At 37.4% G+C, this 144,179-nt stretch overlaps 1 protein-coding gene and 1 long non-coding RNA gene across 4 annotated transcripts; one reads left to right on the top strand and one right to left on the bottom strand.

The window, feature by feature from the left end:
* The first annotated feature begins 38,164 nt into the window (after window positions 1-38,164).
* LOC129447561 (ephrin type-A receptor 5) lies at window positions 38,165-127,435 on the top strand. Of its 2 annotated transcripts, none has more exons than XM_055209321.2 (17): window positions 38,165-38,458; window positions 41,330-41,394; window positions 58,563-59,226; window positions 87,245-87,400; window positions 87,919-88,254; window positions 102,420-102,544; window positions 103,274-103,433; window positions 106,571-106,670; window positions 114,041-114,108; window positions 114,651-114,776; window positions 115,366-115,551; window positions 115,995-116,056; window positions 116,202-116,411; window positions 118,756-118,905; window positions 122,426-122,619; window positions 125,878-126,033; window positions 126,353-127,435. In XM_055209321.2, the coding sequence occupies exons 1-17, from the start codon at window positions 38,365-38,367 to the stop codon at window positions 126,456-126,458; spliced, it is 2,958 nt and encodes a 985-aa protein (XP_055065296.1). In that variant the 5' UTR covers window positions 38,165-38,364; the 3' UTR covers window positions 126,459-127,435. The 2 variants fall into 2 exon arrangements, with proteins under 2 accessions (XP_055065296.1, XP_055065295.1); XM_055209320.2 differs by having other exon boundaries at window positions 38,166-38,458; window positions 106,568-106,670.
* A 7,425-nt stretch (window positions 127,436-134,860) lies between these two features.
* Window positions 134,861-140,142, bottom strand: LOC129447945 (uncharacterized). 2 transcript variants are annotated; one of them, XR_012372475.1, is made up of 5 exons: window positions 138,237-140,142; window positions 137,587-137,646; window positions 137,400-137,490; window positions 137,224-137,303; window positions 134,861-137,035 (listed from the first exon to the last, which is right to left on the bottom strand). It is a non-coding gene; the product is annotated as an uncharacterized lncRNA (long non-coding RNA). The 2 variants fall into 2 exon arrangements; XR_012372474.1 differs by having other exon boundaries at window positions 137,587-140,138.
* Window positions 140,143-144,179: the final 4,037 nt, after the last annotated feature.

Below are 144,179 nucleotides of genomic sequence, written 5' to 3'. Positions count from 1 at the left end.
AGTTTCAACAATTTCAGTGACTTCATACAAAGTAATGTTTTCTTCAAAGAATGATTTAATAATTGAATTATCACATGATTTATTAATTTTTTTAGAACATCAATATCTTTAAGGTAAATGAAAATTAGCAGTTTGCTTGAGTAGTCTGAAGTAATTTACGGAATTACAGTAATGAGAAAAAAGGTAGAAACTAAAAGTACATGAAAGGTAATTTTTTATATATATGAAATATATATATATGTAAGGTTTTGTTCTGTGTTTACTTGTGTTCTGTGTATTTTTGTATTTTGGACTTATTTTGATATCCTGCTCTGTTCAGACTTTTATTTTGATATTCATCATGCCATGTTTCAGTTCACACTTCCTGTCTGTTTTGTATATAAGTCACTTCCTGTATAGCTGTTCCTGGCTGATTATTACAATCGCCCTAACCTGTCTGTATATCTGCCTGTTATCTGTTTAATCTGTTTATCTGTATCCGTTCCTGTTTTTGACCTGTGCCTGTTTATTTGGATTTTGGATTGTACTCTGCCTGCCCCTGAACAATTGCCTGATTCTGGATTACGATTTGTGGATTACCCTTTGGATTTGTTTGCTGGCCCTTATTGGGATTTTACATAATAAACACCTTTTGCACATGGATTCCCCTTCTCATCGCTTTCATTAAAGCACACCCTGTTACAGAATAATCAGCCTTTACCCGGAATCCAGCGAAGGTTTGTAATCTCCCACCAGCACCATGAAACCTGTTTTTGCACTGCTTGCACTCCGTCAGAACCACCGGCCCATTGAGGATTTTGTAAGTGACTTTTTGGATTTAAGTAATCGAGTACATTATGATGAGGACACTTTAAAACCAATTTTCTACAACGCATTGGATGAATGGTTGCGTTTATGTATGCCACGTGATATGTCTGCCTGGTCCCTGGAGAGTTATATTGACTTTGCATTGCTGTTGTGTGGTTCTCCGTTCACTGTGGGTGTGGTGGATAATGAACCAGGGAATATTCACCACACACCTAGCCATGTTCTGCCCGTTCTGCCCAAACCTGTTAAAATCATGCCTGATCACAAAATGGCCGCCACCATGCTTGCTCCCAAAATGGCCGCCATCCTGCCTGTCCCTAAAATGGCCGCCACCCTGCCTGTTCCCAAAATGGCCGCCATCCTGCCTGTCTCTGCACCTGCACCTGTCTTCAAGAAAACCACCACCATCCTGCCTGTTCCGAAAACTGCCACCATCTTGCCTGTTTCTGCACCTGTTCTCGAGAGAGCTACCGTCATTCCTGCACCTGTATTTCAGAGGGCCATCGTCACCACCACACCTGCACTTAGGAGAGCTATTATTCACCCTGCACCTGCCGTGAAGATGGCCGCCATACCTGAATCTACCGCTGAGGTATGTCTCCTGGACTATAGACTATGTGAATTTGCCATAGCCCTGTGGTGCGTTTTGTCTGCCGTTTGCTCTGGTATTTCCCATGTTCCTCAAGGCCCTGAACCCAAACCCCTGGACTCATCTGATCTGCCCGACTCATCTGATCTGCCCGACTCATCTGATCTGCCCGACTCATCTGATCTGCCCGACTCATCTGATCTGCCCGACTCATCTGATCTGCCCGACTCATCTGATCTGCCCGACTCATCTGATCTGCCCGACTCATCTGATCTGCCCGACTCATCTGATCTGCCCGACTCATCTGATCTGCCCGACTCATCTGATCTGCCCGACTCATCTGATTCGTCTGTCCTGCCTGACTCGCCTGACCCGCCTGATTCACCTGTCCTGTCTGAATCATCTAATTCATCTGACTCGCCTGATTCATCTGACTCACTCGCTTCATCTGATTCGTCTGTCCTGCCTGATTCACCTGTCCCATCTGATTCGTCTGACTCACCTGTCTTATCTGACTCACCTGGCTCATCTGATTCACCTGGCTCACCTGATTCATCTGATTTGTCTGGTCCACCACCTGGGACTTCGCCACCCTGGGCTTTGGAAGCTTTTCCAAGTTTTTTTTTTGGGGGGGGGTAGTACCCGGACACAGGAAGGAGGCAGAGGAGGCAGAGGACGCCGAGGCGGAGACCGAAGTGGACTCTGATCCTTCCTCTCCTTGTGTTCCAGGGCTATTCCTACCCAATGATCTAGCTTCATGCCTGCCCCTTGATCCTGCTCCATGTCTGCCCCTTGATCCTGGTCCAAGCCTGCCCCATGACCCAGGTCCAAGCCTGCCCCATGATCCAGGCCTATTCCTGCCCCATGACCCAGGTCCAAGCCTGCCCCATGACCCAGGTCCAAGCCTGCCCCATGACCCAGGTCCAAGCCTGCCCCATGACCCAGGTCCCAGCCTGCCCCATGACCCAGGTCCCAGCCTGCCCCATGACCCAGGTCCCAGCCTGCCCCATGACCCAGGTCCCAGCCTGCCCCATGACCCAGGTCCCAGCCTGCCCCATGACCCAGGTCCCAGCCTGCCCCATGACCCAGGTCCCAGCCTGCCCCATGACCCGGGCCCACATCTGCCTCATGATCCGGGACCATCCTGGCCCGCCCGCCCACCCTCTATTTGGACTTTATTATTTGAATGTTGGGCTCCGGGAGTCGCCCTTTAGAGGGGGGGTTCTGTAAGGTTTTGTTCTGTGTTTACTTGTGTTCTGTGTATTTTTGTATTTTGGACTTATTTTGATATCCTGCTCTGTTCAGACTTTTATTTTGATATTCATCATGCCATGTTTCAGTTCACACTTCCTGTCTGTTTTGTATATAAGTCACTTCCTGTATAGCTGTTCCTGGCTGATTATTACATCGCCCTAACCTGTCTGTATATCTGCCTGTTATCTGTTTAATCTGTTTATCTGTATCCGTTCCTGTTTTTGACCTGTGCCTGTTTATTTGGATTTTGGATTGTACTCTGCCTGCCCCTGAACAATTGCCTGATTCTGGATTACGATTTGTGGATTACCCTTTGGATTTGTTTGCTGGCCCTTATTGGGATTTTACATAATAAACACCTTTTGCACATGGATTCCCCTTCTCATCGCTTTTATTAAAGCACACCCTGTTACAATATATATATGAAATTGGAATTTATATTTATATGAAATTGCAGTAAGCAGTGTTTGAAAGGCACAAGGCTGAAATAATTTCTGTTTTGAATGTGTGGTTCACAGTTTTGACAGCAGTGTGTTAGCATTTGAACAAAGTGCTGTAAATCCACAGTGTTGTGCAGGTTGTGGTTAAAGTCATGGGATAAGTGTGTAGAGTTTTAAAAACTCTGTTCAAGCAATGAAAAACGAACTAGAGTTTGGTCCACATGAACTGCTGCTGTGCAGACTGTAGTTAGAGTTTTGCACATGTGACTCCAGTTGTGCCCAATGTCGTTTAGCAATCGAAAAAAACTGTAACCATCAGAAGCCCCTGACAGATCAGAAGCCCCTGACAGAACCTTGAGAGGGCAAACAACTGATATGTTGTGTTTGGGTTTTATAAATTGATTTTCATTTAGTTAAAATGTTTACAACGAAATCTTTAAATACTTAAAAAATGGGTAACAGCATTGAAATAAGTGAATCTGGACTAAAACAAGCCGTTACTTTAAAATATCTAGTCCATTAGTAATTATAAATAAAAATGCACATATTTTAATTTCTTTGATACCACGATTTTAGCGAATGTTACTTTTTGTGGTAAAAAATCAAGCAGGGTTATGTTTAAATTTTTTGACACTGTACATTTGACATTTTGGTATTTAAAATGATTACAAATTAACAAATATCAATCACTCTCAGAAATAAAGGTAAAAAAGTTGTCACTGGGACAGTACCCTTTTAAAAAGGTACACCTTTGTACCCAAAGAGTGCATTTTAGTACTTTCAAGGTACATATTGGCAGCTCAAAGATACATGTTTGTACCTAAATGATACATATTATGACCTTTTTTAAAGGGTTCTGCCCCAGTGACAGCTTTGTACCTTTATTTTTGACAGTGATATAAAAGAAAATGACAATCATAATTCACTTAATTTGTTTCAAAGCAGCTTTAAATGATAAAAGGAAAACACATGTTAACATTATAGAATAGAATGCAAGGTTTTACTGCAAATTATATTGCCCTTATAAAAAGACCAGTTTTACCACGACTATAGGAATTTTAGTCAATTAATATGATAAATGACGAGTATCAAATTAAACCAGACATGACTTTCCATTTTACATGGAAATGCCCCTTAAAATGAACAGAAAATAGAACCATACATAGAGAATTTGCAATAACACCATGAACATGAATTCAACATTCATAAAAAATAAATGTACCTAAACATTACATATTGAAAAAGTACATTAAAAAAGTGAATAGTTGAAATATAAGGTTTGAAAGTCTATATTTATGCTATCTTACAGTTTTTTTCGATGGCTAAATGACAGTGGGCACAACTGGAGTCACATGTGCAAAACTCTAACTACAGTCTGCACAGCAGCAGTTCATGTGGACCAAACTCTAGTTTGTTTTTATTGCTTGAGCACAGTTTTCAATACTCTACACACTTATCCCATGACTTTAACCACAACCTGCACAACACATGACTTTAACCACAACCTGCACAACACTGTGGATTTACAGCACTTTGTTCAAATGCTAACACACTGCTGTCAAAACTGTGAACCCTACATTCAAAACAGAATTGATTTCAGCCTTGTGCCTTTCAAACACTGCTGACTGCAATTTCATATAAATATAAATTCCAATTTCATATATATATTTCATATATATAAAATATTACCTTTCATATAAATATGATATATATATATATATATATATGTAGAGCTCAGAAAAACTAATTTTGGAAATGGAACAAGGAAGACGGGTTTGTGGAAGGAGAAGGGTGGCAGGGAGTGGCCTGATGCTAGAGAGAGGCAGGATTAGCCTCTCAATTAAATTTTTTTACAATCACTTTGCTACTATTTTCAGAACATTGATGTAATTTTTTACAACTTTAGATACAAAACTCAAAACAGTTATCACTTGTAACACAGGCTGTCAAGTGTTCAAAACATTGCATTGTGCATTCACATCTTTAAAGACATCTTGCACTTGCACAATCATTGTTTCAAAACACAAATTTACTGTGAAATACGATTGAAACATAACTATAGATCAGGCCCGGATTGGCCATAGGGAGAACGGGGAGGATTCCCGGTGAACCGGTCTGGTTTTTTTTGGGTCATGCGGGCTGGTGTTGTCATGCCACCGGGTTGAAGGTTGCTGTCCCTATAAGCTGCCAGAACTCACAGCAGCCCCATTCGCATATTTGCGGTTGAGATATATCCTCGCTGCTTTATTTCCAAGTTGATTGTGTCCCGAATCCGACCACTTATTGGAATAATTCATGCACGAGGGTTCATAACATCTAAAACGCTTGAAAAACGCAGGACGTGCCGCTTTCTAATGCTTTTCAAAGCGCTCGCCTGTGAACGCGAGTTTTGTTTCAGACGCGTCTATATTTGAGTGCGCTTGCCGCGCATCTATATTTAAAATAAACTTGAGCACATCTTCATTCGAACGGCCTCTAAGGAAAAGGATATACAAATCGTATTTTTTATCCAAGTCACAGAACAATGAATCGTCTATATAGTCATTATTCATTGTTTATTGCAAGAGAAACAAAAATCCATTTGATGCAAAACTCATTAGTTTATTTGAAAAATGCTAATTTTCAAAAGTAAGTTCCATATGATGTTTTCTTTTGTTGACACAATGTAGGTCTACCTTAGCCTACATTATTTGGCAAAAGACATGATCTAATAACTACAAAAAAATTATAAAACAGATTTTTTTCCATTTGTTTTCAATGCATACTTGATAATTCTTGTTTAGGCTATTGTATATGATATCAGGGGTTTTCAAACTTTATCAACCCAACAGGTAATCTCAAGACCCACATTTTTTAGAAATAGGAAACACTCAAACACATTTGTTCCCTTTCAGTAGTTTTTAAATAATCGAATTCAGAAGTTTACTTAAATAATATTAAAATGTCTTATGGCAGGGCTGCACAAATATGGCAAAAATCATAATTATTTAGGCTACACTATTTGGACTAAATTGGAAATGATATATTTGAAAAATACAATGAATTTGCAAGGCTGCAGAGAACAGTGCACTACTGCAGACTTATATACTACGGTTGATTTAATTATATTATTTTAATAGTCAGTCGTAAACTACCATGGGCCGGTCTAAGGCTTAAAACTCCAGGGCTGAAAATGAGTCCCACTCCGGCCCTGCTATAGATCACCCACACACAAGCAACTGATAGTTTCACTATGTCATTGTTTGTACAATCATTAAATATTGTAGAACAAAATTGGTTATACAGATTTCATTATGGTACATGTAGAGCAAATACATATCTGTAAAAGTACTGCAGTAGTAGAGAGAATACTACAGACACATTGGAATCATTGAACAAAGTTTGTAATGTATTGATGAAAACACTACAGTACAATCACAACATAGGTCACATCATTTCACAATCTGCACTCAATCATCAGTAACAAGTTGGCAGAATTGGACAAGCAATTACAAGGTGTCACGACACGGAGAACGGGAGTAAGGACGCAAGTGCAGAGTTCAAATAAAAGGATAACATTTAATATAAATAACATAGAAAACAAACACGTGAATCAAACAACGGGCAGGTAATGAATAATCAGGAACAGACAGGATGGAGACACATGGCGACAATGATCCGGCAAGTGAGTATAGCACAAACAGGGGTATAAATCCACAAAGACTAATGACACACAGGTGGAATGAATGATGTGATAATTAACAAGTGTCCAGGTGATGACAATATAGAACAGACACAAAACATGACACGGACTAGCCGTGACATAACCCCTCCCTCTACGAGTGGCTACCAGACACTCAAATAAACACAAAACAAAAACAAAGTCTGGTAGCAAGAGTCCAAGGGAGGGGTGGAGGGCTTGGGGACCCTGGCGAAGCCGGCAGCCGCCGGGATGAAACCAACAGGAACGGTAGGCCGGACTGTGCCAGGAGAACCGGAGCGATCACTCCGAGAACCGAGGCAGACGAATTACCCCCCTCCTGGGAATCGCCGACGATCAGCTGCCCCCGGAAGTCATCTCCCATCCCCTCGCGGAAACGGAGACCCTCTCTCGGTAGCCACCCCGGGGAAACGATCGGGCGTGGTCCGTTCCGGATCTCCCTGCGAGCAGGATGGTGGTCCTCCGAGGGACCGTAGACGACGACTCAACCGTTGGGGGACCGCCTGGGCCGATCCTCCTCCCGCAGGAGCGAGCGATCGCTCACGGTGGTCCCCAAGAGACATCGGGGCTGATGGGAAATGAACCCCGATGTCACTACTCCCCCTCGACGAAACTCCTGGGGGAGCCGCCCTCCGTGAACCCGCTGCGTCCAGTCTGGCCGGATCATTCTGTCACGACACGGAGAACGGGAGTAAGGACGCAAGTGCAGAGTTCAAATAAAAGGATAACATTTAATATAAATAACATAGAAAACAAACACGTGAATCAAACAACGGGCAGGTAATGAATAATCAGGAACAGACAGGATGGAGAAACATGGCGACAATGATCCGGCAAGTGAGTATAGCACAAACAGGGGTATAAATCCACAAAGACTAATGACACACAGGTGGAATGAATGATGTGATAATTAACAAGTGTCCAGGTGATGACAATATAGAACAGACACAAAACATGACACGGACTAGCCGTGACACAAGGGCCTGCATCTATACAGTACAGTGATAATTGGTTCATGCTCCATGCTTATTGGTTACAATGAATCTCGTTATCTTGAAACTTTCATGATATTCAGTATACATGGAAGATTGTTTGTCTGTTTCCATACAACTATTAAGAGTAATGCAACAGTTACTTATCATTTTGAGCAGTTGTATCGATTGATAGTTAGATCATTGTAAGAAAATAAATAGACACTTATTTGAAATGTGATGTGTGAATTGCCTTTTGAAATAGTAGTACTTTGATGTTAAGTTGTGTCATATTGAAAAGGTGATTTTTGTTGAATGAACAAATGATCCAAGTTTTATGTGTATTGTATCCAAGCAATTGAGAGAAGAGTTAGAGTTTTGAAAAATGTGCATTTTGATCATTGGTTGTGAGTTTTGTGTCTAGAGTTGTGAAAAATGATATCAAGGTTCTGAAAATAGTAGCAAAGTGATTGTAAAAAACTGTAAGAGTAATGCAACCATTACTTATCATTCTGAGCAGTTGTATCAATTGATAGTTAGATCATTGTAAGGAAATGAATAGACACTCATTTGAAATGTGATGTGTGAATTGCCTTTTGAAATAGTAGTACTTTGATGTTAAGTTGTGTCATATTGAACAGGTGATTTTGGTTGAATGAACAAATGATCCAAGTTTTATGTGTATTGTATCCAAGCAATTGAGAAAAGAGTTAGAGTTTTGAAAAATGGTTGTGAGTTTTGTGTCTAGAGTTGTGAAAAATGACATCAAGGTTCTGAAAATAGTAGCAAAGTGATTGTAAAAAACTGTATTTGTTTGAATTACAGTATGTACTTTTAGTCTGTGAGTAATGTCCAGGGTGAAAAAAATGAGTCCCAAAATTATAATGTCCAGGCGGTGCAGAAAACTGCCGTGGTTCAGTCCCTGTAGGCGGCTGACGAGGTGCAGGTTGCGCAGGTGGCTGACGAGGTGCAGGTTGCGCAGGTGGCTGACGATGTGCAGGTTGCACTGGTGGCTGACGTGGCTCAAGCTGCGCAGGCGGCTGACGTGGCTCTAGCTGCGCAGGCGGCTGACGTGGCTCTAGCTGCGCAGGCGGCTCTAGCTGCGCAGGCGGCTCTAGCTGCGCAGGCTGCTGACGCGGCTCTAGCTGCGCCGGCGGCTGACGTGGCTCTTGCTGCGCAGGCGGCTGACGTGGCGTCGGATGACGCTCTGGCGACTGAAGTTGCGTGGGTGCCAGTAGCTGATCCGACGCACCCCTCGTCCTCTTCTTCCTCCGTCTGGATGCGGGGAGTGCAGGACGGAGACCGGGCGCAGGAGTGGTTTCCGGAGCCAGAGGGACGAGAGCCGGCTTCTCCAGCTTGATCGCCCCTGTGAGAAGGCCCCTCGGGTTGGATGAGGTTGGACGGGATCCGGCAGTCCCGGCTGGTTTCCGCCTGGCATTTGCCTCCGGCCCGAATACGAGCGGGTCATAAAACTTGTAACCCGACTCATATGCTGGACGGGAACCCCTGCCCCTTATCGCCAACCGGCTGTACATGTCCGCTGGGTTCAGTAGGGCTCGTTCGTTCTGTCACGGTAGGTTTAAACAGAGAGAACCCAAACGCAGACGAATGTAAAATAAACTGAAGGTTTATTTAAACCAAACAACACAAAAACCCACGAGGGGGTAAAACAAGTAATAACTGACAAAGTATATAACCAAACGAAGAAACAACACTGAACACTGAAACACAAGACTCTGAGCATAAGATTCAGGCACCCCGGATGACGGGAACTAAACACACTGAATCTGGACAACGAACGAGCCCAAGACAGAGAACGAGCGGGCATTATAAAGACAGCAACTCAAATGGGGAACAGGTGCAAATCATTACATAATCAGGACGAGAGCACATAAGAGAGTAAAAGTGACAAGACACTGGGAACATGTGGCCAAAGCATACAATGATACTCCACATGTCCCCACAGAAAACACAGTTCTGCCATGATCTTGCCCTATGAAATCAGACCTGAATCTAACACAAAGGTCTGGCAAGACCATGACAGCGACAAGACACTGGGAACACTTGGAAGCCACATACACAATATGACTCTACGTGTCCCCACACAGAACCTAGTACTGTCATGGTCTTGCCATATGAACTCAGACCTGAATCTAGCCCAAAGGTCTGGCAAGACCATGACATGCTCACTGTCGTTTAGCAATCGAAAAAAACTGTAAAGCAAGTTTACTTAAATGTACAAAATTATGTCATAATGACATGTTTAAAGGTGTTCTAAATGAAATTTGCGCGTTTTAGACCATACAAATTTTTTTGTTACATAAAGCAAACATCTACTCACTATCTGCTTGCCGTCTGTCCGCTGATCACGCTGTAAAAAATCGCGATTTCTGTAGACAGCCCAGGCTCCACAAACTGCAATAAAACAAAGTGGCCAAACCTACTACCAGAAACCTTAACAAAGTGTTCCAGCCAATAAATGACAAGAAGGATTTGGGGGTGGGGGTTGGGCACGTTCATGAAAGCACGGAAGGGAGGCGAAGGAGTTAGCTACGCTCAGTTTGTTTGAAAACAGTTCAAACATCAACAAAGTGTGACGTCACACAGATTCGCTTAGAGCACCTTTAACAGTTCTCACAAAATCTGGCTAAAGTTTGTGAAGAACATGTCAGGGTGACATTTCACCCCAAACTTAATAGCTGTCATCATGTTCTGTCTGTATAATTCAGTGTGTTGTCTGTGTATAATTAGAGTGATTTTGTCTGACAGCCGTTCTTCAGCTCTACTAAGGAAAGCAGATCACCTTGTTTTCACTAGATGGAGTTGTTATAATAGTAAATGTATATCTGATCTGATATATTAATGTAAGTAATTTCAATTTGCTGTCCTCATCATAAACTCACATCAGGTGAACAAACATTATCATCATACAGAATATTGCCACACTATTGCATTATGCAAATGAGCATGGTTTTAACCTGATAGTATAGAACCTGATAGTATAGAACAACTAGATTGAGTAATTTTACTGTGATCTTCCTTTTTATCCTTTATTCCACTTTCTTTGACTTTCCATTACTATTCATCTGTTATGCAGAATGCATATATGCACATGTCTGAAAAAAGTAAAATGCCTCCATCATTACACATCGTCCAATGACTTTGGCACCACATGGTTATTTAATGATTTGAGAAAGTGTGATGACTGTTGTAAGTCACTGTATGGCAACAGGACATACAACAAGTCTTACAGTCTGAATAAAAACATCTCTTTTTGATGATGATGATGATAATGCTGCAGTTATAGTATTATGGTGAGTGAATGGAGATTAATGAAAGGACCCACCCTTTTTTTTAAATAATATTCTGTGTTGCGTTTCCTGATAAAGTTGTCTCTTATCACATTATGAAGACTCTATGGGGTGGTTATCTGGACAGAGATTAGCTTAAACCAGGACTGGGCCTTAGTTTAATTAGGAAATATAACTAGTTTTAACAAACATGCCTTACTAAAAACATTACTTTGAGGCAAAACAAAGGGCACTCGTGTATTTTAAGATATGTCAGTGCAAGATGTTTTCAGTTTAGACAGCTCTTAAATTTATTTTAGTCTAGGACTAGTCTAATCCCTGTCTGGGAAACCGCCCCTAAAAGGTATAACTTAATTAAAGGTATACCTTTTCTAGGCAGTTTTCCCGAACTATACGTTGGCAAGTTCCTTTAGGTATGCTATACGTACGACCTTACCAGGTGCTGTCCATGGCAGTGGTGCTGAACTGGTTAATATTGATCGCTTGACAATCAAATGTCCACTCTATGCAGGTACTACTTTACTGAGTTTTGTGTGATAGCGGTGTTCTTAAATGAAAAACTTCAGAACTATTTTTAATTAAACTGTATTTATTAGGACTTGTGGGATCTAGGTAAAAATAATTAAAATCCAACCCTGGATATTTTATATAATTTCAAAATGAGTGTGCAAACCTGCAACCTTATACACAAACGTTTTATGCATTTAGCCAAAGCAGATATACAATGCAGTTACAATGTTCATTGTACCAGTGCTGTACAGTATGTGTGTTCCTGGGATTTGAATTTATTGCTACCTCAAAATTCTATCAAATACATCAAATACATAGCATGAAAAATAGATCATGTTTGCCATGGCAAACACCAGCCACAAGTGTGAACATAACTTTAAGTTCTGTGGGAATGAGACTATATGTGGACTTTTTTGTCCTACACACCTTGACCAAAAATATAAAATCCTTATGTGCAGTAAGCAGTTTGTCTATAGGCCTGCTCATGCCCAGATTGGCACACTCATGTGCTGGCCTCTATGTGTATGCGTGTTGGGATGGGCTGCCGCGTTCACAGTCCCAGCATCCTCTGGGGCAAAGAACTTCAAGCCCTGTCTCGATTAGCTTATTTTGATGTTTTTATCCTTCCGTGATTGGGAGCCATTCTCGACAGCCAAAACAGACAGGTTTGCAAAGGCGTCGAGTTTTTTTTAGCCCCTCTCAGAGGACTCGGCTTCAATAAAACATCACGCAACCTCCTCTTCTGACTGGCTGAAAAGCAGCGTGCATCGTCTCCAGCGTACCCTGCCTCCCCCTGTAACATTACGCTCATGTGAACGACTCCGCCGCTCAGCCGAGCTCTAAGTGAAGGTTTGCACGCAAACATGGCTCTGACTGAAGTTACCTCAGGCGAAAGTGCCTCCATCGTCGACAAAATTAAACATTACGCCATGTCTCTGGCGATTAACGCCGAATCTGATTCGACCGTGCTGCATGGTTTTTTAATGAGGTGCGATCGTCCTTTTATACCCCGGTTCCCAGAGCAAGGCAGGCCTGTCATTCTCACTGAAGGAGCAATGGGCAGGAGATGTGAAAGGAATGGATTGTTGGTACAGCGCTAGATTTCTGTTGGTGAAGCAAAGCAATGAAAACAGACTTAGCTTGCAGACATGACATGCGCACTGAGACTTCCCTCTAGTGCCTGGTTATCTTTTATTAACCCAGTGTGTGCACAGAAGAAGCATTTACTGTACTTCAACTAGACAATAAAAACACTGTGATTCCTGCATGTCGCTGTAAATGCTGAATAATATTTATACTGTGCAGTCACTATCTTTAAACTAACTAGCTTCTTTATTGGGCAACCGGGGCTCGTTGTCACATTTTTCACTTCATTTTTTCTCAGGATAGATTTATTTTTGAAAGGTGTTTGAAGGGTAATAGTATGTACATTTTTGGCATTATGCTTGACACAAACATACAAAACCATTGGTAGTAAAAACATGCATTAATGAAATTGAACTGGAATTGCAATACAGCCCCTGTGAAAACTAACTCAGTCTTCCCAACTTGTTTTTGATAGGATTAATTAATGGATCATGTTGATTATTGATCTTTATTTTATTGATCATTGTTTGATCAAATACTTATCATTCATTTTAATTTTAAGTCGAACAATGCTTGAATTCACCACTAGCTGGGACACACGCATCAAGCCAAATGAATAATAAAAAGATAATTGTTAGTCTTCTTTTAGATGAAATGAGCTTTCAGACCTGATTTTTAAGAAGGGAAATGCTGACTGTGTGAGTTTGTGATCATACATCAGTTTTGTATGCTTGGTTTGATCTAAATCAGCAGTTATGGTTAACCTTGAGGCGCTTTAATTCACCAAAGACAAATATCTATTGATTCAATGCTTCCTACTAAAGGAAAATACACAGCCAAATGCAGCTGTACTGATAACATCAGTTGTTATATAAAAGACATTTGTAACACTGTGCTGCTAAGAAAATGACTTCAAGTCTAAGCTACAAATCTATAAACATATGTATATGCAAATTTAAATGATCTTATATATAAACTATATTAGATGTATTATAAATAGGTCTTTGCCAGTTAAGACATAGGCGTGTTTAGTAATTCATTCTAAATTTGATTTACTTCATAAAATACAAAGAATGATATTCTGTAGATTATTTTGATACAGTTGACAGCACAATGATGGTGTATAACTACATGAAAGAAAGAAAGGGACACGAGAAACAAACCCAAATTTAAGAGCACAACATATAATTTTCAAAGCTAGAGATCACAAAACAAAAAAAGCTTAATTACTCTGTAAGGGAGTATTTGAAATCTTTATTTATTTTTTTGTTTGTGTATTTGTTTTTTCATTAAACTGTGATGACTAATATAAGTAATGTGGCATAATTATTGTGCAATTACATTGTATTCACTATATGTATGACAAATTATGGATATTTGCGATTCCATTCTCTAATATTTAAAATTGAATTAATTAATTAATATTTGAGCATGGAATCTCAAATATCCATAATTTGTAATATATTTCTAAAATATATAATTATATATAATTTGTAAATATCTATATTTTTATAATATATAATTATAAAAATATAGTGAAGCCATAGAAAAAACATTTTTGGTTTCTCAAAGAATCATTTTGTCAAAGGATCTTTGCACTACATTATATAATTTAATGTCTTTTGTTTCATTCCAATTTTACTTTTTTGATTTTTATGTCATACATTTTGTTTCGGGCATATGAAGGGATGCACCGTACACAACTGTGGCCACATGCTGAAAAACCTTAAGAATCACTGATCTAAAGCACCCATTTTTACCTTACAAAAACCTTTTGTGAAACAGAAAGATGTTAAAGGTTCTTTGTAGAACCAAATAAAACAAAAGGGTTCGTAAAGCTGGAATCGTAAAGCACCTATACCTTTAAAAGTGTGTAAGTTATTTTATAAATTGTCCCAGTTGTTTTTGGAATAGTAACCCTTTAATTTTATTTTCAAATTAAAAATGTATCTAAAATAAATGTGTATACTTTATGCTTTTGGACTACACATTTCTATAAAAACAAAATCACTTTTTTGTTTAGTGTTTCTGAATTGCACTCCCAGTAAATTTTTAGTACAACACTATGAAATATTCACTGCGAGGTTATCACAGCAGAGGTTATGAAATTTTAAAGCTTGCTGTCTGTTCAAGGTATGAAAGCTCAACCGAAAAGGGCCATGTTTATGGAGCACTTCTTCAAAAACATCAAAAGAATGATGCAACATTTACCCTGTGATCTTAAAACAATATCCTATTCCAGAAGCATTTCAATTTTCCAAAGAAACAGGTTATACTGACACCCCCCCCCCCCCAATATAGTTCTCACTTCAGTGTAATTGTTTTACACAATAAATATAGTTAAGATACATTTAGTATGTCCACAAACACTCTATACAATATTATAGGTGGATGCAAAAGTCTGAAATGATGCATGTTGTATGCAGAGGACATGTTATAGCCAGGCAAAGCCTACAGGTTCCTGGGGGCAAAAAAAAATGTGTCTCAGACACTCAATGTCATCAACAAAAATACAGTGTATGTGCTGGATTATATTATAAATTTTACTCCTGGTATTTGTTAGTATATTGGTTGGTAGTTGGTAGTGCATCATAATTTTCTATATTAGACATATTCTAAATATGAGGTCTATGTCAGGTGAGGCATATCAGATTGTTTAGTAGTTTGTTTAAAAAAAAAAAAGAATGACATTCTGCAGATGTTCTGGATGCTTATAATTGTAAAGAATGAAAGAGGTGTGAAAAGCACACCCACATTTAACACATTATGTAATTTTCATGGCGAAAGATTACAAAATAACAACAAAGGCATAGCTTAATGACACTGTGACGGAGCGCAGATAGAAAACAGACTGCCGAATCATGTTCATGAATAAAAAATAAAATAAAAGATTTATTTATAACTAGGGACATTGCCATAACCCCAATAGACATTAAGGGAGACATGTCCCTCCGAATAATCATAAATGCCCAAATTGCCCCCCCCCATGTTTTTAATATTCATACATATAGGGCTCTATCTTACACCCAGCGCAATGCGCGACGCAAGTGTCATTTGCTATTTTCCACCCTGTGCAATTATAATTTTCACGTTTAGCGCCGCGTTGTTTAAATAGCAAATGCATTTGCGCCCCCTTTTGCGCCCATGGGCGTTCCGGTCTGAAAACAAGGTGTGTTCAGGCGCATTGTTGGCGTGTTGCTATTTTGAGGCAACTAAAATAGACTACGCCATTGACCAACAAAAACCTGGTCTAAAGTCTAAAGTCAATGGCGCAATATATATTTTTTGTTATTTAAAGAGCGCATTAGTAATATGTGCCTAAACGGGACAACAACGCGGGTTTGCTTAACACATACATGAATGCGCAGCGAAAAACGCTTTTAATTATGAAAAATTAAAGGATTGAATGTTAAAGATTATTATTGAGTCTCTTGGACATAAATGAAGACTAATTATGAGACGCTAGAAGGCACAAAGAGCTGCTTCACCTGCAGTCTGGTAAGTAAATAAATGCTTTGCTTTAAACAAATGCATCTGTTTTTAAATGTTTTTTTTAAATGCTACCTCACAGACTTATTGTATATGATGACTCTGTACTTGTGGATATGGTGAGATGAGAAACATTTTTAAGTAATGCTTAAAAAAATCTTGTAACGCTGTCCAAGTGCTGAAAGGAGAGCCGTTTGTAAATTCTTTATCTCCTGTTTGTTACAAATGAAGTATTTTTAGAGTACAAACCTTTTCTTACATACTTGTAAATTTTTTTGATGATATTGGATAGCCATACATTTAAAGCAACTATAAGCCTGCTTTTTTACTTCCATGACTAAAAGAAAACGGGTTTTAAAGGTTTTAATAAAAAAATAACAATTTCAATACAAGTGAAAACAACACAATTATTAAACATTAATCTTAAACTGGGGATCTTCTTCCTCCGCTTAGTTTTTCAGTTTACAAAGTCCGTCATCTAAATAGGGATTAGACAAAGCGCCAGCGCAACAGGCTTTTAAAGGGGATGAGAGCTGAGACTCTCATTGGTTTATTGCACGTTACGCCCGAAATACTCCCATTTCTCATTAAAAAAATTGTACCAACCCTTTTCGACAATGCGCTCGGCAAACAAACCATTTTTCCCGTTGTTAAATTAGCAAAAGTGGATTCGGACACGGCCATTTAGACGTTGCGCTGTGCGCTTTAGACAATGCGCTTAGATCGTTAAAATAGGGCCCATAGACTTAAATGTTAAGAGGTGTGGTTACGGCCTTGATGCATCGGTATAACATTTCTTTCATTCGATTACTTTGAATGACTGAACCAATATATACCAACAGTATTTTACTTTAACCTGGTAAATTAAGTTAAAAAAGCCAACTTGTTTTTAAAAGTTATGTCATCTAATCACAAGTCAAAACTTAAAATAGTGGGCTGAATTGACTTGGGGGAAAAAATGTTTTAACTTCATGCTGCATTTTTTACAGTGAGTACAGGGCATACAAACTGTATATCTTTTGTTCCTTGTGACCAATTCAAAATAATCACACAGTTTGACTTTGATGAGTTTTTCCAGCCCTTTTGATTGTCAGAATATAATCTTTTTTAATGATCGTCTGTTTATTAACAATCGGCCAATGTCTGATGGTGGGGGGAAGTTTTTATCTGACGATATTGATTTTATGCTGATATATCGGTGCATCCCTAATTATATCATAAGCCAACAGTGTGGCTTGATAAAAGCAACAACAGAATACCGTGCTGGATGCCACAAATGCTATCGATCAGTATATGACATCAAAGTATTGCGAGATCAACCCTGCAGTACTGCTTCGAATGGCTCTTGTGGTACTTTAATGTTTTACACCATGAAGTTAAACAAACCCACAGTATTGATTTCTACAGCAGTAACGGCACATTCACACGGGGCGTCAGCGTTAACGCATCCCATTCACTTTTAATGGGTGACGTCATGCGTTGCCGAACTGAATTGTGCATCCGTCGGCGCTGCGTCAGTGCCGTTGCTCGCGGCAGAAGTTGAACATTTCTCAACTTTTCAGGCGGCAACGCGTGCGTCAGCCAATCAGATCGCCTTATGCAAATTACCTAGACAGAGCCAGCCAATTACGTTTATGGAAGAACCGAGCATGTGTAGCGGCCACTGTGATTGGCTGTTGGCCACGCTTCAGACAAGCCTTCCGTTAAGTGTTAACGCTGACGCCCCGTGTGAATGCGCCGTAAAAGTGGAAACCAAGGATAACACAGACATGACATTATTGAAAGATTATGAAGGAGGGGTGTTACACTGGTAATAATGGCAAGGTTTTTTTATTAAAACATTGTTGAAAACCTTTGAGATCAAGTACACAACTGAAATGTGTTAGTGGGTTTTGGACATTATGCAAAAACGATAAAAAGTTTTTTCTGCTATAAATTTTCAAACTTGGAGCAACACAATTTTGAATTGCACAATACTGAATGCTCAGGTAAATAGTAGGTAGTAAACAAACTGATCTGCGCGCCGATAACGTTATGCATAATGGCTCCTCTGCCCCGTGTAATGTAACTCCGCCTCTGCTCCTGCTACGAGCAGCATGGCCAGATCTGCCTCGCATGCGCCCCGAGTGGAGAGAATTTGCACAGCTTGGACTATTGCCTTTACTGTCGCCATGATTGTGTGCATGGGACGGAGCACTGGAAGTCGTCCGCTCACCCGACAGACTCCCAGGGCCCGCTCGGGAAGACGCAGCTCGCTCTACATTGCTTGCACGGTAAAAAGACTGGACGCGCATATTACCTCCAGACTCATTCCCCACACCTGTAACACGCCCGCTAACCCGATGAATTCTCCGACCCCGTGTAACATTCCCACCACTGACTTTGGGCAAAGGATTCATCATGTGCTTGGTGTATAACTTAGCTACACTTTCACTTTGTCCAGCCGCACGATTGCAAAGCAGGGGCGCGTCTGAATCGTGGTCACTAAATGAATCACCAGCATCTTCTGAAGGCAGATATTCCCCTTCATAATCATTGTCAGCGAATATAAGACCCAATACTTCATTGCAGGTAAGCTTTTTTCATGCCATTATATGATCATGTATTGAAAAAACTCGCTGAGGTTATCGCTGTGATAAAATGACTCACTTGCACACTAGCTTTGCTGTTGCGCACTTCAATGCGCTCTTGCTCTAAGAGTTTGTATAGAAGCATTATATTTTTCTGAGTCGGGTATAAAGTATGACATGTCTGCCATCTAGTGGAGGGGGGGGATGAACGAAATTTGACACCCTATGTGACAAAATCGGCAGTTACATTCAGTGACGCATCTTGTCGACAAAAGTCGACCGTGGCGCCTAGAGGGTTAAAAGCAATTCACAGAGAACGCAGAGAGCTGTGTTGAGGGATAAACGTGGGCTTAGCTTTCTCTCCACCGACATTAAACATGTGGGATCCACCTGTAGGGGTCGCTCATATGGACGCCAAGCCTTAACATAAGTTTACAAGACTTCAACTAATGAAAGGCTGGCAGCAGATGCTCCGCTACATCTGACTGCCAAGGGCGTCTGAGAAAGTACCAAATTCTACTTAAAAAAAAAATATGGCACTAAATTAGCGCCATAATGACGCTGCAAACTGACACACGAACAGATGGGCAGCTGGATCAAGAGAATGGCAGTGTAGACTCCTCAGAAGCCCTGCAGATCCACTGGTGACAGAGGTAAGTCCTCTGGAGATGAAAGGGGAAGCTGCTCTTTTTGTGGATATGTGGGTGCCAGCTGAGAAGCTGGTGTAAGAGAAACAAATGCTGCAATCTCCAGGTCGCACAATGGGAACATGACTACTCCACGAACCCCTTAACGCCAACTATCTCTTCAGCACGCAGTGTTCTTCCCAGTAGTAAAGAGAGAGCTTCTCAATAGCAGCTTGCTGCCGGCTTTCGAAGCAAAAAAAAGCTGATTATGCATAGGACCTACCTCTCATTTTATACTCGCGGGCCGGTGCCAGCAGATGTAAATATTGCATGCCAACATTCATTGGCTCTTTGTAAGTTTCTCAAAGCAGATTGGTCTCAAATCCATTTATAGGCAGATACCCACAAATCCATATATATTAGGATGATGTACTGTTATTATATTACTGGGTTAGGATCTTCCTTCCCCCACCTTTGAGTCTTGTGCATAATCTTTTGTTATTAGCAGTGGGCATTACGTCCATCACGTCCTGCTCGCAGTCAGCATTTCCTGCCCTTAGCTATTGGCATGCTTGTGTTTTCGTGGTGTTTCCTGTCAATCAAGAGCCATAGGCAGATGGTCAGACCTGTAGATGGAGGAGAGAAGCCCTACAGCTATCCAGACCCAGTTCTCAACAGACCGCCTCATAGAAGGCAGAGGAGATGCACAATGCTGTTGATGCCATAATCTCAACAGTCTGCATACGTTCCCACATCTGACATGTTCTGAAAGGAGCCTGAAGCCTTTCATTGGATGCTATGATGTAATGGAGCTACGCCAGGCCAGCATGCACTTCCGGCAGGAATTTTGATTAGAAGTCTTTATAACATAATTTCTTCATTTGGTTAAACTCGTAACTCATTGATATTCATCGTCTAGCAAATTGTTTCTGATAAGTCTTTAAGGCATTTATTAAAATGTTTCACAATGAGAAATACTGAGGGGGAAAATATGTCAATTTACTTGCTCCATTTAACTTTTTGTTTTCTGTCACAAAATGGGACTATTTTAAGTGCTATTTACAAAAGTCTATAAAAATAATTATTAGCATGCCTTTTGTAATTTCTATTATAATTCAGTCGTTCTGATTCTGGATGTTGATTGGTCAGAAAGCATTTCAGCCATGTTAAAATGAACAATATACTCTGCAACCAAATTTGCATACAATCCACCCTAAATAGTGTATACAAAATAGTATTTATACTAAATACTAAATAGTAATGTTTAATGAAAATATGTGCTCTTAATATTTTTTATATGATGCATTTTGAAGTTCATCAAGTGAAAGAAGACAGTAATGCCATTAAAAGTAGAAGAGATGTTAAAGTCTTTAACAGTAAATTCTTTATCATTTAATGAATTTGGATTACAGTCATTCTGACAGGTAGAGTGGCTGCAGCTCTCAGTGGAGACACTGTTAAAAAATTGTCATAACTTTGCTGTACTTAGGGTTCTGAAAAGACATTTTAAGACAAGTCTTTAATACATTTTGAAATGTATTGCATAAGGAATGTGTAATTTGCATTTTGCTGCCAAAAATTGGTGTTACATACCAACAACGAAATGACATTCATTGAGAAACGTTTACAAAGCCAGAAATTAATCTATTATGCATGTATAGAATATTTTTTCCATGTCCTTGAAGACAACAAAGAAACATTATCTACATTTAAATCGATGACTGAGTAACTTTTGTACGACTTCTGACAGCTTACACTACAATTGCATGCCAGTTGAGTTAATGGTATAAAAATGTTTCTCTAGACTAGCTCAGCACTTCTTAGCTCTATATTATCTCTGTAGATCACGTAGAATTACATTGCTTAGATCTATAATTATCTCCTAGCGTCAAGACCTGAAAATACATGTGCCCACAAGCAAATTTCATTGTTAAAAAATGAATAATATCATTACTGGATATCTTTATGAACGCTCTTTGTCCTAATGAAGATGCTGCTGGGATGAGAGCTCCCTGGTAAATCTATAAAAACATTGGATCTCTTTAAAAGTGGTTGTGCTTTAGAACCCATATTTTACACTGGACATAAAATCCAAACCAGCACTGTACACTTTTAGAACGAAAAGTACGAAAAGTACAAAAGTTGTCACTGGGACGGTTCCTTTAAAAAAGGTCCTAATATGTACTATTTTGGTAAACATACAGTATGAACCTTTGAGTTACCAGCATGTACATTTGAGGTACCAATATGCACCTACAAAAATGTATTTTTTTATGAAAGGTACAACCCCAGTGACAACTTTTGTACCTTTTTGTACCTCTTTTGCTGAGAGTGTACAAAGTAAACAAAAATGTCAAAAACTTTTGTATTTGCACTTTTATGAAGATTTAAAAAATTGACAGAGTAATTATAATTTGGTATGTTCTTCTATTTTTGTACTTTACTTTCTTTGTTGTTAAAAGCTTGACAAATATAGTCACTGTGTTTTTCTCTGCATGGTAATAAACAGCATACTGCTTTGAAACTAAACAATGAAAGTATTTTTAAGTGAACTCTTTCATTAACGTTATGCACACAATCATGTCAAACAATACTAAGACAGGGAACATTTAGACATCTTCTTTGAAGACTTATCATCATTTACAAGGCAAAAACCCACCAGTGACAAGTTAAACAATCATTCGAATGTGCAAAAAACATGCATTTCATAGATACATCCATATTTGTCTTAGGTGCACATAATGTTTATTTACTAAAACAAAATGCCACCAAAAATGGGATGCTGGTAAAACATCTTAAGAATGTGCACCCTACAGTCCATGCTTACAACACAGACATTTCACATATCACCATATCTTACCTCATTCCCCAGCACAGTGGGATTTACTTTGAAGTATTGGTAAGCAAATCAGTTGGTGGTGTTGGCTGTTAAAGTGCCCAGTGCTTAAAAGTAGCAACTAAATGAAGAATTTGAATTTAATATTTTCATAGTTGCCTAAGTTGCATGGGCGTAGAAGATTTTTTAAAAGTGAAGGACAGCTGTCAGATGATGTGACCCTCAAAGGCCAAACAAATAATTTGTGTTATCTACAAAGTTAGCACATTCCTAATGATATAATACATTCTGGTTTGGGTTTGAGAGCACCCACACTCCGAAAATGGTGTTAAATACCACTAAAGGTTGTTCGCAGGCTCATAATCATAGGGGAACCACTTTAAGTGCTATATAGCACCTAGGTAGAACCATAAATGGTGCTATTGCAATTTTAGTAATATTCTATGATAGCTTACAGGAAGCAAGAAAGCCTACATGAACCTGTCTTTTTGTGATGTAATACTTAAATTTGAAAAAAAAAACAATCTTTGCAAGACTTGGGACTTTGAGACCACTGTGGACATCAATAATTTGTTTTATAAAATAAAGATATTTTACACACAATATTTAAGTTACACACACCACACAGCATCCTGCCTTTCCTACAGACCAGTTGAAGTTAAGAATGTGGCGTTAATGAATTAAAATACTAATATATAATAAAGTGTGATAAGATATGATGAGTATTCGGAGCAAAAAAAGGCCAAAGAAGAACCGTGAAGGAAAGAAATCACAAGAGCAACATAGCACTCACCTGTGATTGGTTGAATATTAGTTCATTTAAATCTAAGTAACAACCAGAAAACATACTGTAAGTGGAAATTTTGGCATTGGATCAAAAGAGTGTATCTCAATTGTTTCCCTCAGCAACAAAATATTTCAACTGATTCAGAGGAGATTTTAACATTGTCGCTGACTGAGCTCAGATTTGCCAAGTCTGCTATTAAAAGTCAATATTATTGAATATTTAATCTGTACTTAAAGGAGCATTTCATCCGTAGAAACATTAATCTTTATTGAAAGTGCGTCATATTAGTAGTCAAAATGTAACATTAAACATTGTCATTACAATAATTCAAAACCAGATTATTATACACCCAACATCCAAAACTTGTGCTACACTATGGTCTGCCACAGTAACATTTGAAAGATAAAGTTTCAGTTTAAGACCCCAACTGCGCGTTCACACCGCCACCGTCAAAGTGGCAGGAAGTCATTTCTTTGTCAATGAGAGCCGGCGGCGAGCTCCGGCGTTCAGCAACACGTCATGTATGGTGTGAACGTCGAGGAGAATTGAAATCAGCTGAACTTTATGGTAATGAGTTATGACGCAGTTCATTAGCAACCAATCAGAAGGTGGAAACCTCTGCATGCATTCGAGTGTCAGAGCATCCACTAAACTTTTTCTATAGGGTCGTTGACATGGCACCCAGAGCTTTTTTTGATGATCTCGCCGATGGGGGTGTGAATGCATAGTTAGCTGCAGAGTCTAGCATGCAGGTGGGTACCAGCGGGTACCCGCAGGTAAACTGCTAATATTTCATGTAAAGGGTGAAATTATATTAACGTGTAATTTGCAGTGCGGATGCGAGTTGGGAATCAATAGGCACGGGTGGACTGCGGGTCTTCGATTCCATACACGCTGATAACCGTTAAAGGTTTCTAATACAGTGCAATTTGTAGATTCAGTTGAGGTCGCATCTTTGGTGGTTTGTCAGAATAAGCTAAAAAAATGGATGCTTAAAACCTTGCTATGTACGAATAATATTCCTTGATATGTCATTGATATAATGTAATGCACTGCTCTAATACATTCCAGGTAAGGTTAGAATTGCATGATTTTGCAGCATCTAAATGATTCTATAAAGCTGTTGTATTCTTTCCAACAATCCTCAAAGGAATTTCCATTTTTTGAGATGTCTCTATAACTGTCCTCTGGCATTCATCCATTTGAAAGCATCAATGTGGTATCCCGAGTTTCAACCAGATTAGATTTTTCAACAAGAGTTGATTAATAAAGCAGAGTGCTTAACTTTGTGTGGGTAAACACACTTTGTAACCTACACTTACATTTCTCTGTCGGATCAATAATTCATCGGCGGCAATGATTCTTTCATGAGACTTGCTGCACATTATTCATGTTGAGCTGCTGAAAGTAGGACACATATAGAGTGAGCGAGCCGGCGCTGCTAGCATGAGGATGAGAGCATCTCAGGAACCTCACAGGCTTCAATCGAGGGCGAAGGGGGCTGGGAAACGCTCAGAGATGTCTAAATTAGAGAGTTAGCAAGTTTGTGGCTTACACAAAATCCGAGCGTGTTGATTGGTGCTCCTCGGTGGCCTACATTTGCTGTAAACGACCTGAGCTCCAGACCAAGTGTGGAATGAAGACATCTCAGGTGTTGAATAAATGTTCAGACAGCATTTTTCTTTACTGTTGTTAGCTCAAGGGCAATGTGTGCTCTGGAAGGTAAGGGCACACAGGGTGCACTTCAAGAAGTGAATATCAGATGGGTCCATGTGTGTGGGAGAACTGTAGGATGTAATGTTTACAGGGCTAAGCAGTGTCAGAAACCATCTGGTTTTATAGTTTCGGGGAAAAAACAAAGGCGGCGATGTGTGGAGAATTTTTAAATGTGACAACCACAAAACAATGCAAGAAGAAATTTCACACTGTCTTATTTTGGTTCCTCCTACATAAAGCAGAAGGCCGCCTTTAAAAAAAATTTGTTAACATTCCAAACATGTTTTTTGTACTGGCATTATGGATGCTATAAAATATGCAGACTAAACTAGAATGACCATTTTAATTAGTATACTTTCAGTCTACGTATATAAATTTTGTGTTTGTGTTGCTATAGCCCAAAGAGCATGCACTGTAAGCCCAGAGAAGTTTATTTAACTCCATAGCCCTTACAATTGTAGTTTTGCTAAGTTATGCAAACAAGCCTTTTTAAATTCCAATTCATTCTTATCAGATCCACAAATTCTTGTTTATTCTGTTGAATTTTTCCTGTTTAAAGGGCACATATTATGGCATTTTTACAAGTTGTAATATAAGTGTCAGGTGTGCCAAGAATGTGTCTGTGAAATTTCAGCTCAAAATACCCAACAGCTCATTTATTATAGCATGTCCAAAATCACCCTACTTGGGTGGGAGCAAAGACGCACTGTTTTAATGTCTGTACCTTTAAATGTAAATGAGCTACAGCTCTTCATTTCCTTACAAACAGACAGTGAGCGTTTTCAGTTAAAATAGATCTGATAAATTCAATCTGAGACAATAGTATCTAGTGGACAGAGAACAACTCGCTGAGGGTGGAAACTAATGCAGGACTAAGTGGGCAGGGTTTTATTAATGTGACCTCACATTGATATAAGAAAAAATACAAGTCTAATGAGACTGCTTTCATTTAATGTAGATTAAAAACAATAAGGTGGTGTTTTTTATGCTAAGTGAACCCTTTGCCTGTAATGATGAGGCAACCTTGCAAAGCAAAGGCAACAACAAGTAAAGGATCCAATTTTAGTAACATGACAGTAAACAAACTTCTTAAAGCTCACGTAACACACGTTGTTTCTGCATTTCTGATGTTAATCTGGAGTACCTATAGAGTAGAATGACATCCTTTATATCTCTGAAGAGTCTTTAGTTTAATCAGATTTATAAAAGAAAGATTAGCTTTACCGAATCTTTCCGGTAACGTACGAAAACATGAAGAAGGAGGAGTTACTACCGCAGGAGGAGCGAGTACGAGTCATGCAACACTATACAACACTGTTTTAACTTATGATTCACTACATGTTCGTGTCATTTATATAATATACACGCGCCTATTTCCAACATAAGACAGAAGTCTTACTTACCACGTGTAACTTGTCATGACCCGGTTCTGAAAATCCACAGCATCAAACACACACGCAAAACTCCGCTGCTAATCCGGATAATAAACTATATCCATTATTTCCATGAGGCTGGATGTTTTCTCCTTACATCCAAAAACACACTTCTTCTTGTGCCATTGTTGACTTTTGAAATTAAACAAAGCTGAGTGGCGTGATAAGCTGTTAGCAAGCTCTAGCGTCTCCCGCTGACTGACGGCTGGGCGGGGTTTTCCGGGGGAAGTTTTCCGGCGGAAGCCCATATAAAGAAGTGATATGTATCGAAAACCCCTGAAACGTCAGTTAGAACTGTAATCGAAAAAAACTAGCCAAAACTTGTACGAACCCTGGCGAAGTGCATTCGGCACAGAAATACTCTAGAAAACGCCCAACTGCGGTTTTGACACTTTGCCTACGTTTAGCATGAGGAAACAACTCTATAACTGTGTTAATAAGTCAAAATGCTTGAAATACCATTAAAACCCCCCTTTAAAGATAAAAGATGAGTTCTTAAATTTACCATAAAAAAATATTTTTCTCTGATTTATTTCTGAAAGACAATGTTTGAACTTACTTACTAAAGTTCTTTAAGGACAATTATTTTTGCATGTTTTTCGTATTAATATCTGACAACACGTTGTCCGCCTAGACTGAAAGTTATCAAATAAGGCACATCATTTAGCGAGCGGTTTATTGCTGACAGGATACTACATTCAGTAAGACAAAAGCAGTAATAATCATCATCATGATTGTGTCTGTAAGAGAAGCAACAGTGCACTCTCAAAAAAAAAAAAAAACTCTGGTGCAAAGATGTAGAAGAACTGGGTTTAAATGAAATATGCCAAATATGTTAACACGCCTAGCGTAAAACGGTAAAGCTAATCTCAACAAAAGATAAACATTAAGAATTATGTTATTTCATTCAATTTAGGAGTTAACCTTTAACAAAGTAATCCTGAAAACATTTATAAGAGCAGTAATAAAGTTCTTGTGTAGTATCTTGTGAAGTTCTTGTTCATATAATATTGCTTATTAAAATGATTACAAAAACATTGGTGCATGAAAATTAAAATAAATCATCTACTTTTAGTCAACAGCACTGTAAAAAAATTCAGTAGAAATTACAATGTTATTGCAGCTGGGTTGCCGGTAATTTACCGTGGATTTGGATTCGTGTTGTTTACTGGCAAGAGTTTGTTCAAAGTTAAATACATTTAAAATATTGTCAGGTCTTTGTCTTTACAGAGTGAAACTATACAATAACAGCATCGTGCAAAGCATTCTGGGAACCAAAAATCATAATCAACCTATTTCTGTTTTTTGCTTCAGATTTTGTTTCCCAGAATGTTTTGCTTGATGCTGTTATTTTAGTTTTACTCTGTTAAGACAAAGACTTGTAAATGTTTAATGTTCATTTAACTTTCAACAAAATGTTGCCAGTAAAAAAATACATTTAAATCTACGGTAAGTTACTGGCTACCCAGCTGCAATTTCTACGGATTTTTTTTACAGCGAGTCCCACTCCATTCCCCAAAACAGACAGAGATTGTGTACCCAGAGTATTACTTCAGTTTACCTGAAAAAGTAAAAATACCAGTAATACTTAGCTAGATTTTTATTGAAATAAATGATGTCTTAAAACAACAGTTGTGTACACTTAGATGTTCTTAACTTAATCTTAAGAAGTACTAAAGATAAATGTGATATATTAGCTAGTAGCTACACAATTAGTTTGCAAAAAAAGTACATTTATTAAGTGTATACTTAAAAAAGTGTATTTTATTTAAGTGCACTTTCTTCACCTGGGATAGCATTTGTTAACTCTTAACAACCCACCCTGGACACCCTGGCTATGGCATGAAAATTATGCAAATCATGTACTAAACACTTGAGTAACAGATTGAATATTTTTAGGATTTATGTTAATTGTACTTATTTATAAAGTTGGGCTGTAAAATAACGCTGAGTTGTTTAAACCCACCATTGAGTCAAATATAAAATTTTCTGGGATAATTTAGCCCAATGGCTGGGTACATCATTTTTTGACCCAACGCTGGGTTGAAAACAACCCAGTAATTTTTAGAGTGTACTTAATTAAATACAGTGAACCAACAGTTGATTGGAACACAAAAGAAATTCAATGTGCAGAAATTTTCGTGGCCGTCAATTTTGAAGCTGGCCGACGCAAATAAATGAATGTATGGGAAACACGACATCCCATTGATTTCCTTTGTTGCTCCAATGTTGTGTGTTTGTTTGTCTAGCGTTTATGATGATGTCACAGCAGTAAAGGCGGCACAACTATAACGTTAAGTATATCATTCCACCCACTTTGAAGGGATACTAAACTGTAGTGAAAAAAACAATGAAAGTGAGGCGAGTCCCATCGTGCCGAGCTGAGCTGTACCTCGCAATGGAAAAGCATCAAAAGTAAGCAGTCCTTGGCCAGAACAAGATCCAAATTAAACCAGGCTTTATCCTAATGCTATAAAGTCTTTCTGTGAGAAAACTCTAGATTCAACTCTTTAAATGTCTGAATGAATCGTGTAGAAATAATCATATGATTTTGACAGTGACATATGTGTTGGGAACGTTCACTTTCTACATGAACTTCAGTTCACAGTTCATATTTCAAAAATTTAAACTAGGTCACAGTTCCAAAAATGAACGAATTTATAGTTCTTTTTTCCCATATTATTTAAAAAAAAAAGGATGCAATTATAGCCCACATAGAACCACAGACAGCAATTATTTTATCAGCTATAACACTGAAGCTAAATGCATCAGATTTATTCTTCATATCCAACTTTAAATCTTTATCCAACCAGGGTTTACATTAGCATTGACTGTCTTTTAATTTTTATTTTTGCTTGCATATACCTTGAAAAGCTAGCCGGGTGCTTCAAGGGGTCGCACATCGGGCGAGAAGTGCTGGGAGGTGTCGCGTGTAGGACAACTCGAAGGTATCGAACACCGCACGTGCACGTTAAATAGCGTGAGCTTAGTCAGAGTCTATTTCAAGATCCAGAATATGCGTTAGCAGACTATGTTAATCGTTAACAATTTAGGACAAATATGATGTTATTTCATGTTAAACTATGTGAGTGGCACAGCAGGGATTTCAGCAGCGTCCAGAGTCACCCAACAGTCACATTAGCTACAAGAGTGAACGACACCGAGCGACACGCACTCGCTTGATGGGCGTTCCTTGGCTAGTTTCCAAAAGCGGTATCAAAAGTCACTTTATAGGTATTGTTAAGTTACAAGAACTGTGTTTTTGGATTTAAAAGTATTTATTTCTCGATAAAAGTAACAAAATATATGAGATAAAATGCCAAACTTATCAGATATATACATAAATACGCATTTTCCACCATCTTGAATTATTTTCTCAGACTCGACCACAGACCTACGTCACGCTGCTCCTTCACTCCGATTGGCAGTCGCTTTGTCGCATCGCTCAGCATTTGCATAAAATAGCCTGCTTGTCTATTTTGGCCCCGCCTTGCTCGCGCAGCGGCGAGCTCGTCACTTGTCGCAGGCAAACGGCCACTTCCATTGAAAATGAATGGTAGCCTGTCGCTCTGTCTCTGTCACTTGTAGCTAATGTGACTGGGGGGTCAGTGTTGTTTTGATGACGCATGCAGCCTTGAAACGCGAGTGTTGCCAGATTGGGTGTTTTTTCCGCTACACATTAAGGCCTGTTTACAGTGTGTTTTAGCTGGGTTTTCGCCTGGAAGACTCTAGAAAGACTATAGAAACATAGAAATCTGGCACACTATTGAACAACGTTAAACTGAGAGAGCGTGTCATTCACAAGCACCAGAATGAACAAGTTCACAGTAACGTTCATCAGGCAGTAGTACAGTATGTTCAGTTCACGTTCGCTCAAAATATGAACGAGTTCATGAACTTTCGTTCAATGAGCTCGTTCAGGAACAACACTGGTGACATATAAGTCAGATGTGTCAGTATTTCAGTTCACATGGTGTGTTGATGAGATCAGAATATATTTTACTGTAACTGTATTGTTTGCAATCTCAGTTTATTAATACAACATGAACTCAAAAAAAAAAAAAAAACATTAAGACAGTTAATATTTCAGCTTTAGTAATGGATGGTAATGTTGTAGTGGTCCATTTTTGCGAAAAAAGGTCAGAAGGACATACTGACCTTTCATACACTAATGGTGCGTTTGCTATCTCTCTCTCTATTTCTCTCTCTCTTTCTGACTCTCTCACTCTCTCTTTCTCTCTCTCTCTCTCTCTCTCTCTCTCTCTCTCTCTCTCTCTGACTGACAATCTGTGGAGTGCTGATGTTCCCAAGAGCCCACAGTCCACATGAAGTGCCCTTAGAAACAACATTTCCGCCAATGAGAGTAAAGACAAACATTACTCAGGTTCACATGTGAAAAACATTGCTGGGAATAAATACGACTTTTTTGATTTTCACTCTCATGTGTCGCACTATATACAGTTTGCCTGTCTATTATCAGGACCATTGGACTTTGTTCTTGAAGAGTCATGTTGTGCTCTTGTCAACTCTTATAGTGAGGGTACTATTATTGTTATCTATGTACCGTCATTGATGTATAAACAAAGTGCAACCTTTGGAAAATATTACACTACATACGCCACATGTAATAAAATGTCCTGTGGTTGGTTTATGGGTTTATGTTATTTAATGTTTACTAGAATTATTGAACATTGTGTATTACTTGTAAAAATATTGTGATGTCATTTTGTTTACTGTACAGTTTATTTTACAACTTTTATACAGTAAAATTTTCTTTTATCAATAATTTAAAGTGGTCCATTTTGTAAAAAAACAAAATCTGAACATATATTTTGTGTTATAATAAAACTGTGTCATTTAACAGGTATAGCATTTTTTTAAGTTACACTTTACATGCTGTATTCAGGTATTGGCATGTTAGTTAATAATAAGGTTTAATGTTAACCGTCCGATGCAAAGTGTCTTTATTGTCAAGAATATGATAGATTGAATGTTACATCATGTTAGCAGTGAACCACAGAAAATGATGCCATAAAACCTGGTGGAAGTATCAGTTTATCATGATCAGGTTACTTTTATAGCAGTTACAGGATGATAACAATCGTCTCCATATTGCCGTGCACTCAGACAGTCTGATGGCCTGAAGTTTATTATATGATGAAATAATTGTGAAGAATAATTGCTTTCTTAAACAAATTAGTCTATATGAAACGGATCTGGTCACATACCAAAGTGGATAGCTCACTTTTACTCTAACAGGCCTTCTACCTCATTACCAAATTATATATTTATAATTTATAATACAATATTTTAAGATATAATAGACTTTCTCCACTCTGAGAAGCCCATAAACCAGAGTTTACTTCGTACCTTTTGATTTATGCTCTTTGTAATCTTTGTTTTCTGCTTAAGAAGTTCAGAGGTTTTTTTCCTATTAGCCCCATTTATCACTATCTCTGCTTCAGAGGTCAACAAGCCCTTCAAAAAGATTAAAAAAAACATACTCCTACCCCATAATAACAGTGATGTAATGGATGATTTGAAGACAGAAAATCTCTATCAAAGGTTTCTTTGCTCTTCTGCAAATATGGAGCCTGAAGGTTCATTATTGCAAGAAACAGATGATGCAATATGTAGAGTAAAGGAGCATGACACCTGTAATGACAGACAGATCCACTGAACTGAACTCATTCTGGAGGGGCTGTCTCAAAATATGTGACTTTAAGTGTAAACTTGTAAACATAATGACTATTACATATTCAAAGTATGCAGACCGCCATATTGAAAAATTGTGTTTTCCTCTGTACAAACTATTTACAAAACTACAGTAATGACACCAAAGTAAATCTAACTTTAAACTTATATATATATATATATATATATATTGTTTAATTTCGTGCACCAAATAACTCATTCCACAGGCTGTAAAGTCTGTCTAATTTTTTCGAGCCCTCTAGCTGAACTTCAGATCTCTGTAACAGGATTCTGTTCACATGCGCTGGGATAATCACTTCACTGTGAAACCCAGCAGTCGCAAGAGGGGAGGAACCGCCTTTGATCTCCTGTGTGTGCATCGGGGTCAATTGGCATCACAATTCCACAGTTCTGCACAAATGGCAAACGGCAAGGCTGGTGAGCACACAGCAATTCAGCCTTTCGCTTTTAATAAAGCTGTCAACGATGACACAGCCAGCCGGGTTTTGTGTGCGCACGCGCCACCTTTCCCTCTTTTACTGCCATCGGGACGAGGGGGATTATGGAGATGAGGCTGAGCATTGTTATAGGCAGCATATCATTGTCTTTTTGGAGAGAAACAAACAATGATTTTTTTTAGCTCAGCAGTTAACTTGATGTGAGAGGCTTCTGCGAGTGGGAAGCCATTTTTGTCCTACTCCCTTTCTTTCTGCCCCTTCAAGTTTTAATTGCCCCAGCTCTGTCCTTTTATATTTTAATTGCCATCCATTTATTAAGTGTTCAGCCATAAAATACCAATTACACCAATTATATTGTTGGTGTGTTATGTACGCACAGTGTTTTGGTCATTTGAATTGATCTATGGTTAGGTATGAGTTGGCATTTTTAACATGTGTATGGTGCAAAATACATTGTTTAATGCACTCTGTTGGGTCAAAAAGGATGAACCCAATATATTGAGTTGTAATTTTTACTTATACTGGGTTGTTTTAACTCAAAATGCTGGGATGTTTTAACCCATTGTTGGGTGAAATATGAACATTTTTCTGCGCTAATTTAACCCAGCGACTGGGTTTGTCCCTTTCTGACCCAAGGCTTGGTTGAAAATAATTTTAAACATTTTTTAGAGTGCATATTTAAAGTTTGTCCTGCTGAGCCTCGATGCAGAACAGTGATGAATGAAGTCATCACCTATGTTTAAGTTACATTCACAAATCCCTGAGGTCTAATCAGTGTTGTGGTTGTGTAATTAGAAGTGTCATATGCATGTGCGACCTCGACAACCACACACAACCTCGCATTGTCAACAGTATTCAGTGCAAGAAAAGAACAAAAAAACTTTCTGTGCAAATAAAAAAAAAAATCAAGATGACACCTTCTTTGTGTCAAAGGATTAGAGTATAATTCTCAGTGTTACCGGAAACAGTTTTGTGTGTATCGACAGGATTTTCTTTAGGAGACATACTTACAAATGCACAGTAACAGACGGGTTTGCCATTTTAACAATCCCCTCTCTATCCCCCTCCCCTTGGACTAAGAAGATTTGTAGTTCAGACAGCTGGGCCTAGCAGTTCATGGCCCAAACCAACCCTTCTCAGCATTAAACAGCCACCTCAGATGCGTTACTTAGTAATTATCAGCTGATAGATTGAAATAATATGCAAATGCCTGCTCAAATCCACAATGAATTAACTATAGCTACATTTTTAAAATCCTATTCAAATGAAAGGTGTGTTGCAAAATTGCTGCACACTGTAAACATTTACTTAATATTTTACAGTGTATGCTTGTCGACACATACACATAAAAAAAATACTTAATATTTTACTATGTCTTCATAATGAGATTTTCATATATAATTATCAAAATATGATTATTATAATAATATTACTTTTTTTTGAGGTCACACACTTTTCTCTGTGCTGTTTACCTTCATTATTCATTTCTGCACAGTATGTGTAACAGACCTGCTTACACTATAACCTTTATAAGAAAACGTTACCACCAAATGTATTATTCAGGTTTATGTCCCTTGTAATTTAAATGGACATTGTCTAACAAAAAGACAATTATAAAAGTATAATAAAAGTTACATTTGTTTGTATAGCATTTGTTTTTGCATTGTCGCAAAGCAGCTTTTACAAAAAATACATTTTAGCAGAAACAGTAGCCGATACAAAGAAAAGTAGTCATGCCAAAGCTTTCTGCAAGGGTACGAGCAAAATGTCAGACGAAATTTAAACGCTGATGTCTTCTTTTCACAGAGCTTGACATAATAACAGTACTTAGACTGCAAGTGTGCACTGCTTTCTCTGTTTGTTGCGTCATGCGGCACACTGCAGTCAAGATGAGGTGTTACACCAAGGACTCTGATATTTCATAATTTTTGACATTTTTGAGAAATCCAACAGCATTAAAAGTCTGATCTCATATAGTTTAACTGGTTTGCTAGCATCAGTGTTGTATGACGTTATAAAAATATTTCAGCTGAACCTCACCCCGGGTGGTTAAGCCTTTCACCCACAATCCAGACAGCAAGTGGGATTTCACAAATTGCTTTTGATTGAAGAGAATGCGGGGGCTGACCTGTAACAAAGAATCGAGTAAAGCAATAAAATAGTTATAACGCTATAATGAATAAATTCAGAATCAGAATTTGAGGTAGAAATTTATATTAGTGAATTGCAGCTGGCAGAAGTGTCAAATAGAGATGCAGTACAGCAGACGTCTGGTCTGTTTCTCCTCCGGCTAGCAGCTCGTATGCAGCTCACACACTCACCATATGCTTGAGTTGCACAGTATTACCTCAGGAGTCACAACAACATGCTCAAGAACCTTCTTAAAACATACTCCCACTGATAACTCTCAATACCTTTCTATGTGTTTATGGAGATATATGTGATGGCAAACCATATTTTGAGTTACGGTCTGGCCCGAAATTACCTTCCGGTCCGTGTTTGTTTAATGGTCTGGTTAGTGGTTTAACTGACCTCTGGAACAAATAGCTTGTCGAAATTAAAAATGTTTCCATAAAATAAGGCAAGACTGCGACCACGGATCCCCCTGTGCAAATATTGGCAGCCGATCTGTAGTTAACATTGCATACATTAATTTTACACAGTAATGTTAGCTCAGTGTAATAATGGTTGATATGTTTTCGCTACAATTTCAATTGAGATATTTTATGTTTTTTTTTAACTTGTTATCAGAATTAATGTGCTCTAGACAAGAGACTCTGTTGTTATTGATTCTCTGAAGTCTATCCGAATTTAAGTTTGGCCCCAAAAACTTTTTTCCGAACATTTAAGTTTGTTGTTAAGACGTACTTCCGTCATTAAAATGTTCACATGCTATGTAATGATCTCAGTGTCATTGAAAGACTAGTCATCTCTGACTTGAAAAGGATTTGCAAGCTTCCAAATGGCTTTTGTTATCATTGTTAATGAAAAGACAATGAGGTGATCAATCACTCTCATTCTTTACCATGACACTGTCAAACTCCCTGAAAAGAGGAAAAAAATCTGGCAGTGGCCAGTGACTCAGTTTGCTTCATGTTTGTATAAAAGGCACAAAACGCAGCGAAATGCAAAATGAGAAACTTTGGTGATATTTAACATGCTAACAAAAAAACAAGAGTACATATGGTGATGGTCAAAACATAATAAACAAGTAATGTTGTATATGTTGGAATTTCGTGTCAATTCTGTCAGTTTTTTTATTAAGGTTATGGTATTTTATGCTATTATTACTACAGTATGTATACTATTTTGTATGGTCTTTCTGTTTGTGAACAGAAAAGTAAAGGTATTGATGTGTTTCATATTTATTTGTTTATTTTTTGCACACAATATTAGTCTAATAATTTTATATTCAAGAAAAATCATTTTTATCTATCTATCTATTATTTTAATTGTTATCTTCCTTAACTATATCTTAATCCATGGTTACATTTGCCAAGACACTCAAAGAAAGAAATTTAACAACACAAACATTTCACATTAAATTAAACGATTGATGCTTGGAAAATTGTATAACTTATAATAACCCTTTTTATAAGCGATAGCTATGACATATATGTATTGTAACCAGACAAAAGCAACTCTACATTGAAATATGGTGGCATGTAAAATTGCATTGGTTCACGCATGTCTCATGACTAGTCGTTATTTGAGTTGGGACAAAACACACAAGAACCAATACACACAGTTTCACATGCCGCCATATTTGACATTCTGGGGGTGAACTTTTCCTTACACATTAATTATATAAACGGTTTTATTGGACGCACGTGTAGTGACGCGATTACACGTCTGGTCGGAACTTTACCTCTGGTTTCTGTTTGTTTAATGGTCTGCCTAGTTGCTAAGCTGAACTCTTGAACAAATACCTCATCAAAAATAACAAATGTTTTGGTTTCCTAGGTAATCTACGTGTTGCTTATTTTGCTTGTTATATAAATAAACTACTTTAAAAAGACTTTGTTGTTATTTATTCTTAGTGGAGTTTACCGGAAGATACATGTGTTCCTCGAAAGCCGCTTGTTTATGTTGTTACTGTTGAAACCATCTATACTTGCAATAGTATTCATAATAGTTCATATTATGAGTTAATATTATGACTAGTGAGCACTAGTGCTCATAGCCTATATGGACAAATGTGGACCATGTAGTCATGGTAAGTGTACAGTATGAGTATGCATGGTCTACAGTACATTTGCTTGTGGAAACTTTTCTGACTCAAGTGTACTGAGTGTGTTTACATTAACTACAACAACCATGGTTTAAGCTATTTTTTTTAGCAAATTATTGTGTGGCAACCTTTATTTTTTGTTTTAACTGTAGTATGGGTCATTTCTACCTGTAAATTCTTTAATGCACCAGTTTGTCCTTGTTCCCAGATTGTTCCTCTTCCCATACTTTCCCAAGTCCACTTTTTCCAGACACGATAATCATTACAGACAGCTCAACGGTATCTGCCTAATTAAGCTGAGTATGGTGGCAAAGCATAGGCCCGGCTTGTTTCAGGATCAGACATGGTTGGTAGCCAAAGACAAGTTCAATGGTCATTGGTGGCAAACGTTTTATATTCTCCACCTTTTGACTGTTAGTTTATTTGCTAAGGAAAATATTGACTAATTCTGCTCGTATACTTAGGTTTCTCCAACACTGTTACTGTATAAATGAAGCCTGAGATGTTATTATAAAAAGTAATATCTAGGAACCACAGTATCACAGAGACTTAGGGATGGGGTGTGTTGGTGTGTAAAAGCAACCACCCACAACACCCAAACACTCTTTAAAAAACATTTTTAAAAAATTTTTTGCAACCAACAAGCAACATCCTAGCAATAAACCAAAACATTGCATCAAACACAGTAGTGCAGTTAAAACTACTCAGTACCCCTTGAGCACAGAAGTATGTATATATTATGAGTCCAAGTATAACTAATATCTCTGATATCTTTCAAGTTACCTGGACTCTTTCAAGGCTTTTAAGGCCTTAATTCTTTATTGTCTTTTTGGGGTTAAGAGGGTATTTGGGGCTTATTTTCATTGTGCTCTGTTCTTTATTTAAACATTTAACACCAGGCTTTGACAACAGTTTTCTGATGTCACATGCGACAGAGACCAGTGGTAATAGATGAGTTAGTAGAGCTCGACTCCTCCATGTTTCTGTTGACATCTGAAGACAAAGCCACTGCTGTGGTGCTTTCGTTTGTCATTTTGAAAGTCAGGAGCTGAAATGGGTCTGATGGTTCCTGCTGTCTGCAGAGTTTCTCTGTCAGTGTCTGGTGAATGAGCACAAGCGCTGAGGAGCGTGGGATGTGTCGGGAGGGCACGGCACGGGAATATGTATAATCATGCAGATGAAAGAGACGCAGACACCGCCACATTTATCTTGTGGGTGGAAGTGCTGCTTCAGTGCAAATTTGGATTTTAGGAATGCAGTGAAAATGGGGCTGCAGGAAGGAGGCTATGCATGCAAGCTTAAATCACACATGCTCTGTTAATAAAGATATCTGACATTTGTTGTAGTTTTTGGTTACATGTAGAATTTGTAGATAATGCAATCTATCTATCTATCTATCTATCTATCTATCTATCTATCTATCTATCTATCTATCTATCTATCTATCTATCTATCTATCTATCTATCTATCTATCTATCTTAGAAAGTGATAATTTATTTAGCCACATTTCATATATGTGTAATTTTTTACATATTTATATAAAAATGTATTAGATATACACTTTCACAGCTTTAGTGTCTAGTGTCATGTTCAGTCATTGATGTCTATTGGAGAGCGGTGATGCTTTACTCCTCCTCCTCCCCCTCGTGCTGTCTGCTGTGTCGTCGTGTGACAGCTCAAACCGGAGCGCGCTTCAACACGCAGCGCAACGTGCGCGTCGCTTCTCTTCCTTCAAATGTGTGTTTCCTCTTCGTATCTGTTATAATCTACCCTCATGTCCTTACCAGCTGTCGTAGGATCGGTTCAGTACTGATGTGATCTCAGTACATTCATCCGGTTGACATTTCATCAGTAAATGAGTATGCGTTCGCGGTGGAGTTACATTCATGCCTGGATTTGCGTCTTCAATCTCGGCGCGTTAAGGACTTTCGGCATTCCCAGTAATGAAGGTAAGACTTTGGGAAATGTTTCTGAATAGGTTGTTTATATTGTAGAGATATATATATATAAATGTTGAATTGACAGTCATTGCAGTCGCATTAAGAAACGACTTAACATTTGTTCAGTGGGTCTTTGGTGCAGCCGACAACAGAGCCATCTTCTTATCAAGAGCTATTTTACTATCTATAGTTTTAATTTTCTAGACTAAGTTATATGATACTTTTGGAGATGATGGTCTTGTCGTTACATTATAGGCTCTAAGGATCAACTTATTATTAGGATCAACTTAAAATTATTATTTAGATTTTTTTGGGAAAAAAAAAACATAATAAAAGTACAATATTTTTGTGGTGCTTTAGTGGCATTAGACTGTCAAACCACTTAAGGTTCTAAGTATTTTTATCTAGATAGAAAGATAGATAGATAATATAAGATAAACATAGGTTATGCTGTAACTTGGTTCCAATGATATTTTATTTTGTGTTATGTGTGTATGACTTTTTATCATAAACATCATAATATATGTAGAATTTTATACAATAGGCAATCCTTATAGCAGAAATAGTTTAACATTACACAATATTTAATAGAGCAGAAGTTTATAAACATCAGCTCACCAAACATCCAGCCAGGTGGTCTTCAAACATCTCAACTCACCACTGCACATTTACTGAAACCTCAGACATAATTGATGTACTGTGCATTGCCTTAATTTCTCATCTATTTGAACTTGTTTATTGAATCCTGCAAAAAAAATCTGAATTGCATTATACTGAATCATTGACGAATGACTGAACCATTGACAAATAGTTCAGGTATTACAGCTCAATGCAGAAAGAGCGTACAGTTTTTACTGAAGCTCTTCCACCAAGGTTTATAAATATATAAATGTTATTTTGTTGCAGGTTAATGTTTTTGAAATGTTTGTTTTGATTTGTAAATTATATCTTATTTAATATAATTACAATACACAGAGAATGCGGTGCAACGTGGGAAGGTGAAATTGCATTACAGGCGTAGAAACAAAGGAAATGTAAAGTTCCCGAAATTTGCTTTGTAGTGATCGAACATCAAGAGGCATTGACTACAAATTTCCATATTGGACTATTTACTTTTATTTTCCTGTACATGTATATACTTCTTATGGAGTAATTTGACTATTTAACTAAAATGCAAAGCAATTATTTCACTACTGTCACTGTGGGATATGTCAACACATGATCTGTTACTGTAATTGATATGCTGCAATTTATCACTTGGCTGAAGTGCTTGGCCTATAGAATATGTAAATATTGTAATGAGCGGTTGAAGTCAGCATATGGACACTGCGGTGATGTCTGGGGATGAGTTGATTGATTGCACGCTAAGGATGGGACAATAAAAATAGGGAACAGGATGGGGGGAGGGCGCGCCGGTGCCCACACAGACTGGCATAATGGCCCAGCAGAAGGATGACGGTTACTGAAAAAATCACAATAGCTGCACAAAGTATAGCGAGATTCGAACAAACCTGTCGATTTCGAGAGCAATGAACTACGCGAATAAACTCAGTAGCATAACACTGCAGTCCCAGAACACTTCAAATAAATCATCTAACATTTACGGTTTAACCTTGGGTGTTTCAACACAAAGCAAAGACAAAGCAGCATTGGCACGTTTTTGCCTGAGTAAAGGTTCATTTGTAAAGAAATACACCAATCCTTTGTTCCTAAAATTTAGAAAAACATTCCTCCAAAGTGTACTTGATCAACTGTGAGAACATATGTATGATTTGCACGTCTCCACTTTTGTCGCCATGGACGACACTTCTCTTTAATCTTGTTCAGATCTGTACGTCTTTGTGCTAATTAGATTTAAGTGACTTTCCCCAGGAAATCTTTCAATTTAAGTAGGACAATGTACATCAATGTCTGTCACTCAAACAAAACACATTTAGACCTCATTCAGAGACATTAAAATGGGCCACCAATTTCATTTGGTTTAAAATGTAGTTTTAAATGTAGTGTATTATTGAACGATTTATAAAGTGTATTTATTGCAAATCTGTTCTTTTTTTTACAAATCAGTATGTTTCAGACATAAGCTTACGTAACATGTAAGATCAATAATAGTCATCCATGACGCGTCTGATGGTGTTATTCATTGAGGCGCAAAGAGGAAAGCCAATCCTGAATTAGTAAAACCATATAAAATGAACTCACTGTTCCTTACCTAAATCTGTCTTTGATTTTTAGCATTGACGGTGTTTGTTTACAGCATCTCATTCTCAAACATGCTAAATAGTCTCGCCATGCAACCTTTGATCAAAACACAATGTCAAATTAAAATTCATCCCTGATCGGACTGTGAATGTAAAGGTCATCTAATTAGCTGTGGCCGTGGCCGTTTGTAAAAGGTTTCAGCAGATAAAGAAGACCCAGGGTGACTTGTCCTGTGTATCAAATACTTAACACAATAATCAAAAGGACAGGATTTTTTTAAAGATGCATTGCACATATTGTATTCCCTAACATTTAACCAAGGGCATAGATAATGCAAGTGTACAATTCTCTTAATACTTCCTATAGTCATTATTTTCTGAATACAGAAACATTCTGAAACCTACACATCAGTATTGTGATGTCATATTTATTTGTATTGATTTGCATATAATTATTTTTTATGATTAGACAGTGATACAATAGCAACATAATTATATAGCTTATACAATGTAAACACAACTTTGCATGGACTTTAGAGATTTACATGTTTGTGATGTCAGATTCTTTGGTTACATGCATTGCAAGGAATTCATTAATAAAAAATGTATACATAATAAATCAGTTTTTCCTGATTTTGCCTGATCATTGATTTGTCCCCTGTTTTATTTCCTCTTGCAGTGAACCTGCTGGACTCTCGCTCTGTAATTGGCGACCTGGGGTGGGTTGCCTACCCAAAGAATGGGGTGAGTTCCACATATTTTTCTGTCTCTGCTTTTTGTTGCTGGTTTAGGGGAACATCTCAAGGTCTCCAATTCCCTTGACGCCAAAAGACGGTTTCATAATGAAAAAGAATAGAACATGGATAGAGCACTGCAGAGAGAGAGAGAGCGAGAGAGAGAGTGAGAGACAGACAGACAAGTACAACAGGTCAGAAACAAATGAAGATCAAGGAAAAGCCCTCTTTTATTCTCAAAAAGGCACAAAGACACACTTAACTCGCTGCTCTAATTCCTTTCTGACCATCTGAATGTCATCTATTTCTGTCTGTCCAGCTGATTGGAAAGCCCATTGAACAATGGGATTTTTTTATGACAAATGGACAACTTTGTATACGTAGCTCAATTTTCTTTTTCATTTGTAATACGTCCAGAATACCAAGAAAAATATGAAGAAAGCTTTCAGAATAAACAAAAAAAGATATCTTGTTTGTTTTTGACAGACTGTCAAGGAAGTAAGTAACGAAACAGAAAAATGAATATCCCAGCATGACTTTAGGTTTGTCAAAATCTTGCTGTTAGCACAGACGGGAGTGGGTATTTTTACACCCTAGAAACAAGAATCTGTGTTATGTTAACATTTGATCATGACATCATCCAGTCCTTGCTTGCTTGTACAGTTTGCTAAAGATATGATTCACCATTTCACCATAAAAAGACAATTTTGAAAGTTTTTGCATCTTCATGTCGTTTAAAGACATATACTGTAATTTTCTTTCTTCCATTAATATAAAAGAAGATACTTTGAAGAGTCTTAAGCTGCTGATTTTCTGTACATGAATGAAAGAAAATAGTGACCAAGGCCATCAAACTCTAAAATATAAGTAGTAAAAGTGACGTGATTGTCAACTGGTAATCCATACTTGAAATGTGACCTCTGCATTTAGCCCATCCCAGTGAGTAGTGAACACACACACTAAGTCTTAATCCAACTTATTGAACAAACTTTCTCCCCCCACAGCCTTATTTTCATTGCCATCAAATTAAAATGTCATCTACTCTGACTTAAGTGTATAATAACAAGCAATATAAGAAGCAAAATTGCTACATTTGGGCCCCTGCTGGGCCGCCGCTTGAATTTCAAGACTCAAACAATACATTAGCTTTATGACTGTACAAACATTATAATTTCTTCATTCTTGATAGCAGCGTGCTATAACGGTACCCACCCCAGCTGGTGTTTGGAGGCCTTTGTTTAATCTCATGCAGGCTGGATGCAGTGTTGACACAGTGTGCTGTTATAGCTTAATTCAGTTTCCTGTTGCGAGGACGCAAAAAGAGCACTTGCATCGTACTTACCTGCACCTGCCCTCCTATTCAACAATACAGGCCAGCAATAGATCCCAAAGTCTCCAGGCACGCTGAATAACACTTGTTATGCCTCTTTTCAGATGGAAATACAAACATCCTTTCATGATATCCTGAATATGGCATGAAATCTGGGGAGCGATAAATCAATGTCAAATACAGCAGAGGGCTATTCACATCCCTCTCAATGGCTATTGAGATAAAGTGATTTTTGCTCTATTATTGGATGTTAAAATTACTTTAGGGCGACCCTTGCAGTCGAGGATTATGTCAGCAAGCTTGGGATTTTAGCCAGGATTATGGAGAACATATTGAATATTGATAGAGTTGTCTTATTTGTATGAAAAATCCTAATGGAGTCAGTGTGGTCGGGCTAGATAGATTTTTCTTCCTCATTTTAATTTTAATTGGAAATTAAAAAACATGTTAAACATGTGAAATTGTACAAACACAAATGTACAAAATTGTAAATGTTATTTATTAAACAAAGAATTAATTTAGCTGGCATTACTTAACTTACTGGAGTGAGGTTAGTAGCTTTAAATCTTTGAATGTTGACTCTGTATATTCTGCCATTATTTTTTAGTTATATCTGTTAAATAATAATCCTATTTTATTGCTTATGTTTAGACAGAAATTCTGATCGTTGAGTCTTTACATATACATTATTTATAAAATAATATAGAAGCTAGTTGCAGAATGAGACTGTACTATTATTTAGATTTTTTTTACATTGAGTTATTGTACTGTACTGTATTATTAAAAAAAAAAATCATGAAGTTCAGGCAAGTTAACCATTAACATGGCTACCTTAAAATAGCCATTATAGGGCGAAACAAGCTTTTGGCTACATAATGGAATAGTTTTGGCAACTACCAGCATGCGCTAACTACTGAGGCTAATAAAGCTAAAAATTAAACCCATGACCAAAACAGAATGTACAAGGAAAGTGTCACATGTGTATGTATACAAACATAATATTATGTTCATAAAATCGCAGATTCATAAACATTGCAGTTAGTCACAGTATTCCCACGTGAAACAGAATACAGTTATGTAATCAGCTTTTTGGGCTAAGGGTTATAGCAGAAGACAGATTTGAGCATGGGTGGGAGTAGGAGTATAGCAGTGGGTCGATTTTGGATTGATTGTGGGAGTTAGGGAGGAGATGCTGGTGTTCGGGAGGTTGGGGATGTTTTTGGACAACAATTATATTAATTTATCAAAGCCTCTGGAGAGTGAGGTGGGTTTAGCAGCCCAGCAGTTTTAGAAACTCAGTAGTGCCTGACATGGGATGTGAAGGAATGAGCTACAAATAATCTTGTTACTGTAATAAGCTACTTTTTTCTAGAAATTATACTTTATTTAATAATTATATAGTCTACCTTTACTTTTACCTGTGTATAGTGTGTAACAGTACTTTTATTGCGCTACTTTTTTCCTCAACTTGTTTTAACATTTTCTTCGCAAATGGGATTAGGGGAGAATAATATTCAATAAAAATAATAATAATAATTTCTTACATTTATGTAGCACTTTTATGAGAACGCCCACCACACACCAGTTTTATTGGTGAAGAGGAGACAAAGTGATATAGCCAATCAATATATGGGGATGATTTGTAGGCCAATGGGCAAATTTTGGCCCAGTGCCAGGGAATACCCCTACTCTTGGGGACCTCAGTTTAACGTCTCATCCGAAGGACGGTGCTTTTTGACAGTATAGTGTCCCCATTACTATACTGGGGTGTTGGGACCCAGGGACTAGGGTGAACAACACCCTCTTTGGGTCTCACTAACATCTCAACCAGCAGCAACATCCAAATATTGACCAGTCTCAAGCCTACTTAGGCCCTGTTTTAGGGATGCTCATATCAGTTAATTTTCCCGACCGACAACCGTAGCTTCTAAACCGAACATTAACCGTTAACTTATAAGATTTTAATATGAAATTGTCATTGAGTAAAAATACAGTTGACGGTTGTTTGTGAACTAGTAAATACAAAAGATTTAATTTGAATGTGGAAACAGCAGCGCCAGATCAACAACAGAACCAGGATTCATACATTATCAGATATTCACGCAACATTACCTTATTAAAAAGCACGCGATCAGTCCAGAGGATTAATATCCAAAGGGCAGATTGTCTCCGTTTCATCTACCACAGTGGTCATTTCTAAAGCAGGATGCTTTTCAGAAAGTTTTGCTTTTGCGTCGTCTTTCTCCGTTTGTGCAAAAAAAAGAGATGTTTATGGACAGGGTCCGAGGCCATCAGCGAACGTCTGTCCGGATGTGCGCAAGACGGACCGTGTCATCTTGCGCGGACACGCGTGCGTCTCCGTTCAGCTTCCAAACACGCATACAAATGATTTCTCATACAAATGATTACTTTATCAGACCGTCAGGGCAGCAATAATTTGTGTCATTTACAGGACATTCACAAATTAAAGATAGAAAAAGTGGCGAAATGTCTGTCGGCTCATGACGACACGAACAATGTATTAACAAATATTTTTTTATTTTTACTGATAATGTTAATCGGTCATAAATTCTTACCTTCGGTTAATGGTTAAACGGTCAATGTGAGCATCCCTACCCTGTTTATGTTTTAAAACGCATTTCTTTTGCCATGTTTGTTTAGGTGATTTTAAATATCAACACTGGCTTTCAAACATTGTTCACTCCGCATTGTGCACATTTAAAGGAATGTTTTCCTCAAAAAACTTAATTTCTTCTTCTTGGATGACATGGAGATTTTTGTTTTGTGAAAGTGGAATATTCCTTAAGTAGATTTTAGGACAGGTACTTTTTACTGTACTCACACTAAATTTTTTTGGTCCCTTTCCACCCCTAGGGCCTGAAGTATAAACCTTTAGTTTAGGCACTGAATACAGTACAATTTACTGTAATTACAGTTGATAGAAACTAAAAATCAATTTACGATAAGCTTGAATTTTAGAAATTTCCTAAATGTTTCTATAATTTTTAAATAATGTAATCAGACATTATTATTATTTTTTATCTTTTTTTTGCATTTTGGGATGGCCTTATCTGCTCGTCGACAACAATGAAGTATATTAGAAGGCAGCATAATGTTTAAACAGCAAGGGCTTTTACGCTTCTGCCCTGTACCTGGCATTAAGATGCAGCTTACACCATGTATATAATTTCTCAGTCTCATTATTACATTACACCAGGAAAAACATAACATTTATGGAGTATTACAAATCAGAATAAAATTCTAAGTTGAAGTGTGTAGTATTTAATGTGAGCTCCTCTTACATTTGAGCAAAAGCAGGAATCTGCAGGCTTTCTTAAACCTAAATAAAATAAAATCCTAATCCTAATGACTCCAGGACTTCAGTCAAGAGAGGTCAACACTAAATACTGACTTTAAGCTGAGGAAGTCATTGTGTTCTAAAACTGGTGGAGTTCAAACAGCAGATTTTTTACATGACATATTTTACTCTTTTGCATTAAATAAAAAAAATAATTGTTTATTTCAGACAGCTGACAAAATGAATGACACATGTAGTCATGAAATCTGAAACCAAGTTTAAACTAAAGGAGCTAATAGGAGATGCATTTTTCTGCCAGGTGTCAAGAAACGCACCCCAAACACTCTGTATATTTTAGACTTTTTGGTGTTCGCTACAATCAGCAATCTGTACTTGGAGCTAGACCACAAAACACCAGCGATTTTCTCGCTAGTTTGTTTGTTTTATAACCCTTGCTTCTTGCCGCTTTAACTGCCATGAGAGCAGACCAGCTTTGCCAAGTCATTGAAGCGGTTTACAGGAGCTCAGCTAAATCCGGGCTTTGTGCAGGCCTAGGGCACCTCTGGCTCGCACCGCTGTCCTTTCTCCACTTTCTTACCGAAGGCAAAAACACATTTATGTTACGCTTACCAGAAGAACCTCTCCATCCACCCCGAAAAAGTGACATTTACTCGTCCCACCACCCTCTCACGCAGACATTTTGCCATGAACTCTTTGTCATCTGTCAGTCTTGTTTGGCTCCACATCCCATGCACCTAGGGCCGTGATGACAGGGGTGGCTTGTGATAGGGAAATGGTGGGTAATAATGGGCTATCGCATTTTCTCTCTCGTTCGCTGTGGTGTAGCATCGGATATGAGAGGAGGGAGTGCTGTGGGAGTTGGGGTTTATGGGTAAATGCATGCTTACAGCACACACTAACTCACAGTGGGAGAATTGAAGGTTTTAGGAGCAGAAAGCAGTGTAAAATAAGTGTGCTGAGCTATCGGAGGAAAAGATTTAGAGAGAAAAGCCAGAAACTCAGTGGGAGACTGGATTACGGTTAGAAAAAGAGTTTAAATGATGATAGTTCAAAGAAATCTTTATGCTTAAATGCCTGACCCCAGTTTTACTATAACAGAACAATAAATGTGTTTGTTTTCTTGTAATCTTTATTACTGATTGATGTTGTTAAAGAAAAAGTTCACCCAAAAATTAGACTTCATCTTTGTTTACTCAATGTCCTATTGCCCTAATGTCCAAACCTAAATAAACAGAAACGTTTAACTGTTCATGCTTGCTTTGTAATTGTTAAGAAGGAATAAAACTCCAAAAGGAACAAAAACACAACTGAACAATGGAACTATTTCATATGACGTTTTTAAATTCAAAGGTCCCATATTTCAAAGCTTTCGAGAGTTTTATTTTAGGTTATGATGTCCTTAAGAATATATATTTACAGTTTAAGTGCCAAAATACTATATCATTTTTACAGCTCCTCTTTCTGGAGCTTTGTGAAGAACAGGTTGTTTTGGCCTGCAATAAGTATTATTCATACTCTTCTGATTGGCTGTTTGTTTTATGAGTGAAATACGCAGTTGAAATAACGTTAGCCATGGAAGTACACTAAATGTTCGTTTCTGTACACTAAATGTTAGGTTAGTAAACCGATACAGAGAGACACAGAGACTAAGAGATTTGAACCTTACCATGTTTAACTCAATAAACAGGCACCAACAGGGCCGGTGTCTGTAACTTAAGAAAACTAACAACGTCTGATTTCCAACAGATATTCTATTAAAATTTGTGACTACCAAAGACTTTAACGTTACAAAACAACACGTAAGCATCCAATTAGCAACACTTTAGCATCACGTTAGCATTGCATAATTGTCTCTGGCTCTAAAATGTAACTTAAAGTTAGGGCTGCATGATAAATTGCATGCAACTGTCTAGCGCACCTCGTCAGTAAAGCTGGTTTATTGATTAGTAGTAAATCACCATCACCTGCTTTTAGAAGCGGCAACCAGAAGCCGGTTTTGAAAGCAGGTGATGCCGCTTTACTACTAATCAACAAGATGCATGTGACAATCGCGTGCAATTAATTGTGCAGCCCTACTTAAAGGGCCATTTCATCGATAGGAACATTAATCTTTATGGAAAGTGGGTCGTATTTGTAGTCGAAATGTAACATAAATTTAGAATTTTGTGCCTATTTGACCGAGAAAAGATAGAACGTGACTTTAGAGCACATTTGTATGAAAAACTACAACTCCCACTATGCACCACAATGCACAGCTCTGCAAGCCACTCCCATTAATCGGAACACGGCTCAGATATGCTATTGTGGACAAAAATGCCACGTTAGTAAAACAAAGAAAATAGCCAACACCACTGACAGACACCAATCACGACTTACTTTTAAACGTGATGTTACATTGTGTTACACACAATAACACTCTGGTCTGGTGTGTAGCAAAGTCTTATTCAAACAGTAACGTGAGGTGTCAGATCTGCAGTACAAATGTCTTTTGAAGTACGTGGGGTATGCATTTTAAATGTTTATTTAGTTTTACCAATTTTCTTTTTGTCTCTTGTTTACTGTAATTACATCTGTGTTATAACGGCCTCATTGCTTTCACAATATAGACATATAAAACACCGCTCAGATATGCTATTGTGTACATAAATGCCACGTTAGTATAACAAAGAAAATAGAAACACTCACTTTAGTCAGACGTCCGTTTATCCCTGCATCCACCACACAAACGCGTCCCCTGCACAATATCTCCACAGACGCGCTGCCTCAGCTCTTGGAGCTTGTGCTCGTAAGCCGAAACACGTCTTTGAAATAACCACACACCCGGAAACATTCACAAAACAAACGTTCATATCCTTATCTGATCCAGAAATGTTAAACCGAAAGCACACAGCGAGAGCCTGTCCAAGCTCATATACTCCGCAGCGCGTCTGCTCGTAACGTAAGCCGAAACACGTCTGTGAAATAAACACGTCCAAACACGCGCAACGTTGGTCTCTTGTCTGGAAACATTCACCAAACAAACGTCCATATCCTTATCTGATGCAGAAATGTTATAAAGAAAGCACACAGCAAGAGTAGAGGCACTATCAGTCCGAGCTTCTCTACGCAGCAGAGGCCGAGGGTTGCGGCGTCTTCCCCGTGCTCCTCTTCTCAGCCGAAGCCCAGGCTCCGGCCTACTCCTCTGGCATCTTTTCCTCCATCTGCCTCAGCTCTTTGTTGTATTGTGGCTCATAAAAGGTGCAATAAACAGCGGATTAGAGCAACACGCTTGCGAAATCACCCTCTTCCATATAATATTGATTAACTTTCACTGTTATTGTAACATGAAGTCTGACTCGCTCCACAACTTCTGTTTAGCTTAGCTTAGCCTAAAGATGGCGGCTGATAGTTTTTTTCCGTCTGTGTTCGTATATTTTCGTAAGTCCCACCCACTGATCTGTAATAGGTCTGTAGCATGAGTGGGTCCCATCCATAGCCCCCACCTTGGAAAAATGAGGAATGAGTGTCTGTAAGTCTTTCGCACTCAACAAAGATACAGGATTTCCTTCTTTCAATGATGCAAAATGACGATTTTTACTTTATTGAAAGAAGGAAGTGCCTCACTGAAATCTGTATTTCTCCTGTCTCAGGGGAAACTGAGGGAATGATGCACGACCATTCAAAAACATGACTGGGGTTCTAACGATACAAAGCTAAATGCAAATGGGTGAAGTTTCCCTTTAAAATGTGTTTACTTACGGGTTGTGGATTTGAGGTCAAACCCTTTCTTGAAGAACCCGGCATTGAACTGCCACATTGAAGCAGTCACTTTTGAAATGTTTACGGACAGCTAAATTCAAACTAATTGTTGTGGAATTTCTGAATAAATGAACATTAGCCATTGTTCTCGTACATAAATGGTGTTCAGTAGCCTGTGCTATGATTTAGTTTCCTGACATTCATAGATTAACCGCATTTTCTCACATGGTGCCATATTGCTTGGTGGTTTGTTTGGCCATCACGATTTTACGGAAGTACAAGCAAACCTTTTCAGATAACAGCTACTTCAAGCAGGCTGTATGCATTTGACTATCATGAAAAAAGCCACGTAATTTCAGATTTGATAATATGTGACATTTAAAAGTCCTCTAATCAAAATCAATTTCCCATCTGTAGTACTCAGATCCTATTTGCCATGTGAAGATGTTCTGCTGTAAAACAACTTGATTCATCAGAACATTTTTTTAACATTCAAATCAATCATATAAAACTATTTAAGGAAAATAAATGAATCATATCTTGGTAAACATTTATGTGTAACACCTAGCCAGCAGCCTGGTGAGGGCAAAGTAGCAGTGATTAATGCTAAAACAATTCACACAATCCATATAAACACTATCTGTAATTGCTTAAACTCGTGTGTAATCAGAGTTAAGTGTTACACATTCTTTTAACATTCAAATCTAACATTTAAAACTATTTAAGGAAAATAAATTAATTTCCAGACTGCGCAATATAACGTGTTCATGTTTCGTGTGTAATAAAACACAGTATTTTTCCACACAATTAACATTTCTTTATAGCGCTGTTTTCACTGTCCTATAAAGGAGCTGATGTCGTCCTTGTGCTATGAAGTTCCTCCTTCAGAAATACCTAACGAGTTGTGATTGTGTAGCTGGTTTAGTGTGTTGTGATTCGACAGCAGCTTAGCTTAACTGGTGACTGGTATATTCCTGTGGGCAGAGGTTATTTAAAAACTCTTAAAAATATTTATAAAACATCATATATTCAGTAAGTAGAGGGCTGTAGTCTAAACTGGCCGTTCTCTGTCGTCCTTAAAAAGTGAATTATGTTAAAGAAAGTATATTGCATGGCATTGAACTTTGAGCTTTATCATTTTGCAGGCATAACTGATGCTCCAACAGCAACCAACAGCTTTAAAACTCAATTCAAAACTGTCTAACTAAATTTAGTTTATAGTTAAGAGATAAAGGTCATGCATTGTTTATTTGCAGATAGCGTTGTCTTGATATTTTGTTATCTATACACTGTCAAAGAAAAGGCACAGAAAGTTACTAAACTGTAACTTTTCTGTCACTGGTGTGGTATAGACATGTTTGAGTCGTGACTCACTCGGATCTTTAACCAGGATCTTTAAATTAACTCATGAGTCGCGAGTCTCTAGTGTCATTAACCCGGATCAGTTGAGTCCTACTACAATTCAATGTAAAACCATAAACAGCGCTACCACACACACAAACCTCTTTCAACATTATTGATGAGACTTCGCTCGCACTACAGATCCACTCGTAACTGGCTGATCTGCGCGAGAACTGACTCTGAGAATTTTGAGTCGCGTGGATCAGCAGGTTACAAGTGGGTCTGTACTGAGTTTCCTTGGCGATTTAGCAATACTGACTCAAGTGATTCAAGTGACTCACACATCCCGGATCACTTTAGTGAGTGACTCATAATAACCCGGATACTTAAAAGGAGTCGAGTTTGCCAGGCCTGTACCCTCAAAGGTAATTATTGTTCCTTCATGACAACATATTAAAATGTTGTACCTTTTTGTGTACAATAGTATAGCCTCAGGAACTATTGTGTATCTTAAGGAACAATTGTGTACCATTTAAATGTTAGCAGGGCAAACAGTGCCGTGCCGTGACTTCTCTTCTGAGGAGGCAGGAATAAAAAATTTGTTTTTGGGGTGTCGTGTGTGGCCTGTCATGTCAAAATATCTATTTGCCACATCATGTGAACCTATGTGCATCATCTCTGCTGATAAAAACAATTACAGAAAATTATAATGGTTTCCATTAAAATACCAATAGGAACCATTAGCTTTTACCATTAAAACCACTACACTGTAGTTTGTTTTGGGCCATATTCTATTAAAACCAATACATAGAACCAATAGAACCAATACATACCATTAGAGACCAACAACGACCAATACACTGTAGTGTGTTTTGGGCCATACATGTATTCCATTAGAACCAATGAAATTCCCAATAAAACCGTTAGAATTTCTGTGATGGTGTCTATTGTTTTTTTAGCAGGGATGCGTCATGTCAAAATACGTGCCTGGTCCAGACGTGTCAAAAGGGTTTAAAAGTGACGTTCGCGCTCACGCGATACTCGCAAGCAAAAAAGTACTAAAAAATTGTACAAAAGTAAAAGTAAAGTTACTTTAATAATATTTTACTTAAGTAAAAGTAAAAAGTAAGTCATTTTAACTTTATTCAGAGTAAAAGTTACTTTTTTTACAGCGGGGAGAGGTGGAGGATTCTAGTATAGTTAAAAAACGACAAGGGAATATAAATCTCAAACTAGTTGTTTTTAATTGTAGGAACATCTTTACAATTAAAGTGCAATAACAAAAAGTTAATAAAATAAAAAGCTTTTTTAAAGCATTTATTGTTCTCTGTCTCGTGCGCGCGCGCTCTCTCTCTCTTGCTCTCTCTCTCGCGCGCTCTCTCTCTGCAATGTCTAATGACCTGCGCATTCTCAAGGACGTTTTGAAGTTCTTTTGACTTGACGCGAAGCTGCTAGACCTCGGAAGATAATGCGCATCGTATTAAAACGCGTCGTGCAATTTCGTACTGAAGAGCATGAATCCTACCTTTCATAGAAATGAAACACTCGCTTCGCGTCAGTGGAAAGTGGTCGCTTAAATATGACCAGGGGTTTCTTCCATAAGATTTGAACTGAGGCGGGTCTGCAGTAGCGCGCGCCTGTCTCGTCCGTCTCCATGGTTCTTTTTGTGCGTTCCCCGGGCCCTGCCCATTTACATCCGTTTCGCGTCTTTATCACTTTGCTTTTTAAAATATTTTTTTACTCAGTAACGGATATGATTTAAAATGTAGCGAAGTACAATACTTTAAATAAAACATACTTAAGTAAAAGTAAAAGTACAGATTTTAAAAACTACTCAAAAAAGTAAAAATACACAAAAAAAACTACTCAATTACAGTAACGTGAGTAAATGTAATTCGTTACTTTCTACCTCTGCTCGCAAGACACTCGCATAACTCGTAACTCTGATTACACATGAATTTAAGCGAGTATCTAGCAAACACGAGTGCATCTTTTATCATAAATCCCTTCGCCGCGTCTGCAGCATGCAGGTTTTTTGACAATGCGCGATGCACATAGGTTCACAGGACGCTGTGAACACATATTTTGGCATGACAAGCCACACACATGACGTGCTACATACATGTTTTGACGAGTTTTGCATTCCTGACTTAAAACTGTTAAATGTACCTTTAGGTACACAATACACAAATAAATGTACACAATACTGTAAATACTAAAAGAGTTACGACATCATACTATGTTTAGTATACCTGTAAAAGTAAAAAACGGAACCTTAGGGTACCATCAACATTTTTTTCTGACAGTGCACACATTTTTTTAACTGTGACATACTGTGTGACAGTTATTGTAAGATTACAGATAGTGTTTGTGGATTGTGTGAATTGTTTTAGCATTAATCTCTGCTACTTGGCCCTCGCCAGGCTGCTGGCCAGGTGTGGCACGTCAATGTTTATCCAGATATGATGCATGTTATCAACTACACACAGCTGTGACGTTCATCGCATCCTTGTGCAATCTCATTTTCAATGTGTTATTTTTTATAAAAGCCTTTTGAAATTTCCTATTCATCTTTATCAGGGTGTCATAAATGTTGTCATCCGGGGGTTTGTGGAATTAGTAATATTCACGTGTGAGGTTGAAAATCTGCATAATCCAAATTTGCACTGCTCCATTTTCATTCCAGTGGTGACTTTCTCTAAATTGCAGCTTTGCCAATGCAATTTACCAGATCATGACCACACTGGCAGACATTAGAGAATCAGAATGACAGAATCACATTTCCTCTGACATACACTCTTCTGTATCACTTTATTCCTGGAGCATCATCGGACTCTTAGCTGAATATAATCACTTCTTGCTGAGTGAAATTTAGGGCTGAAGAAATGAAAATGTAACATAATGCCTATAATTCTCAAGAAAGAGACAATGGTAGAGTGAAAACCAGGGATGTGCGCTACAACTTATTTGGCTGTTGTTTAAATGGCAGTTTTATAATAGATTTGAGTCTAAAAGTAAGAAACAACCAGAAGATGTACTCTTAAAAATAAAGGAACTTCACAATGCCACAGAAGAACCTTTTTTTTGGCTGAATGGTTCCATAAAAAACCTTTAACATCTGAGGAACCTTTCTGCTTCAAAAAGTTTCTTTGTATTGAAAAGACTGGTAACACTTTACTTAAAGGGGTGTGCATAATCATGACATTTTATGCAGGTTTATGATAACTGTCATTAAGTGCCATTTGTTGACTGAATGGTTCTTTGAGGAACAAAAAACTGTTATTTCATGGCACCATTATGAGTGTAGTAAAAAAGACATTCATGTGTTTATGTATAATCCATTTCAAATATTTAATATTTGCATTAAACAGTCAAATTTTATCATTCATGCTGCTAAATATGGGTCATAAATGTGTAATTGTCTTGAGTTATATATATATATTTTTTAAACATTTCAGTAGGTATGTTCTGATGCATTAGCTCCAACCTTGACATGATCATTTTCCCCCTTGCTATTGTGTATTCAGGCTCAGTGAAGTCCATCAATTTTCCAAAGTCTTCCCCCTCAACAAAACTGAGTTGTATTGTTGTGTCTTCTGCTGTCATCTCCACGATAAAATCAGTTATTTATTGAGATTAAAAAGGATTACATCAGCGGCCATGATGCAATGGGATTTGCTTGCTTCAGATACTATACTAACAGCTTGTGCTAAATAGCTCCTGTGTAACTGTTATACACCAATTTCACATGACATAGCTAACATAAAACTTTTCCTTACTTTACAGTACTCCTACAACTTGCTATAAGTGGTCATTTCTAATCCCTTTGTAACTGATAATCAGACATAGAAGGAGGTGTTCAACTGTGATATTGAAATTAGATACAGCTAATGTCAGCAAATGTGTTTTGAATATTCATTGATATTGATTGATGGTAATTTTAATTTATTAGTGAACGCTTTTGGTCATGACACACTGGTCTCTTTGTTAAACATTAATTAACATTGAATTGCTGTACTGTGGTCAATATAACATCAGGAATTCTGTATTTAAGAATTGCATTAGTTTGCAGATTGGGTACGCTTTTTCTTACGTCCACGTTGTAATAGCGGCTCAGTTTAATAACTGTGAAACGGTTCAATAATAACAATCACACTGCATTTCCTGAACACAACCACATTTCTGCCATTTTTGAGACAAACAGTCCTGCACCCCCCCCCCCCCCCCCCCTTAAAAAAACTGTGATTTGAATATTACGATGGCTGGATGCTCAAACAAATAAAGAAAATCTGAGTCTCTTTGGAATTCATGACCATTGTTGGAGCCATGGTGCAATATTGTAAAATGGCTTGCAATAAAGTTTTATTTAATCTGTCAATCATAATAACCTAAAACAAACAACCTGGAGATATAGGGGCAGTTTCTTGGACAGGGATTAGCTTAAGCCAGAACTAGGCCTTAGTTAAATTAGGAAACATAACCAGTTTTAACAAGCATGCCTTACTAAAAACATTACTTGTGTGCATTTTGAGGCAAAACAAAGAGTACAGCTCTTAAAAAAATGCTAGTTTAGGACTAGTCTAATCCCTGTCCGCGCAATGCACATAATGTTAAAAAGCAGCAGAATAATACTGCATACTTCATTTATCACATTAAAAGTTGTGAATAATGCACTTTTTTCTGGCTGGGAGCAAGGGTTACTTCACAGAACATGAACTGAGCAGATTATTGTTGCTTATTTGTGATATTTGTGAAATTTAGGGCCAGATTTACTAAACGGGGCAAAGTAGCGTGAGAGCCCAATTACTAAAATGCCCTGATGGGAGTGGAAATTCTGTGGGTTATTTACTTAAAAAGCGCAAGTCACAAATAAGCAGAGCTGATGAAGTGTGCTTGAATTCAGCACCACGGACATCACAGAGGAAAATTCGGTGTGTGTAATCCCAGCTAAAAATGAAGGATTACAAGAAGTCTGGTATTGTGTGACTTCTCCTAGTGAGTTCTATTTTATTTACTTCAGCGAATTTAAAATAACTTGGCTTGGCAAACAATAATTTAGATAATATGTTCCTCTGACATTCCAAATAAACTGTTACATGTTAAAACAATCCTCTGCCTTGTATAAATGTGGTCTCTGCCATCAGTGATGTCTCTTTTTTAGCAACAATTGCAGCCATTTTAAGCGCAAAATGATTTAAGTAATGCTTTTTCTCTGCGTTACAAGATGGCATAAATACCAGTCATAACACACATGCAAATATTAGTAAATCGCATTGCGTGAATCATTTAAATATTCTCCTCACAAAAAATTAGGGTCTGAAAGGGAAACTCATAAAAATGCATATGCAATAAGGGCAGTTGCTAAAATAACAAACCATACCTTTTCAGCACTAATTATCCACTGTGCGTCTTTAGTAAATCCCAACATTGTTATTTAACGCCAAAATTATGGTTTGCGGTGGCGCAAGCTGTTAGTAAATCTGGCCCTTGGCATGTTATTGATTCATATGTTAAAATTACCCTTGGTTTCTTAAATATCACTGGGAATTTTTAACATCTTGTATTCAATGTACTATTTCTTGGAATGCATACTATTTAGGATAAATTATATAGGAACAAGAATTCAGACTTTAGCCTGTGAGTGACTTTATATCAAGTTTGTTTAGTACCTGTTCTTGAATGTTTTAGTGTAGTTTAGAGTCTTGACATTTCAAACATGCCTTCCAATATTACAGACAGAAGCTTAGATAAACCTTACACAAATTACCTACAACAAACCTTTCCCATCTAAATCTTAGTGAAAGTCATACCAAACATAGCCTCAGTTTTTAGTTTCTAAACAGAGACTTTAGTCACACACACTATACAGTACGACTCCCGGTGGTGTAGACTTCACTTCTGCTGTCTACACAATCTCTCTCATTCAGAAATCATCAGGCAGAGGTAATATGAGGCCTCGGGAGGGTCTCTCTGGTCATTGACTGTGCTTTTGAAGAGCTCTGAAGGGCCGTTAGGGCCCTCTGGGTGCATTCTGGGGTCCTGCTTTGTTAACTACCATGTTACAAGTCTCCTGACTGCGTAGATTACAGCTGGCAGATTGTTTTTTACAATCTCTCTGCCACTTGATGTATTGTTATTGAGGATCTCTGTGGACAGCAAAACATACACAAAACAACATTTTGTTATGTACAGCCATTGTTGTGTGTGTATAGGTGACACAATGGTCTTTAAAGATTTTGTTGAACAAATGGACTGTATGGCATTCCTTAATTCTTTAGGGGATGCATCTCATAAATTCATTAACTCTTACTGAAAATGTCTGGAATTACGGCATCAAATATAGAAATTTAAAGAGATAAAATTTTTTAATTCTGTTATTATTTACTCACCCTTAAGTTGTTCCAAACTTATAAGTTCCTATAATTTTTTTGTTTTGTTTTGCTGAAAACAAATATTTTAAAGAATGTTTGTTACCAAGCAGATCTGGGGCACCATTGACTTCTATCCCTTTAGGTATTCATGTAAGTTTAAAACAATGAATCAGTTCAGTCTGGGGGGTGAAATAAGTATATTTACATGTAAAAAGTACTGTGAATATGTTCACATTAGCACACATACTGTACAGTATATTCACATTTACTACAGAATACCCAGCAAGCAATAGGCATCATTATACCATCTAGGTTAACTATAGATCGGCTATGAGTATCCCACTCCTAGCCAAAATAAACTTGAATTTGGTTATATGTAGTTTTTGCCAAAATAACTATGAAAATAGTATACAGTACCATCATGTCAGCAAAGTCAACTGTAATTACAAGGTGTTTGATCATTTATTTATTTTATTTTAATTATTTTTGGGCTATGTTCAGACTTGTTTTAATATTTTACTGACAGGCCAAATTTTGCCTGGTTTAGCCTAGGGCTGTGTTTGGATGGCTATTAGACACTTTTTAAATGCAAAATCGTTTGCTGTGTACTGAGCTTGAACATGAAAATGGAGTTTTAAAGTGACCAGCGCTTACTGTTTTGATAAATGGGGTGATAAAAGTATGAGGTCCTATGGGTTATTGCACATTTTACCACCAAATAAAAATAAAGTATGATTTGGTGATTTTACCAACTGGGCTCTGGTTACCCCACATTGTCTTTAAGTGGTCCTGAACTATGAAATTTGGTCTCCTTGCCACAGAATGTCCCATTTGTCCTTATATGATTCGGTATATCAGTCACAATTGTAGCTGCCCTCTGTGCAGTGATGCACAACGAATGTACAATAAACTCTTACTTGCCAGTCTACTGTATGTACTGTAGCATCACTTAAATGTGGATGACTCCAAGGACTGATAGTGGTATTTGGGACAGGGCCATGGTATGTCATTCTCCACACTGAAATAAGGTCATGTTTCATCCAAACCATTTTTTTATTGTTTTCTCTACTTTTGTTTAGTGGGAAGAAATTGGAGAGGTGGATGAGAACTACGCACCCATCCATACGTACCAGGTGTGCAAAGTGATGGAACACAACCAGAACAATTGGTTGCAAACAAACTGGATACTAAACCAAGGCGCCCAGAGAATTTTCGTGGAGCTCAAGTTTACTCTGCGGGACTGCAACAGTCTCCCCGGCGGCCTCGGCACTTGCAAGGAGACGTTCAACGTCCATTTCTACGAAACCAGCGACGAGGAGAGGAGGAATATTCGGGAAAGCCAATATACAAAGATCGACACCATTGCAGCCGATGAGAGCTTCACAGAGCTCGATCTCGGTGACAGGGTTATGAAGTTAAACACAGAAGTTAGGGACGTGGGTCCGCTGACCAAGAAAGGCTTCTACCTGGCCTTCCAAGACCTGGGTGCATGTATTGCGCTCGTGTCCGTCCGTGTCTTCTACAAAAAGTGTCCTTTGGTCGTCAGGAATTTGGCCCTCTTCCCAGATACCATAACTGGGGCAGATTCATCCCAGCTTCTGGAGGTGTCAGGGACCTGCGTCAACAACTCAGTGGCTGATGAACTCCCCAGAATGCATTGCAGCGCAGAGGGGGAGTGGCTGGTACCCATTGGGAGGTGCGTGTGCCAGGCGGGCCATGAGGAAGTTAATGGCTCCTGTCAAGGTTGGTGAACATCTTCATTATTATGCAAATGCAAACGCTGTGAATGCAGCACGTGTGCGACATATCCCCTTGAACTGCGTTTCTGAATGTCACAGACGCTGATGAGAACCTGACCCTTTTATATGGTGTGGGTAGAGGGTAGCATTCATTTCACATTACAGTAATTTTACGGTTTAAGTTTCATGTTATAGGCCAACTCTATATTGTGTTGGAGTTTGTTTCAAATAACCATAATAGTAGCATTTGCATTTAAGATATCAGGAGTATAGATATTTAAGAGACATTCTGCGGGTGGTTTGAAGCCTTTATGTGACTCAGCGGTGTTATTCATGTAGGAAATGGGAGAAGTGGGTTGGTAGTGTAACAGCTGTCAGAAGGCGTAATAATGACAGGCAGATGATTCATTGAAGTGGACGTGACAATAAAACTCAGCTTGATATCAGCCCACTTCACGATCAATGCTCTTGTGTGTATTGTTTAGCATGACATCATTTACTTACACTGCAACAAACTTTCAGACATACTTAGTTTGGAAGTTACGTGAAATGTGTGCAAAACATTTGTGTCTCTTAAATAGGAACTGTTCAGAGGACATATTTTCGAAACTTGATGGAAAAGTTTTACTGCAGTTTTATTCCACTTTAGCTTCAATGTTTTCTAGCAAACCACATAACAGTGACGGTTCTGGTTGTTTCAATCTTTTTAAAAGCTATTTGAAACCTTTTATTGTACATTATTGTGTGTGTAGCCTATATTTATTCATTAGGCCTCATTCATGAAACATGAGCAGAACCAATTTCTGTTTAGACTTGTTTGTTAAATTATTCTAACATAAATTGGCACTTTAAACTGAAAACAGCAATTCAAAGCCTCATTGTCGCCATACAAAAAAGCGCACATACATCCGAAATATGTGAAAGAGCATCGTTAAAAACCATTGTGTACTATTGTAGATATCATTTATGTATGCAAACATCTGGTTTGTATTGCAATAAATGGAAATACAGTATCCGTTTTCCATTTCATTCAGCATTTATGCATTTAGCTGACACTTTTCTCCAAAGCAACTAACTGTACACAACATTCAAAATTCATCAGTATGTGTGTTTCCTTCACAATTATGGGAACATTTTGATGGTTGCATATAGGCACTTCTCAGCTTTTCAGAGAGGCCAGCTGGCCGGCCACTTTAAAGCATGTTTGCTTTTTGAAAATTTTGTCATTTATTTCTCACCCTCGTGTTGGTCCAAGAATACTTTTTGTGGTCATAAAGTCAGTTTCCAAAGCTTATTTATGTAATTCAGGGATGCGGAATGACTTTGAGACCTTTTTGAACTTGATTTGGCTTGTGGTGTTAATTTAGCCTATTCAGCGTCCCAGGTATGTTCTGTATGCTATTGTATATCATGTAAATAACTGTTTATGTTACTTTAACATGTACGGACACCCTATTCAGCCTGCTGTTCTGTGCTATTGTTAAGTTGAATAACTTTGAATAACTGTTCTTGGGCTTGGATTTTGTGAAATCATTTTCTAAATAAACACCACGTACAGTGCGACTTATATATGTTTTTCCTCTTTAAAACGTATTTTTAACTGATGCGACTTATACTCCGGAGCGACTTATAGTCAGGAAAATATGGTATATGTATGTGTTAAACAAGGATCAGTTATAGATATATACAGTACAACATGAGGGTGATTAATTCATGATAGAATTTTCATTATTGGGTGAACTAACCCTTTAACTAGCCAAACAACAGCTTGGCCAGGCTGGGACACCAGCTGGACCAGCTTAAACCAGCTAAGTCCAACAAATGACCTTACCATGGTACTTCATTTAGATACTGATGAAAGTTAGCTTACTCAGCCTTATCCCTGTGTGTGGAACGATTCATTTATCAGTTCCCGTCAAACCTTGTGCTCTTTGTACACACTTCTTATGCTAAACCTTAACTTTTTGTTATTTCTTTTCAGGCATCTAGCAAAGTGTGTAAATGCATCCATTCTGCATTCTGCCTCACGTTTCTATGGCAACAACAGTCAGTCTTTGACAGTCAACAATATCACATTTTAAATGATCCCTCAATTAGCGAGTTAAATTGGATGAAGATGAAAGTACTGCTGGGTTTTTTTGCCCTGTGAGCCATGCTTTTACTTTTCTTTACTGTGTTTCTTGAAACATAAAACGGGGAAAAATATCTTACTCAGCGGTGTCTTGGTTCATCTCAGAAAAATAAATTTCTGAGGAAATATCGTTTCAAAGAGCAGGCGAGCATCCAACTGTGTTTTTTTTCTAGTCTTCAATTAGGTTGTACTCTTTATGGCTTCATCAGTAAACTCTACACCCATAAATCAGGCATCTCTTCGGGCGGCTAAGAGATTACTGGTGCTCAGTGCAGCATGAGATGACTTTAGTCTGATGCACTCAAAAGAGTTTCAGACCCAGTTCTCCTTTCTTTTAAATGTCCTATGTTAAATGTTTAAGGGAAAGCAGCATTTCTCCCGAAAATAAAATTGTCTTATTATTTACTCACCATCATATTATTTCAAGCACATGCAGGGATATTTTTTGTAAAACAGAAAAGTAGATGTAGTTTTTAAGATTTTTTTTTTCACTAATCCACAGTGACAATGTCTGTCAAACTCTAAAAAAACTATAAAAGCAACATAAAATTAGTCCACTCAATTAATCACACATTTTTTCTCAAATTTAGCACATATGTGCACAGTAAAATCCCCAGTGTTAAATTAACACTGCTCGGTGTTTATATAATCCACACCAAGATTGGTGTTAAAAAAACACGAAATCAGTGTTAAAGTAAATAAGATAATGAAGTGATTGAGTCATTAATGGTGAACACCTGCTGGTCATTCCGTGTCAAATCAACTCAATTTTGGAATTGTTCCTGTCTTTAAATGTTTATTTTGTTGACTCTTCCTCTGGAGAAAGTAATACTAAAACGAGGAAGAAAGCCAAATTATTAAATGCAATAGATGAAATCACCATAGTTAAATGAACACTATCATCATCTCTGTTTGAAAACTAAAATTACAACTTGCTTCCAGAGTTACATGGATGATAGGTTGAACTTCTAAAGAACTGCTGAAAATCTGGTTAATAAAGTAAGTCACCATTGCTCCGTTTAGTGTTTACTTTAGTTGGGTACCTGGGTCTTGAAGTTTAGTGTTAGTTTTCTTCTGCTAATTGTGGCAGTGTGTTTATAAAACACATCTGTTAAAGCAGAGGAAGATGAGAGAAATGAAGTCTATAACTCATACTATGTTAATTAGTATGAAAGTATAAGTCTTGGGATTCAATGATATCATAAAAAAGTAATCACTAAATATAAGTGTTTAATTTATGTGGTGACAACCCTGTGAGGCTCCCATGAAATCCAACAGTGCTGTGAAAGTCCACATAACCGGAAGAGTTAAATAATGTTTACCCAAATCTAATCTGTGGTGTAAGTCAGACACACTGAGACATCAACAATCAGCCTATAAAACACAATCATGGTGACAATCAACAACAAAGCTTCATGCCACAATCCATGCTGGGTACCAGGATTGTAGAAAACTAATTTATAAATCCCATCATGCATTGCAACATGACAAAAATTTAGCAACTTTCTTACCATTAACTGTCACCATTGTTGAGATTTGTATCAGAAATCATGAAGTCTCTCTTAAGCAGAAAACAACAAAAACACACTAAAGCATTACAGCAGTCTCATTCAATACAATGTCATTTGCATAGAGCTTTTCTATATGCCTGTTTCTAATTAATTTGTGACCAAATGTTTCAATGCTTTGTAGAGTAGAATATAATAAAAATAAACTGAGAAGGTCTGGAAGATTTTCCCCTTACATGAAGCAATGAACAAGTGGTTTTACTAAAACATTGTTGCTATTGCTAAAAGAGGAGAGTTAGATCAGAGAAGATCAAGGGACAAATGACTAACTAAAGGAAACACTAATCACAGTAATGGTGACTTCAAATGAACTCATAACAAACACAAAGTTAAGATTTAATGTGATACATTTTGTGATAAATGTCTATTTGACTTGTGAGACATCGCGTCAGAAAGAAGATTTGTCTACTAAATCACGTGTGTGGATGCTGGAATAGTTGAGCATTGTATTTTGTTCTGACAGCTGTTTAGAAGTTAAACTTATCCAATTAGAAAATAACTCAGCAAGTTATCTTTTTATCTTCAAACAGAGATGCTGATAGAGAGGCAAACGTGAAAGCTTTTGGAGGCATACACCCAACAGTATTCATCTATTGCATTTAATAATTTGTCTTTCTTTATTATTTCAGTATCTTCTCCAGAAAACGAGTCATCAAAACAAAAATTTAGAGACAGGATGTCCAAAATGTAATTGAATTGAATGACCAGCAGGTGTTCACCACCAATGTCCCAATCATCACTTCACCATCTCATCAACTCCAACACCGATTCAGAGTTATATTTTTAACACCAGTCTTTTTTAACACCGATCCTGGCGCGGATCACACAAACACCAAACAGTGTTGATTCAACACTGATAGAGTTAATTTAACACCGGGGATTTTCCTGTGTGTGTTTACTTGTTGGAGCACCGTCAGTCAAATCCATTCAACTAGAGGAACGCCCTAATAAATTAAACAGTATTCTACGTTTTAGCAACAGCCTTGATTTACACATTGCCGCTTCCTCAAATCCATTCCACTTGGCTCACTTAGAGTCCATATAATTTAAACTCCATTTAAACTCCATTCTTTGGTCGGCCACACTCCCGCTATGCAACAAGGTAAACAAATCTTTTAGGCTATAAAAGCTATTATTTAATTAAAAGACACCACAATACAAGAAAATGCCATCTATTTGCACATGAGAGAGAGAGTGAGATAGAGAGAGCGAATGCACGAACAAGAGAGAGGTGCCGCGGTGCAGCTGATTCACTCACGCTGATCACGAGGCGCTGGATTTATATTACAAGATGAAACAACAGAAACAAAAGGAGGCACAATAATTGTTTTACCTCGATTGTCTTGTTTTTAAAATCGTTTGAATCTAAATTGGAAAAAAAATTGAACGTCAATGGAAAGAGTTAATTATTAAGTTATGAATAGTTCACCAAACTAAAGACAAATACAAATGTGCTGTTCATTTACTTACCTTCATGGCATCCAGGATTTAGATGACAACTTTTCTTTAGTAGAAAGTATTTTAGCTAACATCATTGTCTTTGGCAATTCCTGTAAGTCCACGGGTACCATGTTTTTGAAAGTAATAAAAAAGCTTTGTGTGAGGAGCAAAGCAAAATTTACAGAAGCTCTTATGGTGCGTTTATACCAACCGCGTTTCAGGCGTCAAAATCGCATCTACCACGCCTAGTTTGCCACTTGAACAGTTTGAATGCATTCGCGCGAGTAGAGCGAAGTAGACGCTCGGAAAAAGCAAGCATTTGACGCGTGTCAGAGGCAAACTCCCTTTCTTGTGGAAGGGGCAAGTGCTATGCGGTTGTCTGTTTGCAAGATGACTGATGTTGATTGTGCATTTTTTTAGAAAGTTTGTATTTGGTAACCTTACTATAGGTGGAAACTAAATGGTGCGGGTCAATAAACGTCACGTGACTCAAAAGTGAAATTACAACTTACCAGGTTGGCCAATGTCCTCACTGACACTCTTCCAAGCGAGGTCCTTTTTATTGCTGTCTCCTCTATAGATGTAAGAACTTGTGTCGGATAGCTCCGGGTGACTGCTTACGGACAATATCAAGCGTTGGTGGAATGAGTGACTCCGGGCGGGGCTGCCACCACAGAGCAAGCAGGCACCTGATTGGTTAACACAGCGCGAAATTCCACCAAAGTTCAAATTTTTCAACTCGGGCGTCAGACGCAAATTCGCATGAACCGAAAAATGCACAACAAGCACCATTCGCGTGTACCACACACAGCGCTCAATTCGTGCCTTTCGCGTAAACTAGATGAGCGGATGAGGCAGAAACGCGTCTTCCGCGCCATGCCAAATGCCTCATCTGCGCCGCTGGACCTCCAGACGCGAATCAACGTGTCTTCACATTGACTTAACATTGAAATCGCTCGCGCTTCACGCCTCTACCACAGTTGGTGTTAACGCAGCATTAAAGGAAAATACCAGGGGCCTCATTTATAAAGCGTGCGTACGCACAGATTTGATCGTAAAGTGTGCGTACGCAAAAATCCATGGCAAAGTCCATATTTATAAAAACTGTCTTTGACGTGGGAAAGTGCTTAGCACCACGTCAGGGTCTGAGCAGATGTACGCACTTTTGCTTGTCTGATTGCTGCAGGTTTTTGGAAATATAAGCCATTCTTGCTGTTTGAAATTGGGTTTAAACATTGATAAGCGCACTTTAATATGTCTGACATTAATTACGCATCGTTTAAAAGCGGAGATCTGAAATTGCTCGTCTGCGTGCACAAGTTCAAGTTCAGTTGCGATTTATAGATTTGAAAGGGGTATGCGCATTTTCTGCACGTACGTTCGGTTTATGAATCACACGTACGCATTTTTGTTAAATGATCGTAAGATCAAATGTAGGATGGTTTTTACGCAGCATTTTATAAATGAGGCCCCAGTTTTTCAGTATTTTACCATGTTTTTCCCTCAACTTAGACCAATAACACATGCCTCTGTTTTCTCAATGCGTGCACACAGCATGTCCATTTACATAAAATCACAGACGTCGTGGAGGACATGTTGAAACTCAAATGTCATTTGGAAAACGAATCCAGTCCGAATAGTGCTTAAGTTGAGGGAAAAACAAAAAAATATTTTTTTAAATTTGTTTTCCTTAAAAGATCATGATCGGTACACCGTCAAAAATAAAGGTACAAAGCTCTCACTGGGGCAGTACCCTTTAAAAGTGGTCCTAAAATGTACTTTTAAAGTACAAATATGTATCTTTGAACTGCCAATATGTACCTTTGAAGTATTAATATGCACTCTTTGTGTACAAATGTGTACCTTTTTGAAAGGGTACTGTCCCAGTGACAATTTTTGTACCTTTATTTCTGAGAGTGTATTTAAACTGATCTGTCTGAAATGTTTTTGGTTATGACACGTGACAACCTTGCATTAGACCTGGCATAAGAATGCAATTGTAAATAGCTTTGGATCACAAGAAGATTATCACTTTTATCAGATTTATAAAACATAATTTAATTTTACATGAGTGAATAAAATTTTTACAGAAAGCAAAAATATGGATGTAGATGACTTTAAACTTACAACACAAATCATACAAACCACTTTTTGGCAGTCAGTAGAGTCACTTTTAATTGTTTAATGGAAATGAGATGCATGAAGATTCTTCAAAAATTCTTCTTTTGTGTTCCACAACAACAAAAATAGCAGCATATGACTTTGCAAGGACATGAGGGTGTGTAAATAATGACAAAAGGATATTTTTCGGGTGAGCTATTCCATTTCCTATCCCAGTGGTGCATCAGGTGCTGTTTTATCTTTAAAAATGGTAGGGGGACTTACCCAGCCCCTATCCACATCACTGGAGCCCAGAGAATATAATGACGGCTCGGATGGAAAAGACAGGAAGTGATTGAGGGTCTATGCTCCAGTGCTGGAATAGGGCGTTGTGTCCTGTGAATGAAACAGACCCTTCATCCTCCTTCTCCTCAGATTGCCTCCTTTGTGTACATCCAGAGTTGGCGTTTAGCGATAACGGTTCTTTTTCAGTGTGGTTTGATATTTCTGTGGGAATTAATTTCCATTGAGCTGTCCTAAGGGAACACCCGATGCCTCTGCAGTATATGCTTGCGGGGGAAATCGTGCAGTTGGCCAGGTTGCCCAGCAGACCGGGAGACAAAGTGTCGGGAACGCTTTTGGTGCTTTTGTCTGGAGAACGGTCCACCGTTCGGTGAGAAAATGCCACAATGGAGCAGTGGGTGTGTGTGCGACGTTGTTCCTATTCAACAGTTTCTTGCAAGCAATTATAAAATAAATGTAAACATGACAGTCACCTGAGATACACAGGAAAGAGGCTGTCTGGCTGCTCTTTAGGGAGAACAAATACATTGTTTGTGACGGAGTAGTAAATAAATAATGCAGTCGGTGATGGTTCAGATGGGAATTTATGCGTTTTGCTAATAGAATAGAGTAGAAATGAATAGAAGAAAATAGAATTGATCTTCTGAGCTAAACTATAACAGCTTGTGCGTTGTGCAGTTTGCAATTTTGTGCATTCACCTAGCCGGAAAACACCTTTGAAGCTGTCAGAATTTCATGTCTTTCTTTAGCTTTGCGAATACTCACATGAATCGTCACTAGTCAACCATGCTTTCATGTGTCTTTATGAATGTAGGTCACATTTCATCTAGTCTCGGATTCCCAGACGTTTGACTTGCGGCATGTCTGGTCCACATTGCAGTTTATTCTGGTAATATCTGTACCTCCATATTAAAAATCAGTTTTTTCTAGCACTATATAACATATAATGCATGCATGACATCTTTGCGCAACGTACTGTATGTCAAGCTATAGATATTTAATTTGGCTTTGTAAAATTTGACACTTTATAACTTTGATCTAAGTCTGTCCTCTCAAAATTCTTTTCGTTGTCAGACAAAAGGTACAAAGGAGTAACAAAGGTGTCTGATCTCATGATGTACCCATATGTCAGTTGCACCAAAATGTTGTACCAGTACATGTTTTATACAAACAGCGGTGTATATAGGACACTTTGCAAAGATCAGACCGCGAGGCATGTGGAGGTGTGCTACAGAGAGATTTGCAAAGAAAGAAAATTGGATTGAAACGGATGAAGGTGAAGAGGAATGCAGGGTGTTTTGGCCCTCTGTTAAATTCTGTCAGGATCTTCAGGTGGAAGATTCCTGCAAGCACTGGATTTTCATTTCTGTCAGCCATTACTAATGCAAACATCAAACTCGATCCGGTCACAACATGCTAAGCGATTGAGATGTCTTTTCCATTTTTTTTTCTGGAACATCAGATCTTTTACTGGATGTTACAAATGTCAGAATATGTCAACGCTTTTTTATTGACATTTAGTATCCTTCTTACTAAGACAACAGATAGAGAAACCTTAAATAAATAGTTTAGACAAAACTGTAGTCAAATTCCTGTAGTCATATATGCATTATCATTTTAGCCACATACGACTTTTCTTCAGAAACACAAAAAGAGAAAAATATCAAAGGATAAGTAAATAAAAAAAACAAAAAAAAACAGATAACTTACTCACCACCATGTCATCCAAAATGTTGATGTCTTTCTTTGTTCAGTCGAGAAGAAATTATGTTTTTTGAGAAAAGGACTTTAAGGACTTTAATGGAGCCCAACACGTAACAGTTTTATTGCACTTTAAACAACTTCTTGCCAGCGCGACCTCACGCAATGCGTCATCACGTTAAGAGGTCACTGAGGACGTATGCGAAGCTACGCCCAAGTGTTTACAAGTGTGGAGAAAGAGGACCGTTCCAAAGTTGTTGTATGTCGAATGATACTAATTAATGTCTTTGTGTCAGTTTATTGTTTAAAATGGTCCGCAAATGTGCGTTTCATATATATAACACGTGATCTTTTGACGTCATTAACGTGAGGTCGCGCTGGCTCGTCACAGGACCGGAGATAGACGAGAAGTTGTGTTTTTTTTAAGTGCATATTTTTTATTTTTCTTGTCAAAAATTACAATCGTTTCGCTAGATAAGACCCTTATGCCTCGTTTGGGATCGTTTAGAGCCCTTTGAAACTCCGTTGAAACTGCAATTTTAAACTGCATTAAAACTGTTAAGTGTTGGTGTCCATTAAAGTGCTGGTGTCCATTTTCATAAAAGTAGTGAAAGTTTTGTATAAGATTTGGTCAGTGTATGCCTTTGTTTTATGGGAAGAAGGGAAGCATTAACATTCTGCAAAAAAAATGTATACCCCATTCACACAGCACATTGGTCCAAGAAAATATCCATAAAATTGGCAGAGAGGCTTCTGTGTGAACACAAACATGTGCTGTAAATGTTCTGGGATCGTTCCCATAAAGAGGACCTAGTTACAAAGGGGCGTGCCGTAGTGAGGATGCATGTGTCATCGCAACCAGAAGTTATGGTTCAGCTCTTTGACACAGGGATTTGCACCAAGCGCTTCTTATGATCTTGTCATAGATAAAAATGCACGCACATGGTTTCTCAAAAGAAAAATCACAGATATTAAGCAAACTTAAGATGCTGTGGAAAAACCTACCAAGTGCAGGACTTTAAATACGTCACGTGTCTGTACAGGATATTTACTTTATACAGTATGTGTAAATGCCTGTACAGTGTCCAGAAAATCATTGGCAGTGTGAATGAGCCAAAATCGAACGATCCCGGACCAATTCTGGACGCATTTCCCATGTAAAAATGGCTTTATATTTATACAGAAAAAGTCATGAATGTTTAGACAGACACCAGGGAGAATAAATGATGACCAAAGGTTTATATATGACCGGACTAGTCCTTTACTGTACCACATGATGGTTTCACACACTTTTACAACCTATAACATCATGCACGAACAGAAGAGAATTAGTGATTATTGATTTATTTGAAGATACTGCTGATGAACGGCCTGTTTCTTGAATGTTTCGTGGATGGTGATTTTATAATGACTGGCTAAATTTACGAGCCGACAGTACGAGAATTTAATAGGATTTTTTATGGACTCATTTATAAGCCTTTAGAGCGACTCTGTGATTTCCACCCTGGTGCAGACTGGAGTACAGAAGCGTTGCTCTGATAATGGTACATGTATGTCAGATATTCTCGTAAGTGAGAAAATGACAGCTTTATCCAGAAACTCTTCTCACCCAGTCTGTACACCCTGCTGGCAGGAAAAAAGCAGCCATTTTTTCACACATATGAGTGAAAATTACACAGCTAGAATCGTCCACACTGACTGTAGTGTGAGAAGACTCACCAGCTTGTGTTTAATTCAAAGTTTCCTTTTCATGATTCAATAAAATCATGGTTTAATAAAACAATATTAAAGGCAAAAGATGCCATGGATTAGTGATTTTACCATGGGTAAGTAGTTTTTTTTTTCACTTTATGTATTATATAAAATGCTTGTAACTGTGGTATAATCATGATAATGCATGGCTTCATCCAACAGCTATACGTCAAACATCAATATTCAGTAAAAATGTATTGGTATTAATAATATATTTTTTCAGTGAAGTTTCCTTTTACTGGAGTAATAATATGCAAATGTGCATTCATCAGCATTTAACCCAGCTAAAATGTGCTGTTTTACAACTAAAATTTACATAAAATCATGCTATGTAATGTTAATACCATTCTGTGAAAATATAATCTTGATATCTTTAAAATTGACTGGGTAAGGTCAAGTCAAAGACTGAAATCAAAGTGAAATCAAACTTTGATGCCTCTAATCTCATAATTAGATTATGAGACTTGAATTTCCCAGACAGGATCAAATATTAACCTTTATGTTTATATCAGTGTATTCTCACATTATATCATTGATGCTTTGAGATGGCACACAAAAAAACAAAATGGCAAATTTAGTATCTGTATCTCGCTACATGAGTTTCTAAGTTCATAAATTTTAGCATCCAGGCATGATTTGGAATAGATAATATTGTTTGAACATGTGGAGAAAATTTATCTGATCATTCACATTGTCAGTTCGGTGAAAACTGTCAGAAATGATGCCCTACTAGATGTCAATAAAATTTAGACAGTAGTCTATGGCAGGGGTTTTCAAACTGTGTGTCGGACTTGTGGGTCACACAGGGAGATAAGGTGGATTGGAAAAGTCAATTGGCTGTTGTTATGAATGACACAAAAACAATGACAAAGATTTTGATATAATGCATAGGGGTGGTTTCACGGAGAGGGATTCGGTTAAGCCAGGACTTAGTTTAATTAGGAAATATAACTAGTTTTAACAAACATGCCTTACTAAAAACATTACTTGTGTGCATTTTGAGGCAAACTTAGGGCACTGATGTATTTTAAGATATAGTTGCAAGTTGTTTTCGGTTTGGCCAGCTCATACATTTATTTTAGTCTAGGACCAGTCTACTCCCTGTACCCCTGGTCTATGGCATTTCCATAGATCAACTTTAAACCGCCCCACAATTCTCTTCTGAGCAAAAACACACAGGTTTGACCAGCAATAGCACAAAGACAATCATCAGATCATGTCAATCACATTTTTATGTGTTATTTTTGTATGCATTCATTTATAGTCACATTTACTCACAGGAGGCACAGTACAGTAAAAGATGGGAAAGGATGTTTAGTGTCAGTGGTCAATAGCCATCTGGGGTAGCATTGTTATGATTTATTTTTCTGTCTGCCTCTGTTGTCACATGTCTTCATACAAACTTCATGTTTATGTCTACATTGTATTTTTTTTTTTTTTTTGAAGATGGATTTTGACCCTGCTATTGTTAAAAATAGTTTTCAGCTAGAGATGGTAATATAAAGAATTAAGTTTTGAACATTAAGGGCCCTATTTTAGCGATCTAAGCGCAATGTCTAAAGCACATGGTCTAAATGGGCGTGTCCGAATCCATTTTTTCTAATTTAACGACGAGAATAATGGTTTGTGCGCCAAGCACATGGTCGAAAAGGGTTGTTCCTAATTTTGTAATAAGTAATGGGTGTGTTTTGGGCGTAATGTGCAATAAACCAGTGAGAGTCTTATCTCTCATCCCCTTTAAAAGCCAGTTGCGCTGGCACTATGTCTAATCCCTATTTAGATGATGGCCTTTGTAAACTAAAAAAGCAGAGGAAGAAGACCCGTTTAAGATTAATGTTAATTGTGTTTTCATTTGTATTGAAATTTTTATTTTTTGGATTAAAGCTTATGTCCAAGAGACTCAATAATAATCTTTTACATTTTAATCCTTTATTTTTTCATATTTAAAAGCTTTTTTGTGCTGTTGCGCATCCATGTGTGTGATAAGCGAACCAGCGTTCTCGTCCCGTGTATAGGCTCATATTTCTAACGCACTCATTAAATAACAAAAACACTAATGCGCCATAGACTTTAGACCAGGTTTTAGTTGGTCAATGGCGAAGTCTATTTTAGTTAACTCAAAATAGCAACGCACCAACAATGCGCCTGAACGCACCTCGTTTTCAGACCAGAATGCCCATGGGCGCAACATTGGGTGCAAATGCATTTGCTATTTAAACAGCGTGGAGCTAACGTGAAAATGATAATTGCGCTGGGTTGAAACTAGCAGAAGACACTTGCGTCGTGCATTGCACTGGGTGTATGATAGGGCCCTAAGTTTCAAATGTTTGTTTCTTTACATATTTTGTTTTGCATGTATTCATATATGTAAGCAATATGGTATCATAAAATAAAATGTGTTGTTAGGCACAATACAGCAATAGCAGTGATACACAAAATCATTCAGTGCAGTTTTATTATAAATAAAACACAGCTATTGGCAAATCAGAATCAAGGACTGGAATTAACTGTTTTACTAATATTAGTATGAGTTTGTTTGAGCATTTTGCGGTGGAGCTCTGCCACTGCAGTGCTGCAATAAAATTATATTTCAGTTCTCTGTTCATTCAAGAACCACTAACCGTGTCAAACATTATGAAAATCATGACCTTAACCTAATTTCAGCAGAGCAATGCGTTTCATTTCATTATCAAAAGGCCAATTGAGCACATATGATTAAGTAACAGGCGGTCTATTTTAATGTTCGTCTAGATTCAACCTTTATTAAATGCATGTTAAATAATGAGCTTCCTTTTCTAACTAGTTACATCTTTATTTGTCAGGGCATTTTATCAACGCTTTTATAAGAATGTTCTCCAACCACTTAGCTTTCATTAACCTACTCTTCCTTGCTTATATTTATTTATTTATTTATTTGAAGCATCATGATTTCAATTATCGGACATCACAGGCATCAAAGCTCATTTGAAAGTCTTTCTTTCCCTTCTTAGCATAATAAATAATATAAAAGCTTATTAATCAACACATCTCATCTGAAAATGTCCCTCTGTTAATGGTACGCATATTAAGATCCTTGCAGGCTCATTAATTGCCAGGCCCACCACTGTTTGCTGCATATTAATTACCTATTAGCCTTTTTCACAATGCATTAAGGCTTTGGATGGACACCCTGCTACTGCTAGCAGTGATCATCTCTGCATCCGAAATGAGACGTCGCAGTCAAGCATGTCGAATTCCAATGCATTTGAGATGCAGCAAGGCCAAAGTGCATCTGAGTGATCAGATTTTTAAATTTCACACTGTTTCGCTTGGCAGTACCATGATATCGTATTTAGCATCTGTCATTGTTTGTTGGCATGTTGTTAGGGATGCCGAAGAATCTTGACTAAAGTGAATGCTTGGTGATGGTTAATGCTGGGGGCAGTTAAGATGTAATGGAGCAGATCTCAATTGGCTTGACATGGTTGACTGGTTGGGTATATCTGTATACATTTAGAATTGCAGCCGTAGAGTCATTTACCAAAAGCGTTTATCCTAACCTACCTTTGACTTCTGAGAGTTTCTGTAATATACTCTGTAAAAGTCAACAATGCATCAGGATTTTATTGGGTCCGAAAAAAGTGGAAACACTGTTTTTGCTTTAACCTTTATTACATTATAAGTACTAATAATTTACTTCTGCTTACTTTGGGCAAGATTAGAAAAAAACGTAGGCATCTCAAACATTCATCCTTTATAATAGGTCTCTGAGGTCAAACTTATATGATATACACAAAGGTTTCATTGCACAAAATTCTGCTTTATTTGCACACCTGTATAGACCAAATAAGCTATCAAGACCAAATAAGCTACCAGACCACATAACAAATACATTCTCTGCTGTTACGCAAACAAAAAAAGAATTATTTTAGTTTTTAATAATGTCAAAATAAAGATCCTGACAGCAGGGTAATCAGAAAACAAACACAAAATCATTTTCTAGATTCAGAGGCTTCACACAGATTTGCCGTGACATTTTTGGCTCTCAGAGGTGATGACTGAGTTACCACCCAGCTGAAGAGCGATAAGGCCGTGCACATGTGTGTGTGTGTCAGAATTGAAGGAGGTTGTTGACAGTGATAAATCGTGCTTGTAAGCAGGTCTCACAGAGGGATGAACTATTGAGAGGTAACACACTGGAGATGTGGTGTGAGTGTGTGTGTGTGTGTGTGTGTGTGTGTGTGTGTGTGTGTGTGTGTGTGTGTGTGTGTGTGTGTGTGTGTGTGTTCCCTATGTCTTTTCAGTTACACAGGTGCATGATTTCTTAAAGACTATATTTCCAAAGATATCTGGGTCATAAGAGTTCACCATAAGTCTTTATCTGAGGTGCATGTCTTGATTTAATTTCAGTAAAAATCATTAAGTATCTTTTTTATTATTAATACATGCCACTATGTGTGTATTATTATAAATCATATCATCATAATGTGTTTTTACCTCGATTAAAAAATTAATTATTAAGATTATACACTTTCTAAAAAAGGTACAAAAGCTGTCACTAGGACTGTACACTCTTAGAATGAATGTGTTTAAAACAACACATTAGTGTTGATTCTGGGACAACACACAAATGCGTTGTCCCAGAATTCACCCATCTCTGTGTTATTATTGAAACAACACATTTTGTGTTACTTTTAACACAACTTGTTTTTTTATTTTAACACAAAATCAACACAAAATGACACATTAAGGGCCCTATTTTAACGATGTAAGCGCATTGTCTAAAGCGCACGGCACACGGTCTTAATGGGCATGCCCGATGCCTGCTAATTTAACGATGGGAAAAAATGGTTTGTGCGCCGAGCGCACGGTCGAAAAGGGTTGTTCAATATTTTCCTAATGGGTAATGGGTGTGTTTTGGGCGTAACATGCACTAAACCAATGATAGTCTTAGTCTAATCCCCTTTAAAAGCCAGTTGCGCTTGCGCTAAGTCTAATCCCTATTTAGATGATGGACTTTGTAAACTGAAAAACTAAGCGAAGGAAGAAGACCCTCAGTTTAAGAATAATGTTAAAAAATGTGTTGTTTTCATTTCAAATGGATTAAAAGCCTTTAAAAGACGTTTTCTTTCAGTCATAGAAGTACAAATAGCAGGCTTTTAATTGCTGTAAATGTATTAATATCCTACATAATCATTGTAATCTCATAAAATAATTAGCAAATATGCAAGAAAAGGTCTGTACTCTAAAAATACAAACAAGAGAAAAGAATTTACAAACGCGCGGAGAACCGAAGCGTTTCAGCACTCGAACAGCGCCATGGGATTTTTACAAAGCATTACTTAAAATGTTTCTCATCTCACCATATTTTGTATTAAAATGCATTTGCTATTTAAACAACGTGGCACTAAACATGAAAAAAATATAATTGTGATGGGTTGAAACTAGCAAAAGACACTTGAGTCGCGCATTGCACTACATTGCGCATAATGTGTTAAAAGCTTAACCCACAAAGATGTGTAAAAATGAACACATCCTTTCCAAGAGTTTACTTATTAAAAAGGTCCTAAGATGTACCATTCAGGTACAGATATGTACTGTACACATTTGTGACCCTGGTCCACAAAACTAGTCACAAGTGTCCATATTTTAAATTAGAATTTATACATCACCTGAAAGCGGAAAAAATAAGCTTTTCATTGATGGTTTGTTAGGATAAGACAATATTTGGCCGAGATACAACTATTTGAACATCTGGAATCGGAGGGTGCAACAAATAAATTAAATCCTTGGCAACACATATTTCTAATGATAAATACATTTTATATACATTTACAATAGGGAATTGACAAAATATCTTTATGGAACATATACTTAATATCCTAATGATTTTTGACACAACAAAATTGACCATTTTGACCCATACAGTGTATTGCTGGCTATTGCTACAACATACCTGTGCTACTTATGACTGATTTGTGGTCAACGGTTAAATCAGGTACCAGTATGTACCTTTTCAGGTACTAATAGAAACTCTTTATGTAGATGTATTTTCTGAAAGGGTACCACCCCAGTGACAGCTTTTGTACATTTTTAAAGTACATTTAGAGTGTACTATAACTTTCAGATCCTTTCTAATCCAAATAGATAATACAAATTTATGATTTTATTGCTTTTTTCAAGATAATTGCACTTGTTCTTCTGTTATCTGGTGTTACCTGGAAATCTCGCCTTTGTTATTTTGCCGCTGTTGTTATCAGACCTGTCATAAATGATAAAAAACAAATCAATAAAAGTGATGCTGTGATTAAAACATGATTAAATATTTTGATCAGAAATCAATACATATGCTCCTGTATATCCCCGTGGTAAAGTATTGTGTTAGCAGTGCAAAATGCAATGGGTTCAAAGGTAACACGCATGCTGATACAAAATGTATACCTATAATGCACTGTAAGTCACATTGGATAAAATTGTCTGCCAAATGCATAGATGTAATGTAAATGACACGCACATCAAAGACCCTGAAATGCTTTTAATCCAAGTCATCTATGCTAAATCAATATGCACAATAAAACTGATCAAAAATCTTCCTGCCTATTATGACACGTGTTTATTTCTCCTCATTTAATGTTGCAAGGAAAGAGACCAAGATTTTGTGCAGGTGAATCAACCGATGCCAAAAAAGATTGTTTTTGCATTCATTACATAAATAAAATGAATAAAAATAAATAAATACACAAAATAAAACAATCATATTCTCCCACTGGCCCTGTATTAGCCATTTACTGCAGAAACAAAATGCATAATTTTTTTCTAATCTTAGAGGAAGCATTTGCCCAGTTTGTGAAATAATTTAATGAAATATTCATTTTTAGATATGTTTAAATATCATTTCTGTGTTAGTCGAGCATGGCAGAATAAATGCGTACTTGTCTTGTGGCTTCATTATGTAGATAAACTGTTGAAAAATCCTGTCGTGTGTGGTATGTTCATTTAATATACACTCGTATGGCCGAACGATTACACAGCAGCCCCGAGTGTAATGCAATCTGAGGCTTCTACAAGCCCATTAGTGCCGCCCAGCTTCAGTCCTTTATTCAATCAAAACCCCTCGTTTTCGTTAAGATGGCCTTTTATATTGTAATGTCACACGTCCGTCGTAGTGATTATGATGCGTGAAGTGAAGTGTGAAAAATGTATTTTGCAATGTCTCGATCTATATCTGTCAGCTGGGCATCTCTTCTTAATGGATCATGGTCAACTGACAAATTGTTTAATAAAGTGGTTCTTGAAACCTGGCAACAGGCATTTCACACTGAATCAACTTTCTGACAGGGATTTCCTTAAAGTCTCAATCAATTGGGTTAGTTTGTTAGATTCTGTTTTAAGATGATAACGTTTTTAAGGTTTAAAGCTTTAGGCAAAGTCCCTTTAGGGAGGTCGTGCAACTAGGCACAAATCACTCTAAAAATGTCTGGGTTATTTTTAACCCATATAACCCATAATGGGTAAATATTGGACAGAACACACTCCTGGGTTAAAATAGACCCAATGATGGGTTGTTTTAACCCAGCTGCTGGGTTATTATAACCCATAGTTGCATAACAACCCAACATTTGGTCATTTTTAAACCACCATGTCCAATATTTACCCATTACGGGTAAAAAATACCCCAGCCTTTTTTAGAGTGATGTTTTTTAATGCCTCCGGGAAATTATTTAAGTCATGCAAGACTGTCCTATCTACTTCAATGGGGAAAGAGAAATATCTCTAAACTTACATTGTGTAACTTTTAGAAGGATCTCTTGTCAGAAATGCAATATAATTTACACAACTATATTGTCAGTGGTGTATAAAGATCTTACATAATGAACTCTATTGTTTTTATTACCTTAGAATGAGCCTTTTTATCTACAATGTGGGTCCAACAGTAGCCATAAACAGACAAACTGTTCTACAGAGCGCATTTCATCCACACGTTGTCTCAGACAACATGATTGTCCTTTGGCGCCTACCACATGCGTTTTGAAGTTGAGGGGTGAGCTGTTGGTTGCAACGCGCAAACTCATCACTATGCCGCAAAAATGTACACACACAACCTTTAGACAGCATGTTTATGCCCAACAATTAAACCTAACATCAGCTGTATCATAACTTTTGTTTCTTAAGCTTGTAACGATAAGCCTTATCGGCTGAGTTACAAAGATTAAAAATGGTGTCAGATTTGACTATGTGAGATTAAGAGACTTAAAAGGATGAGACAGACAAAATAAATAAATTACATGTGTGTATTTACAATCACATTGAACTTAAACAACACACTAAATCTCAAGACTGTTAAAAGAAGGGAATATATATACAACCTAAAACAATCTAAAAGTCCAAGCGTGTTAAAAGTCCAAATGTTCAAAGTTTCTAATGGTGTATATACAATCAAAGGGATAATCCACAATCCATAACTGGAAAGGTAAATCCCAAAAAAGTGAGGAAAATAAGTATTATACAGTGAGGAAAATAAGTATTTGAACACCCTAGTGTTTTGCAAGTTCTCCCACTTCGAAATCATGGAGGGGTCTGAAATTGTCATCGTAGGTGCATGTCCACTGTGAGAGACATAATCTAAAAAAAAATCCAGAAATCACATTTTTAACTATTTCTTTGTACGATACAGCTGCAAATAAGTATTTGAACACCTGTCTATCAGCTAGAATTCTGACCCTCAAAGACCTGTTAGTCTGGCTTTAAAATGTCCACCTCCACTCCATTTATTATCCTAAATTAGATGCACCTGTTTGAGGTCATTAGCTGCATAAAGACACCTGTCCACCACAAGAATCCAACTACTAACATGGCCAAGACCAATGAGCTGTCCAAAGACACTAGAAACAAAATTGTACACCTCCACAAGGCTGGAAAGGGCTATGGGGAAATTGCCAAACAGCTTGGTGAAAAAAGGTCCACTGTTGGAGCAATCATTAGAAAATGGAAGAAGCTAAACATCACTGTCAATCTCCCTCAGACTGGGCCTCCATGCAAGGACTCACCTCGTGGGGTCTCAATGATACTAAAAAAGGTGAGAAATCAGCCCAGAACTACACAAGAGGAGCTGATCAATGACCTGAAAAGAGCTGGGACCACCATTTCCAAGGTTACTGTTGGTAATACACTAAGACGTCATGGTTTGAAAACATGCATGGCACGGAAGGTTCCCCTGCTTATACCAGCACATGTCCATGCCCATCTTAAGTTTGCCAATGACCATTTGGATGATCCAAAGGAGTCATGGGAGAAAGTCATGTGGTCAGATTAGACCAACATAGAACTTTTTGGTCATAATTCCACTAAATGTGTTTGGAGGAAAAAGAGTGATGAGTACCATATCAAGAACACCATCCCTACTGTGAAGCATGGGGCTGGTAGCATCATACTTTGTGGGTGTTTTTCTGCACATGGGACAGGGCGACTGCACTGTATTAAGTAGAGGATGACCGGGGCCATGCATTATGAGATTTTGGGGAAGAACCTCCTTCCCTTAGTTAGAGCATTGAAGATGGGTCTTCCAACATGACAATGACCCGAAGGACACAGCCAGGATAACCAAGGAGTGGCTCTGTAAGAAACATGTCAAGGTTCTGGCATGGCCTAGTCAACCTCCAGACTTAAACCCAATAGAAAATCTTGGGAAGGAGCTCCAACTCCGTGTGACAGGCGACAGGCCAGAAACCCGACTGATCTAGAGAAGATCTGTGTGGACGAGTGGGCCAAAATCCCTCCTGCAGTGTGTGCAAACCTGGTGAAAACAACAGGAAACGTCTGACCTCTGTAATTGCAAACAAAGGCTACTGTACCAAATATTAACATTGATTTTCTCAGGTGTTCAAATACTCATTTGCAGCTGTATCATACTAATAAATAGTTAAAAATCATGCATTGTGATATCTGGATTTTGTGTGTGTGTGTATATATATATATGACATGACATTGCTTTTTCTAATATATGTTTGTCTTGCTTAAAGGGCGCTCACATTATAACGAGGCACCCATACCATATTCGGGCCATTGTTTTTTGTCGAGAGATAAAAGGTGTGCTTGGGTGGGTGGGTGCGTGTCGAAAGAGTTTATGATAAAATGTGTGTGTGTAAGAAAGAGACTGTGTCTTAAGACACTCACTTAACAGTAAACTGATTACACATGAGATTAAATGAGTATTGAAAGTTATTTTGACTATGAAAAACTGTTATCCAATCATAGCAGTGGGCGTTTACTTCCAAGTCGTCAATGTGGCTGATATCTTTGGTTTTTCAAAGCCTTTTTAAAATACAGGTATCCATTATTTTTACAATTAGTGTTTTGTGACACTAGTTGTGCATACATTAAACACTCAGTCCTCACCACATGTTTTAACGTTATGGTTGGTTTGGCATCTATAGGAATAGCTCTTCCAAAAATAAATATACAGAATGTTAAAAAACAAAGATGTTTGTCATTTGTAGCACTGCAATGGCCAAACATTAAAGGCGGAGTCCACGATGTTTGAAAAACGCTTTGGAAAAGGAGACGGGCCGACTACGAAAACACACTTATAGCAAATCAGCAGTAAGGAGCGTGTCTACTAACCGACATCCTTGCCGGGCTGCGTATGTGTGGGGCGGGTCTATCAACAGAAGGTCCAGATTCTATTGGGGTTAGGTGATTTCAAATATCAACAATAGGTGTGTTTGACTTCATGCGGCGCTGCGCAGACCGATCGGTGGCTGACTTGAAGCAGTGCATTCCGGTTAGTAATTTTGTCCGACTTAAAGCTGCGGTCGGCAACTTATTTTATCATATTTTTTGATCATATTCACTGAAACCAACACTATGCTCCGATAGAACAACATCAACTAGACTGTTTAAGAAAAAACCCCGCGCTTCTAGCTCCACCTGGAGCCTGTTATTTGTTTTGCAAAAATCCACCGCTCCCGGTTCATTTGGTCCAATCAGCGCAGGCTGGTTCATTTGGTCCAATCAGCGCAGGGCTGTGTAAAATCTGCCTGTCAATCACAGTACCTGCACGCGCCACAGATCCCCATCCCCCTCGCGCGCGTTACAATATCACGTGCATCCGCCTGAATTCATAGTTGTTTTGGTTTGAACAGTGTGATGGCGGAGAGAACTTTCAGTAACAAACTTCCGATTTCTCGGTTAACAACTAGAGCTAGGAAAACAACCAATGAAAAGAAGGAAACAAAGATAGAAAGCGACTGTGACCATATTAAAACTAGGATCAATATCGGACCGGCATTTGAAAGGAATCTACGAGATTTCAAGCTGGATGCAGAGCTTGCCACATTTCTTCTCAACAGGTAATTGTGCTTTATCAACCATTGATTGTATTTCAGAGTGTTATGTAAATAATCTAAGTATTCTTGCTAAGTATGCGTTCACAATAATACTTTTGCACACGCACTGACGAGAACGTGCTCTGAGGGAGGTTGCTCGGAGGTAGTGGGGGAGGGACATGAAATTGTAAACATTTGGAAACTGCTCAATCCTCCAGAGTTGCCGACGGCAGCTTTAAGCTGGCGCTGCAGGCACGTGACTGCGTCATATGGTTTTTAAGTACCGCGAGAGCGATTCGAGATCAGCCGCCTGAGTTAGCCAGCGCACGGGCTGTAATGACGACACAGCTGTTTCAAGATTGGTCGGATTCACCACATGACAACAATCACGTGTGTTTCGTGTGTATTTTCACGCCCTCAGTTCCACAAATGCTCACAAAATCACAAATCTGTATTTTTATAACAGTTAAAGCTCTTTTCATGTAGTCGCGATGTTATATTGTGTCATCTTAATCAAAATAAAATGGATAAAAAACGTAGACCCCACTACATTGGTATTTAAATAATATATGCTTATGTTGAACTATATTCTTTTAAAAACAGATCCTGAAAGACTCTTCAGTTCCACTCAAGCTCATAAACGGACATTCAAAACAGTATAATTCACTTTTTATGTAGTTTAAATCTTACAAATCATGTTTAATGCGATTAAGCAAGCAAACGGCACGTGATCAGCCATGCCTGACGTAAATGCAGCAAACTACGGGAACCACAGCGCGTCCGACTTCACGTCTCCGTTTTCAGCTCCTCCCCGCCTGCACGCGGCTAATCTCGCCGATCGGTTACATCCAGCCACAGCCGATGTCGAACACACCTATTGGCTTTCAAACATTGTGGACTCCGCGTTTAATATTCATTGTTTGAAAAACATATTTATTGTTCCATGGAAAAATATTTAATTTAAGGCAAGAGGGTGATTAAATTGCAATTCATTTTCATTTTGTGGAATTTTCATTATAAACAGAGTTTGAAATGAACCCCACCAACCTGTTGTCAAATTGCCATCCAATTTGGGAGGTTATTTTTTTATAAATTATGTTCAATTGTTAGTTTCTTGGTGAAGCTCTGTAAGCCAAATCTGAACAGTTTTAGCACAAATACTCAAATCGTGAGTCATCATGGTATATTAAATACAGCATTATTGCGCAGCATCTGCACATCTCTGTCTTACTTGAACTCACCCAACACTATGCAATAAACATTTGTGCACTAGACTCGAGAGTGACTTGAACATAAAAATCTGGCGATACTTAGCTGGTCTTACTAACCCCAGCTAAAAAGGAAGGTCACCCCAAACAACAAAGAAGAAAAAGACCAAGAGAATCATAGCAGAAGTTTTAATACCAAGTGGCAAACTGGGCATGAATGGCTCGTCTATCCATGTGCCTCAATAAGTTCCCTAGCTCCCTAGATCACAAATCAGTAGCGTGTACAGGGGCTCGGGCACTAGTAGGAACACTGGCTCAATAGGATGACTTATTTCCGTTGACGTGCTTATTAAAACCAGACATCACCACTGATATTTATTAGCAACATGCAGAAACGACATTTCTCTGACTTATTTTTTTTTACTGGTTAAAGAACAGTATAAAAACACTTTTATTATTCTGCTTTATGTAGTACAGACATTAACAAAGTCCAGTAAAAAACTACTACAGCGTTAATATTAAATAGAAAATCGATTTAATATATAAAGTAATGGAATGTATTCAATGCTTTATTTGATGTTTATTGTACCGTGTCGAATTGCTTACCAAAAAGACATTTTTGGTAAAAATGACAAGGATGAAAGAGGAAGAGAGGAGATGTAGTTTTAATAATATAAAATTCAGATTTTATAATAAATAATAATAATATATATAATAAATGTTATTAAATAAAGATTTGACATAGTTAATCTGGTTATTTTCTTTCTTTTTTTGGCTAGTAGAATTTCTGAATGGCCGGTAACTCAAAAATTTAGTAGCCAAATTTAGTAAGCTGGTGAGTGAAAAAGTTAATTTCAAACCCTGATTATAAATATTAAAAACTGTAGCAAACTTATTTTTTTGTCATTACACTTTACTTTATAAACTGTGAAGTGGAAATTTTAGCTTTAAATGCTTATCTGTAATTGGCTATATGGAAAGTAAGTATGACTTTTTCAGATAAATCATAAACATTACCTTTCCAAATGCACAGGTATAAATATATACTTTGATACATGTATACAATTAAAAAACTCTTACAGCTCTACCATACATGGTGTTTTACAGCCATTTAGATAATCATAATACTGTCAGTCTTTACATTGTAGTGCTTTATGGCAGTTTTTCAGCAGGACACAGGTTAATGGAAATAGCAGGGTCACATGGAGCTGTGTATAATTTGAAGTAAATATTCTGTTGTCAAGCACAGCTTTATAAGTACATTAAGACAATGGTATTACAATTTAAGGCAACAGATTTTTGATATCCATGTTGAAATGTAAAACTATAATTAAACGCTATAATTGGAGAAAGACAGCCGATGGCCAGTAACGTTTTGGTAAACATCAATCTTAGCCTGATCCCCTTATAAATAGTAGCTATAAATGACCCTTACAGTATAGTGAAGTCTTTACTATATAGGACTTTAAAACAATGTTTCCTGCACTCCAGTCCTCACTGAACTCCCCCCAAAATGTTTTATCCGTCTCCCTATATAAAACACCTGATTCAACTCATCAACCTCCTTCCAGAATGTTTGAAATGTCTGCCTAATTAACACACTAACAGGCTGATGAGTGGAATCAGGTGTTTTGTATAAGGACACATCTAAAACATTAGCCGTTTCTCAATACCAAGTACGCCAAGTTCGGACTTGTGTCCTTCCTAGTTCGGACTTGCAAGTTCAGACTCGGAAGAACGAACTTCTGACGCGAAATGCATTCTGGGAAACTTCGCTATCATAAGTCCACACAAGTCTCCTCTGATGCATCCTCGATAAAATGGGCGGATCAAGAACACATCCGGGGATTTTATGTGAACTTGGGCTTGATGCAAACTTTGAATTGGAACAGTACTTGGGCCGCGACTGATGACGTTTCACAAGTCCACAAGAACGCAAGTACAGACAAGAACGCATATTGAGAAACGGCTATTATGTGGGGGAGCTGTGAGGACTGGAGTATAGAGAAACGCTGCTTTAAACCATGTGGTCTAATTCATTCAACGAGAACCTCATCATACCACCATTGTGGCAAAACGTCTATTTACAGCTTCGTTTAAGCAATTTTTGTCTGGATGCCATGACACTGGCAACCTGGGAAAACAGATATGCAAGTCATGCAGATAAAAAGTGATGTTTTTTTTTAGATCAAGTAATTTGGTAGATGGAAATGGACATCAGACCACCGAACATACATATTAACTGACGACGAACTAAAGAGCCTTAAACTTTCCTACTGTATTTTGAATAAGTCAATTACCACAAACTACTTTGTAAATCTACATATCTGTTTACATTTTGATGTCAGAACTGAAGAAGGCCTATATAAATACAGCTCTAATTGGGTATTTGTGCTATGTAGGCATTGTATTACATTAAACTCATATAATGTATTTTTTATCCAAGAAACTTTTTTAAGTTGGCTTTAGTAAGAAAAAAGTAAATTGTAAGCTGACTGTCTGTTCACTAGTTTGGCTTGTTCTCTTTCATGGTGGGTTGAATTCACAGTGCACCTCTGCTGTCTGTCTCTTAGTGCACACCAGGGAGCCTGTAATTAATGTCTTTGTGTGCACTTTGGACTGCAGAGGCCATTGATAATCTCTCTCTCTCTCTCTCTCTCTCTCTCTCTCTCTCTCCCTCCCTCAGTTTGCCGTGCATACGCACCTGTCCTGAATTGAGAAACATTTAAGTAGTTACCAATACAAACACACAAGCCGTTTCTCAATATGCGTTCTTGTCTGTACTTGCGTTCTTGTGGACTTGTGAAACGTCATCAGTCGCGGCCAGTGTTGGGTGTAACTAGTTACAAAGTAACTAGTTACTGTAATAATATTACTTTTTTCAGTAACTAGTAGTGTAAGGCATTACCCGCCTGAAAATGGTAATATTATTACAGTTTTCCCGAGCTAGTTACTTGAGTTACATTTGCCAGTAGCACCTTCCTCACACAAGGCACAAAACACAGAGAACAAACGGGAAGGGGAGGAGGGTGTGAATGGAACAGTGATTGGTCTAAGTTTGGCACGAGGTATCATTTACCATCACCGATTGGTCGACACCCGGCAGCCAGCAGCACAGAGCGGCAGCGGCACACTTAAAGACAGATCGGGAAAATGGAAGCATCAACAATGGCAAGTTCTTTTTCAGAGGAAGGTTCCCAGCAACAGAAAACTAGTTTCGACGGGTGGAGATTCAGTCATATTTTATTATGTTCAACGGAAGGAAAATAACTTGACGGTGAAGTGCACACTCTTTAATGTTTCTCCGAACGCTGTGCCCCGCGTCCGGTAGCGGGTAAGGAAGCCAGCAAAATAAACATTCTTGTCCAGAAAAAAAATGTAACTAGTAATATAACTAGTAATATAACTAGTTACTTTCTCCAGGGAGTAATAAAGTAAAGTAAGGCATTAGTATTTTTGAGAGTAATATGTAATACGTAATATATTACTTTTTTGAGTAACTAGCCCCAACACTGGTCGCGGCCCAAGTACTGTTCCAATTCAAAGTTCGCATCAAGCCCAAGTTCACATAAAATCCCCGGATGTGTTCTTGATCCGCCCATTTTATCGAGGATGCATCAAAGAAGACTTGTGTGGACTTATGACAGCGAAGTTTCCCAGAATGCATTTCGCGTCAGGAGTTCGTTCTTCCGAGTCTGAACTTGCAAGTTCGAACTACGAAGGACACAAGTCCGAGTTTGGCGTACTTAGTATTGAGAAACGGCTACTGTTTCATTTTGTTCCATAAACACTTTTTGGTAATGCTTTTAATTGTGACTTCTTTGGTCATACTATGTGCAAGGTTGGAAGTTGGGTAAGTGTTGTTAAACATAAAAAAATTAAAAACTTAAAATCACCACTGTGTTGTTTTAATCCTGAATAACTTTTGAGTGGTTGCCAATGCAATGAAAGTAAATAGTTACCAAGGGCAATCAAGCTTCACAAATAACAAACGGAAAGTTTATAATAGTCTATGCAATATACAGAAATGTTATGGTTCTTTTTTGCCATTTTGAACTAAACAGTGTCCAAAAATTTTATTAAAACATAATCCATACAAACCATGTGCTACACTAGTCTGTTTATTGCTTTTTAACTTTAATTTGTGTAAATAATGTCAGACCTGTTGCAGCGTGTCTAATAGTGGAATTTTTAGGTGAACACAATGCAAATGACATGTAAACTTAAATATTTAAAACATAAACTTAAATTATTAAACTTAATTATTGAATTAAATATTGTAATTCAACCAAGGCATAATCCTGGCATAAGCTAAGCCTTGTCTGTGAAATCAGGCTTGAGTGTTCAATGCAACAGTGATTTATTGATATATGCACTTGCTCTTTTAATGAAGCTGTTAAGTGTTTGACTTTAATGACTAACATTTTCTGATCACTTTTAAACAAGTACAACAAAAGCACAGATCGATTGCATTAGTAATGTAATCACCTCTGTTTGATATCTTTTTCTTCTGCAGTTTGTAAGCCAGGGTTTTACCGATCGGCTCTTCAGACCAAAAGTTGCAGTAAATGTCCTCCCAGAAGTTTTACCACGATGGAGGCGTCTACTTCTTGTCAATGTGAGAAGGGATACTACAGGACCGACTCTGACCCTGCTAACATGGCCTGCACAAGTAAATATACCTTCATTGCACATTATTCAGTTTTCTCTGTTCACCATTTTCTCATCTTTATTTTATTTTTTATACTTTGTCAAAATGTATGTAATCAGTGTTTGCTTGTTTCCATCAGCTTTCTGCTTGTTTTTCTGTTATAATAAGCAGTTGGCCCGTATATGTGTCTGTTTACTACTTGTATTAGGCCTACATTGTAAAGTGACCTTGGGTTCTTGAAAGGTGCTATAAAAATAAACATATTTTTATTATTATTATTATTATTATTATTATTATGAACGTTATCAATAGAGATAGCCAAATAGGTTGTGCAGTAGCACTTCTGGTTACCAGATGTTTGAGTTTTGGCTTTTTTCAGATCGCTGTTCCTTTTAATTTCCTTCTAAAGGTACAAAGGCAAAAATATTAAAACCTTGAAAAGATAAGTCACATCCCTATGTACTTCTAAACATTTAGCATTGGGGTGAAAAGTTGTTTAGAGGATGAGCAAATAATTGTAAACTGATGTCATCCCCTAGAGCCTCCGTCTGCCCCACGTAATGCCATTTCTAATGTAAATGAGACCAGTGTGTTTTTGGAATGGAGTCCTCCGGAGGAGACAGGCGGCAGGAAGGACCTCACCTACAACATCATGTGCAGAAAGATCAGCGCAGACTTGGACCACTACGAGCCGTGCGGCAGCCATGTGCGCTATCTTCCCCAACAGACGGGCCTAAGAAACACCTCTGTCATGGTGGTGGACCTTCTGGCACACACTAACTACACATTTGAGGTGGAAGCTTTGAACGGAGTTTCAGAAATAACGGCTCCTTTGCGCCAATACGTCTCGCTCAATGTCACCACAAACCAAGCAGGTGAGCTTTTTAACTTTTCCTCCCATTTCAATTATTTGAAAGCTAAATAGTTGGTATGAAAGATTGGGTGAAGCTGAATATTTGAAGGGAAGCTGGAGTGAAGCTGATTATTTGGTAGGAAAGTTGGGGTGAAGCTGAATATTTCGTAGGGAAGCTGGGGTGAAGCTGAATATTTGGTAGGAAAGTTGGAGTGAAGCTAAATATCTGGTAGGAAAACTGGGGTGAAGCTGAAGATTTGGTAGGGTAAAGCCGAATATTTGGTAGGGAAGCTGGGGTGAAGCTGAATATTTGGTAGTGACGCTGGGGTGAAGCTGTTTATGTGGAAGGAAAGTTGGGGTGAAGCTGAATAATTGGTAGGGAAGCAGGGGTGATGCTGAATATTTGGTAGGGAAGCTGGGGTGAAGCTGAATATTTGGTAGGGAAGCTGGGGTGAAGCTGTATATTTGGTTGGGAAGCTGGGGTTAAGCTGAATATTTGGTAGGGAAGCTGGGGTGAAGCTGAATATTTGGTAGGGAAGCTGGGGTGAAGCTGAATATTTGGTAGGGAAGCTTGGCTGAAGCTGAATATTTGGTAGGGAAGCAGGGGTGATGCTGAATATTTGGTAGAAAAAAGCTGGGGTGAAGCTGAATATTTGGTTGGGAAGCTGGGGTGAAGCTCTATATTTGGTAGGGAAGCTGGGGTGAAGCTGAATATTTGGTAGGGAAGCAGGGGTGATGCTGAATATTTGGTAGGAAAGCTGGGGTGAAGCTGTATATTTGGTTGGGAAGCTGGGGTGAAGCTGACTATTTGGTAGGGAAGCTGGGGTGAAGCTGTTTATGTGGAAGGGAAGTTGGGGTGAAGCTGAATATTTGTTAGGGAAGCTGGGGTGAAGCTGAATATTTGGTAGAGAAGCTGGGGTGAAGCTGAATATTTGGTAGGGAAGCTGGGGTGAAGCTGTATATTTGGTTGGGAAGCTGGGGTGAAGCTGAATATTTGGTAGGGAAGCTGGGGTGAAGCTGAATATTTGGTAGGGAAGCTGGGGTGAAGCTGAATATTTGGTAGGGAAGCTGGGGTGAAGCTGAATATTTGGTTGGGAAGCTGGGGTGAAGCTGTATATTTGGTAGGGAAGCTGGGGTGAAGCTGAATATTTGGTAGGGAAGCAGGGGTGATGCTGAATATTTGGTAGGGAAGCTGGGGTGAAGCTGTATATTTGGTTGGGAAGCTGGGGTGAAGCTGAATATTTGGTAGAGAAGCTGGGGTGAAGCTGAATATTTGGTAGGGAAGCTGGGGTGAAGCTGTATATTTGGTTGGGAAGCTGGGGTGAAGCTGAATATTTGGTAGGGAAGCTGGGGTGAAGCTGAATATTTGGTAGGGAAGCTGGGGTGAAGCTGAATATTTGGTAGGGAAGCTGGGGTGAAGCTGACTATTTGAAGGGAAGCTGGAGTGAACCTGATTATTTGGTAGGAAAGTTGGAGTGAAGCTGAATATTTGGTAGGGACGCAGGGGTGATGCTGAATATTTGGTAGGGAAGCTGGGGTAAAGCTGTATATTTGGTTGGGAAGCTGGGGTGAAGCTGACTATTTGGTACGGAAGCTGGGGTGAAGCTGTATATTTGGTTGGGAAGCTGGGGTGAAGCTGTATATGTGTAAGGAAGTTGGGGTGAAGCTGAATATTTGGTAGGGAAGCTGGGGTGAAGCTGTATGTGGAAGGGAAGCTGGGGTGAAGCTGACTATTTGGTAGGGAATCTGGGGTGAAGCTGAATATTTGGTAGGAAAGCTGGGGTGAAGCTGTATATGTGAAAGGGAAGTTGGGGTGAAGTTGAATATTTGGTAGGGAAGCTGGGCTGAAGCTGGATATTTGTTAGGAAAGCTGAATATTTGGTAGGGAAGCTGGGGTGAAGCTGTATGTGGAAGGGAAGCTGGGGTGAAGCTGACTATTTGGTAGGGAATCTGGGGTGAAGCTGAATATTTTGTAGGAAAGCTGGGGTGAAGCTGTATATGTGAAAGGGAAGTTGGGGAGAAGCTGAATATTTGGTAGGGAAGCTGGGGTGGCATGGAATATTTGGCAAGGAAGCTAGGATAAAGCCGAATATTTTATAGGAAAGCTGTGGTGGAGCCGAATATTTGGTAGGGAAGCTGGGGTGAAGCCAAATATTTGATATGTTTAAAATAAAAGTTTTAAAATAAAGACAATCACGTAGTAGTTCACTGCTGCACATGCAGTAAGAATATAAATAAATAAATTAATGTAGATATCATAGCTTAAATAATGTAGTCTTGAAATATCTTAAAAAATATTTGAGGTCATACTGAAGTCTGATTATTTATTGCAGGTTTGAGCACAGGTTAATAAGTTGTTGAGAGCTCCTACAGTATATATGAGACACTAGATTAGCCTAATAACGTGACATTCATTTAAACATAAATTTTACATAAATGGTATAATTTATTGAAGCAACTGAGAATGTTGTTTCTCGGCATGTGGATGTTTTTTTTACCGCTAAAGGGGAGTTTGGGAACTTGTACAACAAGCATAGATGACGACATCCCTTAGTTTGCTCAATGGCGCACGAGGGTAAGCTAATCTTGCATTTAGAAATGACACTGGTAGTGATTATCTCTGACCAATCAGTGATCTGCAGTGTTACACATTACGTTATAGTATCAATAGTTCTTGCTTGGAACCTCAACCAAGGTGGCACTAAAAAGGTATCGGCTACTAGGTACTGTACACTGTGGAAACCCCCCAAAAATGAGCTGTACTGAACTGTACTATCTAATTGAAAAGTGCCATTAGATTACAATGGTCTTGTCATGAGCAGGAAAAATATCAAAAGCAAAGTATCAAGGAATGGCCGGCAAAGTATTTCGGAGGTGCATGTAATTCCACTTTTAAGAGAGGACAAACATATTTTGATCTATATAGAGTAAAGTGCAATGATATATCATAAACAATAAAACCATGGACATTTATTAAGAAAGCAAATAGTGCTTAAATATTTTTTTATAGTCTCTGGTTAGGCAAACCCTCATAAAACTCTTGTCTTTTATTTTCAGAAAAATTCTACTAGCTCTTTCTTTAAAGCCATATAAGTCAACAGCAAATGTCAGTGAACACTTTGCTAATAAAGTAATAAAAATCAAAGTCTTTATCTCATGCAGTATATTTTGCTGGAGAATTAGACCAACATACGGATTAATTTAGCATTTTTATTCTTTGCATTGCAGTGCAAATATGCATAAGTTTCCACGCTTGCAATGTGACTCCTGAGTCACATATACAGTAGGCATATGTAAAGTAATAGAGGGTACCTCGTCCTAAATCCTTTTCAGTAGTGGTACCTCTGCTGACTGCTATTGACTTTTCATTAAGCTAATAATGGCCTTAATGGACCCAGAAGCATAATCTGCTTTATCTGAAAGAGGGTCTGTAATTGCTCAGGATTGCCCAGAGACTGTGGGGAGGGACTCTGTCTGGAGTGTGTGTGTGTTATGGAAGTGTTAGTGTTGATAAGGCACCTTTGAAATGAGGGATTTTGCGTGAGGTTCCACCAGAATACTGAGCACTTTGCTTCTGCGGCCATGATAATTCATTTGGTCGATGTGTCGAGTAGCGGCTGTGTTTTATGTGAATTGGATGGCTGGAGGCTAAGCGTGAGGTTTGGCTGGAGTTCTGAGACTAGACGCGCTCACAAAGGTGCTTGACTTTCTGAACCTGAATCAGTATTGAAACATCAAGGCGATATACAGGCTTCCTCTGTGTCGCCTAATTGGAAATCACTTTCTCATTATCTTGCATTTGTCTTTTCTTATTTAAACCACACTCTGTGTATGAAGTGCCTAGATTACATGCTGGTATTTTATTCCTAACAAACACAAAATGGGTCAAAATATAACGATCAACTGATCATTTGAATGTGTTAAATAATTTCTGGGTTTGTCCCTTTTGACCTAATGAAAAAAACCCAGCATTTTTTGTAACGTTTAATTGCTTTGTTTAATTTAATTGACTTAGTGTTAAGTGCTATCCATTAAGTCTTAAACAGAAAGACTGCAGTTTAGTAAAATGTTTTCTTTGCAGTATCATCTATAATAATAAGTTTTATTTATTTATTTATTTTTTGTAAAAAAAAAAATCTGTTACTTTAAAATGTTTTCCAATACCGTTAAAACAATCTAAAAATGTCAGGGTTATTTTTGACCCATGTTGGGTAAATATTGGACAAAACATATGCTGGGTTAAAAATGACCCAACGTTGAGTTGTTGTTATGCAACCATGGGTTATAATAACTCAGCAGTTGGGTTAAAACAAACCAGCAGTTTGTTTTAACCCAGCGGTGTGTTCTGTCCAATACTGACCCAACATGGGTCAAAAATAACCCAGACATTTTTAGAGTGACCAAATTTAAGTTTATCATAACATGTAAATCAGTGATATTAACTGTAAAATAACTAGGATTGTAAATGCAATGTTAAATTCATAGTTAAGCAAATTTGCATCCTATATTATTAATAATAATAATTGTAAATTTTGTAACAATATTATATAATGTTGGATTGTGATAGGTTTCTAAAACGGAGAATTTATGAATATACTGCATTTTATGCATTTAGCAAATGCATTTATCCAAAGCAACTACACTTTTAAAAATTCTGGGATATTTTCAACTCAGTGTTGGGTCAAAAAGGGACCCAGCCTTTGTTTGTTTTTTTTACCCAAAAATGTTTATATTTGATCCAACAAGGGGTTTAAACAGCCTAGCCTGTTGCGTTGAAACAACCCAGCATAGGTTAAATTACATCCCAGCCTGCTGGGCTTGACCCTTTTTGACCCAACACTGAGTTGAAAATAACCCTGCATTTTTTAGACTGTAGGTATACATTTTTCAGCAACTGTGTTCCCTAGGTTCAAACCCATAACCTTTTGTATTGCTAATGCAATGCTCTCCCTATTATCCTATCCTGTATCCTATTATATTTAATACTGTTTATTATGTTGCCATTGTGTGTTATATGGCATGTACTGTATACACTTTCCTTACAACAAAAGTATAGTCATGCTTTAAAATATACAGAATTTAATATACAGGAAGTACATAACAGGAATAGCCCATCTACCAAATGAAAATCATAGTGTTGCCCATTGAGTTCTTATTTTCTGTATTGAATGTAGTGAACATCAAAGCTTTTCCAAATAAATCAAAAACTTCAAAATATGGTGCAGTGCTATGTACTTACTGTACAGACCTGCATTACTGTGCCACAATAACCAGCGCAGGTGTTGCAGCAGCTCTTAAGGCTAAACCATTTGTTTTCACTTTCCCATTTGGGTAATCCATTATCCACCAAGGGCTTTTTGTGTAACCTTTATGTACGATTGCCTAAATTAGGGAGAAATATTTAACATAATATTTGCGCCTATTTCCGCACTAATACGTCTCTGTCATAAAGGCAATGCAGATGCGGCTCGGATTTGTACAAAAACAGTCTTAGGGTGCTAATTTATTTCACTGATACAGTACAGTATTTTCCCCCTAAAGAGATAACCTCAACATCTGCTCAGCTCATTAAGTTATTCTCAGTTCAACAGAGGAATTATGCTCTTTAAAACACTATTAATTACGACAGGCAAAATGATCATTTTTGCGACGCAAGACCGGCTGCCACACAGTCAACATAACTTGTGTGCGGAACACTAGCATGCTAACGCACATCTTTACAAAGACGCAGATGATATAAATTCGGGTTTTACTTCAGAAGTGGTGAGATTTTGTAAAACCGAGAGAGGCTCGCGTAGGATGATCAAATGCTCGCTAATTTTCAGCGTTTTCAAGCGAGCAGGATTTCAAAACAAACTGAATAGTTTGCAGGTGCAAGTGATTAGCGCTTTGCATTGGCAAGCCTCTGAAGTGCTTTCTCTGATAAATGTCGACAGACTCGTGAGTGGAGGCTGTTTTTGTGGAATTATTTCGTAAGCCTCCGCTATTTGCTCATCGAGAGCTAAGTATGTGACGTTTTGGTCTAAAAAGAGTTGTGACAGTGAGTATCCTCAAAGCCTCTCAGCAAAACTCTTCTGGCAAACGGCTGTGAACACTTCAACTCATCACATCCGTAAGTGGATCCCTTGACTTGAAAGCGGATTTGCAGATGGTGATCTAAACACTCATATTAACACTCATATATTTTGCTGAGATAAAATATAACCTGAATAGTTTCATATTCATCTGTTGGACGTTAAATTGTGATGTTGGATATTAGGCCATAAAGGGTTGTACCTTGTCATGGTCCATTAATTTCCTGTAGCTCGCTTGTTAAATCTCAGAAAAAAGGTACAAATGCTGTCACTGGCCTTTTAAAAAGGTCCTAATTTGTACCATTTAGATATAAGTACCTAAATGTATCTTTATGGTATATTTTAGAGTTAGTTTTCTTGCATGTCCTGGGGACAGAAATGGCACAGATTCGGTGGAATGGCCCAGTACTTTAATTTTCTAAGAGCGCATTAGCAACGCACAGGTTAGATTCCAAACAAACACACAAACAGTATCGAAATGTATGTTTTAAATGTACTGTAAGTTTCTTTGGATAATGGCATCTACTTAATGCATAAACGTAGATTGGAAGATTTCAAATAATTATCTTATGTCTTCACTAACATAGATAAACATAAATATTAGAATATTTAGTAATATTTAGAAATGTTTATACAGTACCACAGTACCCTCAACATACTACATGAGCAAGAATAAATCTTTCCGTCTGTGCTCTTGTATAGAGACACATGTTGTACGTTGAAGGGCACGTGTTTGGCAGATACTTTTCGAATATATTTCATAGCCCATAGTTGCATGCCTCTGGCTGGCACAGTCCTCTGCTGGCAAGAGCTATATCTCAGACCTAGATTTGGCCAATGGGTCACTTGGCTCTGCCAGGGCTTTTTCATCTTATTCCTCAGCAGGGCTCCCCAAACAACACTTGTTTACAAACAAGCGGCCTGTCGAGATCTTCATGCTGGCAGTCATTCGGGGTCGGCACGAAGGAGGTGACCTTTCTTACAAAGATGAAAACCATAAGTCCGGCATGCTATCTTCAAGTTAATTACATGCAAATATTTGTTTAAAAGATTTCACAGGCAAAAAAAACTAAAATCCCTGTTTTGCTGCATGATTAGTTTATTTATTTATTTGATGCCGTTCACACTAAACTGGTTACTTGCTTGACAACTGCGAGTATGGAGGAAAAAGACGAAAATAGTTCGCTAACACAAGTTTAGCATGGATGTACTGACATTTCTTGCTGTTTCGTGTTAGCGATTCCTCGGCTGGCACGGAAATCAAAAGTTTCTGTGTTCTCACACTAGATGAAGGCAACACTTCCCATTTGGAGGCATTAATCAGGGTGCTAACATCACACTTTCTCCAACACGTTTCCTGTAGAATGCTGCCGTTCCATCTGTTAATGAACTGAGAGACGGCTCTCTGATGAGACCCTTGCACACTGCGGGTTGTCATCGGTGAGAAGACTTTTAAAGACTTTATTGCTCTGTACTGAAAGTATTTGCTTTGTTACTTAAAATAGTGCTTTAGTGTTATCCTTTGGAAGTTGTAAAATATACTGTAAACATTTTTAGAAATTGTCATGTGTATTAGGTTGTCTACAATTGTGAGACTGAAAAGTCACAATGAACTAAAAATAGGGATGGGAAATTTCTCACAGAGTAAAATTGTGCTTTGAGAGGACTAAACAAAATCTTTAAACTTGTGTTTACATATTCTACACTGATTATGCAGCAAACATAGTGGATTATATTGAATAGATTGAAATTTGGTAATAAAGATGTGTGGTCTAGTGATTATAAGCTTCAAGTTGTGTTCCAAATAACCCCCTCCTAAAAATATATTAAAGGGCACATATTGTTCCATTTCTACAAGAAGTAATTTAAGTCTCAGGTGTGCCTAGAATGTGTTCGTGAAGTTTTGTCCCACAGATAATTTGTTATAGCATGTCTAATGCTGCCTTCACGTGCTATGGAAAAGGTGATTTTTTTTAATTTGTGAACTGGTATTTACCAGTGTGTTGTGTTGAAGTGCTTGTTGTCATACTGTATCACGAGTAAATTGCCTGATCGCTCATTACTAGGAGGCTCCTATTGACTTCTAGCTAGCATCTGCTAGCTGGTAGGTAACACCAAACCATAACGGTATTTTTAAATTTGACACTGAGTGTTAATGACTTATATTACAATTGTCAATGACACAACATTTTATAGGCTACAAAAATATGCGCTAACAGTAGCAAAAAAAAAACGTTAAGTAGTGTACAATGGTCATTCACGACTCTTCAGTTGCTCTCCGCCATTTTGAAAAGGTCAAAGGTTATCTCATCTCGTCAACTCGGGCATAAAAATATTCTACATGTTGCCCAGTGGAAAATACCACATGAGGGGGTGTTCATGTGCATTTTCCACGTCGGCTTTTGATATTTACTAGGGATGTCCCGGGCTTTTTGGCTGTATCGGACATCAGATCGAGGACCGACAACATGACCGATCCAATTCCGATATGTGCGTTAGTGTGGTTGTTACTGACAAGCTATTACAAGGACAACGTATTATAAAAGCACCATAAACGTTTTATGCACTATATTCAAAGTCTTTTAATACACTCAATAGCTTTCTGTGACAGAAACAACGCACATTTAAAGATCTTTAAGTTCACAGAAACACTGTAATTTACTCGCAAACTTAGTTAATCCACTGGTGAAGCGGACGGATTAAACGCGTCATTCATACACGTGCACACAAGATAACTGTAGGCTATTTTAAAGATCTGATTTTATAAAGTCTCAGTAAGCCGTTGGATGGATGCAATTCACTATGTGCTGAGCACATGATGCATCTAATCTCTTTTCTCTGTGTTTTAACAGTTATGAACTTTCCATTGCGGTGAGCAGATTCCCGTGAGAAGGTGATTCAAGGGCATCAATTCTGCACCCAGGAAGCCCATAAGCGTGTACAGGATGATTTAGGTGCATCAATTCTGCACCCGGAATGTGCATAAAACTCTGGTCAAGCGCATAATTCACAAAATAACCATCTGCACACTAAAGCTTTTTTACTATGACAGTTTTATGCAATTAGGAAAAAAATATTTAGCATACTTAATTGATTAAACGTACCTATTATATGTTCTCCTAAACACTGCCATGATTAATATTACCAATGTTTCCTGTAACTTGTAAATCATTTAAAATTATTAATTTTAACATTTAAAATGATACTAGATGTAGCAAAAAGCACTACACACATTTAATTACAATAGTATTGGAATCTGCTGGTATTCAGAATTCTGGTATCGGAATTGGATCGGAAATGAAAAAGTGGGATCAGGACATCCCTAAATTTATTTACCATAATTACCATAGCACGTGAAGGCAGCATTAAATACCCCTATTTGGGTGTGAGCAAAAAAGTGCTGCTTTCCTGCGTGTTCCTTTATATAAAAATGTGCTACTGCTTTTGGTTAAAAATAGATCTGATTCCATGAATACAGTCTGAGGCAATAGTATACAGTATTTAGCCGCATTAGTGCTTCAGCATGCTAACAAACGCATTTAGAAAATGTTTGGGTAAAGTTAACCAGCCATTCAATGGCTGTGGGCAGGGCTTTGTTAGTGTGACATCCTATTAACAAGAGAATTAAAATAGGATGTCTAATGAAACTGCTCTGGTTTAATAGCGATAAAAAATGAGGATTGGTAGGATTTTTTTCATTGTAGGGTGTTCACACACTGCCAACACATATTTATGTCCAAACATACATTTTTGCATAATATGGGCCCTCTAATGACAGTTTCCCAGACAGTGTTTCAATTAATCCATGACTAGGCTTAGTTATATTGGGACATGAAAGTAGTTTTTACAAACAATCCTTATCAAAAATACTAGTGTGCATCTTGAGATAAAACATTGGCATTAATATATGTTAAGAGACATCAGTGCAAGGTGTTTAGCTCAAACATGCGTTTAAGCCTGAGACTAGGGTAAGCCCTGTCCGGTAAACTACCCATATATGTTTTTTTTTTGTATGAAGCCATGCATAACTTTATTTTCATTGCATTACCACGGTGTGATTTCACCTGTGGGGGGATCTGGAAATACAGTACTGACTGATATTAGCCTTGTGGCTCGAGGTCTGAGGCTACTGGCCTTGGTTTACAATGACAGCGAAAAACCCACTAATGTCAGTGAATAGTTAAGTTTATGATTTATAATAGAGCAAACAATTTCTCCATTGAATAATATATTTAATTAAAACCAGAAATATACTTTATATTGTCTAAAAATGCTTAATACATAGTATATAAGCTTATTTATAAATGTTGAATTGCTTTCTGTTAGTGTGCATCCTTGTGTTGCTCTGGCAAAAATCTTAGTATATAAGAGGGTGAAATAAGCCATGTGTCCATCCAAGGCTTTATTCATGAATAATATTGTTAAAATTGCTAATGGAAATGCTTGTTATTGATATCATGTCAAATGTCAACATTTTTGGCAAAAAAATCTCACAAACACCCAAACAATCTCATAGGCACAACGGTTAAAGTTTTTAGTGGGAACATATAAATGAATAACTAGTGACACACTCACCATTCTCCTTTGTTTTTGACACGTATGCTTGTGTATACAGTGTTATTAGATCGTTTGCTTTCGTCTTGCACAGTGCAAATCAAAACTGACCAATAAATGAGTCAACTACTCCTTCAGATCCTTTAACAGTGCGAAAAATTGTTGTTACCTTGTTCTGGAACAGGTATTGTTAAAATGTATCTACATTGTGACGTCAAATATCCAGCTATTGTTTTTCTAGTCTAGAGAATGATTACATAAATGCTTACATCATTGATAAGGAGGGTGTTTAAAGCTATGAAGCTTGCAGGATGCAAGACCTTCTAAATGTCAAAAGATTAAGTGAAATGTGATTAATCATTTTATGGCCTCTTTAAAGACGTAACTACTGTACCTGTTTTTCCAAATGCGATTTATTAAAGCATGATCAAGTTAGCTTAAATTAGCATCCATGTGGGCTTGTATATATTAGCACCATCACACCCTGTAGCTGTTTTCCTGAAGGACCTCCTGTTGATGTTTTTGTATCATTCTGTCACCAATATAGAACAAAATTCCCTAGGCTGACCTTAAGGATTATTGAGAATCAATAACTCAAAGCAACGTGTCTCCCACTTGACTGAAAGTCAAACATTTAACAGGCTGCCAGACCGTTTAAGTGGCCCATCCACCCTCCACAATACCCCCTCTTTTCCTGTTGGCCTGCAGATCAGGTTGCCAAGTATACCGTTTCAGGCTTTTAAGATAGGAATGATTACAGTTTTGTTTGGGCAAAAAAGATACAGTTACTCTTTGTTTGGGAAAGAGAGGATGAAAAAAAATACTTTTCTACTTTTCTATCATGAGCTTCTATTGAGCTATTGGATCAGCGCCTTAGGGATCGTCCAGAGAACTTAAATGCTTTTTATCTCATGGACACAGTCCGACACTTCTGTTCAAGGAATATAAAGCCGGTTTGATTTCAGCGTTTCACATATAGAGAGATAGTCTTTTTATGTCTTCTCATATACGTGACACCAGACATAGCCTTACGGGAGGAAAGGTAAGAAGCTAAAGAGAGAAAAGTTGTGGGAAATCGACAATTGAATTTAAAGTTTTAAATAAAGTTGTGGGCATGCATTATACACATGATGCAGTTTTTATCAGATTTTACTACAGTGGAGTAACACTGCTTGAAATATGAATATATGAATAAAATATATAAAAATATATAAAGTAAATTTGAATGTAATTACATATGAATAGATTATATTATTGTATATGTATAATATTGATTATATTTTAGAGATGAAACGGTATTAAAATTTAACAGCACATTTATAGTGACCAAAATCGTCATGGTTATTATATAATCATGGGGCTCTTAACAATTTCATTTAATATTATTTAATCATGGTTTTGTTAACAATTTTCATATAAACACAGGACAAATCTGCAAGTCATCTGTCTGCGTATGTTGTGACAAATCGGGTGTACTTTAAGACCCAGGAGTAAGCTGCACAACACCTGTGCTCACAGCAATCGCGGAAGAGTAGAAAGGAGCTTTAAACTCATCAGATCACATAATTTAATGGAAAATAATTAGGACATTTGTAAACATGTGTCAGTATAATTAGATTTCCCTAAATGTTTAATTTTTTGGATTAAAATTCCTTACTTATCAAAGACACATGGGAGCAAATGAGAATGAATGTGTTTGTCTCACTTTATTGTTTACATTGGTTGATGCTGGACAGAGGTTTTCAAGCCATGACACTGGCATGATTAAACGTTATTAAAATGTTGGACTAATTACTAACCATTGGACATTTTTATCATGGTTTAAATGTTATTTTAAAATGGTTAAATTTAACGTTAAATGAATTGAGAATAAAATTAAACAAGCATCACCATGGCTATGGTTGATTAAACAAACACTTGTTCACAAACACAAGTCTCTGTAAAGTCAGACATTAAATGTGTTCTGAGTTGGTCACACCACAGAAAATGTGTTATTCACCACTCAAACAAATTTAATTGATAGAAAAAATGAAATAAAAGTAAATAAAATAAATGATCAAAATTCAGTACTACATAGTTTACCGTCTGTTTGGCATGCTTTAGCAATACATTTCTAATACTTTTAGTTTTAGCAATACATTTAGTTATATTTTTGGCTATTATTTGAACAGTGAGTGAGGAGAGGACAGGAAAGACAGAGGGGTATGGATCGGCAAATGCTCACGAGCCGGAAAGCGAACTCGGGTCGCCGAAAGTGCGAAAGCACCACATGTCAAAGCGCTGCCCACTACACCATCGGCTCAAACAGCAATACATTTCTAACATTAATGTGTTTAGAGACAATTTTAAGATTGACTTTACAGGGACTTTGAACTTCAAACATCAGTTTCTACACGAAAATTCCTGAAGTAAAATTCCTTGCGTGGCTTTTTGAGGAGAAACATGCTTTTACTATTTTAAGTGCTTTCGATACTTGGATGATAAACACACATACAAAAAAAAACATCCTAGATACCTATAAAACAATTTTCCATGTCATATCCAGTGACCAGCATTATAAAGACTTAAGTGTAAATTCTGTTGTCTACTGTATAAGCAACCAACCTGATCACTGTACCATCCACTGGCCTACCATCCTGAACAGCAACCTTAGAGCAATGCTCTAAAAACACTCAGAATACCTTAGCAACCATATTGCAATAACCTGTCAACCACATTTTTCAGCCATTTTTCATGTAAACATACATTGTATCTTAAATTTTATTTCAAACTATTTTATTGAACCAATTCTAAAGGACTTTTATTTAGTAAGAAATAAATAGTATGTAACGCCATGTCTTCAAACATTTTTCAAAACCCCATCCTCTAAATACGTGTCAGCCATTATGATATCCAGCAACCTTAAAGTACAAAATGTTTGAGAGACAAACATCACTTCTGATTGGCTTCACATCATTCCTAATTATTTTATCATAGATTATAAATAGGTGAGCCAGGACTGTCAGGTAGTAAAGCACATTTCTGTGTTTTGCCTAAGAGAAGGAGCCAGGTGTGTGCAGTATGTTGTGTTTACAAACAGTAAATGAATATGCCACATAAGGCCTGTTTCAAGCAAAATGTATGGGAATGTAATAAATAAAGACATATTTCAGCAACAGTCTTCGGTTGGCAGTAATTATGTTGCATAAACATAAAAAATACATCACTGCCAGAATCCATATTCAAAGCAATTTCTCGAAGAGATCAGCTAGCGAAGATAAAAGACCTCAGACCAATCTGTCTAATTGTGTCTAGCACTGACGTTTAAAATATTTCACATTTACGAACTCCCTATTCCCTGAACAGAATAAAGTACATTAAAGTAATCCACACACTATGATATTTTCATTTAATTAGGAATAGATAAGGGGGTGGTCTTATCATAAATTAGTCTCAAGCATATAGAAACTTGCAATTGGTAATTACGGCGCATTGCATCAGGACTCCACTGTACCACGCAAGAAAATATATTTTCTTCTTGATTTAAGGTGAAAAGTGAATGTAACTATTGTGTTTTCAGCTCCATCTCCTGTATCTGTGGTCAAGAAAGGCAAAACTGGAAAGAACAGTATCGCTGTGTCCTGGCAAGAACCCGACCGACCCAACGGCATCATACTGGAATATGAGATCAAGTTTTTTGAAAAGGTAACTGCAGATAATGACAGAGACCTTACTTTACTCTAAAAATGTGAAAAATGAATATTAACTAGCATGCCTGATTCAAGAAACTTATGTAAATTGTGTTGCTGAACATTCCAATAGCAGCTCATAAGTCTTAGGTTTGATTCCTAAGGAACATGCATACTAAACCAAATGTTTACCGTACTTAAAATGCACTGGAATTAGCTTTTTCCTGCATATATGTGAATGTTAATCCATTGGATGCACACTGTGCAAAGAACATTTAATGATGTGATGTTACCCATTTGAAGGGTGTCTCAGCAGACCACGCCACTGGCGACAACCCACACAAAGCCTGAAACCAAAGCCCTCTCTGATCTCCATTTCTGATTGCTCCTCACCTTGCAGCATTTACCAGCTGCTTTGTTGAGCCATTTAAGCACAGAATACCACTGAAAACGAACCTTAGCTCGGCATGACCTCAGTGTTTGAGACCGGTCTGGGAAACACTGATATGAGGCACTTAGAACCAGAAAAGCTATGACGACCCACACCAGCTCATTTGAAAGCTAATGGACAGGGCACTTAACACAGGGCTTTAAAACAAAGGCAATGAAGAATGTGAAACCGATCCTCTCTACTGGGCCCTCAACACACACACACACATTTTGCTGTCCTCTCATGGGACATAAAGACTTTATCTCTCATTCTTTCTGATGATTTTTATCCTCCTTTTCTTCCGGGGCTGAACAGGATCAGGAAACCAGCTACACCATTGTAAAGTCAAAGGAGACGGACGCTGTGGTGGACGGTCTTAAACCATCTTCAGTGTACATCTTTCAAATCAGAGCACGTACCTCCGCGGGCTATGGAGGATTCAGTCGTCGCTTCGAGTTTGAAACCAGTCCTTACTGTGAGTTGACTGCACACGATGAAAAAGATGAATGTACACCATAAACTAGATATTAGTTATAATTCAAAGTTCTGATTGGATGAGACATGGCCCTGTTGTAAAAAAGCAGATAAATGATAATTTGCCCCCCTGTGAATTCTATATTCATGTTTATTATGACTGCCCAAAGCCAGAAATATGCAGATGCAAAGTTTTGTGAGCTTGTTATAAGGGTCACGATGTAAATAACATGCACTATTATTTATTCAGGTAGCTAGCTATACACATTCTGAAAATATTGCATCACCATGACAGTTATTAACCTAAAATAAAAACTGGCTACAATAAAGACATTTTGCACTAATCCCCTGTAGCAATATTGAAAATTGCATATGTCTTGCATTGCGTCATAAATTGTGGGCTGACACATTTCGGAGTAATACATGAATTCAAGCTTGCATTCAATACATATTTTCAACCCAGAATTGTGTCAAAAAGGGACAAATCCAGTGATTGGATTTTATTAATCCATAAAGGCCTGGTTTCACAGACAAGGCTCAGCTAAAGCCAGGACTAGGCCTTACTTAAATAAAATGTTTAAGCATCTTTAATAAACACGACTTTGAAAAATACTTTACTGGTGTATATCCTAAAACAAATCAATGGCACTGGCATATTTTAAGATTATTTTAGTTGAGACACCTAAAACATGTGTTTTAGTCTAGGACTAGCCTCAAGCCTTGTCTGTTAAACCAGGAATTTTTTTATATCTGACCAAACATTAGGTTGAAACAACCCAACATAGGTTCGTCCCGACCCAACGCTGGCTAGAAAATAACCTAGCATTTTTGAAAGTGTCGTTATTATGGTAAATGGACTGCATTTACATAGCGCTTTCATAGACCAATGGCCATCCAAAGCGCTTCACATATTGCCTCACATTCACTCACACATTCATACACCGACGGCGGTGTCAGTCATGCAAGGCGCCACCCAGCTCATCGGGAGCAGCCGGGGTTAAGTGTCTTGCTCAAGGACACCTTAACACTTGGTCAGGTGGGACCGGGGATTGAACCACCAACCTTACGACTTGTAGACAACCTACATGAACCACTGCCGCCCCTGAACAGAGGTGTAAAGAGTAGCTGAAAGCCATACTTGAGTAAAAGTACAGATTCCTTACTGTAAAAATTACTCCACTACAAGTTACAAGTCACCAATTTAAATACGACTTGAGTAAAAGTATTAAAGTAACCCAATTTAAAAGTACTTAAGTATTTTTACTCGTACTGAATGTTGGCTCAAAGATGCACTAGTCCTCAACACAAAGAGACATTGTAGGTCAGTGAAAACTAAGAAAGTTTATTTATGAGGTTTTATTTCCTAATATAGAAAAGAAATCAAACACCTCAAAATTTTGACCTGGCAGAACAAACACAGATTAAACATAGTCATAGTCTTTTGACTAAAATTTAATTTAGTTTGAGTTATTTTTGTCATCTGAATTCATTTAGTTTTAGTCTAATTTTATTCAACTAAATGCCATGAGATTTTAGTCTACATTAAATTTAATTTAAACCCATATAATTTAAGTCTAGTGTCATTGTGTACTTGAATGTGCCATGCTGACAAATATATAGCCTAACTGTTGTTATATAAATATGGTAACACTTTACAATAAGGTTCATTAGTTAACATTAGTTACATGAGTTAACATGAACTAATAATGAGCTGCACTTATACAGCATTTATTAATCTTTGTTAATGTTAATTTCAACAATTACTAATACTTTATTAAAATCTTGTTAACATTAGTTAATGCACTCTGAACTAACATGAACAAACAATTAAAGCTTAATTTTTTATTAAGTAACATAAACAAAGATGAATAAATACTGTAACAAATGTATTGCTCATGGTTTGTTCAAGTTAGTTAATACATTAGCTAATGTTAACTAATCAACCTTATTGTAAAGTGTTACCAAATATTCTTATAGGCCAATCCTAAAAAAGTTATAATCTAAATATATAAAAAATTCCAGTATTAGAGTCCAGTAGGTTGTTACAGTTAATATACAGTAACAGAAATGTGCATATTAAAAACGTGAAGTTGTTCATTTGAAAGATTAATTGAAAACACATGTAATACAGTACGTAACACCACTATCTCACATTAAGTGCACTACATTTCTTCAGTCATTCCTCTTTACAGTAAATACATTACAGCATACTTGAGGACAGTGGAATTGTACACTTATTATCAATCTTAGGCAATCAGTACAGGACATCGCTGGTTTATTTTGGCTTATATAGTAAGTTATATCAACCAGCTCAGGTTAGCTGATAAAGTAGCATCAGAGTATATAAAACATTTGTGCTTGCCTTTGAGTTGCGGGATGACCCTCCTGCAATCGCGCATCACTTTTGTTTTGATTGTAGCATCACATGTTTAACAAAGGGTCCCTTGACAGAAGCAAATGTGATATGCATCCATATGTTTGCGCTTTATCTCTTCTCTCAGATAAGACGCTAACTTTTCTCTACAGTTTATGACATTTACGCAGCACGCAGATGTCCCGCTACGGTGGCACAACGCAAGCCATTCAGCGTTTGACATCAAAGTACCGCGAGACCAGACTTCTCCATATGCATTTGATTCGCTCTCGCAGTACTTTGATTTCATACGATTGCCCTGCGTGGCGCCACATGACGTCCCTCAGTTGTGTGTGTGCGTCTACCCTCGCGACCACAGATTCTATCCATCATCACCCTCTGACACTTTCGTCTCGTTTTTATTTGACGAATAAACAATGTAGCGAGTAACGTTAAGTGTCATTTCAAATGTAGTGGAGTAAAGAGTACAAATACCCAATCAAAAATGTAATTGAGTAGAGAGTAAAAGTTTCTTATATTTTTGATACTCAGTACAAGTACAAAGTAGCCCAAAAAATACTTAAGTACAGTAACGAAGTACATTTACTTGAGTACTTTACACCTCTGCCCCTGAACCACTGCCGTCGTTACAATAAAACTGTTTCTAGGCTGATGAAATATGGATTTGGCAAAAAAATGTGATTGTTATAAAATGGTACAAAATCAATTGTAATGACCCACTGACTCTTCCCCATTGCATTGGTTCTTCTCTGTTTCGGCAGTAGCGGCATCCAGTGAACAGGGTCAGGTTCCTATCATTGCTGTAGCTGTAACTGTGGGCGTTATCCTCATCGCTCTTGTCACGGGTTTCCTGATGAGCGGCAGGTAAGAACCGGCCTGATTTCTAAGTTAAGTGAATCTGTTTTTCAGAACATGTTTGATTGTGTCTTACTACAATATAAGGCAAGGCTAATTTACTTATAAAGCTCATTTCATACACGAAGGTAAAAACACAGAGGTATAAAGGTAAATTTAAAAGTCAGCAATGTTTATGTTTGTTACTAATAGCACTTATCATTGCAACAACTTGGCAACAAGATAATACTAAAATCTGTTATTTGAGAGTCAGCAGCATTGTGTTAGCAACTCAAAGGTCATGGATTCAATTTCCATGCAACACACATACAGTACAGATATGCTGTGATTAGCTTTGGATTTAAGTGTCTGTCAGGTGCATAGCTGTAATACATTGTGATCCTGATCCTTTACGTTTTTGTCAGCATCAGACTTCAGTGCTTGCACAATCGTTTTCTTAATTCTTTCTTGTATTATTTAAATTTGGTCAAATAATAAATAATAATGGAGCATCTCATTAAAATATTCATTATACTATACTTATTTCTCCACCCCTATATTGTTAGAGTAAAACGTGGGTATCTTATGATTGGCTACCACTTTAAACAAATATTCCTTATGACTTACTATTTAAAGACTTCATTTCTATGTCACAGTACAATATATAAGTGATTTTGTTCACACTACGGATATGAGATATGCAAATCAATTTAGCTGTCATGTATTGAGCTAGCAGAAGGCCATCACAGAGAGAATTAGAGTCATCCCTGTTTAACATCCACAGTACTACAGTGGTAAAATAAGGGCCTGCGCGCTCTTAATATAAACATCTGCTGAAGATTTGTTTTCACGATCACCAAACACAATGGCAGAGCACACAAAGAGCCAACAACAATATCCTGTGTCCTATTTTGCATCTCAGGCAACACATGTTGAAATGAGACAGTAATGGATGCTATTGTCTTCACCGACTAGAGGAAACATACAGTATACTGAGATCTACAATATCTATAATAAACAGTGTGCAATTCACTGGAATTACACTGGAAGTCCCGTAGGGGTAGATAGTCTGTTTATTCTTTGTTTGCTTTTATGAAATGCAAAGTTTATTCAAAGTGGATGAAATATTAAGTTTTACATTAAAAGCAAGATTGTCTGTATGCAGAAGGGGAAGGTATTGCAACCAATTTGGAAATTCATTTTTTATATTGATGGGTTATCAATATTTTATTAAGTGTTTTGTTTTGCAGACATGGAATTTGTTTGGGTTGCAGTCATTGTTTGTCATTTTATTACATGCTTGGATCCACTATACTGTTAACACATGCGTTTTCTTTTTAATTATTCACATTCACACAAGGATAATTGTGGCATTTTAGTTGTAGTTTTTTGTAAGTATGCATGTTTGTAATATTTAAATTGGCAAGTCTTAAAATGTGCAAAATTGAAACTTTTGTGATGATGCAGCACTTGCCCGAGTGGGCAAGTGACAGTTCTGTCAATGATCCTGAGCATCGTTCACACTTGCCCTGGGTCATCGGGGACTCCTTATTGCCTGCACATTAAGAATCGATTCAGGGATTTTCCAAATCGATGATGGTTTGTTAAATTGAAGATCAATATTTTTACCCAGTCCTAGTATCCAGGGATGTAAGTAAATATAAACATGTGAATGTGACAGCAAAACATCTCCATTGTACCTCTGAGGAACCTGTTCTGTCCCAGATGGTCTTTAATTCTGGACAGATTTGTTAACATTTCCATTTATCTCAATGGCACTCGCTGGCAGCATGCAGCCTGAGGATACGACCTTGCAGTCTGCCATCTTTGCTCATTGGCATTTCTGAGCCAATCACCTGAACCATAAATGTAATAGTTAGTCGCTTTGAAGCCAGCAGGAAAAAAGTATCATGACACATTTGATGCACACAATCTCACCTGAATCAATGACATCAAAGGCAGCCAACATTAAAATTGCATTTTACATTTCTAAAACCTTTTTTTTTTAAATCATTAAATATTGGTGATTATTATGCCACTTCGTCAGAATACCTTTGAAAAACATCTACTAGCAGGGGCTAACTAGACAGAGGCAAACTCTGACCTCTTGGTCCTGCACATTCTGAAAGACCGTTCCCAACCTTCACCTTTGACCAGGGCTGCAGTCATCAATTCAAAGCTGTCAAGTTCATGTTGAGATTTACCATTGGCATGAGGTAAAGAACTCAACAAAAAAGACATCAGCGAGCGGAAATCCTAACAACCCTGGAGATTGCCATTTGAAAGGCAGTTTAAATTGTTTAAGCAAGGGTTAGGAAGTCCCTCAAGGGCAAGATGGTTTGAAGCAATTACTCTTAAAGTGTATATCAGTGTATCGTACGGGCCACAGCCTTGACATTTCCGTCACCTTTCATGTCGCTGGGATGGTTTTGAAGCACGCTCTTTTGCAGGAAGCAATCAGAGTTGTTAATAGCCTTCTTGGCCTTACCGGGTCAAGACTTATTCATGAATGAGCTACAAGGGCACTGTAAGAAGGCTATTACAGGAAGCTGTCTGAAGAACGAGCTGATGCTGGACAGGGCTGTTAGTGTAGCTGTCACGAGCCTACTGCTGCTATGATTTAAAAGTGATAATGTAAAGATTTGGGGTGTAGGTGAGGACATCAGTTGAAGATTATGATACACTTCATTGTTACATATCTCTTTCACAAACACTGCATGTATAGAAAGGTTCTGTTGCTCTGCCAGTATTAAAGGTGGGGCTGGATGTTATAGCTAAAACAATATTACTTAATAATATATTTAATCCTAATGCCAATCCTAATATTTTTAAATAACTTTAAATTATCTTGTTTTTATAACCTAGATAACACTGTATTGAGCAACTACAGACCAATCTCAAATCTTCCTTTCATAGGCAAGATCATTGAAAAAGTTGTTTTCAATCAGCTGAACAAATTCTTAATCTCTAATGGTTACTTTGATATTTTTCAATCTGGTTTCAGACCACACCACAGTACAGAGACAGCACTCATAAAGATAATAAATGATATTCGCCTCAATACAGACACAGGCAAACTATCAGTGCTGGTGCTACTCGACCTCAGTGCTGCTTTTGACACTGTCGATCACAACATACTTCTTGACAGGCTGGAAAACTGGGTCGGGCTTTCTGGGATGGTCCTAAAATGGTTCAGGTCATACTTAGAAGGGAGAGGTTATTATGTAAGTATAGGTGGCCATAAATCTGAGTGGACATCCATGACATGCGGAGTCCCGCAAGGCTCAATTCTAGCGCCACTCCTGTTCAACCTGTATATGCTCCCACTAAGCCAAATAATGAGAGAGAACAAAATTGCCTATCACAGTTATGCAGACGACACCCAGATCTACTTAGCTCTATCCCCTAATGATTACAGCCCCATTGACTCCCTGTGCAAATGCATTGATGAAGTTAACAGTTGGATGTGCCAAAACTTTCTTCAGTTAAACAAAGAGAAAACTGAAGTCATTGCGTTTGGAAACAAAAATGAAGTTCTCAAGGTGAATGCATACCTTGACGCTAGGGGTCAAACAACTAAAAATCAAGTCAGGAATCTTGGTGTGATTCTGGAGTCTGACCTTAGTTTCAGTAGTCATGTCAAAGCAATAACTAAATCAGCATACTATCATCTCAAAAATATCGCAAGAATTAGATGCTTTGTTTCCAGACAAGACTTAGAGAAACTTGTGCATGCTTTCATCACCAGCAGGGTGGATTATTGTAATGGCCTCCTCACTGGCCTTCCCAAAAAGACCATTAGACAGCTCCAGCTCATTCAGAACGCTGCTGCCAGGATTCTGAGCAGAACCAGAAAATATGAACATATCACACCGGTCCTCAGGTCTCTACACTGGCTACCAGTTACATTTAGGATTGATTTTAAAGTATTATTAATGGTATATAAATCACTCAGTGGACTAGGACCTCAATACATTGCTGATATGCTCATTGAATATAAACCCATCAGATCACTCAGATCATTAGGATCACATCAGCTAGAAATACCAAGGGTTCACTCAAAGCAAGGAGAGTCAGCTTTTAGCTATTATGCCAGTCGCAGCTGGAACCAGCTTCCAGAAGAGATCAGATGTGCTCCAACAGTAGCCACATTCAAATCCAGACTCAAAACACATCTGTTTAGCTATGCATTTACTGAATGAGCACTATGCTGCGTCCAAACTGATTGCACTATATTATATATGCACTATTTTAATTATTTTCTATTTCTCTTGTTTTTATTCTTATTTTTAACTGTTTTATACTTTTATTCCTGTTTTATTCTTTTTCACACATTTAAACAGTTTTTATTAAAATCACATTTATTTTCTTTTAATTGATATTTTAAATTCATGTATCTTTGATTTTTGTTTTCTCATTTCTATGTAAAGCACTTTGAATGACCTTTGTGTATGAAATGTGCTATACAAATAAACTTGCCTTGCCTTGCCTTGCCTTGCCTTGCCTTGTTTTTAAAAGTGCAGTGTGTAATTTTTATCTACATATACCGAGGGTCCCCTTACATGGAAGTCACCATTTTCTGCCACCATGTTTCTACAGAAACCCTTAATGGACAAACTTTTTTTTGTTGTCTCCCATGACATGTTTGTCCGGTGGCGGCTACCGTAGCTTCTCTATGTGATTAAAAAACGAGGGGTAATCAGTGGACTGAGCCATTGGTTGCAATTCACCAGCACCTCACCACTAGATGCCGCTAAAATTTACACACTGCACCTTTTAGACAGACTTTTTGGGTGTGCTAACTGAACTGAACACAGTGCAATGTTTCATTAGGCATTAAGAGTATATGAAAAAAATCACGTTCCATTTTATATGCATAGAATTTACACTCCTCAGTAGAGAGGACCTGGTTCCACTAATGATTTCGGACGTGTTGATTGATAGCATATAGATCCAATATGAAACAGGTTGCAGGTGGAGTACAGGAAGAGGCGGGGTTTAAGGTTTGGTGTGCAAGTTGTATAGACTTATCAGCTCTGCTTAAATGGAGAGAGTCACAGGTATCTCCCCAGAGGGATGAAGCTTTACAGCCAAACAAAGCTCGTCTGGGAGTCGGATGATTCTGATTGGCTGTCACAGATAGATCATAAATTCATCTGAGGTGATAGTCTGGGTGCCAGCCGATCTTAGCCCCGCCCACAAGAATTTGAAAACGGGAAGATCGGTCTGGGGTTTCTCCGTTGAGGAGCTACTATGCTAAGACAAATGCTGGTCGAACCAATCAAATTGTCAGGGCGGGATTTATACGATGATGGACAGATAATCAACAGTAACGTAATGAACCACGTCACCAAACGAGCGCGTGTGTTGAATGGCTGCCGCTGTAGAGTTCAGATGTGTGGATTCTGACATTGAGTCTGTTCTAAAAGATATCGACAGAGCATTGATTTTAAAAGAGGAACAGAGAAACGCGAGCAGGGCATTTGTTGATGTTTTTGCCGTCCTTCCTATTCGGCAAAAGTTGGTCGCAACTGAAATGGCTAACGTTATCACGGCGATGCAACTCAGCGTGCACGACGAGATGGATATAATTAGCGGTCGTTGCCAGCTTCTTTTCGGAAGCCCGGAATCATGGTTGCTGAATAAGTGGAGGGACATGCTAGGCTCCAATATTTTCAAGCCAACGTAATGGGTATTGTCGTGGATGAAGTTCACCTAACGTACAAATGGTAAGAGATAGTCTTACTCTATGACTTAGTAAAAACTTCATGTTGTGATATAAATGAAATGTTGTAAACATAATAGGTGTTGATGTACATTCGCTAACTCAGTATAATCACAATGTTGTGTCATTGTAGCATTGTAGCGTTGTGTCAATAACTAGCAGTTCGGTCAGGCTGCAAATACGTAATTTCAACATACATCACACACTCCGTTGCTCTGATTGGTCGTAGGTCTATCCAATTGAGTGCAGAGGCATTTTTCGGTTGAGACACGCCTCATAATTATAGCTCAATGGAGCGGTATCAGACTCAAATTCTGACTAGAATTGAGTATGGCAACGTCAGGCTACTGAGGTGAGGGAAATTTGAGTGAAATTGGTAAGGGTGTGCTGCTTTGTTTATGTTTTGTATCCCATCAGTCACTAGCTCTTCCATCGCTTTGAGTAACGAATACTGACTATTGCTTCCTGCTGGTAATGTAAGTTATCAGACGTGCTATTTGGCCACTGTCAGTATAATGTGTCAGGGCAACTTTGGACCCAACACCAGCCAATGTGAGCCAACAGTCTGCGCTGCTGTACTTAGTTGGAAACGGTTTGGTGTGTTCCTACCTTAAAGTCGCAATGAACTGGAAGTAGCAATTTATTAGTCTTATTATCCCATGGTGAAGTATATCTGAGTGAAACAGCTTTTGAAATGAGGAAAAAAACGGTACGGCGGGATTTGAAATTGTCCTTCAAGAATTGATTGGATCGTTGGAAGTTGGGTCAAGTTGCAATTTGCTAATCATTGCGATCTTCTCCCAGCCCCACCCTTGCACCAGTCCCCATGACTGGAAGTAAAAATAGATAGTTTGAAGAGTGATTAGCATTTTTTATTAAATATTATGAGGGCACATTCATTTTAACAAAATAATTAAGCTTACAAAATACCACAATATCCCCCCAAAATATTTAGTTTTAGGCTTACATACTACATTCCCTACATACTGCATATTGCAAAAAAAAGTGGTAGTTTGGTACATACCCTGATGTACCAAATATAAAACAGTGGGTTATTATAGTATTATTAATAATAAAAAGTTTAAATTAAAACATCCCTGCAGCTCAATAGGTAAAGCATTGTCACTTCAGATAAAGGTGTCTGTCAAATGCATTAATGTGAATTAATAGTCAGTATATAATGTAAATTGACTTTGTCAGATTTTACAGCAGTCTCCCTGCCAGCAACATCTTAGTACTGTACTATGAAATCCTTATTTCAGCTGTTCATCTCTACAGATCGTGAAACATCATTGGCTCATTCAAGTGTATCACACATGGCCCAGTGTTGTGGCTGGATGTTCTCTTATTCAATCCAAAATCCACACACACACAAACACACTCTGCTGACAGATTAAACAGTGATGCATTGGATTCACTTAAGACTTATATGTCATATAGCATGTGTGTGTGCGTGTGTGTGTGTGTGTGTGTGAATGGTTATCTCTAGAGTGTGCTCGTGTTGAGAGGAGATAAAAACATTACCAGCTCAGCCTCCATTGTTTACCAGCCCTTCTTTATCTCTCAGACACATTCAACTATTGGCACCGCATGTATAGCGAGAGAAAATGTGTGATTTTTGAGAGAAATGCCTTTCTAAAGTTAGCCGACTAACGCAGGCCTTCTGTTGTTACAGGCGCTGTGGTTACAGCAAAGCCAAGCAGGATCCAGATGAAGAGAAAATGCATTTTCACAATGGTCACAGTAAGTCTCAGAGACAGACACACAGACGGACACATTCAGGTTCACCCAGAGTTCAATTGGCTTGTGTCAGATTATCATAAGCCTCAGGCAAAGTGACGTCAGGCCATGAATGTTTTTACAGTAACTGTCAGGATTCACTCTGCAAACTGTATCAGAATATTTAAAAGCAAATCTGTTGTCCAATCTGGGAAGTTCTTTTATTTAGAACTATAATCATACTGTATGTGCAACCTTTGTGTCATCCTGTTTATTAATCATTCGGCTAGAAACCCACCAACCATGTACCCAATAATAGAGTGACATACAGAAGCGTGGTGGATTTTGAGAGTTATGAGTTATGCTATTATGCATTGCAAAAGCAATCTGTCAGTGTTGTTAAGAAGTACAAACAGAGTCTCGAGAGAGAACCACAAGAAACATCTCTTGGCACCGCATACATCTTCTTACATTGCATCACATAAGATAACCCTACAAGTGCTGCGAAGTGACAGGAAGCAACAATTTTTCATTTCTGTCTTCCGTCCTGTGTTCTTTCTTCGCAGTCAAATTCCCAGCGGTACGAACGTATATTGATCCCCACACCTACGAAGATCCAAGCCAGGCTGTCCATGAATTCGCCAAGGAGATTGATGTCTCCTGTATCACCATCGAGAGGGTTATTGGAGCCGGTGAGTGAATTGCGCACAAGTAAAACAAAACAGGTCTCAGGAGGGTTACATGCTCCCTGCCCGAAAGGAAAATGTGATGGAGTGTCTTGGGGTTTTTTTCACACTGAACTACATTCTGATTTGTTTTTGCATTTAGACATTCTGGTCAATTCATTTGTAAAATATTCTTGTTTTTGTGTTGAATGGCATATCATACAATAACTACACATGCTATAGTAATGTCTTAAGCCTGGGTCGTAACCATTAGGGTTTCCAGACAATACCTGAGTATGTAAAAAACACTGTACTATACAATATATTACCATGTAATTCTATCAAATATGCTTAAGAAACTTCATTGCAGGACAAATATTTTCATACGCTAATGTCAAATAAATTTATTTTGGTTGTATTCTGTTTAAAATGCTGCCCTGAAACTGCTGCACTATAAACACTAGAGTGACCCGCAAGAGTTTATTCATTCAGTAGGAAGCAGGTTCATACCTCAGTAGCTTTGCACTTTGGGAAATCTGCCCGAACAAAATGAGGCGTTTCATTGTCTGGCTTCTTCCTGCCGCGGGTCATTGATGGCTCTGCCTCCCGTTCGCAGGCGAGTTCGGTGAGGTGTGCAGCGGTCTGCTGCGGCTGCCGGGGAAGAGAGAGATCCCAGTGGCCATTAAAACTCTGAAAGCTGGTTACACAGAGAAACAGAGGAGGGACTTTTTGGGCGAGGCCAGTATCATGGGCCAGTTTGATCATCCCAATATAATTCACCTGAAGGGAGTGGTCACCAAGAGTAAGTGCACCCATGTGATGATAATTATTTAAAGTTTGGTGATAAGCAATATTTGCATGTCACCTTGTCTTTACCAATATGATTGAAAGGTTAAACACTATTTTTCATAAGATCAGCTCATAGAAAAACTTCAAATCTGAGGGATAAAACAGATTTACACCAGCATATGTTGATCTAGCGGGTCACCAAGCCTGACTTAATAATTACCTTAATCTCTGAAATGGTTTGGCTAGTTTTTTAGCCTGACCAGATGATGAGTGCCCAGAATCATTCTACAGTGATTTAAGTGGGTAGCTAAGAATAATACATCACATTAGCTTAGTTGTTTTTAATGTAACAAACTTTTAAAAATCATAGAAATGTATTGGGCAATAGTTGTGGAAACTCTGTGGGTTACATAACAAAGGTCTTAAAGCTAAAATAATTTTTCTATTTGCTTCAAGGTAAACCTGTGATGATAATAACAGAATATATGGAGAATGGATCCCTTGACACCTTTTTAAAGGTAAACTTTCCCCATTTAAAAGTACTATCATTACAATAACTGTTTCAACACATTATTCATTATTTTATCTAAGCTAGTAGTCATGCTTAGATTTCCAAATCAGGCTCACATTTGTGGATATAATATGTTTTTGCCATTCTAACAGAAGAACGATGGGCAGTTCACAGTCATCCAGTTGGTTGGCATGCTGCGTGGCATCGCTTCGGGCATGCGCTACCTTTCTGAGATGGGATACGTGCATCGTGACCTAGCTGCCCGCAACATCCTGGTCAACAGCAACCTGGTGTGCAAGGTGTCTGACTTTGGCTTGTCGAGAGTGCTGGAGGACGACCCGGAGGCGGCCTACACCACAAGAGTATGTGCTTCACAGCGGATACGCTGAGTCACGCTAACTACCTAACTTTTTCCCTCACGTCTATTAGCTTCCTCTCAGCAGGCCTATGTTTATACTTTGTATTCAAACTCCAAAAGCTTTCTCCCGTTCAATACTATTGCTATCCTGATCTGTGGTAATTCTATGAGGTATTGAGCCTGGAAGTCTCTTAAAAAAACTAAAATGAAAACGCATCTTAGTGCTTACACTGCAAAAAATGATTTTCAGGAAAAAAAATCTTAGTATTTTTGTCTTGTTTTCAGTAAAAAAAAAAAGATTTTTAAATTAAGATGCTTTTTTCTTGATAAGCAAAACGACCCAATAAAATAAGTCTAGTTTTTAGACCAAACATATCAAATTTATGTGATTTTGTGCATAAAACAAGCAAAAAAAAAAATTTTTTATGCACAAAATCACTTAAATTTGATATTTTTGGACTAAAAACTAGACTTATTTTCTTGGGTCGTTTTCGCTAATCAAGAAAAAGCTTAATTTCTTAATTTAAGAATTTTTTGATATTTTTACTGAAAACAAGACAAAAATATTAAGAAAATGTTTTCTTGAAAATCATTTTTTGCAGTGTACTGTGGGTTTACACCAGATGCAAGTTCAACAATGTGCACGAGTAGATTAGTCAATGCAAAGACGCGATCAGACGCGTCCTCGCGTGGGGCGATGCGGATGATGCAAAACATGCACTATTCGCCTCAAACGCGTCTTCGGCCAAGTTGAAAATATTCAACTAGAGCGAAAAATTTGCATGACACAAAGTTAAATCCCACGAGTAATCTAGAGCAAGCAACACTATGCGATTGCACGCTTTGCGTTTGGTGTAAACCCACAGTAAGGCTTATTAATGCTTTTTTGCCAAATTAGGTTACACTTTATTTTTATAGTCCTTTATAGACAACTTTGCAATGACTCTTATTAGAGCCTATAGGTAGGGTTAGGGAAGGGGTTAGGGTTAGTTGAGTAAAGGTCAATTTATACTTCTGTGTCAAAGTCAAAAAAATCACATTTCCTCATAAGCATTTCCACTAGCAATGGTAAAACTAAGATGGACCAAGTTGAGAAGTGATATTTGCCTTTATACTGTAACATGCCCATAAACAATACCTACTAGTGATCTGCATGTGAAATTGCACAATGACACAAAGAATGTACGTTTAATCTACAGCATAGAGGCTACAGCATAGGTCAGACGCAAAAGTATAAATCGCATAAGTTGACATGTAGTTGCAAAGTTACTTATAGTCAGAAGACTATCTGTTGAGCAGACAGATTACTAATATGCTAATGTCTGATAGCTGACTTCTAGTTGACTGTTTGTAAAATTATAGTTGCAAAACCAGTTATAGTTAGCAAAATGTCCAATGTGGACTAGCAAAATAGTGTTACCCAAATTTTTATTCTGTCAATCTGTTTATTGGTTTAGCTGAGATCTTAAAGTCCTGCAGTTCAGGGGCAATTCACTGGAAATGATTTGTGTAACCGATGGTTGTCTGCATTATTTTACCAACCGACTTACTAAATAACGCAAATCCCAAATATTTGTGCTAAATGCAATTTCCATGGTGAAAGTTCCTTATCTTGTAGACCAGTTCTGAGTTATTATTATTTTATGAAAATATAAACAACATTTCTGTCAAAATTCTCCTCAGCTGTCCGCTTTCTTTGGTAATAGGGTGACAGTATTTGTGGCCAGTAAATAGTGTTGACTTTTGAGAATATTTTTGAGACACTTTTGAAACTATGATAAGCACAATTTACAGAGAAATTATGGTTTAGTTGAATCTTGGGTTGTTGATGAGAAAGACAAAACATAATAAAAGTTGTATTCATTTTAAAAATAAAAGTTATTTATCATTGTCATGTTGCAATTTGTTGCCTCAGGGTCAGTACAAATTTTGTCATGGCAATGAAAATCTTTTTAGCCCTGTACATTAAGCTGAATAATTCTGGATTAAAAGCAGATAATTAGAGGTTTGGTCGTAATTAGCATAGCATTTATTTCTTAGTTTAGCATGTCAAAGGAGAACTTAAAAGATTGTTTTATAAGTTTGTGTGAGTGTGTAGATGTGTGTGAACTGTCAACAGAGTAAATGAAGACATCTGATGCATGAAACGCACTGTCAGAGAGAGAAAGCACCAAAGATAGGATAGTCAGTCAGCGATTAGCATGAGCCATCCACAGACCGCATGCTTTGTGTGGGTGTTTTCACAGCCTAACACCATTCTTTCCCAGCTATAATCACCTGTTAAGATGTTTCGACATAATTTGTTACTGATCTGAGAAATGAAATACAGTCTGCTGTTTGTCTTGTAGGGTGGGAAGATTCCAATCCGGTGGACGGCGCCTGAAGCCATTGCCTACAGAAAATTCACCTCAGCAAGTGATGTATGGAGCTATGGCATTGTCATGTGGGAAGTGATGTCGTATGGCGAGCGGCCATACTGGGAGATGAGCAATCAAGATGTAAGTTGAAATGACACTTTTGTGTAAATAATATCTCTGTCCTTACTCCAACAGTTCGGTACCTTTATAAACAGTAAACTTGGATTCAAGTTTTAAAATGTTACACTTTGCTGAATGAACCATGTAAGACGTGTGCTATTAAAAAAATCCAAAAATCCTGGTTACACTAGTTTGTAGGTACATATTATAATATTGTGTTACATACTGTATGAATCATCCAATATTACCACACACAAACACAAAATGACTGTATATATTACATTTTTTAGGAAATGGTATGCATTCATTACATTCATACAGGAATTTGACTTTGAAGTCTTTTAACCCTAGACCACAATAACACTACACCACAATAATTGCCTCATGTGGCCATTTTAGAAGCTGGCATGTGATATCAGATTTGCTGTAGGAGAGACGAGAGTGAGAGATTGCTGATGTTTATATATAGAGTATGGATGAACCCGGGCACTGAATTGTCAGTGGATTTTATCAGCGACGATGACGTTTGTGCAAAAGTTCTTGCACTGCAGTACATTCACTGCTGGTCAAGTGAAAGATCACATACAAACAGCAGAACGTAATAGATATTTAGGTTCAGGGTTCCCACGGGTCCTTGAAATCCTTGAAAGTTTGTGAATCTGAGGGGGGGGGTTTCAAGGCCCTGGGAAGTTTTTGAAAAATCCATACATAGATACAGGTCATTAAAAGTGGTTGAATCTATTTTATGCAAGATGTTTTCTGGAAAAAAATCCATATAATTCTTTGTGTAGTGTAGGATAATATCATGAAAATTCTAGACTTTTTAAGCACACGTGCTAAACTGTTCGCTTTAAATGCTTATATCTTCTGTATGCAAATGTTGATTCATACCAAAATGCTTTTTTGCATAGTTGAGTTGACACATGAAAATGTCTCGGGTTACATGTGTAACTGTTGTTCCCTGAGAAGGGAACGAGACGCTGCGTATCCCTTACCATACTTACTGCGTCCCCTGTTTAGCAATATTGCATATGCGATATACTTTCTGACTCCATTGTCACCCTGTCTTTGTCGTTAAGCCTCACCATTGGTTGAATTTGATATACACATTCAGACGCACTTACCCCTGGAGGCGTCCCCAAAGTGTCACCGCAGTGACGCAGCACGAGTTCCCTCAAAAGGGAACTGTAACAATGTATCTTATATTTAACCTTGCTGTCATTTGAAATGTGTACCCACATTTAGTCCTTGAATTTGAGGGTATTGGCCCTGGACAGTCCTTGAAAGGTCCTTGAATTTGAAGTTAACTAAGGTGTGGGAACCCTGTAGGTTAAAAAGTTTCAGGTTTTAATGAAAGTTTGAAGTTTTTGTCTTTTGTAAGACATTAGTAGCTTTCATCAGCCATTGCTTCTCTGTTTCTTCTAAAAATAGACATGATCTCATTAGGTCTAATTCTATATTTTCTGTAAACATCATGTCTTTGACACATATTTTCCTGTTTATCTTAAGTATGTTAAATATTTATAATTATTTGTTTAGCAGATGCTTTAATCTAAAATGGATTTCAAATGAGGGAGCATTTAATGCTTTACTTATGAGCCAACAATAAACACAGTCTGGAAAACAACACTGATAACAAAAAAGGTGATGTGTGAGATGTCTGCTGTTGCTTTAGTTGCCAAACGGGTGAAAAACTCACATTGAAATACACAATGTTCTTTTTCAGAAACCAGAATTGTGAGTGGTCTATTTAAACTTAGACCAGTAAATTGTCACTCAGAAGATTTGGCAAGATTTGAACTGGCAGACATTTGGGAAATGTAAAAATCTAATTATTGTTAGATTACAGGTTTGTTTATTTGGTTTTCGATATTTAGACTTACAGATTTAGAAAAATCCAAGAGCAGGATTAACAGTTGCCTCTGTGTCTCTTGTTATGCAGATGTACATGTCATATTTCAGATCATGAGATGACGAGTATATTTGTAGGCAGGGATAAAACACAAGGCGATGCTTAAGTTTTCTGAGCGTGTCCCAGAAGGAGGTGCATTTTCCAGTCATGGTTTTATCAAGCATGCCTGGCCTTTCTTCCTCCTTTACAGTTTACCAGTGATGGCTTCATCTGCTCCTCACACGCCGCTCTCTGCTCCATCATTAATCTGTTTCACACACACTTGGGAAGAGAAAGTTATTTGATGTTTTATTTAACAGAAACTTCCCCTCAGATCTCAGCTGCCTCTGCTAGACACACACACTTTCTCTCTCTCTCTCTCTTTCTGTCTGTCTATTTCTCTCCCTCTTCTCTCTGTGAGTCTGTACCGCAAGGGATTGCTTTTGAGCTGCACTTGTTATATTGTTGCTTTTTTATTTTATTTTAGCTTCAAGGAGAGTCTCTGTTGATTCAAGTCTGGTTTATCAAAAATCTAAACAAAAATGGTGAACTTATCTAATAAACCTCTCAGATCAACCCTGTTAGATAAATTAATTACTAATGTACCACTTTTTATAGTCAAATACAAACATTAACATCAATTAATGTTAACAACTAACTTATTTTATGATCAGCACATATAGTGGTAATGTTTGTGCAAGAGCCTATGCTCTTTTTTAATCAAAAAGGATGGGTGATAGATCAAAAGATGAGCAAAATCATCTCAGGTTACATATAAAGAGTTTAGATGCAAATGCCACCTCCGTCAATAATGAGATAATGATATTGAGTGAATGTTCTTCAATTCCTGCCTCAGATCAAATGTTGCTTTGCTGGAAGAAAAAAAAACAAAATTAGAATGCACGGAAGAAGAATTGGATGAATGGTGGTGCGCGTACATCACAGTACAATAATATTTTACTCTTTCCCTGCTAGTGTTTTTTTTTTTTTTAAGTTAACAGCCAACGGCAACCAAATATTATGAATTTCATAAATATTTAATTAAAGACTTTTGTTATATATCAGATAAAGAGTGATGATCAAAACATACACAGTTTTTACTGTTTGGCCTTAGTGGATGATTCAATGTTTTATAAGTTGGGTAAGAGCGCCACCTAGTGGATAATAGCGGAAATATGGATTGCCTTAAAAACTCATCATTGGCAGGGAAAGAGTTAAATAAGGTTAACCAAATAAATAACATATTGGCATTTTTTTTGCCTTTTACCTTTATTAAGAATGAACAGTGAAGAGTGGCTGAAGATGCTTTTAAAGTGGATATTGTTGCATGCACTTAGAGGGTTTTGCAGCGAAATGCTGTCACATTTGTTAAATACCAATGAAATAACTAGAGTGACTTTTGTGAAAATAAGGCATTTCAATAACTGACTAACCACTTTTCATTGCCATTAAAGGAAAATTACTGAATCTAAACATAAGAGCCGTTTCATAAGAGTACAGATGCAAAACCCTCTAGGTTAGAAAAATGTTTATTGTGACCTTAGCAATGACAGGTCTTCTATGCTGAAATAGCTGGCTGGAGGCATGCCAAATATAACCAGAGAGTGTGTTGACTTTGTCAAAAGGCAGTAATATTTGTTCTTATTTCAGGTGATAAAGGCAGTAGAAGAGAATTACAGACTGCCAGGTCCCATGGACTGCCCAACTGCCCTTTATCATCTCATGATGGACTGCTGGCAGAAAGACAGGAACAGCCGACCCAAATTTGAGGAAATCGTCAGTTTATTGGACAAACTTATCCGCAATCCCAGTAGCCTGAAGAGTCTCGTTAACCCATCAAACAGGTAGACCACCAGTCTTTAATCTTCACTATAGCCACCTGCTGGCCCCTTAGTTCCTGTACTAATTTATAGAAACAAGTACTGGGGCCATTTTCAGAGAACTAAATGTTCCCAAGTACAATTTTTCAGGTTGCATTCGCACCGCCAGGCGGAACTCTGCAGTGATGTATCATTCATTATCCCGATGGCCGATCGGAGATCAGAACGAATGGCCGCATCATTCAAACAGTGATGAGCCCAACAGAAAGCATTCAGAGAGCAATCTGTCCCAAACAATGGGCAGTGGTAGCCTAGTGCAGTGGTTCTGTTCAAACCAACAGCAATACATACTTTAATATGTTTTGTTTAATAAAATTATACATTTTAGAATGTTTTGATATACATTTTCTTTTGGGGGGCAGCGAAGGGATGCACCATACCCGAGGGGGGTATGTGATTAGGCATCCTGCCCGTGGCGCGAATGGCGCGAAACGCGTCGACCACGCGAATTGAACGTTGCCGCGGGAAACGCGTGAGTTGAAAAATCTGAACTTCTTCGGATTTCCGCGCCGTGTTAACCAATCAGACCTTGCTGTAGTAGTGACGTGATTACAGGAAGCGAGCAGAGTGGCGGGGTCTCAGCGGAGGCGAAGAAGCCCCTCCTATGAAGCGAAATTTCCACGTGAATGTCTCGAATGACCAGAATTTCACACACGTATGAAGCGAGCAAACTCAAATGTTCAAGTGTCCAATTACACCCGAATAGTGCGTTTTTGTCGCCTCTATCGCAGCTGGTGGAAATGCACCATAAGAGTTGCGAGTTTGAGTCTCACGGCTGGCAGGTTGCGACTTATTTATTACGTTTGTGGACCTAATAAAGTTCACATGGAATTTTATTTTAAATGCCTGGCATTGATAAGCAAGAGCCCATCTGTATTTATGATTGGCATGCAATAAAGTTATGAAGTGCCATTATGAACGCATGTTGTGATTGCCCACAAATGATTATATTTAATAACTTCCTGAAATAGTGCTCGGATATCAGATAGGTTCAGTCACATGATCAGAGCTGTGTTGTTGTTGTTGTTGTTGTGTGTTTAGACATAAACATTGTGCAATATATAAAGGGGGGCTTGTAGTGTTATATACAGTGGTTTAAGTCAAAAACGTATTTTTAAAAACAATATATTTTTATATTTATATTTGAACATTATGTAATTTTGATAATTATGTATTCATAAGTTATCATAAAGTAAGCTCTCTGTATTTAATGCATCTCTCACTTGTCTCTCTTTACTTGTTTCTCTGTTCTCCCTCTCTCTATTATATGTTAATTATGTTGTTATTTATGGCATATGATTGGAAATGATGTCACATTTGTAAAATGGTGATAACGGAGGGTTAACCACCCCAGTACACGGTTGTCATATGAAATCAAAATTTAATGACACTTGTAACAAATAAGCAGTCACGTTTTATGATTTAATGCTAAGTTGAACTGAAGTGACAGCGTGCAAATGACTTCCAATTACGGTGATTATACGGTATCAAATGCATTTGCTGTATGTGAAGTGCTCTGTAGTCTTACATGTTGAAATCATTTATTATCTGTAATTGTGTTATGCAATTATGTGCAGGTTTAATATGAAATTGATTTAGAATCTGGCAAGCTTACGGTAGCTGTGGTATAGCACTGTAATTTTCTTTTCTGGTCTTTGCGTGATCATATTTAAAACTTTAGCCGAATTATTACTGAATATATGAATATTTTAGTGATAATAAGATTTATTGGTCATGGTTATGAAAGCAGAATTATGAAATAGACTAAATAGGAATTTAAGTTTCAAATATGAAACAAAGAATGACTGTACTATTTTGTCATACAGTATGACACTAGTGAACATTTTTATTTTTGTACAATTTTTAAGTTGAACTTTTTTATTAGAAATTAAATTATTAACACAGTAGTTTGAGTGAAAAGTTGAAAGAATTTCAGAATTGTCTGGCATTTGGTACACTACCCCGAAGTTTGGCGTGCTTCAATGGAAACAGGGAAATCTGACCCTTTTTGTACAAAGTAACTGGCCATTGTCTCACATTTGATTAGTGACCTAATGTAAAACATATTTCAAATTTTGTAACTTTATTTCCAGGTTTGTATAAATAAAATCCTATATTTTCAATGTGGTCTTAAGCCTGTAGTATAATTTGTTTTGTGCACCGTTGAATGCACAGCTTTGCAAAGCATAGTTTATTAGACTTGTATGTTTACACAGATGTTCGATGCATGGGCATTTACTGTGGAAAATGATGTGTTCATTTTTGCACATTGTGTGTGTCATGCCGTTTGGCGCATTGTTTCATGTTAAAATAAATGAAAGGGACAACACAAGTTGTGTTAAAAACAGTGATGGGAGTAACCCGTTACACAGTATTTCCGTTACTGTAATTGCACTACTTTTAGCGGTAATGAGCATGTAACAACGTTTTTTTTTAAATCAAGCAACGCGGTTACAATTGGTGAGGTTTGGATGAGTTTGTTGCTCACGTTGCTCTGTTTTGTGAAAAATGAACACTTCTGATCTAACATCGCAGGACCATGTGTTATTATTCATTGTGCCGCCCACCACGGTCCTGCGACATTAACTGTCTTGGCTGCAAGTGTTCATTTTTCACAAAATAGAATAACGCAAGTGGCAAACTCATTTACATTTCAGTAATTGAAACTGCGTTACTTGATTTAAAAAAAAAAAACTTTGTTACATGCTCATTACCGCTAAAAGTGGTGGAGTTGCAGTGGCGAAATTACTTTGTAACGCGTTGTCCCTTTCATTTATTTTAACATGAAATAATGCGTTAAATGGCATGACACACACAATGTGTAAAAAATTAACACATAATTTTTTTACAGTGTTGCGACAAAATGCAACATCTCTTCTGGCCCTCATACTCCTGTACATGCATGCGCAACCTACATGTTTAGAGTACAGCAGTTACAAAAATCCGTACAGGACCTTTGCGCACACGTAAAAATGGAACTATACTCTGTATAGCTGTGTATTTATAGATCAACTACAAGTATTTTAATACATTTATGAGGGAAAAATACATCATGCCTGTTTTTATTTTTGTGTTTACTTTTAAAAGCCCATTAGATACATATTACAGGCACATTGTGCTTGAGTCAGCGCAGATCCATAAATGTTTTCAGTATCCAACTTAGATGTTTAATGTCAGGTTTATGCAACCATTTGTTCACCACTGTATGCGTCTTTCCCACAGGGTGTCCAATTTATTAGTGGAGCATGGGAGCCCTGAGGGCTGCGTATTCAGATCGGTGGAGGAATGGTTAGAGGCCATAAAAATGGGTCGATACACGGAGCTCTTTATGGAAAGTGGATACACTTCTTTGGAAGTAGTCACTCAGATGACCTTGGAGTAAGTCACATGCTGCTGAGGTCAACAAGCCTGTTTACTGTTCATGTACTGCAGAAATGACTGTAATGAACGTGTGATCACAGGGATTTTAGATGCGTTTGATTTGTTTACATAATATTTAGGAGATGTAGAGCACTGTAATTTGGGTTTACTGATTTCAGCTACACATTAAGTTGCTTAAACTTGCTATTTTTCGTACACTGAATAGCACCAATAAGGACAATATTAAGTGATAAAGCTGATGATGGGTGATTTTATTTTGTGAATTTTGTCCAGCCATGAAATCACTGATTCCACTGCTTCGTCTCTTTTTTTGCAGCGATCTGAGAAGGGTTGGAATCAGTCTAGCTGGGCATCAGAAAAAGATTCTCAACAGCATTCAGGAGATGCGAGTTCAGATATTGAACGCCACAATACCCATCTGAGACCTGCCTCGGATCTAAGGAACAAGCCTTGCACTTTTACCATGGACACCTATTTATTGAATGGAACTATTTAACAGAGGAATTTGACTGATGAACATGACTATTGTTTTAAAGGACAAATGGTTTACTGTGTGTGCTCAACTCTCCAAACAAAGAGTGACAGTTTTGAGGAGGACCTTGACTGAAATGTCGAGTTAACGTTCGGAAAAGTATGGCACATCTCCAGGTAGGACTACTGATGTGGGATCAGGTGTCTCTGGGCTGAATGTATATTGTTTTTCCATGACCTCATTCAACAATATTATTACCTCCGGAATGTCACCAGAGGCCGCGGTCAGTGGATGTTTTTCTTACACCAATTCACCTGAGGCAAAGTTCATGCAGTACGGCTGAATTCATATTACGGAGTGAGGGAACAAATAGCAGTGTTAAAGCAATAGTAGAATTGTTCATTTTATTTTAATCTAAATTGCTTCCTTGTTTCAACGGCAAAGAAACAGACGAGAGAAATTTCCTTTTGCACAAATATGTGTATTTGTATTTGAAAATGTGACGTTTCAAAACTACAGATTTATTTTAGTTCCACTGATGTTTTGATGTTTGACCTGTAAATACTGTACAGTTGCGTAGAAAAGTGGAGCTCAAATGCTTCCATCCATGTTCATGTGGGGTTGATAATTTAGTTTGTGGGTGGGCTAACATACTATGTATATTCAGTCCAGTCAATAAATGTTTATATTGACTCACTGCTTCATTAGCTAGAAAAATTGTTTTACCATTCATGTGTGAACTCAAAATTTCTGATACATATTTTCACACCGATAATTTTGTCAACAGTTTATCACAGATGTAAAAAGAGAAATGGACCCAATTTACTTGCACAATTCATATGCAAATGTTTTTTTTCTTTTTCCTCATTATTTAAAGTGTAAAAACTTGCATCACCCGAGAAATAAATTTCAGAAATCTCCTCAGAAGTATGTTTCAGAAAGCCAGTAGTCAAAATGCTAAGTTTCATTCAGGTCTGGTATAAAATGTGCACCTTTTACTATCCACTCAACTCCTGATAAACATAAAGTTGGACTTTTATCAAAAATGTGTACTAATTCTTAGGTTAAAATTTTAAATTTAAGTCTGCCTTTAAGATGGTACTGCATTCAACAGAGGAAGAACTTCTTGTTACCGTATGTGTTATAATTGTAATTAAAGGGATAGTTCCCTTTAAAATGAAAATTTACTCCTCATCATGTTGTTCTAAACCTGTATTAATTTTTTTCTGATGAACACAAAAGAAGATATTTTGAGAAATGGTGGTAAACACACAGCAGATAGTGACTATTGTTTACCATAGTAGGAAAAAATATTTTGGAAATATTGTGATAAATGACTAAGAAAATAATTTGATAAATGATGGTAAGCACACAGTTGACGGTACCCATTCAATTCCATCATATTTTTTATTCCTACTATGGAAGTCTGTGGTCACTTACTGCTGTGTGTTTGCCATCATTTCTCCAAATGTCTTCTTTTGTGTTCATCAGAAAAAGGAAATTCGTGCAGGTTTGGAGCAACATGTGAATGAGTGGACGATGACAGAATTTTCATTTTAAATTGAACTATCCCTTTAATATGGCTGGTGATTGCAAAATCTTAACAAAGTTGTATGTAGAGAAGATAATTTCAAAGAAATTTGTTCTGAAATCAGATTTTTTTACACAGGTATAATATAGAAAAAAACTAAATATTTCTTTAAGGAAAATAAGGAAAGGAAAATTTTAAGTAAAACGGAAACTTTGTAAAGTAAAATTAATATCTGAAACTTTAGTTCCTGAATTAAGTCATCTCTACTTGTGTTTATTACATCACATTGTTATCATATGAACACTTTTCTGAAAGCCCAGATGATTATGTTAAACAGTGCTTGATTTATGTCACTAAAAGGCTGTTCACATTATAACGATAACTATAACTTTAAATATAACGATAACTATATTAGCGTCCATACCTCCGTTAACACGCTGTGTTAACTCTAAACAGTGAATTTAGTATTTTGGATCTTGCCTTTTGGCGTTTCAGTGTAGTAAAATAAAAAGCATTACATAGTGAATTTCACAGCAACTGCATCAGCGCTGGATACTTGAGGTAATTTTGTTTTAGACCTTAGCAATGAGCTTCTCCATAGTGTCATCTGTCATTTCAATGCACGTGCACTTGAAGTTCATATAGATTTGATTGGCTGTCAATGGTTTATCATTCATCAGTTGGGAAAAAAATCGGTCAAACAGTGATCCCAAAAATATTGTTCATTGTATCTTTTTCGTTATAGTTGTGGTGTAAACTCCACTCTTCTTTTTAATATACAGTACAACGGTTTTTAAAAGTTTTTTCATAGTTATTGTTATCATTATGTGAACGGCACTTAAATGCTTATATTACTTTAGCACCTCTTTTAATGTATTGTAATTTGATTGGAAACATTGACATTAATTTAAAATTTCTGCAACTCTATTAAGTGTTACAATGACGAATAAAAAACACATTTATGATTTATAATTAGGTTACTGAGTGTGCTCAAGTGCCTGTGATTTTGGATGTTCATCATTAAAATGAGTGAATTAGAAATCACAGAAGACTTAAGGTATTTACCAGTGTGTTATTGTAAATATTTTTATGCTCCAAAATCAAACAGCCTTTCCAATCATATTAAATTGACCATATATATTAATTTTTACTTTCTTTATAACATAAAACTTCAATGCAATGAATGTTACTATAACACCAACCCTTCATTCTGAACATATTCTCTACTGAAATTCAATTCATAATAAGGTTTAGTGCAAGGCAACAGCCTGTATGACAAAAAACTGGAATATTGCATCCATATATAACACTGGTCACAGCTGTGCTTGTGTTATGAGCAGTTTACTATAATATCACTTTTTAATTCAACTCACAAATGATAAAGAGAACCTGTATCTTTTGTATTAACTGTAGGCCATTGAAATATATTTCATGTTAAATTTAAGTTTGACTAATTGGATTATTTAAAATGATGGCAAAGACTGATTACGTGTAGAAAAGTTTCATTACATCATGAGTAGATCGATAGTACAACCAAACCTGCTTTGTTAGCTTAATGGTTTAAAATGTTTGTGGCTGTTCTCTCGAGTTATTGTAAAGTTAAATTTATTAATAATCACTGACCATCTCTGCCCGAATGGATAGCCAGAGTTATTGTGTTTTGCAAGCATGTTTCCCCTATTATCAGTATTGTCCTGAATATTAACTCTTATCTACATAACTTCATTTTAACTCAGTGGTTCTCAAACTTTTTGACTTGGACCACCCGGTGAGGGGGGATCCCTTCGTACACCCCCAAAGAAAATTAATGACATTAAACAATCTCAAACTTAGAATTTGAATTAAACAAATCATATTAAATAACACAGGGTAGTGCTGTTGGTTAGTAACCTTATTTTTCTGAGGTTTAATTACACAGAATTTATGCTAAATTCATGTATTTTACACAATCCCCGGCACCATCTTGCTCCCTTTTAGAACCAATTCATAAACAAAAATCAGACCATGTGTATTCACAGTATCTTTTTTTAATCTAAAGTTCTAATTTACTCATGAAAACGTCAATGTAAATCAAGAAATGCTCTTGTTAGCACATATTTCTAGGCCCCAATGAATATTGAGGGCGTTAATGGCAAGCACAAGTTAACAAAATATAACCCTCTAACCACCTTTACTGATTGATAATTCATTAATTAGGCCCACCCCCACTGCACCCCAAAAGTCTAAAACCATTATGGACAAAATTATGTTGTCTTAAAATCCTGCATCGAAAGGTTTACAAACCGTTACACAGGGCCATCATCATGTGGATGTCACTGGGTACAGGGCCTTTTGAGTTTTAGTGGCGTTTACGCGTACATAAAGTATACGCATGGTGTTGATTGACAGCATATTCAAAATGCATTTAATCTGCTTATTATGTTGTTTAAATTTTACAATCTTCTTTCTTAGCTTAGCTTCATATTTGGTCCAATAAATGGGGTTAAAATAAAGAAAGCACACCAAAAAAATTGAGTTTCAATGTGAATAATTTTTCGTCTGTTACCTTCTACTGTGTTTTGTTGTGTAAATGTCTTTTGTAGCGTAATATTAAATTTTATATATTTTTAATAAACTGGAGAAAAATTTATTGTCTATGAGTTTCAGTGTACACAGCCGGCTAAGGCAAACACTCCTTGTTAAAAAATAGTTTGGCTTCATTTTGAAGACCTGAGGTAAATTCTGAAATTAAATCCACCATTAGCCATAAAATGTAAGTTAATTTATTGAATGTATTTTTAAAAAATGCATAAAAGTGTATACAGCTGGAATTTCTGACATCACAGTAGTAGTGGTGGGGGTAGTAGTAGTAGTAATGGTAATAGTAGTGGAGGAGCAGTACTGGTGGTGGTAGTAGTAGTAATGGAGGAGCAGTAGTAATAAAGGAGCAGTAGGTTTAGTAGTAGTAGTGGAGGAGCAGTGGTGGTAGTAGTAACGGTGGTAGTAGTAATGGAGGAGCAGTAATAATGGAGGAGCAGTAGTAACGGTGGTAGTAGTAATGGAGGAGCAGTAATAATGGAGGAGCAGTAGTACTGGTGGTAGTAATGGAGGTTTAGTAGTAGTTGTAGTAGTGGAGGTGCAGTGGTGGTGGTAGTAGTATTAGTGGTGGTGTTGATGGTAGTAGTAGTAGTGGAGTTGGTAATAGTAGTGAAGGAGCAGTAGTAGTGGAGGAGTTGTGGTGGTGGTGGTGGTGGTAGTAGTAGTAAAAGTAAAATTTTAATTCTATCACTTATTTAAATTACAAATTAAAGTACTACAAAACTTTGCTTATGCTCAATTTACTGAAAACATATGCCAGCTTTGTTTGACTGATTTATAATATTTATCTGTCTGCTAATTTAACAAGCACAAATGACAAATGCACAAAATGTTAAGTAGTTAATGCACTTTTTTAGCACTTTTAGTCTGTCATAGTCACTTGCACTGACTATTACGTTAGGCTGGTGCAAAGAGACGAGGAGATACACAAATAACAGATTTATTAACAGACAATAATACAATATACTCACCAACACAGGTAACATATGACAAAAACAGACAACTATAGTAAGAACAGACAGAGTATATATAGACATGGTGATTGATGGCAGGTGAGGATAATTACCAACACAGTTTAGATAAAGAAGTGAAGAGGGTGATGGGAGATGTAGTTCAGATGGGGATGAACGTCAGGGAAACAGATGAGGATCTAACACAATGTAACACTGATATTGCAAACATTTTTTATACTTGTTACCTACGACTAGTCAAGTCATATTTTTACATAATTGATGCCAACCGCCATTAATTCCCCTGTGTCTCTTGTGTTAAACCAACTGATTGGACAAAACTATTGCATGGCTTTAAACATAGGCGGATGATCTGAATCATTTGTGCTGAGATGATGAGAAACATGTGCAAGAGGAGCTTCAGGATAGAGCTGAGAAACTGACAATATTGGTAAAATTATACTGTGGGAGTGTAGGGATAAATTTAGGCGACCAAAATATCTCACAGTGCAGTTTAAAAAAAATCATAAAAATATCTTAATATCTGAGATATACATCTTTTGAGCTAGCCCAGCGAGCAATAGCCATCATTTCATTGTCTGGGTTAAGTATAGACCTGATAGTCCGACTATGAGTAACACACTTATAGCAAAAAAAGATGGTTGCATGTAGTTGTTGCCAAAATAATTTAGAGATGATGTACAGTATGATATTCCATCATGTAATCAAAGGCTGTTTGGCTTCATTTATTTATTTTTTGGGCTATGGTTAGACTTAAGTTAGACAGCAAAAATTTTGCCTTGTTTTAGCCTAGACGTCTCTGCTGTATTTGGACGGCTTTTAGATTTCTTTAAAATGCAAAATTGCTTGTTGGGAAATTTTCAGCTTCAGCCACTGGACTGTCCCAAGCGTAATTCTGTAATTTTAAGATTTACATTATCTGCATATAGGGCTATAACGATTAATCGTGCAAATGCGAGTTTTCTCAATGAATTAATTTTAATGAATTACAGTGAAATCCCGGCACATCCCAAAGCCAGGGGGCGCGCTCGTGCAGAAACTGCCTTTGTGCCACGGAAGAAGTAGCATTAAAAATGCTATTCCAGGAAATGTCTACAGGAATATTTATATTGCTGTTCTTCAAATTGTTTCAGGTATTTCCATGATAATAAAGAATATGTTTAATGATTTTTTTAAATGAGTGTTGCTTTTTTAAATGCACGTTATAAACGACTCCGACTCATAATGATTTTAGATCGATAAAGACTTCCTACTGACCAAAGCTGTAGTACACGCACTGTGCATGGAACACAGAATCACAGCCTTGCGATTCAGAATCGATTTCAGACAGGCATTTTTAAGTGGACACACGATTAATCGTTACAGCCCTACTTGCATACTATTTTCCTAGGCTAGCCTTAGATTGACATTTTTTTTTGCTTTTGCCCTACAGTATACACTTTAAGCCCCATAGTTCCAAATAATCGAAAGAGGTAGAATGTGCAGATGACCAATATGAAGCATCATATAAAGTTAGCATGTCAATATGGACCCAAAATATCAGAATAATGTTTTCAGCACCTTTCTAGCACTTCCACTAAAGCCAGTTGTGATGGCTTTAGTCAATACAAGCAAGGTGTACTTAATTACTTGGCGAGTGAGTGTATGTTAATATCACCTGTTATATATTTCACACCTAAAGCAGTTGTTAGTGACAGCATGAAACCTCTTCTAACCATCACACTCCTTTGGGAAATCACAATGCCAAACATTACCCTGGGTCTTAATTATCAATCCATGTCTCTCAACCTCAAGGGCAATATCATATAATAAATATCGAAATGGCTAAAATTTCATATCAGCAAAACAAGAAACCCCCCTGTACCATTTATCTGCTAGCGCCCCCTTGCCTAACGTCAGATTTGATTGTTCTTTTGATGGCTCATTGCTCGCGGGCACAGGCTGTCTGTGCTAATGTTGAAGAGGTGTGTGTGTGTCCCAGGACAGCGCCTTTGACTGGTAATGCAATTTTCATGTATTGAGGTGCCACTGGACCCACAATCCCCTGAGTCATTTCTGAATCATTTGGATTTTAATCATTATGAATGACCTTCATCATCAGAATGGCTCTAGTCAAACCAGAGGGGGTTCATATTACACATTTTTTACTAAAAGGATTTCTTTTAACACTTTAAACCATCTTACAGTAAATGCTCAAAGACTTTTGTATTGCAAAGCTACAGTCTTTCCAAAGCTATTTTAGGTTTTGTAAAGGACAAAAATGAAAGATTTTAAGGGTTATACATTGTATAGACCACATGTGCGAAGCTACAAAAAATAACAAATTAAATAGCAGCCCAGGCTTATGCACTATATTTCAATTTCTCTGAAGCCATACAGTAGTTTACAATACAGGCTACACACCGCTTTTTGAACTTGAAAGAGTTAGGACAGATTTTTTGTATTTTATATACCCTATTTAAAATAAGGGTGCTTTAAAGGTTTTCTAATGGTAGTTCTATAGAAGAACCATTTTAGGTTCCTCAAAGAACCATTCAATCAAGTTTAGGAACTTTATTCAGGAACTACGTTACAAAACGAGATAAATCCATTTTTTTACATTTTTGTCAAAACATGTTTGTTATTATGTTATCATGTTATTATTTTGTTTTATGGTGCTACTTAGCTGTATTTTTTAAGTTATGAAGGTTTAAATCAAAACAAACCAAGTGCAGTTGAATTGAAATTAATTGGAATGCACAACCAAAAAACAAGTTTTCTGAACAATTAACACTGCATGAAAAGAGGTGTATCCGTACTAGGAAACTCCTGTAAACACCACTGATTTTCGGAAGTATCTACTAGTTCCACTGAAGGTAAACTACTAATTCCACCAAGTTAGGAAACTCCCGTAATGATACCAATTCGGATGTATCTTGCTGAGGGGATATCCCCGTGGAATAAGCAGCCATTTGTTGCCATGGCAAGTAATCCCATTGAAGATTTTGGCAGGGGCCACTTTCACACCTACAGAGGTACTGGAATGTCACACCTTTGCACAATTCTAGTGTCCCCATTGGTGTTTAATCTCAACACTGATTGGTTGCTTTTAAAACCCCCTCCCAAAACTCTGACAACTATTGGGACACAACTTTGAAACTTTCCAGTTGAGATGATTTGATTGGTAACACTTTGTTTTAAGCCCAACCCAAGCCCCCATAGCTTAGTGACTTGATTGGTTATTTGCCTGCTATGCAGATAGACTACAACCCCCCCCCCCCCCACTATATACTACTATACATCCCCAAAACCCTTAAAAAAATAAAAACTTGAATTGAGTTTGAAATGTTTATTTAATAAAAAACTGAACAATCCACAATTGTCACAATCACAAAATAATATAATACACAAATATTAAAAGCTGCATACATAAACAATACCATTTAAACTCATAAATATACAGACAGAGAAAGAAATATTAGAGTAAAATAAAACAAAATAAAAGCAACAATGTAAACTACATTCAAAGCAGTACAATGTAATGTAGCAGTGGCGGCTCGTGACTGCTCATCCGAGGGTTGCAAATTCAAAATAAGTGTTCGGAGTGTCATGTGTGTTGCTTGTGTTTTTAAAATATGTGTTTGTTGCTTCATGTAAACCACGTGCATCACGTGTTTAGTCAAAACACACGATGCACATACACGCACTCGACACGCAGAACACATATTTTGAAATTGGGAACCACACAAATGACGGGCACATGTTATGACAAACTTCGCATCGAGTGCTCACAAAAAAAGAAGTCACCGGCTGCCACTGTAATGTAGTAAATATCTAAATAAAATGAACAACAACTATATTGATCTTGCTCTTAAGAAATCAGTCCTACACTGCAAAAAATGACTTTCTTACATAATATTTCTACTGAAAACAAGACAAAAATACTATTTAAATTAAAATGCTTTTTCTTGAGGAACAAAATGACCCAAGAAAATAAGTCTAGTCTTAGACTAAATAAATAAATAAAACACACACACACACACATTAAGTGAATTTGAGCTTAAAACAATCAAAAATATCTGCCAATAGTGTGAGAAAAAAATCTTAAGTTTTCTTTTTTCTTAAAAACTTAATTAAAACACAATTTTCTCACCCCATTGTTAGATTTTTTTTTGTTTAGCCACAAATTATCTTAAATTGTATATTTTTGTCTAAAAACTAGACATATTTTCTAAGGTAATTTTGCTCATCAAGAAAATACATCTTGATTCAAGAATATTTCGTTTTTCTACTGAAAACAAGATAAAAAGTGTTAGAAAGTGATTTTTTGCAGTGTAGAATCAATCACAGAGCTCTGTCTTGGAATTATTCAAACATTTCTCACTGTAACACTGTAATTTCTCACATTTAAGAAAACCGGTTGCATCAAACCATTCAAGTTCCAAAACACATAGATTTGAGTACTGTGAACTTAAACAAAGGGGCTGTTTACACTTGGCACCAAGATGTGTCTTCATCGATCGGATCACAAGTGGACGAGAGAGACACATTACGTTTACACCTGGTATTTAAATCCGTCTCTTTTGTCCACTTTCGACCGCTTCTGTGCTGAATACTATGAGGGGGTGGTCTGTGAGACGGTGGGCGAGTCTCTCTGCTGTCAATCAAACCCGAGTGGGAGTAATTATGAGTTTATATGGACGCAAAATAATATTATGTCGGAGTGCACTGCTTGTTTAGCAAGTAAACATGCTGCACAGTGTTTTGTACATGAGTATGTAAGAGCTTTCTTTGAATCTTCAGCGCAATTGATGAAATAGGATCGCGCAACTTTCACACGCTTTCAAAACGAAACTACGGAGATCAGCCGCTTAGTTTTATCAATGAAAGGCTAAAAATAGCGCTGTTCACCGAATGTTCACGCCAGAAGTCAAAAAAGACGTAAAACTTGTGTTTAATACCTCAGATTAGATAAATGGGCGGAGAGAAGGCGGTCGCTTGTGGCTGTTCGAACGCATTCAACCACATGTGCGTTCCGCAACTCCAAAGCGATCCGATCGAAAGTGGTTTCGACCACCTCTGGATGTGGTTGAAAGTGGTCGAAAGTGGACGAGCTCAAAACGTTTTGAACACCGTTTACACCTGGCATTAACGTCGTCCACTTGTGATCCGATCGACGAAAACACATTTTAATGCCAAGTGTAAACAGCCTCAAACTGAGTCACATGCAGTTAAGCACTTATACTTAAGTTCACACAGTCACACTACCTAAATATAAGTTCAAGATTGCACAAGACTTAAGTTCACAGTACTCAAATGTATCTTTTCAAAACTTAATGGTCCAAGGCAACAGATTTCCTTAAATGGTTTGAGTTAAGTTAACTGTTAGGTTTTACATTGTAAAGCATATACTTGTCAGCAAAGGTAACGTTGATGCACCCTCATCTGGACAGACATCTCTTTGGAGCCCTTTGGAAATATAAAAGTACATATAAGTATTTGGCATAATACTAATACACATATACATATACAGATACACACACACACGACAAATCAAATGACATAAAGTTGTACATTTTAGAAAGTTTACATTAAACTGTACAAAGATACAACAATATATGATCAAAGAACTTCATAATGTCTTCATAACTTCTTACTAGATTTTCTGTGTTGATGTCCTCAGAGTCTCTGTGACGTTCTGCAGCTTCATTACAGTAGGCTACTTCAATATAGTTGTCTATCAAACACAGAATAAAAATAGAGTCACATACATCATAACACCTCTATTTACTATTTAACCAATTTGATTTAATAATTTCATTATTAAACTTACATCATTTTGGCCAGAATGCAGTGACATCAATTTCTTCAGTGTCTAGATCAGTCTGATGTTTTAGCTTCCACTGTTACTTCATTATATTTCTCTGTCAAACACAGAATTAAAAATCAAAATCACATACATCATAACACATCTGTTTACTATTTAACCTGTTTTTTTAAAATTAAATGAATAAATTTACATCATCTTTACCCAGAAACCTCTTCAGCGTCCACAAAGTTGACCACAGTGTACATGACCTCTGTAAACACAAACATGGATAGACTTCATATTTAAAAAGATGAAGAACAGCAAACATATTACATTAAAATATATTATGACTCCAAGCTTCTTTACAATTAGCATCTAGGTTCTCTCAAAGTGAAGCTGGCTTTGTTACAAATCAATATAAAGCTATTAAAACCGTCTTGAAAAATAAGCAGCATCTACCAGCACTAAAGCAATGAGCTTTTAAACAACAAAAGATCGTCTGTATCATTTAAAATAGCAGAGACACACTTGCTAGCTGCTAACATTTCCAACACACAAGTTACTGTTGTTTTGTTGGTTTTAAGCAAAGAACGTCTCATCTTGGCATCTTTAAAGTTTTGTTTTTAAAAATGTTAACATCGAATTGCTTCTTTTAACAGCCCGGTTTGAATGTTACTTCGCGAATTTTTAACCTCATGTTTACCGCTGTGTACCATGTATACCCTTAATGTTTTACTGTTTGTGCTTTAAATTCAAACAGTTCTAGTATAAAGACAAAAACGAATCATAGTAAATAACATAATATGAACAAATAGGCATCCGATCAGCGCGATGCAGACAAACTAATTAAATCAAACTTACCTTAACTGTTGATGTGCAAGCAAACAAAGAGTAGTCCAGGCAGGCTGTAACGGTTCGCGATTTTGAATTTTCCCGTCAAGCCCATAGGTCAAGCAGTCGCACCTGAAGGGTGGGGCAGATGAGTGGGTGCAGGTGCATTCTGGGAAATGTAGTCCTTTTCTTTGGCGTTGTCACTGCTGTAGCATATGCTGCTGTAGATGTAAACTACGATTTCCAAGATTGGATGCACTACAATCATTCCAGCCCAAGTTTGATTGATCCTCTGCTGTCTGCTCGCACTTTATTATATACTTTTATATAATCCGCGTTTTCACACTATGCATTGTTCTTTATACTTGGTCATTAATAAAAAATAAAAAATATATCTATAAAGTTTATAACGTTGACAAAACATGTTTAGTTGACAAACATGTTAACAGTTATTTTGAATGATGCTCAGATTTTCTTAAATATAAAATCTTTGTGAATCAGCACTTACTTGATGAAATACGAACTCTTTAAACATGCCTCAGGAATTATCTTTGGGTTTAGTGGATTAACTGCTCATCATTGGAAACATTGAACGTATACCTAAATGAATTCTTACTTAAATATAAGTAAATATAAACTAATGCTGAGTTAAGACATGTAACATACTGAACTTACTTAATTACAACATGAACTCAAATTAATTTATTGTAAATGAATGCATTAACTAACAATGAAAAACATGTCATGTGAATGATGACTCTTCATTAGTTTATGATAGTATATGCCTTAACTCAGCATTAGTTCATGTTAAAGTAAAAATACATGTATGTCTTTTATCAATGTGATATATGGACCCTTATTATATTATAAAGTCCCCATCTCTTTTATTTAAATTGATTGATTGAAGACAAACATTATAATATGTGGACTGACTTTGTACAAGCATGCATTATCATATGCTAAAAGTTACCTCCTCAGATAGACTACACATTGATTGGTGCCCGAACATTTTCCTTACAAGGGCCAAACCTGACTGAGGGCCGTGGGCCAAAAGTAAATGTTGTTGTGTTATATTAAAATTAAAGTTGCTCTGATAACCTCTAATTTATAGTTTTCTAATATTTTAAAAATAAATAAGCAAACATTACTCTGTTTATGCATAACTAATGCAGTTTTATTTTCCAAGGCTTTTTGTAAAAAAAAAAGAAATCATTTTGCCAATCAATTTTAAATATCCTTTTCTCTGTGTGCCACTGTCAAAACCTCTTCATTTTTAGCCTGTAGTACCCGAGTTCATTAAGTTTTGTGATGCATTTTATACACCTTCAAGTATGCATGAAACATAAAAAAATTCACTTTAATCCCTTGCATTTAATATTAATTTACATTTTTGTAATGTAAAAATACAACAAAAAATGATACATTTTAGAAAATGTTTAATTAAAAATATGAACATCTGCGTCAATGACTTTTATTGTTTTTCCTTATCTCACATGGCATGATGGGCCAAATTAAAGATCTATTGTGGGCCAACTTTGGGCACCTCTGGATTAGAAGTACAGTAGCTGACAGGTTTCTGCAGATATGTTTATCCAAGTTTGTCAGTCAGTATCACCGAACATGTTTTGCATTCACATGTGAAAGACTGTCTTTTAGATTATGGACCTGTCTATTGATATTTTTGTTTCTATTTTAAAAGATTTAATGAAATGTTAGGGTAGAATTATAATAACAATAGAAACAGTGAACTTCAAATCATGAGACATCAGCAAAATCAAGCAGCTTTACATTTCACTGACTAATGTATCAACATCCTAGCTAGCAAAAATGTGTTACATGATGTCATTTAAACGGCTTCTTTTAAACGATGTATGCAGCATTGAGAGAAACGTGCACAATATTCTGACCTAGGGCAGTTGGAGACATGTTTTCAAAGTGTTGGAAATAAATATTCTGAAATAACATTTGCTGCATTTCTCTTGAGTCAGAGACATAATTTTCACACATTAAAGTTGTAATTGTGTCCATTGAATATTAGTTATTTTGAATGATGCTAAGTTTCTTAAATAGACTAATTAAATTATATGAATAATGAACGTATTTAGAAAACAGTTTTTATGTACCACAATACTGTATGTGCTGTCTTAAAGAGACATGGTTAACCCCCCACCCCACCCCACTCAGCTCTGAAAACAAAGAAGACACCTCTACCTGTGGGTCATTAACATATAAAAAGCCCTTCACACCTCACACCCACCTCTCCTGACAGGATTCCTGGAAACTTCCACCAGTTCCTATATACATCCACAAACGTAAAGTTTCTGGATGTTTCACAAGTTTACTTTGGTGTATTACCTTTCCAAGCACTCTGCCTCAAAAATCTGGCAAACCTAAAGTTTAGCAGGGATTTCCCATCCCGTTTTTGTCCGTATACAGCTCTTTTCATGCAGTGTAAAAAAATGGTGGTTATCTCGTTTTGCAACGAAACTCTTCATTTCTACACTGACTTTACTTAAATTAATTAAGGAAACCTGCTGCATTAAAAAAAATTAAGCAATCATTTTCCATACTGTTACGTATTCTCTGGTACGTTTTTACAATTTTTGTCAAAACATGCGTATTATTATATTATCATGTTATTATTTTGTTTTATGGTACTACTTAGCTGTATTTTTTAAGTTATGAAGGTTTAAATCAAAACAAACCAACTGCAGTTGAATTGACATTAATTGGAATGCACAACCAAACAACGAGATTTCTGACAAATTAAAAAAGGGAGTTATCTCGTTATGCAACAAAACTCTTTATATATTTTTCATGTTGCTTAACAAATTATGTTAAACAATTCAACTTGTTTTTCTAAGTTATGTTAACTTATCACAGGTCAAAACTTAAAGTGCAACTATTTCATTGCTAACAAACGTTATTTTGTGCATTTGGTACAGTATAATACAATGTCTTCTCGTGGTTTATGGTTCAAGAAACATTCTTTTCCACATACTCTACATTTTTGTAGCTCCAGATCACTCATCGATTTGAAAAGCGCTGTGTCCCTGGCCTGTACATTGTGATTGGTCTAAATACCTCTGACGTCAGCTTGAAATGTGACGCTCCTTACTATGTATGAAAGATTCGGTCACAATGCAATGCTAACTTAAATTAACTTACAGGCTGTGAGTTCGAAGAGGGAGGAATTATGATAATGTTGGTCTTTCTACACCAATCCCAGGAAGTAAATTGTTGCCTACAATCCGTGTGTTTGTTGAAGTCCAAGAAAAGAGATTTACGTTGGAGACGATAACTTCATCGATAGCTTCATTGTTTACTTTGGGGTATGTACCTTTTGCATATTGTTAACATATACTAATACACACTTACACACCAAAGGAAATGTAAAATTGTGAATCAAATAATTTATGCTCTTTAAAATAGTACGTTAAATTGATTTGCCAACCCGCGCTGTGTTAACTTTATGCTGCATTTTTTTTACAGTGTACTTTATTTTTTCCTCAATTTCAACTAATCATTTTTAGAGTGTACAAGTGCAAGAGGCAAAAGTTTAACAGCTGTCTATGTGTTTTAGGAAAACATTTAAAAAAAATCCTGTCTACATTAAAGCATTCAAAAGGTAAGCTTTAAATAAAAACTGTGCGCTTTTCAAGCCCATATTCTCAGTAGACTATACAACATTACTCACACCTTATAGCCTCAATAATCTGTGTGATTCATCTTATCTTGCAATTATCACACAGCGCTTTTGTCTGCCGCATGCTAATTTTCCTTTGCGGCTAACATTCCCCCTGCCGTAAACAGCGAGCTCAATTACGTGCTTCTTTGCTTCAGGCTCCTGCCTTATTTCCGCCTTAATTTCCCACCCATGCCCTTGTATTGATTTCAACCACGACGTGTCATCTTAATAATTCTGCCCTTTGTCGCTAGCTGCGCTTTCAAGCCCCTGTGGTGTTCCCGAGACCCCCAGGCACAGGCGAGCCTCCGAAAAGTGAGTGCCGATAGATCGCACGAGTGTCTGATGAGGGTCATTGTGTTTGTCACTTCAGCAGAACTCTCAAGGTGTTTTAAAAGCGCGGCTATCCTCGTGCAAATCGCGGGAGCGCTAAATTGCTATTGTCAGCAGGGGAGCTGACAGCGTTATTAGGTATGTTTTGCTGGAGGTCGTCCAAGGTGAAATGAAATAGTAGTTAACCTGTGACATCCCCAAGCTAAGGCATATTAATAATGGCCAATGCATGTAAGGGGCGCCATTATTTCTTTCTAATGAGCACTGTCATCTGTGTTCGGAGGGCACGGCGAGCGCTGCTATCTGCTCCCCGGGCTCTTCTGTTTACAATACTGCAATACTTCTGTTTCTCGACTGTTTGTCTGCGGATCGTAAAGGATTGCTGATGGGTGGAATCCATTATGTGAGAATTCATTAATTCTGTCATTATTTACTCACCCTCATGTCGGTTTATATCTGTATGCTGTTTGTTTTTGCACAACAGGATAATACTGAAGATATTTATGTTGCGGTTTTGCTTTTAGCAGATGCTAATAGTATCTGTCAAGCTTCACAAAGCGCCATGAAAATATCATAAAAGTTGTCACGATGGCTTTCTATATTCCAAGATTTCAAACAAACCGGTGGTGCTTTTTTTTACAGATGTAGTCTCCACAAATTGATTCTAGTCTGGGAAAGAGCTGAATGACGATCTGAAAAAAAAAAACAGAATACAGGTACAGTATATAAATGTAAAAAAACCCAAATGCCAATTTTTGCCCTATTAATATATATGAAAACTCATCCCATAACCCAATGTCCTTGTATTTGAATTAAACTTCCACTTCAACGAAGGCTTATAAATGCCTATAACACTGTTTTTTTTTTCTGAATGACACAGCAGTTTGCCCGCGGTGAAGCAAATGTGATTGCAGCCTACTTATTCTGCCTCACTACCCAGAGACACTCAGGCTTGGTTGCGGTATGCAGACATATTCAAAGTAATGAGCTGTGTGGACGTTCTTGTAGTTGAAATCACTTGAGAGCCCCGGTGGCAGCCATAAGCCACAGCATGAGTTCACAAATGATCGGCCTCATTATACTGATGAGCGAGGGGAGTTTTCAGAGCCAGACTGGTCCAGGACACTCTATCATCTGTCATCTAACTCCAGATGGGAGCACTTTCCAGAGCAATCAGGAAAGCGGTGTGATTCATCTGCATGGAATCACAGTTATGTTATAAAATGGCATTTTAAAGGACAGTATTCTGTGTAATTCATATCCCAGAGTAGCATTGCAGCATTACGTTTTATCCAGGGACTTTGATCGTTCGGTTTAGTATGTTTCAGTTTAATTTGCCTAAAATTGGCAGAGAGATTAAAATAGCCCAACACACCAGGACCTGTGCCCTGGGGGCTCTGACTGCCAGGGGCATCAAGCTCAGAGGTCCTAAAAAGCCTGGCAGCCAGAAGTAAAGCTAGACAAACAGTGATTGGATTTGTGCCATTAATATAATGAAAGACAATGAGTGATCAATTAATAATTAAAGTTATATAATAAATAAAAAAACATTAATAACTTCTTCCATGGATGAGGGGCACAATCAATAAATAAATCAAGTAGGATGTGCTCATTCTAGTTATGTAACTACTAACTATAACTGTACTATACATTACTATGAACTTAATACAGTGGTAGCATCGACAGTAGTGAACATTCATGCAGACTTTTAATTATAATTGGACTTTTGTCATAAGGAGACAATAATGAAGAGGTTGTGTCATAAATTAATTGTTCAATTGCAAATGTAGTGTTTTTAAACCAATTGTCTTCTTAAACACTGTAAACCGTAAAAGTTGGATCAACTTTAAAAAATTACTTTAATTGTTAACACCTAAAATTTGTAAACAAAATGTTCTTACTTTAAGTGAAAAGTTTAAGTATTTTATGTATTTTCAATTGAAGTAATTTCAAAC

The sequence above is a fragment of the Misgurnus anguillicaudatus genome, chromosome 12 (genome assembly GCF_027580225.2).
Source record: "Misgurnus anguillicaudatus chromosome 12, ASM2758022v2, whole genome shotgun sequence".
Lineage (NCBI taxonomy): Eukaryota > Metazoa > Chordata > Actinopteri > Cypriniformes > Cobitidae > Misgurnus > Misgurnus anguillicaudatus.
The sequence above is the reverse complement of the archived record's forward strand: the minus strand, read 5'-3'. Positions and strand labels throughout refer to the sequence as shown.

Bases quoted from the DNA above. Each gene is read 5' to 3' on its own strand.
- LOC129447561 (XM_055209320.2), top strand. From the start codon at position 38,365: ATGAGTATGCGTTCGCGGTGGAGTTACATTCATGCCTGGATTTGCGTC. The intron at 115,552-115,994 runs GTAAGTGCACCC...ATTTGCTTCAAG, and splicing joins GAAGGGAGTGGTCACCAAGA to GTAAACCTGTGATGATAATA. The intron at 118,906-122,425 runs GTAAGTTGAAAT...TTCTTATTTCAG, and splicing joins GGGAGATGAGCAATCAAGAT to GTGATAAAGGCAGTAGAAGA.